Genomic DNA, 144179 nt, shown 5'->3' with positions numbered 1-144179 from the left:
CACATAGTGAAATTAATAGTGATTTATGTTTTTCCCTAACCTCAAAACTTTCTTAAAACGATAAGAATAGTACTTTCGCAAGCTGATCATAAGATTTAAGCTCTTTTTCTCTTCATAATTACAAAATCATGTATAACTATTTTTTTTTCAATTTTAGTAGTAGATGAATATCAGTACTCTTGTGTGAACACAAAGGAATTGCAGCTACAATGCGACAAAACTAAAACATTATTTTTAAAAAGTGGTTAAAAACAATATATTTTCAGATAATATTTTGCTTTTAAAATATCCTGCACCACAAGAGGACTATTGTGTTCTGTCTGGTTGAGCTCTCTCAGTGGTTAGTTAGGACTTCAAGGTAAGGTGAGAGGGAAATAAGAAGGTAAAGTGCAAGGCAATTTGATAAACTAACCATTGCAGTACAAGAGATGAGCAAATATTCCAATTTTCTATTCGAAATTCTTTAGCTATATTCCAGTAAAACATTGTTTATACTAAGAAGTGCACGGTTTCATTATCCTTGTCGCCTGCGTTTTTATTTTTAAATATGACGTTCTGAGGTGGATTTCTTTCTTTCTCTCTCAGTTTTTTATTGGAGGGGTCGGTTTTACTGTGTCTGTATGGAGAGGGTGTGGTTGTAGATATGAGATGATGACGAAATTATTTGTGTTGTTTGTTTTTTGTTTTTTTGTGAGAGTGGATATCACCATCTTCAACGTAAAGATTCATCAACTTTATATCCAAACCAGCAGTAAGAATGTCATTGTACTTTTACTGTTTAAACTGACGTAGTTATAGAATATTTATTATAAGTTACAGCTTTTAATTTTACAGTTACTAAGTAAGGAAAAATATATTGGGAAACGGTTATGATGTTTCAATCACAGGCGAGGTCATTATGAAATAATTTTATAGTTTTGTTTTGTATTTTATATTTATACCAAACAGTTTAAAAGTGAACGCTTAATACCTTTAATTTTAAGGAAATGTAATATACCCTAGTTTTTACAACAATATTTGGAGCCCTCAATGCTGTAATAGATATACTTACAATGGTAAGTAAACTGAATGGAACTAAGCTTATACAATTTAATATAAAGTAATCTTGAAGTTTTTGCTTTCTAGAGATACTGAAATTATAAATCAGAATCAATATGTGTGATGAATGAAATCCAAAATTGTCATTATGACACAAGAAATCAATTGTTCAAAGGGATCAGTGAATGAAGAATTAAAAATTGATATACTATGAACTCCTTGCTGACAAATTAATTGACTTTAAATGTAATATTATCTAACAATATTTCAAGTTGTATTTTTAAGTGTAATTTAAAGAAAGAACACTTACAGTGACCAAAGCATCATGACAATGTTCTTTGGGTTTAGTCTGTTCTTTGGGTTAATACCAGCTCTTCAGCTATTAAGGAAAGCCTCTTAGCTGGGCATTTGGGTAGCAGATGCACAGATACTTTTTTTTGCCAACTGTGACAGATCTTTATAAGAAGCAACGTGTGTTTTTCTCACCATAGCTGAGGGTTGTCAGTCCTTGATGTGGTAATTTCTTCAACAAAGTGTTTACATGATCTGTTAGTTACTGAATACTGTATTTTGTCAAAAGAACTCCACAGACTTGTGCGACAGATCCTACAAGGTGTCTCCTGGCTGCTTGGTGAAGGTAGTTAGTTTCTGCACCAATAACTATATATGATTGGACACCTTTTATCTGTCTCTCTTGTTGTTTCATCTGCACTAGCTTTGTTTCAACTGCAGTTGACATGGGAGCCTGCTTGTATGTAATGAAAGAGTTTTCTGAGAGCATGGGGGTGTGTGTGATGGAGAGTGTGGTAAGGCAATCTGACATATCTGTTTTCACACCACTTTTCAGCACTTCAACTTCGGTGTCTGTGATCTTTTGCTGATATTCCTTTCATTTGTAATTTGGTTCAAGTATTTGTCGTTATTGTCTGCTGTGGGGTCTATAGTCATTTTGGGAGTGGAGAGAACGACTAATTTGTAGCCCCCAGTCTTCAATGTTGTGAAACTTCACTATGATGTATGTCATCATTTGGTATCATGTCCAGATGTCTACAGTGAGAGCCACAAGAAGGACAGTAATTATATTCTTATGGAAGACAGCTTTCATTTTAGCATATATCTCTACATGTAATAGAATGGTAGCTTGAAACCTTGGATCCAAAGTCTTTACAAATCTACTATCCTCAACTACCACTATCAGCTGTAGATCTTTAACAATAGTTTTGATTGTATGGCATCATTTTAGATTTTGTCATTTCCAATGATGGTTGGACACGATCTTTTTCCTTCGCAGCAGTATGTTTGCTGCCTCATGTTGCTTGTTAAGATGACTTTCCTCTTAGATATTTTAACATGTTATAGATGTTTCCATAAAAAACCTTCACACATAACACATTTGACAGTTGGGCTGTCATTCAGTTCTTTTAGAAAGAAGCTCAAAGAAGACTTCTCCCTATCTTTCAAGCCATTGCTACTTACAGATAGTGTGGTGAAGCTAATATGATTACTGTTTGACCAAATATTATAGAAAAGACATAAAGATGTAATTTTTGCACATGTCAAATTCTAGTATAACAACACAGAATCGTAACTATAATATTAGGATAATTATTATACAGTAATATTCTTAAAATTGCTAGGAGCACATTATGGCAGTTTTGAAAAGTAGAAAATCACAGTAGTTTAATAATTTAACAAATTAAACAGCTTTGTTAATTATAATTATCACAAGATATCAGTGTTAAACCTAATATGTTTTATTGAACACCAAATTTCTAATTCTTAATACTGTTATTATACACTTCTGTTTCTTGAAAATTGCAGACATGCTTTTCTATTTTTTTACCCCTTTTTTGATGTCTTGTTAAAGTGCTCGTTTTTCCTGTCAAAAAATACTTTAGTTCTTTTACTTTGATAGATAATATTTTGTGTTGTTAGCAGTACATGATGGCATATGTGAAGAATAGAACGTCATAGTGAATTGAATAATATAAAAAATATTGTAATATTAAACAGTAGTAATTTTTAATACTCATAATGTAAGTAAATTAATAATATAAAAAATATACACTGTTAAATATTTTTATATATGAATTTCTTTTATCATGTCTACTGATGCAAGTCTAATAAATAACTGTAGCCCACCAATCAACAAATAAAAAAAAAAAAAAAACTACTCCATAGGTCAAGTTATTATTCATGAGAAAACTGTTATTCATAATCAGTTGTGAATACAACTTTTTATTTAAATATTGTGATTAGAAAAGAAACATTTTAATATTTTATTCATACTTGCTCAATTCCATCCAATATATATATGAAACCCGATATAAGAGACTAATATCCAGAAACTGGTAAAGTTGCAAGCTACATAAATAAAATACAAGTTATAGCCATACAACAAATAAATAATGCCCCCAAGAGACAATGGCATACAAGCCATACTTCTCAAGAAAAGCACTCAACCTATCTTTAAAATCACAGTACATCCCAGTCTCTTGGGATCATACAAATATTCTCGTGCTACTTAGAGAAGGAAAAAACCAGAATCCTACTGACCTATCAGCTGTGTAGGTAAAATTTTAAGCAATTAAACACTTGTTGAACAAAAAAATTCAAAATTACTAGATATTAAAAACAGTTTGAGAAAGATTTAGTAAACCATTGAAAACTTGGGTTAATTGAAACCACAGTAAATAACTCTACCAGAAGTGGATGTACTGCCCTTTTCTAATTTTTCACAAAATTACAAATGAAATTTTTGTTCTCAAAAAGAACTGCATCTCATATGATCATACAAGCACTGGGGCCTGCTAATATAGTTGGTTCTTCACTGCATTGTTCAAAGTGTAAGAAACTATACTGTTTTCATACCATGAACAGTGATAGCTGATAGAAACAGAACCAAGACCATCATGACTGCACCATTTTCCTGTCCAAATTTATATGATTTGTCATTACAAGTGTAAAATGTGTCCAAGTCCTGTTGCTTTGGAGAAACTAGAATGTCAGTGTTTTTTTTTTTAAGCATCTGATGTACATTGTCTTCTCTTGATTTGGTTAAACTTGGTTTCTTTTTCCCAGGTAAAGGGCAAGTAATCATACTTTGGCTTGGATCCATTTTCTGAAAATAGGAAACATGATTTAACAAATTTATAAAACAGAATAAAATTGAATGTATGTTCTTTACTGTCAAAGGTGAAACACTTGTGGCACACATTAGGCCAGTTATAGGATTAACACACTTTAATACCACAACCAGCTATAGTTGTATATAATTGTATATCTTCCTTGTTAAAATGTTTCAGAATAATTATTATTCATTAAATGTCAATGCACCTATCCCATAATCTCTAACAAATAGTTAAATGGACAGATACTACTACCATATTTTGCTATCCCCCATAGCCCATTTTTTAAGGGTCACAGGGGTTATTGTAATATAAGTGATTATGGCTTACCTGGGAAAGCTAATAATGTTATTGCAACTTATCTGATTGTTTGTCTGAGGTTCAGCTTGGTTTTACTTGCTGGGGGGTACCTAACTTCAGAGCACTATATCTTTTTATTTAATGACACATCCATGTCCAACATACATTTTCTAAAAGTTTAGAAATGGACCTTTGATTTGATACCCATGAACCTTTTCTAACGGATGGATGTAACCAATTTTGTATTTAGAGTGTATTTGAAGATGACCACTAGACTAATTTGCTGGGAATGCCCATACAGTTCATTTAATTATTTTCTAATAATACCATATTATTAAGATGATTTCAATCAGGAGTTGGATGTTGCTAAAGGATTTGTAGTGCAAAAGCATGTAATGAAAACATTTGTATAATTAATTTCAACAATAAATGTTAGCAGACTTGCTAGAAGGGAGGATAAAGAACACAAACCTGAAACTCCTTTAGCAAATACAATGTCAAATTTAGCTCCTGTGCTGACTGTTCAGTGAAATCTGTCTTTCTACAAGTCTTAAGTCCCTTCTTAATCATGTCAAATCCAAGGCTTTCCAGTTGTCACTTTTTCTGAATGAGACACAGTGCCTTTTCAATTTTCGGCAGTTGTGACTTTTTCAAAATTTAGTAGAAACCATAGCAATAACCACTTTTGTGATGATGATAAACCCATTTAAAGTAAAAATGTATTCTTAAGACAGCTGATATGGATATTAAAACTTTAAAATAAAGTAGAGAACAATGTTTCTACTTCTTAGGTCATCTTCAGGTTAATCAGCCATTTTGAGAATAACCATTTTGCAGATTTTTTCAGTAGAATCTCTTATTAAATATCCAGTACTTGGTTTATCCTCCTCGTACTTTAATAGTCCCTGCTAGGTACCATTAGGTGCTGTCGGTGGAGTTGTTGATGTAATCCACTATTTTTTATGCCAACTTGTCACAGTGAAAGTAGATGGTTTATGGTTGTGATTAGAAATTTTTGACTCAGTTCTTCACAATATTTCTCAATGGAATTACAACTTGGAGACTTTGCTGGTCATGGCAGTCTTGTAATGTCCTCCTGGGAGATAATTCTGTACAATATGTGCACTGTAGGCAGTAGCATTGTCATCCTGGAACACAAAGTTATTACCAAATTTTGTCCTAGCATATAGCAGAAATATTGTTTCCATCTGATGCCTGAGGATGTACCACTGATGTTTCTCTGGAGAATATGAAGAGCAATTTTTTAACCATGATGAAGAACTGCCAAACATATACTGCACCACCTCCTGTGTGTTTTCTATTGAAAAGACTCTATTCCTTCATCTGTTTTCTAGGGAAACAATGAACAAGAATTTTACTATAACCTTTAACAAGCTGGGAACAGGACTTGTCTGAAAAGATGAAATTTTGTCAGTGTTTTAACTAACAGCTTGCATGCTGTCTTGCTAAGTAACATAGTAATGGCAGTAAATTCTGGTTAATATCAGGTTACAGATAGCCCTTTTTGCAAAATAGCCTTGTTTGGTTATTCTCCTATTCACTATTCTTCTGGTTACCCTGCTTTTCCTTTCATAAAGTGTTGCAAAACTTCTTTGGAACTTGATGTGTTAACTTTATCAATCTGTGGTTACCTTGGCAGTAGTTTTTCTGTGTCTTCCAGTAAACTTTCCTGGAACAATATTTCCTGGAGTTTGATTAACTTTCAGTATTCTGGGTACAGTACACTGGTGGTACCCCATTGCTCTGGCAATGTCTGTTTGTTTCATATCATTTCTGGACAATTGAACAATTTGACTACCTATAACTTCTGGTACATAATGAGGCATGACTATACCAAGTACAGAGAAATTGTCTGAACAAATAAATTGGTCTGTTTTTAAAAATTCCAAAATCGCACCCTTTTTATACAAAACAGGTGTGTGTGTATATATATATATATATATATATGTATATGTTATGATGAACAAATGCTAAACACAACTTATACAGACCAGAATAACAACTCGTACATGTTTTTCCAATCAAATGCTACTTCTATCACTATTGTATTTACTCAGTAACAGATAATAACATCAATTTAGAATAGTATGCAAACATTTTGGTCAAGACTGTATACACTGTTTTCCTTCATATATTGTTAAACAAAGCTTAACTTTAAAAAATAAAATTAAATGCATAATTCACCATTACTATCCCAAAATTCATTTCAGGTTAGTTTTTAAACCCAGTTCATGCATACAGAATTTTTTTTCATACTAAAGACCTTCCAGTTTCTCTCTCTCTTTCATGTTTTGTATTTTTTTGCACATGTGAAGACAAAGTCATCTTATGTTGGTGAAACCAAATGCCATCTGTTAGTTAGAGCCAATGAACAAATGGAAATTTCCATAAAACAACAACAAAAAGTTGAGTAATCCTTCTGTATACCAGCATAGTGAAAAAACATAATAATAGCTTATTAAGTTTCAACACTCACAGGAAGGTGAACATTGATCTTGAATAACTGGTTAAGAAAACTCTTCCCCACACACACACACACCAAACAACTTTCACCACCATTGAATAACGTGCAGTCTTTGTTCAAACTGAACATTTTATGATATGTACAGTGTTGTTGTTTGTTACTCCTTCGTTTTCTGTGTATTTTAGTTTTAGTTAAATTATCATTATTTTGGTAAATTATTTACTTAGCAATGATATACTTTTATTTTGTTTAAGCACTGAAGATATATGTAGAATTCTGCAATGTTTATAGAAGTCATACATCAAAAGTAATGATTGAATGTGAGTAAACTGTTAAATGAGTAAGCATATGCAAGGGCAATTGAAAGTAGTGTAGAAAAAGTTTTCTGTTGAATACAGTACTGCAAGTTATTTATATAAAGTAATATTCAGCATTTTGTTTCACATTTTTGACAGTTCTAGTCCAATAGAACCTCTAATCTTAGCAACTGTTTACTGTTATAGACGAGCATTGCCACAATATTTTCTTCTTCACAAGACAATCAGCCACTGGTTGAAATTTCAAGTAAAGTTGACTACTTGTTAAAATAGTATAACACATTACCACCAGTTGCAAAAGTACTTATTTATACTCCATTTTTTCACTGATATATTTATATTTTACACCTTTCAGACATTGGAACATGTATAAATTGAACAGCATCTTATTGGTAAATTATTAAAGGATCTAAGACCATGTTATAATAAATTCAACACATATTTGAAACCCAAAAAGTTATTTATCCAATAAGGAACAATGTTTAAAAAGAATATAAGATAATGTTTCAACAAAACTTTGTTTACTTTTACATGCTGCAGCTCCAAAAACTAAATTCAGCATAGTGTATGAGTTGGTTTATGTCAATGTCAGATGGAAACAAAACCTACGGATGCTATGAATATCACTTGTATATTTGTAGTAAGAATATAATTGTTAGTATGTAAGAAAAGCACTGTTCTTTACACAATATTTATTGTCAATAAATAATTCATCATTGTCCAATCATTTGGAAATAAATCATATGCCTGGCAGGGTGGACTGCAGATCATAAGAGCCACAGTGTCTATCAGCCCTTGAGTGCACTGACAACTCTGGAATATGCCAGATGGCCAATATGGGCATAATCTAAACTCTTTTGAGCTTTTCCTGCAAAAAACAATAGTTTAAATGATAAGTTATAATGTTTTTTGTGAAATTCTCAGTTAACACTAATTCTTTGGCAAGTGTCTGTGATCAGTAGTGTACACATTTGTTAGTTGATAGTGGCTGACAGAAGCATTAGTATTTATGAAATAAAACAAATGCACAAACAAAGTTGCCTTTACAAAAGGAAATTTAGGTAATGCCCCCAAAGTAGCATTTCTATTACCTGAAATAACTTGCTTAAGACATCCCACTTATGAGTAAGATGTAGCTAGACACTTTGAATTATTGTCTTCACAAAGATTTCATGGTAGCAACAGTTCAGTTGATCACTTTTATATGCCTAACTATAGCTGTTCATGGGAGAGTGGTAAAGCAAGAATGTTTGTGAAAGAACCTGTTAAAATCTTTAATTTTGTCATCAGTTTCATTGTATTTTCAAACACAACAGGCTGTCTGTTTCCGGAGGTAGTTTCTATCCTAAATGATACTGGATCCATGATCTTTTTCCAATGTCATCATGAACCTGAACTTATAGAAGAATACAGCTGTGATCAGTTATTCTGTGCTTAATTAGCCTGCCTTGGCCAGGTGTTTAGGCACCTCACTGAGGATCATAGGTTCTAATCTCCATCCCATTAAACATGCTTGCCCTTTCTGCTGTGGGTACATTATAACATGATAACCAGTCCCACTATTTATTGTTAAAAGAATATCCCAAGAGTTGGCACTGGGTGGTGACGACTAGCTGTCTTCCCTCTACTCTTTCACTTCTAAATTAGGGACAGCTAGCACAGATAGCCCTCTGATAGCTTTTCAAAATTTAAGCATAACTGCACTCAATTTCCTTATGCCTAGAATTTAAGTAACAAAGAATTACTGTTCTATTGTTTTGATTTAATGCTGATTGTGTGAGATAGCAAGTTCTGTTTTGTTTTTTTGTTATGGTCTTTCTTTATCATTCATTTATTATTTCTTTTGTTTAGCTTATCTACGAATTTCTAGTCAAAATTCTAGCTGACAATATTTGTTTTGAGTAAATATGTGTGTATTATGAAACTGACACCAGTTTATTATTAATGTAGCAAAAGATTATGTAAATTAGTTATTACATGAGATGTACTCATGATCTAATGCAGTGACTAATATCCTTTCATAAGTTTCATTAACTGAGTTATGAGATAATGAGTTATTGCTGTTTGCCATTTGATGATGTTATTAATAGAGAAAGGTGACTTTGGAACATTGTGTTATTGTTTTTTTACAATAGTTTTTTTTCTTCTCCAACATTTTTTCTAGATTCCATTATTTGAAATAATTAATAATGATATTTGTGTTTTATTGTTTATTAACATTAGTATCAAATCTTGACTAGACATGTGTTTATTAACTGTTGTTTTGGTAATTGATAAATTTTATTCCAAGTGTTGTTACAATTTAATAAATTGTTGTTGTTTTTTGTTCTTCAACCCTTGTTCTAATGGTGTGTTATTGTAAACTGTTGCAACTACAATAGTCTTGCTAACCATTAGGAGTAATACACAGTACTAGTGATATGAATGGATGTGTATAGCTGTAGTGAATTGTACATCAGATATATCCATTAGAGCTGTTAACATTAAATTCAGGGTTGTAACCTTTTAAGTGTTTTTACTGTTATTTATTGCATGATTGCAATATACAGTTTTAAGAGAGAATTGCTATCAGGATTTAATAGGGTTTATTTATAATAATATCATTATAAAGATAATTGCATAAATTAATGTTTAAATTGTTTGTAACATTAACCACTTTGAATATCAATATTAGAACATTTCTGTACAGCTGAATGGAAGGATACACACACAAAATTAAAACAACTCTGAATTAATTTTTAGTTTAGAATATATTATAAAAATCAAACATTACATCACATTAGATATAAATTCACAAATAAGTACGAGATCAAACACTTTACTCCTTTCTAGACTACTCATTGAAGTATTGACACCTTGGAGATTTCAGCAGGTTCAACTTTATGATATGCTTATGAATGAAGGTCATTGCTTCCTTTGCATTTTGATATATGAGTTTTATTAATGGACTGATCTAACATATTTTGAAGGATTTAATCATTTCAGTGGCAGTGGCTTTAAAACCCTGATCTCTTAACTTGGACAAGATTCTGTCTAGTACCATATCTATTTGAATGCTGCTTATTATGATTGTAGTTTTAGTGTTAGTAAAGGTTTTGCCTAGGACATGGATGTCAAGTTTGGCACCCTTAAATACACTTTCTTGCCAATTAGCATATCCTTGAGAGTGAACACAGTTAATGCATAAACCTTCTCTCAGTAAATGAAAGATGCTTGATAAGGATACATTGTGGAACAATTTTCTTAGTTCTGAGGTTATGTTTGACTGTGTTTTTGTTTGTTTGTTTTAATTATTTAATAACTTACAGTGAAGAAAGATAAGTAACTCTAAAAACAAAACAAAATTTTACACATTAAGCATAAAGTAACTATAAAATAATAATTACACGGTTTTATTTATAATAGCTTTATACTTGAATTTGACTGATAATCAAAGTTTGGTCTGTTCAAAATCACTGGAACTAAATAATAAAAACCTAAGAACTCAAACTTGAAGTGCTTCTTTGACAATAATAGATATTTCTGTGATGAAGAAATATAAATATCTTTATAAGAGATTAACAAATTCATTTCAGGATTAAATGTTATATCTCTTTCAAAACAAAGCAGTAAACACAGGCCTCATAAGTAGTTAAAGAAGTCCATGTTACTTCAATTTGTTTGAAACTGATGCTGTGTAAGGAAGGCCCTCTTTTGTAACAACCAGATTGGTGTTAAGGCACTAAAATGTGAGCCCCAAGTACTTAAGCAATAAGTCATTTGACTGCAGAAAATGGTGTAATAAATTTGATAAAAGACTAAGTGGAAAACCGTCTTGCATTGAGTCATAACATAGACCACTGGAAAACTGTCTTGTATTGAATCATAACGTAGAATACTGGAAAACCATCTTACATGGGGTCACAACGTAGACTACTGGAAAACCATCTTTCATCAAATCACAATGTAGACCACTGGAAAACTCTTACATCTAGTCACAGTGTAGACTACTGGAAAACTGTCTTACATTGAGTCATAATATAAACTACTGGAAAATCATCTTACATAGAGTCATAATCATGACTACTCGTGAGATAGTTTTAATATTCTCATCCTATCTGAGGTTATTCTGAATAATAACTCAAAAGAACTTTTATTAAATCAACTCTGGATATTATATTATCCTTAAAACATCATTTACTTGTTACCTTGATATAATTGTGTAATGTGAATTACAAACATTGAAAACTAGGCAGTTGTTGACAAGCCAGGTGTATATTGAAAACTAGGCAGTTGTTGACAAGCCAGGTATATATTGAAAACTGGGCAGTTGTTGATGAGATAGGTATATATTGAGAGCTTGTTTGTTTTTAAAACAATCACCAAGATAATCAGTACCAGTAGATATATCGTCACCGTGTAGACTGCATGCATCGTTTGAACAAAACTAAATTATATTATTGATGTAAATAAGAGCGAACACTGGAATGAACCTTGAAGAACCCTGCCATGGAGGTATGACATTGTCCTATTTAGCAAATACATTTTAAGAACATCATAAATATTATCAGTAGACTATAATCAGCACATTTATAAAACAAAACTGATTAATGCTGTCAAATGCCTTGACAATATCAAGAGCACAAACTAAAATTTCTTAGCATCATAAGTTTTGTAGTAATAGCCAGTAAACAGTTTTCAATAGATTTGTGTTTACTGAAACCAAAGTATAAATTAATCATATTTTCCTTAAACAAAATAATTCTATTGTGAAATATATGCTCAATAATATGAATGAATGCATATAAGATGGAAATAGGCTGTTAATTTTTCTGCACAATAAAGATACTGGTTCTTATAGGTGACACCACTCTTAGCAGTTTGAAGAAACACAGGAAATTTACCAGTTGTACATATTTTATTACAAGTACAGTTAAGGGTTCAGTATTGGATAATTAGCAGATTTAATCACTGATGGTACATCATTATCTATCTGGCTGAAGATGAAGTAAAGAGTGTCTTTGTGAATTTCAGTCACAGTTATGGGTGTAAGACAGTCTGATCTATAGGCTTATCTTGATACTTATAGTACCAGTACCACCCTGCATACTAAAGTATCATTAAAATATTGGTAATACCAGCAGGGTCAATAACACAGGAACCTGAGTTGTTACAAGTGTAGGTGCTCTTTATACTATTTTCTATTGTTCTATCTACTTGTTTGTTAATGGTTTGCCATTTGCAATGAATGTCATTTTACTGAAAATATCTGTTAAAATACTTAACTTTATGATCAACAACTTGACACTGAACAAACACCATAAGTTCTAAATATTTCCTTTGTCCAAAGATTTCCTGTGCAATTAAATGGTGATATGCTATGCTTATTTCTAATCATACATAATACAGTTAGGGTTCTCCAGTATGAATATCTAGCAGTATTCAATCACTTGTTTCAGCAAATGGAAAATATAAATTAGACAGTTTACAATAATGCTCTACCAAAAAGGAAAAATCTGAATCAATGTTTGGTTGCCCATTGATGATAAAAAACCCAATTAACATCACTTAGAGCAAGGTTAAAGTTTTTCCATGAGTCCCCTTTAATACATCCTTATATTGTAATAAACTTTGATGGAATTATTGATACAGTAGAGGATTATGTCAATAAATAATGATCTGAAATATAAATTACATCAGGAACTACATCACAACAACTTGTAAAAATGTTATCATGTGTCCATACACTTTAGTAGGTTGGTAAATACAAGAAGATCCAGTAGTGAGACATCAGAATATTAATTTCAAGTACACAGCTACAAATCAGAGTTACTAAAAAAATAATTGTTTAATCAACATGTAGTTCCAATGTATTTATAAATTCATTCCATTTACCAGAAGGTGGACAATATTTACAAAAGAAAAACTATGAAACTCTTTAATAGTAAAACTACATAATATGATCAGTCATAATAACTAATTGAAATTAAATTTATATTTTAGGCCAGTACTTGTATTATATATTACAGTTCCACTACCATGTACCAGTAGTTGTATTATATATATTACAGTTCTACCACCATGTACCAGTATTGTATATAACAGTTCCACCACCACGTACCAGTACTTGTATTATATATTAGTTCCATCACTATGCACCAGTACTTGTATTATATATTACAGTTCCACCACCACATACCAGTACTTGTATTACATATTACAGTTCTACTACCACGTACCAGTACTTGTATTATATATAACAGTTCCACCACCACCACCACACTTGTATTATATATAACAGTTCCACCACCACGTACTAGTACTTGTATTATATATTACAGTTCCACCACCACTTACCAGTACTTGTATTACATATTACAGTTCCACCACCATGTATAGTGGGTCTGCCAATAAAATATATACCATAATTTATTAAAGTGAGTAGAGGCTTTTCTTGATAACATCATAATTCAAGAAATATCAATATATTAGGTTGATGTTCACAATAAAAGCATTGTGTAATCAAATTATCTTTTGGCTGTTACTTCTAATGTTTAAGCATACTAAATTAAGCCTATTTTCCCTTGTATATCTTATCATCACCCATCTTTATCCTGAATTAGAAATTGTTTTGGGTGAAGACAAAACCCTGGAAATTAAACCTTCTGACTAAATATGAGGAGAAAAAAATTGTTTTTGCTATTCCAGAAGACCAGTTAAATTCAACACAATAGAGAGTTGATCCAGTCATCCTTTGAGACGTAAGCTGCTTACATTTTTAACACTGAAATAATTTCTTTTCAAAACTGGTTGTATCTCTTGCCATGGTTTCTAGGGCACTTTGCCCAATAAACAAACTCTTACTACCACTCATCATATTGTTTTTTCTAACACTGTGAGTGACAGTAGTTTGATTCTATAGTTGTTTCTTTCTATGTTGGATTAAAATGTCTCTCACAGGTTCTTTTTTAACTTCACCTTCAAAAGTAGATCTAACTAGATTAACAAATCAGATAATACTGTATCTAGTAGTTTTTTTACAAATTCTAGAAAATGTTAGGTTTTGTAGGATCAGGTTTCACTTTAATCATATTTTCTGGCATTCTTTCCACTACTCTATTATGACTACAAAGAGCCAATATTCTGGAAAAATTCTCTTAACTATGACTGTGAGCCATAATTTCAGAGCACAGTTGTGACATCTTGGTTTATTGAGCTGAGTTTGTTACTTGGTGGTTCTTGGCAGTTAGAAGCATTAAGTTACTTTGGTTACATTATTTTTTTTCATTCCAGTGGATTGATATAGATGATTCTTGACTTTATGATGATATTGGATGGATCAGAAACTTCTAGATTCTCTCTCAAACCACTGAACTAATCAAACCTGGAAGCATAATAGCAGCAGTTTATGACATGAATGAAGTGACAACAGGGCCTCAGTAGATCAAACAGGTATTTTATACAGTGATGACAGTACCATATTCTAATATCAGCCTAAGTCTGAACAGATTCATGCCAAATCAGTAGTTTTCTATTACGGAAATTCCATTGGCATTTTTCGTGAAGTGACTTTATCTGCTGTATTTTATCATGCCATTCAAGTCTTTATCTGAGGTCTCTCTGTTTGACTCTATTTGCTGTATTTTGTCAGGCTATTCAAGTCTTTATTTGTGTCTATTTGCAACTCACCAGGTCTTTGAAGGAACTGCTGGAAAATTTTAGAGATGACCTCTTACTTGCAGTGACCAACCTCTAATAACTATTTTGTGATTCTTATAGTTTTCATACTATAACTTTTAATATAAAATAGCGTGCATATCATCACAAAGACCATAGAAAATTAGTAAATATAATAGATATAAAATTCAGTCCTTACATTCTAGAATGACCACAAATTATAACATGAAACCCCAGGTGTTTAGTTTGGATAGCTTAAATTTCATAACAGTATACATATATATTTATTATTATTATATTGACCTCTCATCCATGCCTGATAACATTAAAGAAGTTTCAATGATATTGTGCACATGCACTAATGTTACCTTATCCAGTAGTACAAAACTGGCCTTTACAAAGTTTAAAAGTCTTGGCTTTGTTCTAGTGAACCAGCCTTTTGTAATATACAGTAATATTTGAATTATAATACATTACATATGTATATAGATTATAACTATCTACAAATAAGTTTGGAAGTTTCAGTTATTTTTTCTTAAAACATAGAACAGTAAATAAAGTATAGAAAACAATAATTTCTTGTACTTAAAATACAAATTTTGTACTTGCCTCACTTTGCTAGGCCTTATCAAATTTCACACATGGAGGATGTAAAAAAAAATTTTGTAGGTTTTACACATACACTTCAAAAAAGAGAATCATAAATTACATATCACTGAATTCCACTATAACTTGTACTAAATATTTACATACTGTACTTAGGCTGATGTTAAAACTGTTGCAACAGAAGGTACTTTGAGGATGTTCCTTAAAATTTTATTGAAGGAAATTACTTAATTCTTGAAACTGTATAATGGAGTTATCATTTCCAGTAAGAATGATCAGGTCTTTAAGTGGAGAAATCTATCACGTAACAGACATAATTATATGTAAATGGTAGAAAATAGCTTTCAGAAGTGTATTGGTGAGCTAATGTCTAACACAGCAACATTTTGGTTTCAATGGTAATTTGTGAGTATGCACTAGTCAAAATTGTTAGTAAAAAAAGTTGACGTTTAATCAAAAATAAGGAAAAATCTTCAGCCATAGAAGTAGAAAAGAAAGTATATCAAAGGCATGAATTAAGTTATAATAAAAATAATAGATGTTCTTCCTTGCTAATTCTTTACTAGTGAGTTTAAGATAATGCCAGTACACATGATGAACTGAAGATTGTAAGACAAGTAGAAAACCTCTAATCCAATGTGAAAATAAAAATGCATTTATATCAGCTGTTGAACAGATGTTAAATTATTAAAGAGTGCTGTTATTCATACGAACCAAAGCAGTGGGATAAGGCTAAAAACAGGTTCCCAAGCACACGTAGATGTATGAATGGCTGACGAAATTACTTCATCTAGAAGACTCGTAAGCTTAACCACTGCAAGTGGATGCCAAGGAGAACAGTAAATGAAGAATATTGAACAGTGTGTGTGTTAGTATTAGGTTGATGAAAATGTGAGATATCAGAGAAGGACAATGACTGACCATCTGATCAGTTTGGGAGATTTAATAAAAAGACTTAACTCTCTCATTGAGAGTGAGTTACTATTAGCCTTCATAACTGGAGAGATTAATATTACAGTGACTAATCCAAGAAAACTTTATTTCAGCTCCAAGAAAATATTTTATTGGTGCAGATGTTTTATATGATGGGTTTTTATTTTCGTGCAATACCTCAATGAGCTACTAGGCTTAGAACAGGCACCATTTAAACACCTGCATCAGTTATTAGTGATGAAGTTCCATGAGGACAGTGGAGATACTTGTTAGGAACAGTGCAACTTAACAACTAACATTGTGGAAGGGTGAGTAAAATTACAAGGCCATGATGGCATCATTTTGATCAAACATATTTTTAACAAGAGAATTTGTTATGATGAGTTCTAGATAAAGTTCAACATGTTAGTATGTGTATGTTGGTTATGTTACTAACACAGCTTCAAGCACTATAAAACTTTGTGCCATGTTAATGTCAGTAATCAGTCTAAAATTGATAATCACCACAGAACTTGTTTCAGTTTGATGAAGGTGACAGCAGATAGCCTTGGTAATCATATATGTATATATATTGTTCACAACATTTAATAAAATATTCTTGTAATAAATAAAGTTTTGAAGTAATGACTAAAGAATGTCTTAAGTTATTACCTTAAACAATTTTTTTTACTCATTGTTAGTTGATTTAAAAAATATCTGTATTACAAACATTTGTAATTTCATTCTAAACTCTCACAGTAACCTTTCATAAGTGTTGGATAAACTTGTGTTACAACTCATACCTGTATAAAAAAAAATATAAACTTTGTCCATAGTGTCGTGAGACAACATGGTATTCTCAGATTCACTCATTTTGCTCAAGAGTAATAACAGAAGGTAAAAAGAAAAATGTTTCCTAGAAAATAATCTTGATAAAATCCAATAAAGAAAACATAAGGCACATTGTAAAACAAGTGAGACAATGTATTGTGTAAAAATTAATGTATCTATGGAGAATATTACTTTATTAGAGCTTCTAAAGATATCTGTGAAGAAGAAAAAATCTATTCCAGTCTGAGAAAACATAGCATTCGTTACACAAAACAGTGGTGTTATTTTTTCAGAATTCACACAGAACGTTTCCTTGCTGGCCTTTATTTTCATTGGAAGTTAGTAAAATCAAGTTATTATCAAAACTGCCTGTGGAAAAGACATTTTAATTTAACATAGTGTGCTCAACTGTGCATGGATCTTTACCACAAGAAGCTAGAAATGTTACCTTATGTGAATGACCCAAAACATTGATAAATAGAGCAAAATTTAGTTAGCCATCTACTTCTTCAATTTTTTATGTTAAAACACTTGCATCCATGAAAAGTTTGTTAAACAAGGGGGTAGAAAGTATACCATCATTATCAGACCCTCATTGAAACACTCAACTGTAAGTTTTTCAAAATTAGTTATAAATAAGTGCAAAATGTACAAGCTAATCTCTCTGATTGGAGCATATGAGCCAGGTTTTCTTAAGTATCCCACTTGATGTTGCCAGTGTTCTAGGACATGTTTCTCTGGGATCGTTACCTTGCGTAAACATTTAATAATTTCTAAATGACAGATGATGGACAGAGCTTTCCAAATGTATAATACGTTGAGTTTGTGTTAAGTTTTTCCAACAAACCAAGTAAATAAACAATGGTGTTAAAAGTAGCATGTTGCCAGCAGGAAAATTAATATCAAAGAAGCAACAACATAAACAATTAAGTATGATTCAAGCCTCTATTTTCATTAATTATTAAACATTTATGGTTTTAAAATTTATTAGTTGATTGTCTCCTCATTTTTCCCATATAAAAATACCCAAAATAACATGTCATCATAATTGTGTTCTCTTTTTACGGTTGGTTATTTTCAAAATGATAATTACAAATTTTTGGGTAAATGAAAAAAACTTGGATCTAAACTAAATCAGGGAAGTGAGTGATTTGATTTTATTGTATCCCAAACATGAGTTATCGAGATATATTGGGTATGTTCATTTCGAGCTTGTAATCAAATTATTTTTTGAAGCATGTGATTGCCTTTACACACATCTAGTGTACATAATCATATTATGTAGGGCCTGGCATGGCCGAGCGCGTAAGGCGTGTGACTCGTAATCCGAGGGTCGCGGGTTCGTACCCGCGTCGCGCTAAACATGCTCGCCCTCCCAGCCGTGGGGGTGTATAATGTTACAGTCAATCCCACTATTCGTTGGTAAAAGAGTAGCCCAAGAGTTGGCGGTGGGTGGTGATGACTAGCTGCCTTCCCTCTAGTCTTACACTGCTAAATTAGGGACGGCTAGCACAGATAGCCCTCGAGTAGCTTTGTGCGAAATTCCAAAAAAAAAAAAAAACATATTATGTAACTTCGTTATATTGTTATACACAACAATTGAAACATTTGTTAACAACAAATAAAAGGGTAAAAATAAATTATTAAATAACGTGAAATTGCATGAACTCCTTTACTTCAGTTTTTTTTTTGGGGGAATATAGAGTGCACAATACTTCTATCATATACAGATGATTACGGTAGGCTGGATTTCAAATGTATGTGTCACAAATCAACTCATTTTTCCACAAGAAAAGTTCTTAAAAGTGGGATTACATAACGTGTGTGTATATCTTTGTAACTGTATAACTAACAGTCAGATAGTGTGAGTGGTGGTGGTTTTAGATCTAAATGACCGATAAATCTGTAAGCGATAATTAGGGGTGTGTATAGAAAAACAAATAATAATTTTGGACATGGTGAGATGCAGGTAAAGGATATTTTAATTCAACTCCTTACGCATACTTTTACTTCATGGTATAATGACCCATTATAATAAAACTTACATGTACGATCTGTGAAAGTAGTCTGATACAATGAAACTATTCTCATTAGCCTGCTATAGCTGGATTTACTGTAGAAGTGTAAAAGAGGTCGCATTAATTTCTACACCTGCCTTTGCTGATGTACAGAAATGCTATGCATTTCGTTGATTGGTTTCATGTTTGTATTTTTAGAATGGATGGTAAACAAAGACGACAGTTGAAATATAATAACAGAAGGGAAACCTTACAGTTTGTTTGTTTTTTTATATTTTTATTCGAGGTACAATATAATATTGTAAAGTAGACCACGTGAAACATGGTAGTCATCTACAACGAGGTGGAAAGTATGATAGAATGTTCGGTACAATACTTTCAGTACAACTAGTACGTATAGGAGAAAACTATTTTTCAGAATTTTGAAGTTGAAAAATGGACAATTAAGAAAGCCAGGCCCGTATGTGCGATATGATTGTGTAGTCAGTTATTTGCAACCGTTTGTGTTTTGTCATATTGTGTGTGACTTCAATAAGTAAAATTGCATTGTGATTGTTTTTAACAAAAGGATACTGACTCCAGTACATTGTCAGCAAAAATGTTTGGATTTTAATGCAATTGGTGTATCCAGCACAACAAAAAGTCAAGTTCAATGAATAGTCGTGATTATTATTTTTTCTGCTGAATGCCACCATTCCTTGTCATTTTATTGAGCGCAAAGAGTGCTGCTGAAGCGAGTTATTTTTTTGAAAACTGCCATTTCTACAAGAAGTGTCATAGAGGAGATATCCAAATCAATTTATTTGATCTGGTTTGTTTGTTTTGAATTTCGCGTAAAGCTACTCGAGAGCTATCTGCGCTGGCCGTCCCTAATTTAGCAGTGTAAGACAAGAAGGAAGGCAGCTAGTCATCACCACCCACCGCCAACTCTTGGGCTACTCTTTTACCAACGAATAGTGGGATTGACCATCATATTATAACGGCCCCACGACTGAAAGGGTGAGCATATGTGGTGCGACCGGGATTCGAACCCGCGACCCTCGGATTACGAGTCGAACGCCTTAACACACTTAACCATGCTGGGCTTATTTGATGTGGTACAATAACATCATGCGTGTTTTTAATGCCAACATGAAATATATATAAACTGAACTACAAAAATATAGTCAAACATGTTACCATCTTTACACATTTTCCTGTTAGTGATCGTATCTTCAAAATATCTTTTTTTCAGTTAGTTGATGGAGAAAGTCCCACATAAAAGGAAACATTTTTGTTTTCAATAATTTTTTCCTTGGATTGACAATTAAATCAGCGTTCATGAGATTCGAGGCAGAGTCACCATGTTTCACGAAGAGAGCAGTAACAAGACCAATCGTCATAAGCTTCAACACATTAGTATTGCTGTGAAATTGTTTTAAATTGGTTTGCCCAAGTGTACCAGATACAGTCGAAGGAGTATCTTGTATCTCCTCACGCACATTTCCAAATGCAAAATTCCTAACTAGATGAGGATGGAAGATCTTTATAGGAGATAAAGATATTGACATCTTCAACTTGGATGTTAGATAGAAGGCAAAGACCATATGTAGCTTGTGGAATTGGTGTGCTGACTCTGCTGGAAATGTTTGAATATAACACAGATATGATCTTCTTCCATTATGTTTCCTGGTTATTGCTTCCTCTGTTACTCCTCAGTGTTTGTCTATCACACTTTCTGGGAAAAATATTAATGTATATATCTGCCAGATAACCTATATAAGTAATTTATTTGTAGAGTCTTTCCAGTATTGCATCTGGAGTTCTCGAATTCGTCAATTACAAGCTACATTTTTATGTGCGTTAGTTGTGATAACTTCCATTGATGTTTCTTGAAGCATAATGCTAAGTACTTTAGTAAATCAAAGAGGTATGTAGAACACTGAAAAGCAATGATACTGTATGATTATATGGTCATTGTTTTGTTTTTAACTTTCAGCATATTAACTTCACTCATCAGATTTTGACATACCTTACAGGCAGTGCATCAGTGGTTTGTATATTACTTGATTATTTACATCACACGTGGGAGTCTACCTATCAAGTCTCGTACACAAATTTCAATTTACTCCCTGGTGTCTTATTATTTCTGTTTCTTCCTTTATTTGCCAGAGCTATACGTTTCTCCATGTATTTCTGTCACCTTGGTGAATACTTAATATGCCAGATGATAGCGTAGTGGCAAAGAAGATACCTTATACAATACAGATTACGACATCAGATTGTGTGGACTATCGGCTGTTATTAAATCAAGGGGAGAGTCCAACTAGATCAGCGGAGCAGTATAGAGATAATCAGACGTTAAGAAAACATGGACTGGATTTATGTCGTGAAATTCCTCTTAAAATACTCAGTCTGCTCAGATTGGATAAGAAGTTCATTATGTAAAGAAAACTATCGATGAGTTTATGGGTTTATTGGTGGAAAACCTTGCAGTATGTTGATCGACAATAATTCTACAGCTACAAGTTTTGACCTGATTCGATAAAGAAAGGTGGACAATGGCATCCAGAGATGAAAGATGAATAAGAATTAATACAAAAACAGATGAACGTAAAGATTCAGCAAAAAAAAAAGGTTTGGAAATTGTATTTACTGTAGAAAACTTTTCTACACCTTACGATGCGTGTAATAGACATCAAGGAATAGTACATATTGGGGAATGATTTCGTGCAAAAACATCATTGTGAGATTAAGTTTGCTTCAAAAGCTATGATCAGAAAATTCCTATGTGTCATGTTGCAATTACTAACAAGAGGTTGAATTTCCAGTGACAACATGGAAGGTAGTCATTATACCACCAAGAAGTGAGTTACCCATACCAATAGTTATTAGCAATAAATTTACAGCTACTGACTGAGATTTATTATAATCATATACTCCCGTGTCTTCTGGGAAATTAGTGGTTGAAAGAACTCTCGTGAATCTGAAGATTAAAGATATCGTATATTATTTTTACTGGGAAAAATTTAAATCGGCATTTGATAAAATGAAGAGTCTCTTTGATGTTGATGCTGATAACTGTATTTCATCAAGGTTATATGGTATGGCTGTATAATCTCTGTCACAATAAAAAAATTACAGTTAAGTAGGTGTTTGGAAGGTGTTTTACTGAAAATAATATGATTTACAGAAACCAAAGGAACAGACAATCCAAGCAAGGCCATCCACCACGATCATTTTTGGAAGTATGTTGGTAAGAGAATGGTCAACAAGGTAATTTTGAATCAAAATTGGCCAGCAGTAAGTCGACCTTTTGAAGTGCTCAAGGTTTCTATCGAGATTGCTTCCAGAGGATCATTTAAGGATGGAACGCCAGTAGAATTACTCCACCACATGTTCATGAAGAACTACAAGTGACAAGAAGTCATTCTGTCTGTAACCCATAACTCTTTAAAAAACACATCAAACATGACTGCGAATAGACAGTTTACCTTAGTGTTATTTTTGTATTAAGATCGGAGAAGGGGCAGTATTTTAAGCTATATGTTAAATGGTTTAATAGGACACTTGCTAAAGGAAGTTCGTCATTACGATGAAATCAAGATTCTAGTATTGTTTGTTTTGAATTTCGCGCAAAGATGTGTTTGTTGTTTCTTATAGCAAAGCCACATTGGGCTGTCTGCTGAGCCCACCGAGGGGAATCGAACCCCTGATTTTAGCGTTGTAAATCCGTAGACATACCGCTGTACTAGCAGGGGGCGCGCGCAAAGATACACGAGGGCTATCTGCACTGGCCGTCCATAATTTAGCAGTGTAAGACTGGAAGGAAAGCAGCTAGTCATCACCACCCACCGCCAACTCTTAAGCTGCTCTTTTACCAACGAATAATGGGATTGACCCTCATATTATAACGCCCCCACAGTTGAAAGGGCGAGAATGTTTGGTGTAACGGGGAGTTGAACTTGCGACCCTCAGATTACGAGTCGAGAATCTTAACCATCTGGCTATGGTGGGCCAAAAGATTCTAGTAATTATAGTACCAAGAGGCAGTTTCCGAAAACCATGATAGATGTTTATTAAAAGCAAGTAAGCCACTAATCATTTCAATGTGCACACATTTTAAACTTCTTTCTGCGCATGTCACGAGGAATTAAACAGTTATCTTCAAAATTCAATTGGACAACTTTATCATCAATTTATTTCAATGAAATTAACTTTATCATGCACATTATATATAAAGTTTTATATATCATATGAATTTTAATTTCTCTATTTCAAAAGAATCCTTTAAAAATACTTAAACTTTATTTAATAAATTAATAAATAAGCGTTTAAGAGGTAACAATAAAAAATTAAATACATTTGACATTTTAAAAAAGCCTTTCCTGTAACAATGTGTGTGTTAAACGAGAAACTGAATGAGTGAATATATACCACTTAAAACAGATAAAAGTAAAAGTGAACGAGTTAACTATACCTAAGATTGGTTTAATAGTTATTTGCGTATAATAAAGTCATCAGTTGTTTAGCCATTGCAGTTGTGGCATTGATTGGAACCTGGGATTAAATGTACAGGAAATATTACTGTTGTTTACAAGAAGACCCACGCTGGAACAGACTGTAAGTCTGCGGATTTTGACGCTACAATCAGGAATTCGATTTTCCTTAGTGAACACAGCAGATAACTTAACGTGGCTTTACTATAAGAAAAACAAACATACACGCTTACAAGAAAAGGTTTTTATGTCGTAAGTCACGATTACAACATCATGATTTTTTAAACTACCATTAAATCCATCTCCTAGATCTCATCTGATTATAGTTACTTCTTTCAGTTCAAGTTATATAGCATGACTTCCTCAAGCATCCAAAATACATTTACACTTTAATGACAGTCATGATGTAGGGAGAAGTTATAAATCTCAGATGGGGCTGCTGGGAGAAGACAAAGTTCTCCAGTGGAAATTTATTGCCATCGCATGCCACTGATAACTATAGTCAATTAATACACATTCTGGCTAATAGATGTTACTACATGTTGTACAAGGATTTCGAAAACATTCAGTGGTGGTTAAGTGATGAATTAGGATTTCAGCCTCATCGATTTCTGAATGATAATAATAGTCAGACGTATAGTACTAGTCACTTTGGGTAAATTTGAAATTTCTTGCAATCTTAAGGATACTGGATTTAGTCGGTCTGGTAGATAAATTTATCGTGAATGGTTTAATATAGAGTGTCTTGTAGTAGTGATTGTCCCAGTAAGTAAAAGCGAATGTACACTCGCACTGTGTTGATTTTGTTACAATAAAAATTGTTTATTTCATGATTCACCCTGCGTCCAATCTCTTTATTTCACTCACTTTCGCAACTCAGTAGCTAAGAAATTAGAATTATTTCTTATTTAGTATCTTGACAAAATCTTGTGTTATTAGGTTTTTTTGTTTTGGAATTTCGCACAAAGCTACTCGAGGGCTATCTGTGCTAGCCGTCCCTAATTTAGCAGTGTAAGACTAGAGGGAAGGCAGCTAGTCATCACCACCCACCGCCAACTCTTGGGCTACTGTTTTACCAACGAATAGTGGGATTAACCGTCACATTATACGCCCCCACGGCTGGGAGGGCGAGCATGTTTAGCGCGACTCGGGCGCGAACCCGCGACCCTCGGATTACGAGTCGCACGCCTTACGCGCTTGGCCATGCCAGGCCCTGTGTTATTAGGTGGGATCTATCCCATTGCTCTGGCCCGACATGGCCAGGTGGTTAAGGCACTTGACTCGTAATCTGAGGGTCGCGGGTTCGAATCCTGGTCACACCAAACATGATTGCCCTTTCAGACGTGGGGTCGTTATAATTTTAGGTCAATCCCACTATTCGTTGGTAAAAGTGTAGCCTAAGAGTTGGCGGTGGGTGGTGATGACTGATTGCCTTTCCTCTAGTCATACACTGTCAAATTAGGGTCAGCTAGCGCAGATAGCCATTAAGTAGCTTTGCGCGAAATTTAAAACAAACCAAAAGCCATTGCTGTTAAGTTAATTCAGTTTTACCATATATACTACAACAGTATATAGAGTTTAAGGACAGAAAAGTTGCCAATTCTGGCTTCCTAATCTTCTTGGCAGTGATTTCGATGAGAATTGTTCACACCAAAGCTCATGAGAGGACTAATTTACTATATCCGCACGTTTCAAGGGTTTTGTAATATATTTGAATGGTTGATTGAATGCAATTTCTTATCGTGTAAATAAACCAAACGAAGCTTACAAAACATGTATTGAAACAAATATTTTTCAAAAAGTCGTCATTCTTCCACTTGGAAGCGAATACTTTGTGAAAACATAATGACCTGAAAATGAAGAATATTATAAAATAGGGAATTCTGTGTTGAAAAACAATGTTATTTTACTGCCATTCACCGATTTATCAGCCTTTTGATTTTTTTATTTTAATTTTTCACTTGAAGAAGGATTGTAATTGAATCTTCTTTGTGGCCCCAGGCAAGTTTCTATGAAATGACAATAGCAATCAAGTTGAAGGGATCAGTAGTTAGGAAAGATTTTCATTCTGTATTCTATAATACCTTTCCTTCACTTACTATTAGAGGCACAACAATTGACTTGTAGGCTTATAATGAAGTTTAAAAAAAACAGTTTTGATATCGGTAGTGGGGAGAACAAATAAATAGCCCATTATGTAGTTTTGCGCTTAACAACAAACAAGGTTCTAGAATATGTATTAAAGTCATTGAAAAACGCTTGAACACTGTGTTATATATGAATAGAAGTATCGAAGCTCAACTCTAGACTAATGCTTACGCAGATCTTTTATGATGAAGTTAATGTTTTTATAATATAATGTAAATTTTGTTGAAAGTTACTCCTTCCTGATGTTTAGTTATTAGTATTAAAACGAATCACTAGATGGCAGAGTTTTCCGTAAATCGAAGATATTTGCTTAGTGATATATAAAGATTTTACTTAAAAGAGATAATTAAAAAATACCTTTCTCTTAAAACATAATGTAACAACTATTTATTATAAACTAGCTAGAAAAGCAGTAGTAGAATAAATGAAAGTATCCCAACACAACAAACACACAATTCAAAGTTATAGCTCCACTCTTTTTTTTCGCAATTAAGTAATTAACGTGCATTGTCAAGTTTAAAAGTAAAAGAAGTCAGTAGTTCTTTTCGATGTAAATATTATGATTAAATGATATATGAATAAGATTCAAAGAACTCTACCTTTGTCCTAAATTATATTGTTTATGATATAACGTAATCAAATAGGTTTAGGCCTTTAAAGACGAATACTGCAAATGAAATTTGGGATTTGAACTATATTATTTTAATTACAAAGAGGCGTTACTCGCTCCCAATATATACATATATTGTAATACAAGATAACCTAGTGAGTTGTTATAAATCAACGTAACCCTAATTATGACTTAATAATTATAATATTTTATGTCTTTTTACTTAAAGAAAAAAGTGAAATCTAGTGCATTTTTAGTAAAAAAAAAAGCGAAAGGTAAATGTAATTTTTAAAACGCTTTCAATTTACACTGAAGCAGAAAGGTTGTTACACTGGAGAAATGCATAGTGAAAGTAAGTTAAGGTATACTTTTTTATATACGTTTTGGTGCCCTTTTTGAAAAATCAGAAATGAAGGCTATTATTGCTTGAAACGAAATGTTTTTTTTCATAGATTAGTAAATTACTTTGCTGAGATTCAGTTTCTGTTGGCTGTGATTTTGTTTTATTTATTTATTTTCACTGTTAGTATTATACATTTATTATTTAATATATTACTTTACAAAAATCAGTGAATAAAATGTATGTTCGATAGAAATTGTCATAAAATTTAATAATAACATGTTCAGACTCTCCTATTTTGTGAATTAACTTAATTTGGAACTTCAATTCTAACCTGGTTCTAAACCAGGTTCCATTTATCGCAAGGTTTCAAGGTAGGCCTATTTACAATATCTTCTCTGTGTTATAATTTATAGGCATAATTTTAATGTTACGTTACCCAGGTAGAACCGCCAACTTACTCTGTCCACATTTATCAACTGAACGGTTATTTCTTATTTTACTTATTTATACTTGCGATTTTATTAATTATGAAAATTGTACAGTAAAGCAAATGTTCTTTATTAGTCAGAATTTCAGTTAGTTGATTAACAATGAGAGTTTAATGATGACATTAAATATTTATTAATAAGTACAAAAATCTTCAAAGAGACATTTTGAAATATAGGAACAATTATAATGATTCAGAATCAAATGCTGAAGTCAGCTCCATGCTATTACAGACATTTAAACTATTAATATTACTGATATGAGATGAAAACATTTTAAATAAAATGAATCTTCCTATTTTCAAGAGGAGGTTTCATTTAGAAATATTCCACTGGGCAAGTTAATTTTTTAAAAGAACACTACTGTGAAAACAAGTGATAGAAAAAACTGAATCCCTAAATATTGCTGAAATTTGTATTTTTAAAAGATGTATAACAACTGTATATTTGTGTTTTGATGTTTTATAATGCTCTAAGACTGGCAAAGTTCTAGATTTATAAGGCTACTAGACCAATTATTAATAAAGATTTGTTATAACAGAAACTATCTGTGTAAGCAGAATTAGAAATAGCTTACTAAATAGTGCTGCTAATTTAATATCTTGCTCTGTCTAGGAGTATACAGTGCCATAATGCATTAACTTAAGATGTGAAGTTGGAGATTTAGTATTCTGTAGGTTTGTTAGACCAAAATACGTTATTACTAAACAACAAATAATACAATAATATGTAGTATGTAAGTTACTATATACCCAGTGAAACCATTTATTAGCATCATTAATGGTACTGTAGTGTGTTAAGATACAGTAGTACTGATAATGTATAGTTTCTTATGTTTGGAAGTGATGTGTGGTACTGATGTGTATATGTTGAAGGTTTTGGTTCTATAATGTTAAAGGCAAGAAAGAAAGAACCTTTATTTATTTATGTTTTTCTTTGCCATAAATTTCAAAAAATTATATAAGTTACATATGGCTTGACAGTGTTTTGTATTTGTTATGTACAACTGTCCATGTTTAAAAAAAATATATATATATATATATAATTTTTTAAATGAAATCCATGAAATTCAGATTTATATTTCTATCAATAGAGTTGTCTGTGTACCTCCAAGAGTGAAATATTCCATTCTTAGTGACTTACAAAAGTTTATGTTGTCCTTTATATAAAAAGTTACTGATGTGTAGTAGTTCTGCTATGAAAACCTCAAATGAAAACACTTACTAAACTTTTTTATACTTATGTGGTTATGTTTACAAACTTTTGAAAATATTAAGAATTTAAAGTTTTTAAAGGCACTGGAATAAATTTATATAAAACATTATCTGTTACCATTGTGTGATGTGCAACTTTTACATGTCAGTATGTTTTGTTTGATTGTAAATAAAAGGAGAAAAATTAGTTACATATTTTTTTCAGAATATTTGAAATGTAGGAAAATATTCACATAACTGGTGGTTAAAAAAGTTTAAATATGTGTGTTATTTTTACAAGTATCATTTAAATTCTTTTGTAGGTTAGAATACTCATAATACTGTACACTCTTGAACAGTATGAATATGTACACCTTAATGTGTTGTTGAAAGTTGTTTGAATGAAAAAAAAAAGCTTTAACTTTAAAAGGTTTTCTGTGTTTGGACATCATTGTAAATCTATACGATCATGAATGATCTTGATTGGATATTTTCAAATAAACTTCAATTCTGAAGACAGTAAGATAGAAGGACTCGAGTTAAGGATTTGAATAAAAGATAGGCCAAAGTTTAGTTAAAGCAGTTGTGGGGTAGTTAGTTTATAGAATGAGATGCTGTTTGCTGGCTCTTACAATAGATTAACAGAGAATTTCACAGTTTCCTAAAAAAATAAAGTGTCGATTTAAGTGTTTACTTCCTTTTTCTATAGAAGTGAGTGTGTAAAGAAACAGCTTTTGTAAACTAAATTGTCCTTTTATTCATTTGTGTTAAAATAAAAAGTTCTTTACTTAATTCAATTAAGAAATAATGCTGCATTGTAAACTGAAGTAATTTCTTGTTCACAGCAAACTTGAAGCAAAAAAGTATTTGTTAACCAAAAATGTAGACTAGAATAAAAAATATAGAGATAAAATTAGTTTTAGATAATATGTTTGTTTAAAGAAAGCTGTCTTTAAAATTCAGTATAAAATGATTTTAAATATTTTTTCCAGAAAGTTATTATTTTTAATAAAATCAATCATGTTTCATAATTTTTATTCTTTTTTCTTTCTTTTTCTCTCTCTGTTCCTGAACCTCAGAAGAAAATGTTTGCCATAGAGTTTGAATACAACATGTGGAGGAAACAGTATGAATATTTGAAAACCTGCAATCATTGCTAAGTATGTGTGTACCTCACGTTGTATACATATATATGGTATGTGTGCATCCTTAGTAAAATATTATTGTTACATGTGTCTTGTCTTTTAATGAAAAATGGTGTAATGTGTAACATGTTTTAAAACTTTGAACGTTATATAAAGGTGTTGTGGAATAATGTTTGGACAACAAGGAATCGTCTGGTCTTTCAGGGTAGCTCTTATTACTCCTTTAAGAATTGGAGTAACATAAGCAACTCTTCAATCATAAAGCATTTACTCAATTTTTATTTTTCTGTCAGAAATTAAAGAATCTTTCATATCAAGTCTTCTCTAAAATCCTGGAGAAAATTTGTCTCCCCCTGGTGGCTTATCTATTTTTAATCCCTCATTATTTCAACTTACCACCAAAGGGTTGATATTTACAGAATTCAGGCCAATTCCAATGCTGCCTATATAATATCTTTTCATGTATGAACAGGAGAGAAAATTGAGAAGCTCAACCATCACATTCAATAGAAACCTTGCAACCAATTTGTTTTGTATTCTTAACATGCATAAAAACTTTGTTCTAATTTCTGCTATCACCATTTCAGGATGATTTTGTACACAACTTATGTTTCTTCTGTGGACACTCTCCAGGACTTATAGATCTCTTCTAAGCCTTTTTCACTAGTTATCTTCCTTGTAGAGTTTCTCCTTTGGACTGAAAAAACTCTGTCTTGTTTTCAAACCATTTGCCATTTGTCACCTCTACTATATTACAGTACAGATATGTTTTCTTCTTCCTCTTGCTTGTGGGAACTGTTATTCTGACATTGAAAGCAGCTTCCCATACTTTTTACCACAGGGACAAGCTAGTATTGTTCCTTATTTGCCTGACACTTCGCTGCTTGGTAGTCTGATTGAAAGTTTTCCTGGTAAATTTAGCTTACCTTTCTTCCCTGTGTCATTGTTCCAACCCAGCTTGTGTCCTGTACAGGCTGTTTCTTGTTATCTTATCTGGACTGTCTGCTTTCAAGACAATCATCAAAATCTCTTCTTCTTGTTAGATTCCTCTTTTTCAATAATTTATTTCCTTCTACTTTGTCTGGTTGGATTATACTCTTTATTGAACTACCTTCTTGTTCTATGAGTGATGACACTTCTTACTCTTGATGGTTCCTCCCATAAAATGTGTTATATCACAGCTTCTCATGCATCTAGCTATTGATGTTTCCTGTGGATCTTGTAGGTGGGGGATAAGAGCTACCCCAGACACACCTGACATTTGATTTATTGACACTTTTTGAAGGACAGGCAGATACTGAAAGGAACATATCATATTGGTTTGATATTTGTTTTAAATCTTAATAAACCCAGAATGCTGGTGTTCCTAAGTTTATGTTCTAGCTTGTTGATATTTATAATATGTGTATTTATAAGTAGATGAACACTCACAAATTCATATAAGAATTTAAAGAAAATTGAAAATAGCCAATTTAGAGGATAAGTTCATCATACGGCAAAGACAAATTAGTTTTGAGAAATTATTTAGATAGTTACTTTTGAAATTAAAACTTAGATAATATCAACTGTTTTGATGGTAAGCTTCTTGTCATAAACTGAAAATAAAGTTATATTAATTTTTAATGTAAATGACCATGACGTGCACATTGACCCAGTTATTAACATGGGTAGTCCTCCTTCAAAGTCACCAGAAAAAACTCTCAAAATAGTTTTCATCCATGATGATTGTGAGAATAAAGGGTACAAACAGGAAAGATGAACATTATACTTTAACTGGAGGTTAAATAGTGAAGACAGCTAGAAGGGTTAAGGATTTGATTGTATTCAACTGAGTTATGGTTGGTCAAGAGTTGAACAGTATATAGCTCTACTACAAACTGTTGTCAAAACAATAGTTAACATGACCACCTTCCTCATATAACAGAGCCCTCACACATTCCGATTATTATCTAGAATAACCTGGGTCCACTGGGAAAGAGAGAAGGTAAAACTGTGAACATTGGTTCTGCTTTCAAGCAACTTAAAGTGATGCTAATTTTGATCATTGTAATTCATTAATGCAAATGGCTTGCTTTTACTAGACTTCTTTTCAGATACGAGTGTAATACATGTCAGGCAAATTCAAATCAGTGTCACACAAGCTGCTGTCTGCCCAAGGATGTACACTCACAGCCAAATATGTTTTTCCAACTGCACCTTGTTCTGATATAAATGTGAAAAAATGAAAGTTTATATTATTGAAGATATTAAATCATAACAAAATGAAACTTATGCAAACTTGGTATATTTTTGGTATGGCAAATAGGCTACTGTTTGTATATTTTCTTACCCATTACTGTATATTTTGATTTGGTTCCATTGAAAATATCCTTTACTACTATTTCCAAACACATCAAACTGTTGTTTGTCATTAATATAATGAAAGTGCCTAATTAAACTCACCCTTTCAACAAAATAAAATAAAAAAGAAACTACATTTTCCACTACATAACAAGTATTTCAATATGAAAGCTGAAAACATTCTATCCTGAGCATTAACAAAATTATGAGATGCACTGTACATTCCTGTGTTTGACAAGTTACTTGTCACAGTTTACTTCACATCTTGGTGCCTTACTGTTCAGATCATGTGTATTATTTTCATTTCTGTTTCACATGACAGTTGTGTTTTCTGTATAGTTGATTCATTTATATGACACTGATGAATGATTCTGTGTAACTTCAAATGCACTAGCAACATCACACACTACAAGCATGTAATCAATGGGGTAGGAGTGGCACCTACCTACTAGTTTGATTATAAATTCTCAGTAAGTATATATGGAAATACCTGTATAATTTTGTAATTTTACAATTTCAAAAATCATAATGTAACAAAGTTTAAACAGTACATGTTTGCTCAGTCATGCTTGGTAGTTGTTTCTTTTTTTTTGCCTACAACTTTCAAGTAAAGTTTGGCACATATATCATACCCTACATGCACACAAATATATATTTGTATTACCACATACATATATCTCAGTGTCACATTTTATAATGCTTTAGACAGACTTGCTACAGCTTGTATGCCACTACTATACAGTTCCAAATAATAGTGCAGCCCTGAATAATAGTATAGGGTGGAGAAATGGAGGTTTTTTTTTCCCTCTGTACTCTGTGTGGATTACTTTTATGTATTCATGCTTGTGGTGGTAGTATTGATACTACCACATTCATTTGTATAAAATACAAAAGGAAATGGAAGTGACATTTGTCTTTAAACAAGTTTATTTGGAGCATTTTTGGCTTAAGTTTAATTTTCTCTGATAATAAAGTAAACATTTTGTAATGTTAATGTTATCAATGATGTAAGCAAACTAGCTCATTATGGACTGGTAACCTGCCAATTTCCCTTATGTTCAATGGAAATGCTTCTATTTTCAGTTTCAAATAAGCTGAAGCTTATACACTGCTTTACGGCATGGCTTTTGAAGGGCCAAAAAGTACTATAATTGGACGGCCTAGCTTGCACTTGGTTGAACTGCTTTGACTAATGAAAGAAATGCTCACTTGCAGATTCACTGAGGAAGTGAGATGGACAAGATCGCTGTCAAATAACCAGTATTGTTAAATTTCCCTGTCTTGTTGGACAAATTTTAATAATTGTACAGTTCCAAATAAGTATTGTACAGAATGGAAAAGTACCTGAAAATAAATAATTTACATGTATGGTTATTTGGAGCTCTATAGTAACTCTGCAAATAAAACCAGCTACTTCTGCTAGACAATGTCTTGATAGCTGTGGTAACTGAAACGTGCTGTCACCTTGAAGCCATTGAACTCAACACATTGTTTAGGCTTCATGAAACAAAGTCATCAGCTGAATTAAATCTAAATAAAACTTTTAAACTAGCACTGATATTTTTGCCATCTACCACAGTATACATTAACACATACTCTAACCAAAACTGAAACTGATTAGATATGATATTCTGCAGTAGAATACATTTTCTGTCAGGGTTACCAGGAGCTGAGGTATCACATTTTTGTATCATTGTTTATGGTTTGATTTACTCACTACAGTTGTCATGACAGAGAAATCAATGCAGACAAAATCCAGTGAAACAAGGAATTTTCCCACAGACTGATAACTATATGATCAATATTCTGTCTTAAGAAGAAAGTAGCTCCTTCACTGCACATATAGCACTTATGTACTTGTGTCTTTTTCACACAAGTTAAGATGATTTTTTGCTCTAAACGTTCTACAAATGTTCACTGCAAAAACTACCACAAGTACTTGATAAGTAAGGAATGTAATGTTTTTTGACAGTTGTATATGTTCTAGCCATTACAATTAATAACATGAATTGTCATAGTTATGTGCCTAGAAAGTGCTGTTACACTGCCAGCTAGTGTGAATGTTTCTCTCAAGATGTCACTCTACAACCATATCACCACTGAAAATTATTTTTTAGCCCAAAATGTCCTTTCAGTTTAATTTTCAAACTCCAACCAGTCATCTCTTGTTATACAAATTGATGATGTTCTTGGCTTTATATCTACTAGCATCAGCAGTCTTAAATATAATAATTGAGTAACTGGCATAAAACCTTATACAGACATATTGCCATAAAAACTACTACATTGTTCAGAAAATAAGGAAGTAGTTAGACCACCAAATGACCCACTATCCTAACTGCTGGTCCCAGCCATAATGATGATGAGACAGGTATCTTGGCCAGTCTTTGGAATTCTTGTTCAGTTCCTTTTCTGACCCTCTCATGTGACCAGCATCTTCTTCCATTGGCTGAATTGAGATATGAAACAGTGCTCCAGCTATCCTTGGACTCATCAGTTTAGTCCCCTGCTGATACAGTGGTAAGTCTATGGAATTACAATGCAAAAGTTAGGGGTTTGATTCCCCTCAGTGGACTCAGCAGATAGCCCAAAGTGGCTTTGTTCTTGAACAAACAACAGTTTCTTCCTCAACTGTTTTATCTAAATATATTTGCTGTTATATTGCAACTGTTCTTAGCTGTTGATGTGAAGATTCATGTGTGCCAGTTTTAACTACCCCGAGGGACGTTGCTAGCTATATGTACACATACCCAGTGCATAACAATGAAAATTCAAGATTCAAAACATCTCTAATATACAGTCTGAGTTATAAACCCTTCTTTAGGAAGAATTTGGTTACATCAGTTTATATTTTATTAAATAACAATTAATAGAAAAACCTTCACATAATAATTAATAGGCTTATCAGTACCTATTGTTTAGAAACCATTGCCAGTGATCAAAATGTACATTTTTATGTTTGTATTATCATAAAACTCATCAGAAGGTACCATTTCAGGCTTACATTTCACAACTTTCTTAGGGACCCTCACTAGTAGGAGAGAAGGAACCACAATATGTAACTAAATTTATGTCTGTCTGTGCCCCTGACTCTACATATTATTGTGGACATTATAGCACATTTGCTGTAGGGGCAGACCAAACATCAAATTCACAGGAAATGATTTCTCAACCATGTGAGCATGTTTGGCAAGACCCACCATTATGACATGTGTCAGTTGTCCATCCCACTCGGTTCTGCCTGGATTAAGAAACATTGCAAACATCTTTATAGTTTCTATTATTCATTCTGTTAATCTGTCAGACTGGGAATGTTAAGATGAAGTGGGTTTTCTCACCACATCTAACAACTGAAAAAACTTGTAGAATACCTTTTGGAAGTTTCTTTGTGTGTGCAGATTTCTACAAATGTGTCCATTTATGATATCCAGCATATCAGTGATGGGTACTAAGGTGTCACCCAATGGATAAGCTTTTGCCCACTTGGTTAAGTAATTAATAATGATTAGCATCTAACTTTTATCTTGTCCATTCTCTAGCAACACTTAGAGTTATCTTCTGGAGAACCAACAACTTTATGTCAGAAGTTTTTGTATCTTTGCTGCTTTTTTTCCCTGTGTACACTGTCTCAATATGAAAGCAGCCAGTAGAGTCACTGTTGTATATTAGTTCAGGTATGTGTAATACCCTGGTGATGAAGTATCTTCTGCATAAGAGTTCTGAGGATCACTAATAACAACAACTGGCTACTGATTGTAAAAGTGCCACATGTTATGTTTGCCCATCCAAAAGTTCTTCAACTTGTGTTGCACATGCTTCTTACTGCATAGCAAGGAATTACCATATTGGGTCTGAATCTTTCAGGTACTCCTTCTTGGAGTTCCAGAAGAATTAATCACTTGTTAGATTTTCTACTGTATAATTTGATTTTACTGTTGTATACATTGTTTAACTTCAGGGTTGGCACATTCAGTGAATGGACGCCAGCAAGTTTGTGCTTATGTATATGCAGGTAGAATTCCTTGACCATATAATGGGAAGAGATGATGCCTACAGTAGTATAATAGTATCTTCAACCTATGGCCAAGAAAGACAGTTGTTGTTTTCATTTAATTTTCACAAAGTGTGGTCTCAATAAAAATATTCGCATTTTAGATGGATTGAAGTCTGTGATTAAACATTTCAGTTCCTAAAATATGCTTTAGTTGAAGCTACAGTGTTGGAATATCCATGTAAGATTGGGAATTCTTGCTGGATACAGATATCAGCAATAATGGAACTTGGGGTAGTTTTGTTGTAGCTGCAAAGTACATTACAGTTGCACATTCAGTTTTATAAGACTGTCATGTTCAATGCACACCTTTCTTCTCTGCAAGCTTTCCATAGTGTATCTAGTGAATGTGGATGATAATTTCCCAGTGTCAGTTTCATCAGTCAGTCGATCAGAAATCCATGGACACTGCATCAGGTGAATTGACTATTATGTCTTTGCATGAAATAGCATGAATATCCATTTCATTATCTAGCTGGTTGAGGTAACTGATGGTTTAATGGATATGACATGAAATGAACTGGTGTACATGTCACTTGTATTTTGTTTACAGATTGAGATTTGTCTTATTTATGTTGCATACTGTTGCTTGGTAAATGTGTTTAGCTTTTGTTGTGAACCTTCATATTCATGGATTCCTACCTGTTACAAGATGCACACTTTACTTATCATGGCTAGAGTGTGATTTGTTGCAGGCATCTTTCTGGTTGGCCCTAGATCTCCAAGATGATTTATATTCTGCTGCTTTTCAATGCCATTATGTGCAAGGTATACCCCACCTTGCAAATTGTAAATGCTTAGTCTAAACACATTTCACCTATTATAAAGCCCCCCAGTGGCACAGTGATATATCTGTGGATTCACACTGCTAGAAACTGGGTTTTGATACCCGTGTTGTGCAGAACATGATAGTCTATTGTGCATCTTTGTGCTGAATTCCAAAACACACAAAAAAACAAAAAACTATTATAAAATGCTGAATATCGCTTACTGTGGCTGGAATATAATTCGTTTCATGTCTTTTTGTATGGACCTGGTGCTCTAAATTGATCCATATTCTGTTGTTCTTAAATAAGAATAATTACAGAGGATAACCTCACTTTGGAAATTCTAGATTCTTAAACTAAACACATGCTTATGATTAATATATGCAATAATTGTTTTTTTTTTATAGTTTTTGAATTTCACGCAAAGCTACATGAGGGCTATCTGCACTAGCTGTCCCTAATTTAACAGTGTAAGATTATAGGGAAGGCAGCTAGTCATCACCACCCACTGCCAACTCTTGGGCTACTCTTCTACTAATGAATAGTAGGATTGACCTTAACATTATAATGCCCTCACAGCTGAAAGGGCAAGCATGTTTGGTGTGAGGGGTATTCAAACCCACAACCCTCAAATTACAAGTTGAACACCTTTACCCACCTGGCCATGCCAGCCCATATATGCAAGAAAAGACTTATGTAACCTTCCCAAAATTTCTGATGGCAGCACCTTATTTGTGGAACACTGAAAATGCTAGAATTTATTTCTAATAAATTCCTTTCCACTGGGATGTTATATCAGCCATGGTTGTATTGTCACATGACTTACTCCACCATGATGTTATGTATCAGCTACGGTTGTATTGTCACCTGACTTGCTCCACCGTGGTGTTATATTAGCCATGGTTGTATTGTCACATGACTTACTCCACTGTGGTGTTATATCAGCTGTGATTGTATTGTCACCTGACTTACTTCACCGTGGTTGTATTGCCACATGACTTACTCCACCGTGATATTATGTATCAGCTGTGGTTGTATTATCACATGACTTACTCCACCGTAATGTTATATCAGCTGTGGTTGTATTGTCACATGACTTACTGCAATCAAAATAGTTTTTATAAAACGATCTAACTCCTCTTTGTATGCGAATACGTCACTTCTCGTAGTGCACATGCGCTAATAACATCATTGGTTATTTTAAATGAAAGTTAGAGAACATAGTTTTTAGACTTGTTTTTAAACTTAGGTTTTGATCTTATATTCACTCTCTTTAGTCTAAGTGTTGAAGAACTTTACTAAGCAGAATGCCCAGAAGTATCCGACTGGAACACTTGACCGTCATAACACAAGACCCCTCTCTGAAACTGAGCATGCGTTCTAGTGATATATGAGGGTCCATGGTTCTCATCCGATTACCGAAACAAAAATCATGTTTCGCATCATATGGTTGTGAGTTGTAATGTTATATGTTATAAACGTTTGTTCGATTACAGTTCACCAAAAGTGGCAATTGGACGCTTATGACTAAATTTCCTCTGATCATTACTTGAAAATTAGAGACGCCTGGCATGTTTTGTGCGACAGGGATTCGAACCCACGACCCTCGGATTACAAGTCGAATGACTTAACCACCTGGCCATACCGGGCCCTGGAAGAGTGAAAAACTTTTCCTTGAACTAAATACCTGCCACGGTTGTTGTTTTTAAAATTTTGTAAACAGTTTACTTTTTAAGCTAAGAGAGGAAATATATATTATTTTCTCAAGGGTGTGAAAATATCCATGATAATAAAGATAATAAAAACAAAGTCAGCAGATTTTGTAGAATGTTACGGTAATCAAATGTAGATAAACACTTTAGATCTTCAGTGGGACTACCAGAGAACTTTAACAAATTATTGTTATTAAATTCATGTAATCTTTAAAACAAAAACATTGAATAGATAGTATTGTAGAAACTGCTCTTACGAGACTGTTCTAAATTCACTGTTTTAAACTAAGGTCGAAACGTTGTTCTGTACTTTATTTTAATTAAACTTTTAATACCCACATCTGCGTCTTGAGGATACATCTTTACTTCAAACGAGTTTCTCGTCATCACGATTTACGTTGTTTGAATGGAAGTTTTGATAATGTTGTACAAGAAACTGTTTCTTCACGAAAAATTGAACTCGTAACTGCCGTTGAAAGGACTGCTTACTTTACTGAAGTTGTCAAATTATCGGGATTTTTACATAGTGATTTACAGGTGTGTTTTTTTCCCCTCGTTAATTTTTACGATCAAGCTGTTTTTGTAGGAAGTAGTGCCATCTAGTGTCATTTTATAAAATGGTAGCAGCTGTTGTGCTCCGCTCAGTTAAGCCTTCTATCATTTGGGTTGTCTTCGAAAAAAGGCGGGAAAAGTTTTATCAAATTATAAATAGAAGAACATCTATTCACGCGTAAAGTAGGTTGTGATTGGCTTAAAGGTTTATTGTTCCCAAGTGTGGAGTTGGCACTGGGCCAAAAAGCATCCAAGAGGAGAGTAGTAATTAACAAGTTAGAGTGATCGACCGGTTTTTGGTCCCACAGTTATAGTTTAAGTTAAAATCTGCTAATAATTTAACAGTGCACTTAAATGGGATTGGTAGTTGGCTCTTAAAGGATAAGCTGTGTCTTAGAAGATTTTTTTACTCGTACTTATAAGAAAGTATTTCTTTCCCAATAGAGTTAAAACTGTAGTGGTATAGATGAAGGTTTGATTTTTGCGTTAAACATTGTTTACTTGTGTCGATATTCTAGCCGAATGGAACGTGAAATCTTTGTTCACAAAGATGAGTGGTGATTATATTTGTTGTCATAGTAGAAACAAACCCGAGTGAACATCGCTGCCGCAGTAGTAAGATAAACTGAAGGGTTACATTTTGGATACCTTATCAGAATTAGTATTACAATTCACGAATCTGTCACTAGGGCGCCTGGCCTCGAGTGTTTTTCAGACTTGTTTTAACATATTTGCAAGCAGTATTCGCGTTCATTTCTTTGCCCACATGATTAATCATCTCAAACATGCTGTGCAAGTCGCAAGTTTGGGTGATTGCGTCCAAACTAGGTGTGTAGACATTAAGTTTTACTTGTCTTTGTTTTTTTAATAAGAACTTTCTGCCAGTTTATTTTTTGATCATGGAGGGAACTTAGATCTGGGGAATGTGAAAGCGATGCCTGAATAATAGATGCTTATTATTATTTTTAAGTCAGAAAACATATTAATTATGGGTGGTGGTAACAGATATCATTACTTAACCTCTTATGCGCATGCTCAACTTGAGGTAGACTTGCTTTTGTCTTGCATGAGATTCTTTAGACCAACGAAACTGTCGCATTTATTTTTTGATTTAAAAGTGTGCAAGGTCCAGCATTCCATGGGCCGAATCAGGATATAAACCTAATGAAATGTAGACCTATCTATACGTAATTCCTAAGTATTATCTATAATTAATAAATAATTTTTAGCCTCAGGATAGCGTCACATAGAATGGCTCTGAATTCTTTTTTCAAATACCAACATTTATCTCAGAGCTCCGTCGTTTGGTAACACGGTTTAAAACTGCCTGACTAAGGACTTTTTTCGCGATGCTTTGCAAAGTAATATAATGTTTTGTCACAGACATTTGTTTTTTTTTCTAATACTGAACACTTTTTCTCCATTATTTCATTAACAATATACGTTGCCTAGAGAATTCTAGTTGTCGGCTTGTTTTGTAAAGGTGAACTTCGTCTAATAACAGGCATATCGTTCCAATTTTTATTTATTGTACAGAATAATTTATAGTTTATTTTAGAGCATCACAGATTGACTGTTGAAATCTGTTTGTTTATGTCTGTGGGTGTGACGGTCAAATTTCACTATGCGATTAAAGTAGCTAACGAGCTGGCGGCGGGTGGTGTGACTGGCTGTAACTTGTAAATCGAGGATAGCTAATGTCAGGAGAACTAAGTTTTATCAGGTGTTATGTGTAAACAGCATAATCGAAGCATTTATGTAATGTGTAAGTTATATGATACACTGTTTAATTGTAAGATTTGAGAAGGAACTGTTACTAAAACCCACTGGCTTTTCTATATATTAGAAGTTATTAATCTAGCTGATATACTTAAAGGTATACTATTGGATGGCGGTACTTGCATCGTGAGTTTTGACGGGCTGTACGCTAGTAATAATAAAATAGCGTGTCTGCATGTCTGTGATTTCTCTTCGCAATATAAGGAACCACTTCGTTTTCCTACATGGTTATTCGCTAGCTAGCCTCATTAAAAAGATATGCAGGTGCGCACGCACGTAGATAAGTAATACCTAGGATCCGCTTAATATGGGTTTAAAATTTCAGGTTTCTAGATTCTTTCCTCTTAGAGTTATAGCGGTCACCTGTCTCTTCTGTGTGGTTTTCACTAGCTTGCCCCATAAGAAAATACACACAAGCACGCATATGAATAAGTAATAATACCTAGGTGAACACCCTCAGGGTTCACTTAGTAAGGGTGCAAAATTGTCGGTTTCTAGGTTTTCCCTCTTGAAACTGTGGCTGTCGCACACACAGACACGCAGCAGCAAGTCTGTGTACTTGTCACGCTTAAAATCGTGTTTCAATACCAGCAGTGGTCAGATCACAGATATCTAGCTCATTGTGAGCATTGTTTTTAATAAGAAAGAAGCACCAGTGTTGTGTTTCGAAACCAACGAAAGATATACATGGCTGCAGCGTAACGAGAATAACTGATAAAGAATATCCCCTTAAATTTGACGACTCCATTTTTAATCTTCAGGGTCTGTTGAAGACGAGGCATTGTTTAAGTAGTTTATACTATCAACCTACGTACCTCAGCGAATACATGTCTGCTGTTTCTGAATTACATATAAAGATTGGTTTATTATCCATTACCATGTTTTGCTTCTTTTAACCACGTGAAGGACAGCCGAAAGATAGATTTGGTGAAATATAAATGAATGTGTTCGGCATGGCTAGGTGGTTAGGGCTCTCGACTCGTAATCTGAATGTCGCAGGTTCGAAACACCGTCACACCGAACATGTTCACTCTTTCAGCCGTAGGGTCGTTACAAATTTCGTTCAATCCCACTCTTCGTTGGTAAAAGAGTAGCCCAAGAATTGGCGGTGGATGGTGATGACTAGCTGCTTTCCCTCTAGTTTTATATTGTTAAATTAAGGACGGTTAGTGCAAATAGCCCTCCTATATATTTGGGCGAAATTCAAAACAAACAAACATATAAGTGAACGTACAATAGTTCTAAATAACCAGTGACCTTTGGGAACTACTAAATTAATTTTATACTTCTAACACGCTGTTAAGAGAAATTTGGAACCTTGAAAACCGCCCTAGGACGTTTATGTGGAATAAAAATAAAATCATGAAATAGAAGTATGTTTAAAAATGTGGGCAGCCCTAGTTCTGTTGATCTAAGTGTGGTAATGTGGACAGTCGTAGTTCTGTTGATCTAAGTGTGGAAACGTGGACAGCCCTAGTTCTGTTGATTTTTAGTGTGGTAATGTGGACAATCCTAGTTCTGTTGATCCAAGTGTGGAAACGTTGACAGTCCTAGTTTTGTTGATCTAAGTGTGGAAACGTGGACAGCCCTAGTTCTGTTGATCTAAGTGTGGAAACGTGGACAGCCCTAGTTCTGTTGATCTAAGTGTGGTAATGTGGACAGTCGTAGTTCTGTTGATTTTAGTGTGGTAATGTGGACAATCCTTGTTCTGTTGATCCAAGTGTGGAAACGTGGACAGTCCTAGTTCTGTTGATCTAAGTGTGGAAACGTGGACAGCCCTAGTTCTGTTGATTTTTGGTCTGGTAATGTGGACAATCCTAGTTCTGTTGATCCAAGTGTGGAAACGTTGACAGTCCTAGTTCTGTTGATCTAAGTGTGGAAACGTGGACAGTCCTAGTTCTGTTTTTTGAAGTGTGGTAATGTGGGCAATCCTAATTCTGTTGATTTAAATGTGGTAGGTACGTAATAGGTGCTCATCCAGAACTTGATACTGTATTGTTCTCGAAGATAAAAACTTTGTGATTGGTACTTAGTTTCTCCGAATGACACTAAGACAAGAATATTTTCTCTGGTAGGTTAGAACGTTGGTCGAGATAGGTCAATGAGTCCACATCAAACGAGAAAGTGTAGAGTTTAGTGTTGTTATATTTATTTTGATGTGTGAACTATATTGAGATAATGTCACTTGTTACGTTTAGTTGATGTGTGAACTATATTGAGATAATGTCACTTGTTACGTTTAGTTGATGTGTGAACTATATTGAGATAATGTCACTTGTTACGTTTAGTTGATGTGTGAACTATATTGAGATAATGTCACTTATTACGTTTAGTTGATGTGTGAACTATATCTGGATATTGTAAATTGTTAGTTTTATTTTGATGCGTGAAATATATCCGGATATTGTAAATTGTTAGTTTTAGTTTGATGTGTGAAGTATATCCGGATACTCGCATTCTATTGCCACAAAAAAAGAAAACGCTTCTCGCTCTGAGGCTGTGGTCAGGCTATAAGAGTGACAGTCAAATCTCGCTATTCAGCCACAGAAGAATAACCTAAGAGGTGGAAGTAGGTGTTGTTGACTAACTATATAGGCATACCCACCCATATATTTGTCAGTTCAAAGTTAGTAGACTGCTAGTTGCAGAAAGACACTCTGTGCAGCTATGCATAAGAATTCTGAATAATATATATAGTTTTTAATATGTTAACTTGCATGCTTCAGATGGTGGTGTAACACCATAGTTCAATGACTTTTGTATTTTGCACTGTAACAAGCTTAATGCTGTCACGTTACTCAGATTTGAAATTTTCTGCATGTTCACTAACCTCGTTTTTAATTCCTAATTTCAAGTGCCAGAGCACTACACCCCAAAGTGCTTAACTGACACTGTTCATTAACAAGTTGTAACGAAGATGTGAAAGGTAAACATTAAAGGTTATTAGTGGTTCCCCGTCTTTTTATATCGGCAGATAACCCTAAATACTGTTCCCCTGGCGGTAATAAACATGCCCATACGTGTCGTAAGTGAATATAAACATACACTGTTCTGAAACTATTGAGAGTAAACGACAAATAGAGAAGCATGCGATCGCTCTTTTATCATGTAGATTCCTTAGATAAATCCATTTTGTCTTTCGTAGTAGGCCAGCGATAAGTTTACGTTTTTACAATGCTATAATCCATGGTTAGATTCTTCAGAATACAAATTGCCTGTCTTGTAGCCTTGCACTAACAATACCATAATAACTAGATTCGTCCCGTTGTTTATAAAACGAGGAAAAATGGATAAAATTTGACAGCATGCAGGAAATACTAGCCATACCGAACAATAAAAAATAATACAAATTCGTACTATAGGACAAAAAGTATTAAAAAAACAACAACAACAACACTTAATTCAAGAGTTTCTACGCATTTCGCCAATAATTAAAAATACCTTTTAAAGGATATCGAACCTTTAAGAACTAATGATGTCGCGTTAGAGGAACACGATACAATCTTCATTTCTATCCAAAGATATAAGCCTACTTGTGGTAACCCAACTTACTGAGGGAAAAATATAAATTATAAAGCAGTCATTCGTCATTAGATAAAATATTTCGTAATGCAGGGTATTTACGGAACAGAAAAACAGTAAATAAGCCTCGTAATTTATAATATTTCTGAAAACGACGTCGTCAGTTTAGGCTTAGCAATAAGAACTAGCTGACAATTCTCTGTTTATTTTATTTATCTGTAGATTTCAGGAGTTAAATGCTGCTTCAACGGGTTGTTGATGCTGTAGTAAATACAGGGATGTGCAGTTTTACTCTAGATTTAAACTGATCTAAAAGTTTTTTTGTTTTTTTCTCCAGCCGCAGCATAACGACTCTTTTTAGGTTTTAGTTCATAGCTCCATCATCTCTTGGTCGATTTAAGATCTAATTACAGTTTTGGATTCAGGAACTCAAATCCTTTTGATTTATGTATTCAACTTTGTCCAAAGTCTTATACCTGTGTTTAGTCTAATTTTTCCTGAAAGAATATCAAGTGCCGTGCCTGTTGAGGATTCCGTTTTGTCTATATAGACTCAACTTACAGAAATGTTGCATTTGTCAGACAACCTCATACACTGTCAATGCAAAGATCTCGTTTTATGACGTTTATATATGTTGATAAAATAACAGGCTTAAATAAATATAAATACAACTTCGTTCCGGTAAGGGGTGATGTATGGAAGAAAGTAATTGTATTATGTTATTGATATTTTCTAGTTAAAATATTGCATTGATATTGAAAAGCGTTGGCGCTAAAAGCCTGAAACTCCGTGAACTTTAAACTGTTTATCTTGTCTGAAATGAAATACGAATTTTATTGGCGTCGATAAAAAAAAAAAAAAGGCGACCTTCGTCTTCGGATTAATAGTATTTTAGTGTTATGACTGCTGATCTTGGCACTTACATCACGTTCTGTGTCGTTTATTAGTTAAAGAAGGGTTCATTTTAATAATTGTGCCACTTACAAACATCAGAAAGTTTGTACGTTTTACTTAATTTAAATTTCAGTTTTTGCAGTGCATTTTATTCTCTAGTCTATATAAAGTAGCGATTTTTTTAAAAACTTTAATTACCTAATATTCCTCCGTAAGCAGCTCCCACAGTGGCTCAGCTGTAAATCTAAGGGATTTTAGCGCTAAAAATTGGACATATTTTGTAATTTTAGGCTTAACAACAAACAGGCCTGCGTTAAAAAAAAAAAAAAAACATCTCCCAGTCTGTATTGGCCGAGCATGGCCAGGTGGTTAAGGCATTCGACTCTTAATTCGAGGGTCGCGGATTAGAATTCCCGTCGCACCAAACATGCTCGCCCTTTCGGCCGTGGTGGGTTATAATGTAACGGTTAGTCCCACTATTCGTTGGTAAAAGTGTAGCCCAAGGTTTGGCGGTGGGTGGTGATGACTAGCTGCCTTTCCTCTAGTCTTACACTGCTAAATTAGGGACGGCTAGCGCAGACAGCCCTCCGGTAGCTTTTCGCGAAATTTAAAACAAACCAAAACCCAGTCTACAGTGTTTCTCTGTACACATGTGCAATAAGCGATAGGCCTGTGTGTGTAGAATATCACAGATGATTGTTAAGTAATACATCCTAAGGTGTGTTTGTTTAAGCATGTTGTTTGTTTCTATGGTTATTAAACACTGAGCAATTCAAAAGATGATTCCTAATGCTACTGTATATTTCTGGTATTTAACTTAACACCGACTGTGTTATAAACCGTTACTGGCCAGAAACAAAAAGGGTTTCAACAAATAGAAGACCACCATTATCAAGCAACTCTTTTTGTTTGGTTGAAAACAACAACACAAAATTAAACTGCGTGGTGTTAATCTAACCATTACCAAATTACCACTGGAATACCATAAAATATAAGTATACATCACTGTGTATCATTCTGGTGTTTTACGAACCACGTTGACCATGACTCTCGTTGGTGTGGTTCAATATTATTTAAGTACTACAAATCTGAATAAATTGATAAAAAATGTGGCTTTTGACAGTACATGACTTTTGTAGCTCGAGACACTAATGTTAGTGTAATATATGTTCCTTCACATGTGAAGGTTTTAAAAGCCAATTCACATTACTTCACATATGTAGGTTTTGATATTTAAAACAATTTGTGCAAATCTACTCGAGGGCTATCTGCTTTAGCCATTTCTAATTTAACAGTAAAAAACCAGAGGGGAAACAGCTAGTTACCGTTACCCACTGCTATCTCTTCTATTAATGAATAGTGGGATTGAGAAAAATGTTATAACGCTACAACAGCTAAAAGGGCGAGTAGCATATTTGGTAGACAGGAATTCGAACCTGAAGATTGTGAGTCAAGTGCTTTAACCACCTGGCCGTACTGGGCTTCACATGTGTATGTAATAAATAAAGTACACTGCCTTTCATATGTGTACATGATACGGCATTGGACGTCATTTAAATTTATTTTATTAACTTTAGTTATGTATATTATTTCATGTGAGTGTATTTGCGCCACATTATTCAGCAGGCTAGGTATGGCCAGGTGGTTAGGACTCAATTTTATGGTTGTGGGATCGAAACGTATCGCCAAAGGTGCTTTCCCTTCAGTTATGAGGATGTTGTAATTTATTGTTCAATCCCACTATCCATTGGCAAAGAGTAAACCAATAGGTTGAGATGTTGACTAGTTGCCTTCCCTCTAGCCTACCTACTGAAACAAAAATTTAAAAAACAAAAACTCTATGGAAAATAATAAAGATTAAACCCTGGATGTTTACAGAGTGTATTTTTAATCTCTTGTAAAACTGTCACGATGACCAATGAGGGTATTTTAGTGAAAGGTACGTAGGTTCTCAACAACCGTGAGTAGAGAGTGGTTACAAATGGTATTTTTGGAGCTAATAAAACAAGGTTTCTAAAACAGTCCCACGTAAATTGCCTCCTTCGCTTATTTCTAAATAAAAATAAATAGGTGATTTTGTTTTGTTTCCTGGGAAAAGAGATTTGATAGAGAACTAGGAGGAGGAGGAACAGACTGAGGGGATATAAGCTTAATTCTATATAATTACAAATTGTTTATGCCATTTTCTTTTAATAACATTTTTGTAATTCTATATAATTACAAATTGTGAATGCTATTTTCCTTTATTGATATATTCTTCTAATTCTATATAATTACAAATTGTGAATAATATTTTCCTTTAATAACATTTTTCAAATTCCATGTAACTACAAATTGTGAACGCTGTTTTGCTTTAATAACATTTTTTTATTCTATGTAATTACAAATTGTGAACACTATTTTCCTTCAATAATATTTTTCTAATTACATATACTTACAAATTGTGAACGCTATTTTCTTTTAATGACATTTTTCTAATTCTATATAATTACAAAAGGTGAATGCCATTTTCATTTGATAACATTTTTAATTCTCTATAACAACAAATTATGTACGCTATTTGTCTTTAACATTTTTGTAATTCTATGTAATTACAAATTGTGAACACTACATTCGTTTAATAACATTTCTCTAATTCTATATAACTACAACCTGTGAATGCAATTTTCCTTTAACATTTTTCTGATTCTATATAATTAGAAATTGTGAACACTATTTCTCTCTAACACTTTTCTAATTCTGTAGAAGTAGAAATTCTGAATGCTATTTTCCTTTAATAACATTTTTTGTATTGTATATAATTACAAATTGTGAACGCTATATTTCTTTAATTACATTTTTGCAATTCTGTATAATTACAAATTGTGAATGGCATTTTAATAGCATTTTTCTAATTCTATATAATTATAAATTGTGAACACCATTTTCTTTTAAGAACTTTTTTTTAATTCTATATAATTACAAATTGTGAATACTACTTTTCTTTTATATCAATTTTATAATTCTATATAGTTACAAATGGTGAACGCTATTTCACCTTAATAACATTATTATTATTAATATTTACAAATTGTAAACGCTGTTTTCATTCAGTAATATTTTTGTAATTTTTCAGAATTACAAATTGTGTGAACATTTTGTTATTCTTTATAACTATATTTTCTTTTAATAACATTTTTTAATTTGAACATGATGTTCTATAATTAAAAATTGTGAACACAATTTTTTATAACACTTTACTAACTCTCTAGAAGTAGAAATTGTAAACGCTATTTTTTTTAATAACATTTTTCTGATCGCATATAATTACAAATTTTGAACACAATTTTTTTTAATTATATTTTTGTAATTCTGTATAATTAAAAGTTGTGAACTCCATTTTTCTGAAATGATATTTTAAATTCTATATAATTATAACTTGTAAACACTATTTTCCTTAAATAACGTTTTTATAATTATATAAAATTACAAATTGTGAATGCTCTTTTACTTTAACAATATTTTTCATATTATATATAATTACAAATTGTAAATACTATTTTCATTCAATAATATTTTTCTTGTACTATATAATTACAAATTGTGAATGCTATTTTCCATTAATAATATTTTTGTAATTCTATATAATTATAAAGTATGAACACTTCTTTCCTGTAATAACATTTTTCTCATTTTATATGATTAGTAATTGTGAATGCTATTTTCCTTTAACATTTTTCTAATTCTATATAATTACAAACTGTGAATGCTATTTTACTTGTAGATTTTTCTTATTATGTAGAATTACAAACTGTGAGCACTGTTTTTCCTTAATAACATTTTTATAGTTCTGTATAATTACAAATTGTGAATGCTATTTTTCTTTAACATTTGTCTAATTTGGATCTGATGCTAGTTTTTGGGTATAGTGCTGATGAAAACCACAGCACTGAAATATTATTTTTTTATTATGGATCCTAAAATAAAAACCTAAATAAAATAATGAATAAACAGTCCATAGGTAAATGACCGTGTATTGAAGGTTCTGAGCAGCAGTCTTCAACATCTGTAACACTTGTACTTCATTTACTTATACTACATTCTCTTTCACACCAACCTTTATGACAGATGTCTCCTCTTTTCATTCAGAAGGGACTAGAGGGACTTGCTAGCTCTCCAGAGTGAGTAAAGAAGCTTTGCTCTGGTGACATATTGGTGGAAACATCCACATCTCAACACAATGAACTCCTCTTGCATTCAAAGGTGATTAGGGATATTCCTATTGGGGTTACACCTCATGCTACTTTGAATTCATCACAAGTAGTTATTGTTGACAGGGGTTTGAAGTACATCCCCAAGTCAGGGATTCTTGCTCATTCCTCCACCCTAGGACTTTCTGCAGTGAGGAGTATCTCCACTTGCAAAGATGGAATTATGATGCTGACCAATGTCCTCATTCTGACATTTATATCACCATGTCCACCTGCCACCATCAAGGCAGGTTATCTTAATTGCAAAGTATGGCCATACATTCCAAACCCTGTCAGATGTTTCCAGTATCAGTGGTTCAGTGGCTCAAATACATCATGTTGTGGTTCATTGACATGTGCTCATTGCAGTGGCAAGGACCACAGTGCCTACAAGTATGAAATGGGCCCTCATTGTGTCAGTTTCAATGGCTCTGACCCATCACACTTTCATTCTTGTCATAAATGGTTGGAAGAAAAAGAGGTACAGCATATGAAAAAGATATAAAACATTACTAACCCTGAGGCTCGAAATTTGCTGTCCATCTCTGATGTATGCTGCTGCACTTCGTTCCACTACTGTAGTGGGAGTGCAGACAGATTTCTCTGTGTCTCCAAAACAATCATTTTCAAACAAAATTAAAAGTGTCTTTTGACCTTCATGATTAAAATAGTTGATGAGTCAACGTCAGCATCCATCTCTGTCCCTAACATACATTCCAGCAAACCCCAAGATCCACTTCCTTTTGTTTTGGGTATGGGTATTTTCTCTTGTACATCTTCATCTCCCACTCCAAAATGCAAAACGATTATTTGTTCACATCCTCAGTTGCTGGAAATCTCTTCCAACAACAAAGACCTGCCCATTCAACACAGGGCAGGATCCACGGAGGTCAAAAGACCTCCTCAAATAAAGACAATAAAGAAAAAAGACGTTGTCCTAAACAGAAGGGCTCTCCACTCAATTTGCCTATGCATAAACAAAAATGGCTGCCTTGAAGCAATGGAACTGTTGAAGTTTTGTTCTAATCTGAATGGCATCAAAGCACTGATTTCTTCCTTCCATCCTATATGTTTTTCCTTACAGGAAACCTTTCTGAAACTTGCCAATACAGTCACCTTTCAGCAGTTTTCTTTATACAGAAATGACAGGTTGTGCAATGGATGAGTGCATGGAGGGGGTGGCATTGCTGGTTGATCAGGATGTGCCCACCCTGTCTTTGCCACTCAACACACCCTTGGAGGCCATAGCCATTGTGTTTCCTTGGGTTGTATCATCCCTGTTTGTTCTCTCTATCAATTTCCTGCAGAGACGTATGATCAGTCAGACCTTGAAGCTTTTGTTGAACAGTTGCTGTCTCCATTTTTAGTCCTTGGGAGTTTAGTGGATATAATCACCTCTGGGGAGGTGCTGATATTGATGGGAGGGGTTGCTCCATAGAGTGAATGCTCTTAGATCACAACCTTTCTCTCTTCAATAGTAGTTCTCATACTTATTTTTGTGCACCTAGTCAGTTCTTTACTGCTATTGATCTCTCATTTTACTCCCCTTCACTATTCTCCCACATTTCATGGAAGGTTGACAATAACTCATGAAGCAATGATCATTTTCCTGTTATTTTGAGAGAGACTGCTTGTGGTTGATACTACCTGACCCACAGGCTCTGGGGAAGCTGGATCAAGCAAACTGGCCCTCTTTCACTACTCTTGCAGAACTTGATCCTGCCATTGTCTGTAAGCTATTAATAAACGACTGTGTGGCAGCTGTAACTGACAGTATTATACAAGCAGCTGTTCAGTGTATTCCTAAAACCTTGACATGTTTTCCATGATATTCTCATCTGTGGTGGAATACTGCCTGTGTAACATGGCACAGAAGGCTCAAAAATGGGCGTGGGACACTTTTCATAGGTATCCCACACTCTCGCACTGTGTTGCTTTCCAGCAGGCCTGTTCATGTGCCTGGTGGGTAAAACGTCAAAGTCAGAAGGACTCTTGGATTAAGTTCACAACCAGCATATCTTCTACCACCAGTTCCAAAGTCATATAGAACAATATTTGAAAGGTCAGTGGGCAATATAATTCTGTCCTCAACTCGATCTTGCTATCTGATGGCCAGGAAATAGCTGATACCTGGAGCATTGCTGATACCCTAGGTAAAATCTTTTGCCAGGTATCTAGCACTTCTGCTTCTTCCTCCACCTTCTTAGCCATCACCTCTTTCTTTTCAAGCTGATTGTCTCTATGACCATAATCGCACCTTTACACTGGTGGAACTCAAACTGGCCCTTCATATGTCTGGCAGTACATTGGTTGGACCTGATTATGTACACTATGAAATGCTGTGGCATCTATCTCCTGCTTCGCTTGCTATTCTTCTGATTGTTTTTAACTGGATCTGGTAGGAAAATATTTTTCCTGATACCTGATGCTAAGCTATTGCCCTACCTTTCTCTAAGCCTGAGAAGGATCCATAGATTCCTTCAAACTACCATCCAATTGCATTGAAGAGTTGTCTCTGTTAGACCTTAGAAATGATGGTTAATGCTCGTCTTGTTTGGTTCCTCTCACCCACCCATGGACCAACTGATTTGACTTGAAACTGTAAACAGAGAAGGCTTATGATACAACATGGAGGTATAGCATTTAGTGAGACCTCCATTTTATATGGGTTACATGGCCATTTGCCTATTTTTATTAAAAAAATTTTAATGGACAGGTGATTCCAAGTTCATGTGGGTTCGACACCTTCCCATTCTTTTCTACAGGATTTTGCAGTCCATAATGGCTGTGTTTTGAGTGTGACACTTTCCAGTATAGGAATTAATGCCGTCACTGAACAACTCCCTCTTATTGTTGCAAATGGGCTCTATGTTGACAACTTTCACATCTTGGGTCAGTCATCGAACATGAGGATTATTGAGTGACAGCTACAGACTGTCCTCAATTGTTTACTGAAGTGGACCACAACAAACACATAACTTTTCTCTCTCTTAAACCATCTGCATGCACTTTTGCCACCAATGGAGTATTCATTCCAATCCTGAACTCTGCATTGGTGAAGTTGGGCTATCTGTGGTCCTTGAGACAAAGTTCTTGAGGCTGATATTTGACCATAAGCTGACCTTTATACCACACATCAAGCAGCTATGGGTCAAATGTACAAAAGCACTGAACATCCTCTGCATCCTCTCTTCCACCACTTGGAAGCAGATCGATGTTCTATGCTAAAGTCATATTGCACTCTTGTTCAATTGAAACTAGACTATGGATTACTGGTCTATGGCTCTGCCAGGACCTTGGCCTTAAAGAAGCTGGACCTCGTTCATTGTCAGGCACTTCAGCTCTGCACTAGGGGCTTTATGCACTTCCCCAGTTCAGAGCTTATACACAGAGTCACATGAGCCTCCTTTGCACCTCTGCTGTTTGCAACTGTCCTTAATATATGCTTTGAAACTTTGTCCCTTACCAAAGCATCCCACATGAAGTTTTTTTTTTTTTTTTTCCTTGGTAGGCCTTGCTTTTTCAGAACATACGATCTGCCATTGCTCCTTTTGGCCTTCATATCCAGGTGCAGTTGGATGAATTGGGTCTGTCCTTGGATAACATTGCTATATCCACTGGCCAGCCCATCCCACCATGGCTTATTACAGTTCCCAAATATGACCTGTCTTTAAGACATCTGAGAAAAGCAGAAACTCCTGATTGGTAATACTGTCTGTCATTAGCTGAACATCTTTCGAACCATCTTCCTATTCCTATTTATACAGATGGTTCGAAATCAGGTGACTGTGTGGGCTCTGCCATAGTTTGTTGTGGTTTGGTGGTTGTGCACAGAATCCTCTCTATAGCTCCTGTGTTCACTGCTGAACTATACACTATTTCTCTTGCCCTGGATCACATAGAAGCTAAGCAGTACTCAAATTTTACTATTTATACTGTTTCGCTTAGTTCTCTACTGGCCCTGGAATTGCTTTATGTTAATTCTCACTGTTCTCACTAATATTCAAAACTGATTGGCCCATTTCTACCTCTATCCAGTTTTTCTGGATACTGGGCCATGTTGGTATTTGCAGGAATGGGCTCACTGACACTGCAGCTAAATCTATCTGCTCTGGCACTATCACTGCTATGCCTGTTCTACACATAGACTATGGTCCTGTATTCAAGGCTAAGCTTCATGCAAGTTGGCAGTTGACTTGGAGTGAGCAACATGAAAACAAGCTTTTCCAAATAAAACCCTCTATTGGACTTTGGTCGTCTTGCTTCCATAAGGATCATAAAAGAGGAAGTTGTTCTAACTAGACTATGCATTGGTCACAGTTGTTTAACTCATCATTTTCTTCTATCTGGGACTGATGCACCAATGTGTTGTCTGTGTAACACTCAGGTCACAATAAGCCACATTTTACTGTATTGCTGTTGTTACTACTTTCATCGACGGCACCATTTTAAACATGTTCTGTCCCAAGGTTTATCCATAACATTAGACAGTGTTATTGGTAATGGTGACATTGTCCACCTTGGAAATGTTTTTAGTTTTTAAAGGTCATTAATCTTTTTAATGCTTTTTAAGTTTTCTTTAATTTATACATTAGACATTTTTAATGTAATTTCCTATTAAGAATCACAGTCCATCTAGTTTGATTTGAAATTATAAAATGGCCATGATGTCAAATAACTCAAAACCTGGACTGGAAAGGCCAACTTCAGGTGACTAATGCTGATTTTTGAACTTATCCATTAGTCTTCTTGGCAAGTTATGATAATTACAATTATGCTACAGAAAGTCCTTTACGACTTGTATTATTCTGGTTTTTCTCTTACCACTGTAGATGAGATGTAAAAATTGGATTTAATGCTATTTATGTTTTTAATTCAGAAATTAAACTTTGTTTTATTTTACTCTAATTTTCTTCTATGAATTTTAATAATTTTACTTTAATTTTTTACCGTATGTTTAGCAAAGATAGTCTCGTTGCTTTTCACCATAAAACGCCAAACCAACCATTTCTAATTCTATATAATTACAAATTGTGAATGCTATTTTCCTTTAATAACATTTTTCTAATTCTATGTAATTACAAAATGTGAATGCTATTTTCCTTAATAATGTTTCTCTAATTATATATTACAAAATGTGAATGCTATTTTCCATAAATGACATTTTTCTAATTATTAAAAATACAAATTGTGAATGCCATTTTCCCTAAATGATATTTTTCTAATGATATATAATTACAAATTGTGAATGCCATTTTCCTTAAATGATATTTTTTCTAATTATATATAATTACAAATTGTGACTGCCAATTTCCTTTTAATGACATTTTTTCTAATTATATATAATTACAAATTGTGACTGCCAATTTCCTTTTAATGACATTTTTCTAAATTATTCTTACACCAAACTGGTTGAAGATCTCTGAGTTTGCTGATTATAGGGGTTCATGTTTTTCTTAAGATTTCTGTTGCTGATAAAATACATTTCAACTTCAGTTTTAATCCTTAATTCTTTCATCTTACTCTTTCTTGGAACCATGTATTACATCAAAATTCTCTATCTATATAGTTTTGTAATATTTGTGGTCTAGATGTCTCTATGTGTTCAAAGGATTACCAATACTAGACTTCAGATGCTATTTTTTATAAATTTATTCTGAATGACACATGATTAACCATGCAAATCTTATTTACACCATAATAAAGTGACCCCATTTTGAAATTAGGTTTTCTGGGAATATTCCTGTTGAGTTTTCTCCCAATGCTTCTGTTACTATCTCAAGAGAATTTATCATTGAGAGGAGCTTGCTTACTATCCCCTACTTGGAGATTTTTGCTAGTTTGTCCTAGGTGCAGAACCATTTTTCAGTGATGCCCTTAATCATGAAATATCTTTCATCTGATAGAGACCTACCCATTCAGGCAAAACAGGATCAGTGAAAGTTGATAGACCTCTTTATAATAAAACTTAAAAGTCTCTATCCTGTTCTTCTATTAACAAATGAAAATGGCCACTTTGATACAGTGGAACTGCCAAGTTTTTCATTCTAACTTAGATGGCATTCAGATATTAATTAATTATTATCAGCCTGTATGTTTCTCATTACAGGAAAAAATTCCTCAGAACTTCTTCCTTGTTGGATTTTGATGGACTCCATTCCCTTTGAAGTATTGCTGATATCGATGGGAGGAGTCATTCTGTGGAGCATGTGCTTTTGGCTCAAAACCTCTTTCTTCAGTACTGGTTCATAAACATATTTTCATGCAGCTAGTTAATCTTTTCTTGCTGTTGATCTATCAGTTTGTTTTTCCTTCCCTTTTTCATGTTTTTTTCTTGGAAGATGGACAATGACTCATAGGACAGTGATAAATTTCCAATCATTCTGAGCGATATTGACTGTAGTCGATGCTGCCTGACTCATGTTCCATGGTGGAAGTTAGAGCAGGTTCACTGGCTCTCCTTCACCACTCTCCTGGAACTTTATCTTGCTGTCATTAGACTTCCTAGATGTCCCACTCTTCACAACTACATCACTTTACAGCAGACTTGTACCCATTCCTAGCAGGTCAGATGTCAAAGCCAGAAGGAACTTTGGATTACGTTCATTACCAGCATCTCTCCTATCGCCAGTTCCAAGATCGTTTTGGATAGGATTTAACAATATCAACTAGAAGTATGCTTCCCATTCCCTTTTGGAACTTGCTCTCCAATGTCCAGGAAGTGGTCAATGTACAGGGTATTGCTGACACCCTTGGAGAGCACTTTTCTGACCTATCAAGCACCTCCATATATTCTCTTACCTTCTTGACCATATGTCATGGATGGAAAGATCACCATTTTATTTTCAAGTAGAATCTCTTTGATTGTAAATGACCACCTGTGTTAGTAGAACTTGAAATTGCTTTGTATCAGTGTGACAGTATGTCATTTAGGCCTGACGATATTCAGTAGGAGCTGCTGTTCCAATTACCTCTTTCCTCTTGCTCTTCTTCTGGTTGTGTTAAACCAAACCTGGCAGGAAGATGATTTTTCCAAATACATAGTATAAATTTATCTCCATCCCTTTTTCTAAGCCTGAGAAGGATACTAAAATCCATTCAAATTATTCTCCTATTGCTTTGACTAGCTGTCTCTGTAAGGTTTTCAATAGGATGATTGACTTCAGAAACTAGAAAAAACAAGCATTAAAGAACCTTGTCTCTCCCACCCAGTGTGCTTTCAGCAGACAATGATTCACTGTGTAACACTTGATTCAACTTGAAACATCAAATAGGGAAGCTTTCCTCATGAGGTAGCATTTTGTTTCAGTCTTTTTGATCTAGAGAACACTTATGATACTACATGACAGTTTGTATTTTTACAGGCCTTTGATTTATATGGGTTTCATGGCCATTTACACATTTTTATTCATAATTTTAACTGACAGGTCATTCCAAATATGTTTGGGTTGGGTTCAGTACTTTTCTGTTTCTTCACACACACACTTGGAGTCCTTCAGAGCTGTTTCTTGAATGTCACACTTTGTAAGTATTAAGATCAATGCTATGACTGGCCAACTTCTTCCTCCTATTGCAAACGATGTGCATATAAATGACTTTAAGATTTTCTGCAAGTTATCAGATGTGAGGTTTATTGAATAGCAGCTTCAGACTGTCTTCACACACTTATTGTATTAGACAATAGTAAACAGTTTAAACTTTTCTCCATCTAAAACCATTTGCTTGCAATTGGATATACACTCTGTTCTGGAGCTTTGTCTGAGTAGTATTGGTCTTCCTGTGGTGGCTGAGATAAAACTGCTATGACTTTTCTTTGACTGTAAGATGACACTGATTCCACATATTAAGCAATTTTGTGTAAAATTTGCAAGGACACTGAGCAATTTCTGTACCTTCATCTCACTTCTTGAGGAATGGATATATTTCCAAGCAGATCTATCATACTCTCATTTGATTGAAGCTGGACTATTTATCTATAGTCTGTAGTTCAACTAGGGAATCTTATTTTAAGATGTTGGACCCTCTGCGTCATTCAGAGCTTTGGCTGTGCACTGGAATTTTTTGCACTTCTCTGGTTTAGAGTTTGTACACTGAGTCTTTGGAATCTTCCTTTCACCTCTGATGATTGCAACTTTCCTTACAATATACTGCAAAGCTCTGATCCATATTGGGCATTCTACCTGGCACTGTATCTTCATGCCTCAGTGGATTGTGCTCTTGAAAACAGACAGTGTATCATCTGTATATTTGGTCTTTATATCCAGATGCATCTGACTGTTCTGAAGCTAATATTGGAAGCTTTTGCCAAGTCTGATGACCATCCCGTCCCACTATGGTTAGTTGTCATCCCCACTTGTGATGTTTAAGTAATTTCAAAAGATTGGTTACTCATAATTGGAAGTACCATCTTCTGTTTGTTGGACATCTTTTGAACTATTTTTTTGTTCCCATATTTATAGGTGGTTTGAAATCTGGCAACTCTGTGAGCTCTGCTCTGCCTTGGTTACAGGATCCTCTCTACAAGTTATGTGTTTACTGCCAAGGTGTATGCAGTTTCACTTGCCTTGGGTCATGAAGAAGCTATGCAACACACTAACTGTGTTTAATGTACTGACTCTGTTAGTTCTTTGATTACCCTGGAGTAACTTAATATGGATAATTACTTACTTATCCTAAACATGTAAGTACGATTGTGTTGCTTCTCTTTGTTTATCCAGTTTTACTAGATTCCTGGTCATGTAGGTATTTGTGGTAATAAGTTACTGACACAACAGTTAAACCCATCTGCTCTGGAATTATCATAGCCCTATCTATAGTCTTCCAACCACTCATCATGGCGTATCTTTGTGAGAGTTGACAGTCAATTTAGAGCGAGCATATTTATAACATATTTTTCCATATAACACCTGTTTGTTTGGCTTTCTAGTTTCTATAACGATCAGAGAGAATTTGTTGTCTTGTCTAAGGATTGGCCACAGTTTTGTAACTAAACATTTTATTCTACAGGAACATATCCTCTCTCACGACACTCAAGTCACAGTTACCTACATTGTACTTTCATGCCAGAAGCAGCACCTCTGATACGTTTTATCTCAGGGTTTACTTTTACGTTGGACAGTGGCAATGACGCTGTCCAAACTGACCGTGTTTTTAGCTTTTCATGGGTCATGGGTTTTTCTAGTTTAATGAAATATTTAATGTTATTTTTTATGAGAGTGTATACCTGAGACGTGTTTTTCTTTTATATTTTTGTATATAACGTTTCTATTTGCGATTTTTGTTTTTAGTGCTCGATTGTTTGGCGCAGGTAGCCCTAAGTTTTTGCACTACACAGTACATATTAACTACCACTATTGTATGAGTCTCAATGTGTTAGATGTTTGATTGCTAAAATGTGTATTTCAGTTCTTCTGCTCGTGTTTCGAGTTTCTTTTGTTTTTATGGGTCTCAATATCTTTACAGCACGATCGTTGCTGGAATTAAAATGTATATTTCTGTTCTATACTTATTTGTACATGATATGCTGTCTCTAACGTATAAAATCATACAAAAAATGTTACTCTCGTATTATGAACGAAATACAGATACCAGGTTTTATTGTTACAGTACATAGGTACCAATGATGGGCCACGTCAGTGATATATGGGAAGGTCACCAAGTAGTAAATGCCACCTTCTCGTCGAACAAAACAAAACAAAAAACAGCTCTGTAGTAACATTCGGGTAATCATCAACACAACTATAACTAGCCTGCAGATTTCTGTGTCAGTGCATACACCTGATCGAAGATGTTGACGTCATAATGCGGGTTGTAGGGTTATCGATTGATTTTTTGTCCTATTGAATTTTCAAAATTTAACGAACCAGATGGACAGAAAATATGAATTAAGTGATTACATTTGTTCAATTACCCCCTTCCTCCCCTAAAAAGTATTTGCTTAAAAAGTTGGCATACTGTTACAGTGATTAACAAGGTTCGAGGTTGAATGAAGTATCAGTTCATATATCAGTTTTCTAAATATGTATATTCACGCACAGTGAAATCCACTGTTACCTGGAAATATTACTTTAAATTACATCGTGGTTGATTGATGGACGAAGAGACTGATGCCGGTTTAATGACGGATGGAGCTAAAACAGCGGATGTGGTTTATATTTCACACTTTCGTTATTTCACAAATATGCCATTACCTTGCATGGTTCAGGATAGTTTTTAACTGTTAGACAGGAGTGTGGTGGTTGAGGATACATCCCCCTCCCTTTTAACTTATTCTGCATTGACATAAAACAAAAAACTGGAATAAAAAGAGATTGTTTTTACAGAAATGGAAGAATACACAAAATATTAAATAGACACCAAACGATTTATTGTTTTGTAGTTACGAACAAAACTACACAAAGGGTTACGTGTTCTGCCCACCACGGGTATCGAAACCCGTTTTATAGCTACTTAAGTCCGCAGACCTACCGCTGTAATACTTGAAGGCAACCACAAAACGGAGTGGCAACTTTTTATTTTTCGGGAGGGGATTTCCCCAAACCTAAGTACTGGTTTCGACCCTGGTTGGAAATATGGTACGCGATTGATAGGGACGAGTCAGTATCACGCATACTATTAGCTAATAACGTTATGAAGGCTTTTCTCATTTGAAAAGTAACAAGTGTGATTTTGTTTAGGGCGATATGCCTCATGAAAAGTATTGACTATATGGCAAAGTCTAAAGTTATTGAATATCTAAAAAGGCGTCAGGAGATGACAGTGTGATTTCTCGGATAGCTTATATTGGTTCAAATAAATTGTAGACATCTTGAGAATACGTTGAAATCGCATGGAGTATCTTATGGAAAACTGTTTATTGATTCAGCCAGTAAGATATTTTTGCTTATCGACTGACACGTTACGCTTATTTGTGGCCGGTACGTATTGTATACGTCCAGAGGGCGGTGTAGAAACTATTAGGATGTGTTTTTAGTTTTCTGAAAGTCACCCTTTCCTGGAAAAACTTATCGATTACTTCTCATCTTGGTCGATATCTCCTGGTGATCCATTTGGACAAACGATTTCATGTCTTGCATAATCACTTATACGTTTCTACATTATATAAACACAAGGAAAATTGTATAAGAAAAATAAAAATAAAAACCCAGTTTCAACTTGGTTGGTTATTATCGAGCTAAAACATGGAGTTACTACTTTGTCTTCTGTGGAAACTATGGAGTACATATATGTCGTTAAAAACGTTTTGTTTAAAACACTGGTTAACTATTTGGTAGAGCTGTAGATTTAGGGTTCGAATCTCTGAAATATCAAGAAATATTTCATGTGAGTGCTTTATGAAAGTTTTTTTTTTTTTAAATTTCGCGCAAAGCTACACGAGGGTTGTCTGCGCTAGCCATCCCTAATTCAGCAGTGTAAGATTAGAGGGAAGGCAGCTAGCCATCACCACTCTTCGCCAACTTTTAAGTTTTCTTTTGCTAACGAATAGTGGGATTGATCGAACAATATAACGCCTCCCACGGCTGTAAGGGTGAGCATGTTTTGTATGATAGGCGTTATAAAAGTCGCAGTCAGTCACTTATCGTGCATAGTTGGTAGGGTACTGCTGACTGGACACCTTTCTGGTCAATTGTTCAAAATTAGGGACTAGGTCAGATAGCTTTGCCAGAAATACAAGTACGAAAGTTAAAAAACAAATTCAGTTCATGAAATGAACTCGAGTTTATTATATATCAAATATAATTTATAGTAACTGGTTTTAAATTGTTTGTGTGTTAATTTACGATAATTTTCTAGTTATTTACTGTGTGATTTTACTATATTCCGAGTAATAAAACTTCATGGTTTAGTTACATGTATACATTGGTTTACAGAACATTTGTAGGAACGCTATTTAGGTTTCTTGTTTGTGGTGGAAGTTTTAAACTATACTAGAGGTAAAGTGTGACATACGTATAATCCTCTCACAAAACATCACCACCGGACCCCTCCACATGATGAGTGCGTGGTCCCTTGTAAGTAATTCAGATAAAAGTTTTTTTGTTGTTGTTTTTTGTGTATGTGTATATAGTATTATGCACATGTACATATATGGCACACACACCTTGGTAGAGTTACGTTAGGTCCGCGGGCTTTGACCCACAGCCAGGGTTGGTTTCTAGAAGAACTTCGGTGGAGATGACCGCCTCGCTCGTGAAGGCATGTTTAAAGAATGAAAGACAGAGAAAAGACGATATATCTCGCCGGTTTGGCGCAGCTACTATTTAGTGAAAGAACGAACGAATAAGAGAAAGTCTGTCGGTAGGGAAACGAGCTGAGATAATGTGGACCTAGCACGAGGAAAGCTGACATCGCCGTGCTGTTGTTTAGAAGCCAGCTCTCATGTCTGCCGTGTTGTTAAGGAGCGTTCACGAGGGGTAAGTTAGACCTACTAAACGTTATCAGTGAAGTGTGACTCGCCTGGTAGTTGAGCTTTAATATTTGTATTTTATTCTGTTTGGATGGGTGGCGAAATCAAGTCGTAGCATACACGGCAGTTGTTGAGTTTGATGGATGGATAGATGGTTGAATAAAGAGTTTGTGTTGTCGTCGGCCTATAAACCATTTATTGTAACGTTAATATCAACTTAAAATCATGGCGGAATGAAACACCCTTTCACTTATTTCAGAGGTGTGTGCTGCTAACGAAAATTCAGTTCGAATGACGTAGGAGTTAATATATATAGTATAGTCCCATCTATATTATTAGTCATTAGTATATAAAGTTGTGGTGTTTTTAAAGACAGGAACACAGCCAAGAAGTTCTTACAAAGAACCACAATAGAGGAGAAGGGGCTAGTGTACAGAATTTTGTTCTATATTGTTGTACTCCCCTCCCCTCCCCTCTTGCATGGTCTGCTGCTATCCGTCGAAAGGTTGACAGCATTGTTCAACGGCCGTCAGATACAAGAGGCGAAATGTATGGTAGACTTAGTAACCAGTAAATATGGCCTCCAGTAATGCTTGGAATAAGTTCGTTGTGGAAAACATCAAATACTGGGCGTACGACCTATGTGGTCAATACTTTACGATTGTGAGACACTGAAAGATAATTTGCTTACAGTGTGTGTGTATATATATATATATATATACACTCCATTCTATACCAAGGATAGATAATAATACCTTCGTCTACATTTATATTTTTGTTAAAGTTTTAAAATTCCATGATCTGTTTTTCTAGATTATTATATAACGAAATAAAAAACTTTGAAATTGAAAATAATATTGGTGTTTCGTAGGGACTTACGGGGACAGTAAAAAAAAATCAGAAAGGATAAGGATCAGATGATAATAATTTGCTTCATTAGTAATTCTGTTTTTGCCTAACACGAGCTTTTTTCTTGTTCGGCAGAACAGCAATTATGGTTACTTCTGTGTGATTTGAAAAATTATATCCTTATGTTTGTTTACAATGTACGTGGAGAAAGAAACATCTTAAGTGTACTAATTAAAGGTGGTTCAAATTAGCATAATTGATCTGAACGTTTTGTTTACAGTCGTGGGGGAAGGAGGGGGTACAAATAAACGAATATTGAAGTCTCCATTCCTTCCCTACTGAAAATGAAATTTGGCGATCTCTTCTTTTAGAGAAACGCCTCTAGTCATTCGTAAATGTTCAAGGTCACATTAGTATAGAGGGCAAACATGGGTTTGAAGATATTTAATAAAAGTGTAAAACTAACAGTCGAATGTAGGATAACTATCACTAAAATTTAGTAATGTTATGTGATAATATGGACAGAAAGAAGGTGATAGTTGACATTTTTTATTATGGTGATTATATATGAAATTTTCACTTTTTGTTTTATACCAAACTTATACAGTATTTTTATGTGATCCTATTGCATTAATTGTCTAGCAAAATGTAAAATGTCCTGATTTTGAGGGTGTTATGTTTAATTATTTGTTTACTTGTTAGCAGTATACTGGTCTACAGTATGTGTATAGTTCATGTTTCAGTGAATGTGGATTGCTTCCTTGGTTCATAAGAAAATGGCTGATCTAAAGATGTAAAAAAAATAAACAACTGTAATCATCTGTTGTTGACTCCTGCGTAGAGAGAATTGGTCTGATAAATATGATATCTATCCACTATTATTATAATTATATGTTGTTTTACTCCTGTGTAGGGGAATTGGTCTGACAAATATGATATATATCTACCAGTATTATAATAATCTGTTGTTTTACTCCTGTGTAGGGGGAATTGGTCTAGTAAATATATGTATCTACCAATATTATAATCACCTGTTGTTGACTCCTGTGTAGAGGGAATTGGTCTGATAAATATGATATCTATCCACTATTATTATAATTATATGTTGTTTTATTCCTTTGTAGGGGAATTGGTCTGACAAATATGATATCTACCTACCAGTATAATAATAATCTGTTGTTTTACTCCTGTGTAGGGGGAATTGGTCTAGTAAATATATGTATCCACCAGTATTTTAATCATCTGTTATTGACTCCTGTGTAGGTGGAAACAGTCTAAGAATAAGAATCCAAGAGGACTGAAACTGTTATTGACTCCTGTATAGGTGGAAACATTATTATCAGTGTGATATGTTCTCAGCAGTACTATAATTACCTGCTGTTGACTTGAAATAGTGTTATCAATATGATATGGCCCCAGCAATGCTTTGTTTATCTGTTCCTGACTCATGTAGGTGTAAGCAGTCTTATTGCTATTATATGTTCCTATTTATACTATAATCATCTGTATGTTATGTTCAAAGTAGTACTATAATAATTCATTGTTGACTGCTGTGTAGGTGGAAATGGTCTGATTGTTGTGATACCTATAAATTGGTATTATTATCACCTGTTTTTGACTCTTGTGTAGGTGAAACAGTCGTATTGGTTCTGTGATTCTTAATGTTTTTGTTATTGTTTAATTTTATGATACAAGTGTTTTCAGCTCAATGAAACCTGCTTTTGAACATTGAAGAAGTCATGTATGTCCTGTTGTTGCAAGAGACATAACTGTTGTGATGAGTAATATGTAAATAAACTTCCTTAGCATCACTCGACAAGAATTTGATAAATCTCTCAAAAGCTAAAGTTGATAGTGTAATGTTTGCTGTTTGATACAAGTTTTATCTGTCTGTGAATTTCTTTTTGTTCTGTAGCATTCTCTTCATCTGCATTTTCTATCAGTTTGTATTTTGGTTCAACAGCTATGGGCTTGGACTGAAATGGATGATTGTGGGGCCTAGGCACCTTGTGTACATATGCCATACCAGCTGTATGAGTTAAACCAATAGTTAGATAAATTATAGATGTATAAATTATTAATTCTGGTTTGAAATCCTCTTGATGTGGATTCCTGTAGGTGGTGAGGGGACCTCCCAGAGAAGGTTGTGTTCTTTCAATTTACCTCCTCTGGGATCTAAGCATCCACCCACGTTTTCACATACATAGAAACCCATGAAAGAGAGGAGAGGATCATGGTGGTTAAAGGATCCATATTTAACACACAACTTTGGACTTGAATTCCTGTATACAGGTAGCTTTGAAGTGCATCCCCTCTAGGGTCAATCAGCTGTTCCACCTGGGTTAAGGTAAACGAAATACCAGTGTTGGACATTCTCAATGAGTGTTGTGGACATTGTGTCTTGTGCTGGTGTTTGGGTATAGTGCTTATGAAATCCTGGCATTGCTGCAGTATCCTTATTTGGCACTGTAGTGCATCCCCTCATGGGGTTCCATAGTGGGTGGTTTCAGTGGGCACTGAAATATTCTTTCTTTATTATGGATCTATCTTGTGGTGGTGGCAAGGACCATGATTCCTCTGAGTGTGAAATAGACCCTTATTATGTTATTTGTAGTGGCTGTCACTCAATTTTGTTCATACCCTAGGTGGGTGGAAGAAAAAAAAGTACAGCATTTGAAAATGGCTCACAACATTTCTTATCCTGATGCTGAAGTTACTGTTCACCATTCTGTCTCCATGTCTCCAAAAGAATCATTCTCAAACCATGTGAAAAGTCTTTTGCCCTCCATGGTTAAGAAAGTTGATGAATCAATGTCAACAACCATTTCTGTCTCTACCATTCCTTGTAGCAGATCCTGGGATCCACTTCCTTTGGTTCTGGGTGTGGGTGTTTCTTCAGGTCCATCTTCTTCTTCAGCCCCAAGATGCAGAATGATCATTCATTCATGCCCTTAATCCCTGGAATCTTCTTCCAATGACAGAGATCTGTCTAATTGAGCCAGGGTAGGATCTATGGAGGTCCATAGACCTCCTTTGAATAAAGAAAATAAAGAAAAAAGATGTGGTTGAAAACAAAAGTGCTTTCCACCAAATTTGCCTATACATTAGTAAAAATGGCCACTTTAATACAGTGGAACTGTCAAAATTTATGTTCTAATCTGGATGATGTCAAAGCACTAACTAATTCTTACCATCTTGTGTGTCATTTCTTACAGCAGTTTTCCTTGTATAGAAATGGCACATTGTGCAATGGACAAATACATGGAGTGGTAGTACTGCTGGTTGATCAGCATGTACCCACCCTGTCTTTGCCACTCAATACATTCTTGGACACTATAGCCATCTATGCTTCCTTGGGTTGTACCATTCCTGTTTGTTCTCTCTACCAGTTTCCTGCAGAGACATATGATCCGTCATATCTTGAAGCTCTCGTTGAACAGTTGCTGTCTCCATTTTTAGTCCTGGGGACTTTAATGGATATAATCGCCTCTGGGGAGGTGCTGATATTGATGGGAGGGGTTGCTCCATAGAGCATATGCTCTTAGATCACAGCCTTTCTCTCTTCAGTAGTGGTTTTTATACTTATTTTCATATATCTACTCAGTTTTTTACTGCTATTGTTCTCTCACTCTGCTCCCCTTTACTATTTTTTTACTTTTCATGTAGGGTTAACAATAACTTATAGGACAGTGGTATTTTTTCTATCATTTTGAAAGAGACAAGCCGTGGTCAGTGCCATCTGACCTGCATTTCCCAGTTGAAGCTGGATCAAGCCAACTGGTCTTCTTTTACTTCTCTCATGGAACTTGATCATGCCATTGTTTATAAGTCATCTGTAGATGACTGCATGGCAGCAGTGACTGATTATCCAGGCAGCCATTCAACATACTCCTAAAACCTTAACACATTTTCCACAATATCCTCATCCGTGGTGGAATCCTGCCTGCCACATGGCATATAAGTCTCAAAAATGGGTCTGAGATACCTTTCGTAGGTATCCCACACTTTCAAACTGCATCACATTTTAACAGGCCTGTGCACATGCTTGGCAGGTAAGATGTCAAAGCCAGGATGAATCTTGGATTAAGTTCTTAACCAGCATCTCTTCTACCACTAGTTTCAAAGTCATGTGGGACAAGATTCGGAAGGTCAGTGGGCAATATAATTCTGTTCCCCTCTTGATCTTGCTTTCTGATGGCCAGGAAGTTGCTAATGCCCAAATAATCACTGATACTCTTGGCAAAAGCCTTTGCTAGGTATCTAGCACTTCTGCTTCATCCTCCACCTTCTTAGCCATCAATACTCTGGCAGAGCGAACACATCTTTCCTTTCGGGCTGATCATCTCTATGTCCGTAATTGCCCCTTTACACTGGTAAAACTCAATTTGGCTCTTCATTGGTCTGGCAGTACATCAGTCAGACCTGATGATATATACTATGAGATACTGTGCCATCTCTCTCCTGCTTCTCTTGCTATTCTTCTGGTTGTTCTTAACAAGATCTGGTAGAAGAATGTTTTTCTTGATGTGTGGCATCAGGCTGTTGTCCAACCTTTCTATAAGCCTATGAAGGATCCAAGGATTCCTTCAAACTACTGTCCAGTTGCTTTGAAGCTGTTTCTGTGAGATCTTGGATGGTTAATGTTCATCTTGTTTGGTTCCTGGTATTAAACAACCTCCTCTCACCCACCCAGTATAGGTTCTGACAACAGTGCTCCACTGCTGACCACCTGATTTGACTTGAAACATTGATCAGAGATGCCTTTCTCAAGCAACATCTTGTGTTAGTATTCTTTCACCTTGAGAAGGCTTATGATACTACATAGAGGTATGGCATTTTGCAAGACCTCCATTTATACGGGTTACATGGCCATTTGCCCATTTTTATTAAAAATATTTTAATGGGCAGGTGATTCCAGTTTCGTGCAGGTTTGACATTTTCCTGTTCATTCCTACAGGATCTTGGAGTTTCTCAAGGCTGTGTCTTGAGTGTCGCACTTTTCAGTATAAAGATTAATGCCATTACTGGACAACTTCCTCATAGTGTTGCAAATGGGCTCTATGTTAACAACTTTCACATTTTATATCAATCATTGAACATGAGTATTATTGAGTGGCAGCTACAGACTGCCCTCAATCATTTACTGAAATGGACCACAGTAAATGGTTTGTTTTTTTTTCTCTAAAACTATTTGCATGCACTTTTGCTACCACAGAGTATTCACTCTGATCATGAACTCCATGTCAGTGAAGTTGTGCGTCCCGTTGTCTCTGAGGCAAATTTCTTGGGGTTTATCTTTGGCTGTAAGCTGACCTTTATATACCACACATTAAGCAGCTACAAATCAAATGTACAAGAGCAATGAACATTCTCTGAGTCCTCTCTTCCACCTCTCGGGAAGTAGATTGATGTTTTGTGTTAAATATTGTGCTCTTATTCAATCAAACCTGGACTATGGGTCTCTGGTCTGTGGCTCTACCAGGACCTTGGCCTGAAAGATGCTGGAACCTTGGACCTTCTTTTGTTGTTCGCTGAAAGATAAATTTCTCAACAAGTGGGTTTCTCGTCATCACTGATGCTGGAACTCGTTCATAATCAGGGGCTTCTGCTGTGCATGGGAGCTTTTTTCACTTCCCCATTATAGAGTTTGTTTACAGAGCCTCGTGAACGAACCTCCTTTACACCTCTGCCATTTGCAACTGTTTTTACTGTATGCTTCAAGACTTTGATCTTTACCACAGCATAATACTTGAGGTTGTTTTTTTTCTTCAGTGAGCCATGTTTTTCCAGAACAGACGATCTGCCATTGTTCCTTTTGGCCTTTCTATCCAGGCACATTTGGATGAATTTGGTCTGTCCTTAGATAACATTGATGTATCTACTGGTTAGCCCATTCACCATAGCTTATTACTATCCCAAAATGTGACCTTTCTTTGAGTCATCTGAGAAAGGCAGATACTCCTGATTGCAAGTACTGTCTTCTGTTTACTGAACATCTTTCAAACAATCCTTTCATTCCCATTTATACAGGTGGTTCAGAATCAGGTGACTCTGTGGGCTCTACCATGGTTTGTTGTGGTTTGGTGGCTGCTCATGGAATCCCTTCCATAGTTTCTTTGTTCACTGCTGAACTGTATGTTGTTTCTTTTGCTCTGGATCACATAGAAATTAAGCAGTACTCAAGTTGCACTATTTATTACTGACTCACTTAGTTCTCTACTGACACTGGAACTGCTTCATGTTAGTTCCCACCAATATTCAAAACCAGTTGTCCCATTTCTCTTTAACATCTACTTCTATCCAGTTCTTCTGGATACCAGGATATATTTGTATTTGTGGGAACGAGCTTACTGACACTGTAGCTAAGTCTGTCTGGTCTGGTGTTATCACTGTTGTGCCTGTTCCATACATGGACCATGGTCCTGTATTTGCAACTTGGCTCAGCCCAAGTTGGCAGTCGACTTGGAATGAGCAATGTGAATACAAGCTTTTTCAGATAAATCCCTCTATTGAACTTTGGCTGTCTTGTTTCTGCAAGGATCAAAAAAGAAGTTGTCCTAACTAGACTACGCACTGGTCACAGTTCTTTAATTAATTTTTTACCAGTGTTTGGTGCAGATAGTTTAGTTGATTTGCACCATAAAATGCCAAACAAACAAACAACTGGTTTGAAATTTAAGTATTTATATGCATATAATGTATACTTGCTGTTTATGTTTGTCAATACATTGTAATTAAATATCAGCTGTATATTTATGTGAATGTGAGTACAGAAGTTAATGAGTCTATACAAAAATATATTGTATAACTTAAAGATATAATAAAGTTTTTACAGTTAAATGTGTATATCATGTTTATACTCGTATTATTTTTTGGCCCTCTAAAATTAACTTGTAAGGAAAATTTTCGTAGGCACTCTGCTTATTGTCCCTAATAAGTAATCTGGCCCTGCTCATAGCATCCTCCACAGGCTTCTACATATTTTTGATAATTAAGTTTATAAAGTCTTAACCACTTTATTTTAGAGCATCTAAGATTTTGGGACATTAATGTTTTGTTATCTAGTTACTATGATATACTCTTTTAAGGAGGGTATCAAGGTATCTGGATTTTTTGAGATTTTCATAATTTTGTAATTCTCTTTTTTCCATTATAACATTTTGATAAGTTTATCATAACATTCTTGATTTGTTCTAAATTTTCCATCTCGTTTTTTAATTGTTATTTCCATTTATACTTGTCAGTATGGCCTGATGGTTCAGATGCTTTACTTACAATTGGGTGGTAGTGAGTTTTAATCTTTGTCACATTAAACTTATTTGCCCTTTCAGCTGTGGGGATGCAGTAATGTGACAGTCAGTCCTACTATTCATTGATAAAAGAGTAACCAAATAGTTGGCTGTGGGTGGTGTTGGATAACTGCTTTCTCTTTCTATCACAGCAAAATTAGAAATGGCTAGTGCAGGTAGTCCTAGTGGGGTTTTGTGCAAAGTTTAAAACAAACCAAACTTGCCAATATTGCAAAAATCTCTAAAATTTTCATATAAATGTTTGAGGCTATCTTCAGGTCTCCATATGAAAAAGATGTGAAAGGCTTATCATATCACAAGAATTCTTATCCTAAAATTATCGTTATCTTATTTAACTGTAGGAAAGACGACAAGTGAATTACATGTAATTTGTAGATGAAAATGAATTGCGTTAAAATGTTTGAAGGTTTAAAATGTGATTTATCACAAAAGAATAACAGTTTGAACAACACTTAGTATAGCATGTAACTAGCTTATACAGAAATAAACATTTTTCTGTTTTAAACTTTTAAAACATAAACAACATTTGAACAGTAGCCTAACTAATTATTCACTGTTACTAAGTCATTGTTAGATATTTTTAACTTCTAAGTTGTCTGAACCACTACCTTAACTCAGTGTAACAGCTCTGTTGTTGATTTATTTCTAGCATTCTACATTAGATGAGGGTTTTTCTTATTCTTGAGAAAGTTTGTAGTCTAACACTACAACATTACACTCATTGGCCACATTTGTTTCACCTAAAATAGATCACAAAGTATAGAAAAATGTTATATTTTCAACTTTGTAAATAAAAGTAGCTGCTTTTGCATCAAATTATTCTTGTAGCATGTTGTCATACATTTTGAAATACAGGAAGGCTGTGTTATCTGTTATGTATTTAAAAATAAGAGATTAAATTTAAACCTCATTTGTGTAGTGTGCTTGAATATCATGTTTTAATGTACAGTAAAGATGGGTTCACTTTGCGATGTAGTTATGGATGTCATTATTGATGTGTTTTAAACCAAAAGTTTGAAGTAGTGAAACATGTTGTAGCCACAAAATTATGCTCGCCTGATAAAATTAGTGATGAAATCAACAAAATAAATCAACATCAACAAATTTCCTCCAAAAACCATTGAAAAAATACACACACACATACACAAGAAACAACAAACTACAAACCTTTACACTGCTGCATACCATATTTTCCCAATACCAGCAAAACAATAACCAACATTTGAAAGGAACTTGTAACAAAAGAAATTTCAGTAAACACCAAATGTATTCAAAAATGAGGAACAAAACTAAAGTCCATACTATGTAAAAACTACACTGACAAACTCAACACCAACATAATTTATAGAATATAATGCAACAACTGCCACAACTTCTATATTGGAGAAACAGGCAGAAAAATGAAAACTAGATTCAAAGAACAGAAAGAAAAAAAAACCTTCACCCATTTTTGAATACTGCAAATCAAATAAACACAACAAAACCATAGAAAACACCCAGATATTATGTAGGAAAACAAATATAAACAAATGAAAAATTAAAGAAGCCCTACTTATACAACAACTAAAACCAAAATTAAACCAATATAAAGGAACACCTTCTTTATTTATACTAATTAATAATCTAACATCCAACTGCAACACCCCCTACAATCCCATACCTGTTTATACTCTCATCCCGTGTCTGTTAATGGTCACATTCAAACTCAGTCTTTCTTAACCTGAAGATGGTCGAAACATTGTTCTCTACTTTAATAAAAGTTTTAATACCCATACCAGCCATCTTGAGATACATTTTTACTTCAAGTGTATTTCTCATCATCACAAGTTCTTATTTTGTTTTGGTTGTACAGACAGAGCTTTGAAGTACCAGTGATGGACAACTTACAAGGAAACCTGGACCCTCGTAAACAGGAACTTCTTGAAGCCAGGATCTTGGGAAATAGAGTAAGTGGATAGAAAAATATTTTAGATAAATCTAATGAAATGGACCATACTTGCTATTAAGTAACAAGTTGACTTAATGACCCAGTTAAAACAACGTGAGAAGCCAAAATCAGCTGATTTAAATCAGTCATAATCTAAAATTCAATCTTATTTAAACCAACTTAAGTCATAATCAACTCCTTTAAGTCAGTGTATTTTTTATAGCTGTAAGTTGTCTTTTAAACCTTAACATGAGCATTTTAACCAAGATATTAGAATGTTAATGTATTTAGTACTGAAGATGCTTTTACTGTTCTAGTGTTTTATATTTTGACATATATGTTGAATGGTATTAACCAGCTTTACCTATCATTTTAGGGATTTAACTTCTCTCAGGTACAGGCTGATCAGCAACGGCTCTCTCAAACTTGTGGAGCAACTGCGCTTCAGAGTGCGCTCAGTAATACCAACCAGTCTCAGGGACAGCCAGTACAAGGCAACAATTCTCAGATCCATAATGAAGGATCCAATCTCAGTGCCACAAGTCTAGGATCCACACCTAGTGACAAAGAGCCAGAGGTAACAGTGTGAGCTTTATTAAAATGGTTGTCTTAAAATTATATATTTCAGTGATGTTAATTCACATCTTCATTCTATAGTGTTATAAATACATATATCAGTGATGTTAAAAGTTGCATCTTCATCCTACATAGTGATATATTTACATATATCAGTGATGTTTATACCTCATTACTCAGTTACATTACAAAATATTTTGGGGTCTCTTCAAAATATGGTGTGGGATAGTTAAGTTCATCATTACAAGTGAGGTGTTTCTTAAACTAAAGAGTCAATAAAATTCATAACCATTAGGTTTTGTTATTATATATATTTTTTGATTGTTACTTGTTTTATGATTTAAGCTTTCCATCTTTCACTCATCACAATGACAGTTTTCCTTGTACAATTTTTTTTATTAACGTTTAAACCAAATGATAACAGTTATATAAAGTTATTTTAGTTCCTTTTTTGACCTCAACCGATTCCCTGCCTGTGAAACCAAGTACCTTCCTCCTCACCTCAAGGAAATGAAAATTTATAAAAGTATTGTATGAAGGTTTGCTTGGACTTTTTTCCAGTAAAGTAACCTTTTTTTCATCTGACCACTGAAGGGTTAGAGAGTTTGTGTCTACTTGTTCTTATAATTGGGACATTCAAAAAGAGGTTTTTAATTGTACTACGAGCAGTCTGTTGAATTTCATTGTGGTTTTATGCAGGAAAGTGTATACAGAACTGCTAGGGACTTGGTTGATTTAAATAGTATATCTATATTATCACTAAGAATTTGAAACTATAACATGATAGTATTTATTACACAGAACTGTGTTTTTAACTGAGTAATAACGGTGTTTGTGTTCTTACACAAGTTTGTAAAGATTTAGGTTACAGTATTTAACATTCAAGCAGTTAGAAAAAGAGCCATATGGAAGACTGCTAAGGAACCTAAAAGTCTCCACCTGCCTTCCTTTAAAATGGTGTGGTTTATTTTTAGGCACATTGTGTTATCTTGTATAGTTGGATAGAAAGAAGAAAACTATTTTTGCCACAATTAAATATCAATTTTTATTCATTACTCAAACCAACCAGTTTCAAGAATACTGCTACCATCATCAGGTTTGCATAGTCTTATATAAGGAAGAACTGTGTTTTGTTGGTTATAAAGTGTAACTATGTTCATGTTTCACATTTTAATATGTTTCTACAGTTTTCTTAGGACACAATACATCTTGGCTGTCATAACTTTTTCAGTGTGAACCTGATATTAAAAAAAGAATCAACCAGTGAAAATATACCTCAAGATGGCTGGTAGAGTTATTAAAACTTTTATTAAAATAAAATGGAGAACAACGTTTCTACCTTCTTAGGTCATCTTTAGATACATTTTTACTTCAAGTGGGTTTCTCATCATCACAAATTATCCAATGAATGAAAAACTATGTGATTTGATCTGTTTCAAAACTTCCACATAATATTACCTTAAGATGATAGTATAGCATATGGTATTCTTAGTAAGAAAGTCTGTTTGTTTTCAGACTCCAGAAAAGCAACTCTCTAGAACTCCAACTGAAAGGAAAAGAAAACGGAAAGATGATCAGTTAACAGGTAGATATTTAGGTTTTGATAATTAAATCAAATTCAAATAGAATTTGATAAATCAAAGTTCTTTCAACTGGGTTCATTTATAGAAACATTATTCATAGTATTTTTAGTGAACAAAATGTGATAGTTTATTTAAAACTGTTCTGTCCAGGATAACCTCATCTTGGCTCATCTTTATATTTATGCGTAGTTAATAAAACGTCAGAAATGCATAGAGCAAGACTTATGTTAGTGGATTTGTCAGTATTCAGCACTAAACATATTTAATGGGAGTTTTACTCATTGTAAATAACCAAGTTTTTAAAACACTGCTAACAATCTTTTATAACTTATTATTTTATAAATATTTCTTGCATGATCTCAGTATCAGTATTTTGTAGACGTAACAGTATAGCCTTTATAATATAAATGATAGAATTTGATCAGTATTTTCTAGGCCTAACAGTATAGCCTTTACAATATAACTGATAGAGTTTGATAAATTGTAACATAACATTGAAGGACAATGAGGGACGTTTTGGTTTGTCTAGAATATCATATCCACTAACTTAAACTGAGAAAAAACTAAAATCCAGCCCTTATCTTTCAAATATTTACCAAGCTTTTTCTTGAATGGACTGCATCCACCACATCTGAAGGCAACTTGTACCAAAAGCTAACCACCCATTAGAAAATTAAAACTATCTCATTTGAAGATAACTCTTTTCCTGCCAGTATTTATGTTTGTGCCCAAGTCTCAACATTAAATATGAAAGAATATGATGCATCAACATTATCACTTTCATTCACAATCTTAAACACCTCAACCAATCATATCCTTTCTAACTCTTCTTTTTTCAATAGAAAACAATCCCAGAGATCTTAACTTCTTGTGACAGTCTTTCCAACCTAGTAATGCTCCTCTGAACCCTTTTCCAACAATTTAGCATCCATTTAAGGTGAGGAACCCAAGAATGAACACAATACTCCAAATGTGGCCTAACCAAAAGAGTTTCAATGTAATTTTAACCTTTTTAAACTAATTGTAATCATTTTTACCAGTAATACATTCTACCTGTGTTATGACATTTCTAAGAGAACAGTTAAGGGTTGTAAAACTAATTTTTTGTTTACCTTTACAAAAACTAATAATAATTGTATGATGGCCAGTAGTAATACTTAACACGGGATATTATACACTTGTTCTGTAGTTTGAAATATAAGATCACACATGTACACATACTGACAGAACTTGGTACATTTCACTAGCTTATTCTTTTACTTGGATGATATAATATCTAAACTGGAAATGGCTCAGATATTCGTATCTCTCACAAAGATATAAGTGTACTTGAGATCCAGAGTGGTAAAGTTAATGTATATTATTAAAGTATCATTATTTTATTATTTTAATTATTGTTTAGTAATTTCTTGTTTTGGGTTTTTGCCCATATCACACACTTTTAATGTATTAATTGATGTGAATAGCGAGACTGAACAGCTTGTCAGTCAGTCAGTAGTCAAGCCTGATTTATGATTTAACCCGTGTCAATTAATACACTTTTCTGATATGTTATTCACCAAGCAGCTTCTCAATCAGCGTGAAATCTGATTTTTAATTACATTTAAAGAAATAGATTTCTTGTATTGTTTACTCTTGCCTACTGATATTAGAACAATGATGTTACTATACATTACGTGAAACCTGTATACTTGTCCAGTAATAACCATGTTTATATAAATTTAGAAATGTAATCTGGCTGTTTATATATAAAAGTTATTTGATAATCTTCTTGGGCCTAAGACAGTAAGAAATATTTCATAAATCATGCATCAAGCTTTTTCTACATTTGCATTGGGAATCTGTCATTTGAGTTTGATGTCAGTTATGAGTTAGCTGTCATGGGTATGAGACCAGACATTTCACTGCTTTAAGTATGGCCCTTCTGTGTGCAAGTATGTGAGAAATACTTGATAGTTTGCCAGTAACTCTGAAATTTAGTTTCAAGTAAAAAACAGAATTTTTACACACGTTAAAGTTATTGATAGTCATTTGTTATTTTAATTGCTGTCAACCTTTGTCAGGAAAATACAAATTTGAAACATAATCTGGGAGGTGAGAAACAAACAGTTTATTTTATACCAGTATTATTATAAACATCAACTGATTTTTTTTTTTTTTTAAATAAGCAAAGATTGTCATTTAAGAAATTATAATAAAAGGTACATCTGTTAACCTTATGTATGTGGGGAAACTGTTGGTTTAAGGTAATATTAAAGAATTAATGTTTACTATAATTCCAAATGTACTTGGTTTATCCTCACAAAATTTGGTAAGCTATTAGTAAACATTAAAAGTATATTATAAATGAAAAATCAGAATTTTTAATAAAGTAATTCTGTGAAAGATATGTCTGTGAGTTGACTTTAGTTAAAATGACTCAGACTCTGAACCATCTGGGTGAAAGGTGATTTTAATGTCAAGAATAACAGTACTTTTTGTCTTACTGTTTTCATGCCTGATTTGCATGACTTCTAGAACCTTCTAAATGAATATCAAAAGTGTTTCAGTCAAAATTCATGTTTTACCTAACCTAATACTCTGTAGATTTGGTCTGACTGACCTTGTAACCACAAAGCAAACAACAAACCACAAATAAATGTAAGTTACCATTTCCTTCTTCTAGAATAATTCCAAATTGTAACAAGTATTAACACTCTTATATCCTAAGCTCTTCAGTCTTCTGTTCTTTCCGTAACTTCTTCATTTGATTGTACTGTTTTGCCACTCTGTAAAACACACCCAACTACTAAACCTGTGTAAAAAAAAAAAAAAGTGCCTAACTCAGGATTTGTAAATGTATTACATAATTCATGAGCAACTCTGTGCAGATTTCATTGTTTAACATTTTCAATCATGTTGTCTTGCCTAATTCATTACATTTTTAATTTTTGCATTTAATTATGTCAACAGTAGTAATTAAAAACATAGTTAAAAACAAGAAATTTATTACTTATATCATGCCTCCTCTTTGTGTTTGTTTTTGACCTTGAGAAAATTTAACACTTTTTTTTTTTTTAACAGTAGTAGTAGTAGTACATAAAATAATAGCAACAGTAAATCTATAGTCCGAATGTTGTTGTCAAAATGAAATAGCTTTATATGCGAATCAGTAAGTTAAAAATGTATTATGAAAGTTATTTTATTATTTCCTTTAGAAACTAAAATTGATTCATTAAATATATTTTAATTCTGTATTTATTTATATACTTTGATAATAAAGTAGTATGACTGAGTTTTGAATGTAATTCTCTGTAAACCATGGTATGTGTACTTGGATCCCCTACTCATGTACACAGGGTCAAACTGAATGTTGATTGATAAGTTTACATCTCAAGTATTGATAAATTAATTGTATGTAACTGAAGAATTTAAATTAAGTAGGAACTAGAAGTATAAGTACATTGTAATTGTAATAACAATACAGAAGGTTTCTTCCTTGAGGTAACAATAATTGGAAAGCTGTGTTATTTGTACAGATGAAATACTCAGTTTATGAGGTTAATTATTGATTCTTCTCCGTCTAGCTCAGAAATTAATGTGTTTATTATTCAGTCACTAGTTTAACACACACAAGGTTTGTGCTACTAATTTTGTGTTAATAATTCTATTTATGTTGGCCGTGTTTGGAGTACCTGTAAAATTATTACAGTTATCTTTAGCATCAACTAAACTAAGATTATTTCATATATTATAATTAAGGTTTTCATTGGTATTACAGGAGGAAAAGGTAGCCGGAGTGAGACGGGGAAAAAAATAAATGATTATTTTAAGGTATGATGTTTAGAAATATTGATTTTATTATTGTCATGCAAACTGAAAAAGAATGGGTGTCTTAAAAGCAATTTGAGAAGAATCATGTTATAGCTATCCAAACTAAGGTATTAAAATGTGTGTAAGATGTCTTGGTATTCTGTGTCCCTTGCTTGATACTGGAAGTTAGTTTTTGCTTCAAATGTGTAACAGAAATATGTTAGTAAATGTACCTGGTATGAAATGCGTTAGGGTTGACTATGTTAGAAATGTGACATTATAATAGTCTGTGTTTATATATATTGAAATGCACCAATAACTACTTACTAGTATGTCTAAAACCTTTTAACACACATCAAAACATTTGATTTACGTAATTTATTTTCTGTCATAATATAATGTTAAGTTTCTTCTCTAGCATCAAGGCCTAAGTCCTAGTCGGTATGGAGGATCTAAGTCTCCAACATCTCAAGGCATTTTTATGGTGGGTAGTCCTAACAAATGGCAGCTTTTCATATTTCTAAAAGTTTTTCTTGATGTGTAAAATAAGTGATGAACTGGAAAGTTTCATTGTATTAAAGATCCTTTTAGAAAGTACAGAGCATCCATTCTGTGACATAGAGCAATAGTTCTCAAAGTGTGGTCCTGAATGGAAGTTGCTGATATGCAACATCATAGACAAGTACACATAAGAGAACAGAACAGGTGGCTAATACTGGTAAGTGGTCCTCTGGGTCTTTTTTTCTGGTTAAAGTGGCCATGGGAAGCAAAAGTTTGAGAACAACTGGTGTAGAGAAAGAAATTAATAAAGTGGTTCTAGTTGGGCATGAGCTAGTGTGTCTACAATATGGGTGCACTGTAGAAATAACAGTCAAATTTTGCTGTTGTGCCAGATCAAAATAGTCCAAGAGTTGACAGTGGGTGCTTATTGACTAGCTGATTTCCTTCTAGTCTGTCAGTTCAAAATTATACAAAGTGTACAAATATCTTTTTTTCTGAAAAGCTGAAATCAGAAGAACATAGTTTTATTTTGTGTTGTAAACAGTAATTTTAAGTTCAGTAAAAGAAGCTTAACTATTTCATTATTCATTTTATTGTGAGGTGTTACATGTTTATATTTTATTGTGAGGTGTTATGTGTTTATATTTTATTCTGAGGTGCTATGTGTTTATATTTTACTTTTTTCACAGTCCTGCTTCTCTTCACTCCAGAGTTGGTGAATTAATTCCATACCTTCTGTACTTAGAATGTTTAACCCATTTGCTGCTGTTTTGCCATGGAGTATACAATCTACCATCTACAGTTAAATGCTTTAGTGTTTTCAAAACTGTACTATATTACTAACTTTAATATTTACTGTAGTATTAAGTATCTCTTTTAAACTATATATGCCAACAGTGCATAGTTGACTGATAATTATTCTTGAATGAGTATCACATTGTGGATTTAGTTTCCTGAAATCTTTTTTGGTAATTTTTGTTCACACTTAGCATGTGAATGTTTTTACTTTACTGAATTGTTTACATTTTTCAATATACCTTTGTCTGTTTTTGGTTCTAAATAATTTATATTTTGATCAATGTTCACAGCAGACATCTATCATTTAACAACTGTACAGTAAATACGTGTGTTGCTTTGCAGAAATAAAATTGGAAAAGTTATATACTAACTGTGTGGATTCTTATGTCTCCAGAGCAACCAACTGAGCTCACCTTCTCTAGCAAACAGTCTAGATTTTTCCAGTATGGTATTTCCAACCCAGCGAGCAGTTCAAGTCTGTCATAGAGCCATCCAGACAGATCTCACTATAAATAAGTTCAAAGAACTTGAAAGCAAGTCAGCAATGGATCTAGAGATAAGAGATAACAAAATAGATGAATTAAAAAGGGTAAGATGTTATATAATTTTGTTCTTATGAATTACTTTAGAAGGTGTGTTTTTTTTCTGCTAAATGAAACTATATAAAGTGACACTTAATTTTGATGTTACAAAAGATAGGTGAACATTCTAATTTGTGTTCATAACAAATTAAATGGTAGCTAAAACTGACAAGAATAGGTAGCTGTCTAAATATTACAGTTTATGCCATTAAATCTATTTATTATTATTATTATTTAGAATTTGAATGAACTACGTTTGTTTAACAATCTTGTTTTATAATAATTGACAAATATGGAAGCTATTACACAAAGAAAGTGTAAGATTCCGAAAGTAAAAAACAAACAAACCTCACAACTAAGAGAATCAGCTTTTTTTCATCAACAATAAAGTGGTAAATGAAGTAAATAGAGAAAAGCTAATGATAAGTTCAGTGATATTATTGAGGAATTGGATCACTGTGCAAAAAATAACTAAAATTATTTGTAAGAGATGAACATCGCAAGAAGGAAAACATGAGAACAACTTGGACAAAATTACATATAAATAGGTATTCTTGAGAGAAACATTTAGGAATGAAACATGATCAGATATTTCATTACAACATATTTTGTAAAATTCCATATGTATAAACTTACTACTTTCTCTAATGTTCATGAATTTCACACCATTGTATGTATATGTTTATCTGAGAAGAGAATTTTCAACTATGAAAATACCTATTGTTTATTTGTTTTAAAAACATGTTGAATAAGAAAGATCTCTAGTGTATATTGGATAGACTTGTCAAATGTTTATGTTTTTGTCTTTTATTCAAGTAGCTTTATTGCTAATGATTAGGGACTTGATTACAAGAATTTTTTATCACCCTGTAAAGGTAAATAAAGTACAGTTCCTCTGTATTAGTCCCTGTTTAGGTTTAGTTCTCATTGTTATCTTCTTTTAGAACTTAAATTCAGGGTTTGTGGCAATAATTCTGTGGTAGTATTCAATTTCTTGTTTTTTGTGTGTAACAAAATTTTGACTATGACAGGCAAGTGAAGAAATAAAAAGACAATTACAAGCTCAACAGAAACTAATAGAAAAACAAAAGGAGCAAATTATAAAGTGCACAGATGTCACTAAACAGCTTTTGATAGAAAAGGTAAGCTTTTGTTTTTAATTTAATTCAGCACTGCTCTCTTCACACTAACTCCTTGGAGTGCAACACAGTGTTTTTGTAGGACTGCTTATAAATGTTTTCTGTGGAGTCTATTATGAAAATTATGTTAACTGTAGTATGCATATCAATCTACAGTCTGTTAATTGTTAGGCCACAATCTTAGTACCATACTTGATACGTAACTAGATTCACGTTTTATTAACGGTTAGACCTACTGTTCAGTACCATACTTGATATGTGACTAGGCTCATGTTTTATTAACTGTTAGAGCTCCTGTTCAGTTACCTTGTTAGAAGTTTAAGAGTTTTGTTTTGTTATTATTTAAACATTTGTTTAAGTGAGTATGGATTTTTTAGCTTTTTTTAAAAATTTATATCTGGTACTTTCATTGAAAATTACTGTAAAAACACCTCAATTATTGTACAGTGTGTGTCTGCCTTTGATTTTGTTATTTTTGAAGTTATCCTCGAGAAATGTAACTTTTTACTGGTAAATCTAAAACAATATTCAGCTTCCTCTGCAAGAGTTAACTATAATTGGTTTCAGCTTTTAGCCAAAATTCCAAGTTTGTTGTTGGCATTCTTAATATTTATTATTATATAAAATAGGATATATTTTGATGTGCTTGCACTTTGTTGAATTAATATTTACAGAGAATAATGTTTGGCGAATCAAATATTATATTAACATTTTATCCTGCCTATAACTGCTTGAATGGAACCATTTTAAATTTTTTCTAGATGGTTTGTCATAAATATTGTTATCCTTTAGTGTAAACTTTAAGAAGAATCACTAATTGGCTCACTGACTCGCATCTTCTGTTTAATTCCATGTAGCCCACCCATCTGCATTCTGTCCCAGTTACAAACTTGCACCATTGAATTAAGAAATAATATAAGTAAATGTTTATGTTATTCTCTCATACATGTTTTATTTATGATTTTTACCAGAATACAGTATTAAAACAATTTGGACATTGTAGGTACTACCTAAAGATATTAAAGAATTTGAATCAGATATTTTTAGAGAGAGGGAACTATGTTATATCACAGCTCTTTCTGAGAAAGGACATTTATATAATAAGATTCGCAAATGATTATGAAAGAGAACCCTCTAACCCAAAATATTCAGTGTAAGAAAAATGTCTGATCCAGTTTTTACCTCACCGTTTTTGCACAAACAAACTGCCATAGAAAGTGTGACATCAGGATGAAGTGTGTATTTATAATCACCAAAAGTTTGAGAGCTTAAACATTTTCTTATAAAAGTGTGATAAAGCCTCTGTAAAGATTCTTTATAATCAATTCATGCTTTTTTCAAATGTTCAGCAGTTTTCTCCACATTCATACATTTTTAGAGTCATTTAACAGAGGGAGTGGGGAAGTTATAAGCTGATGTTTATTTAGTCCTTATTTTCAAAATGCAAAAGATAGTTTGTTGTAAAATTAAAAGTTCGTGGAGCTTATTAAGAAACAAGTAAAAAATTGGATTTGTTTTTTATCCAGTTATATTGATATTTTTAAATAAAAGTTTTGGACCATTTCAGTTTAGATATCTGGAGAATCTTCCTTGTAGCTCTGTAGGTAACATAATAAGCTTTTGTAAGGCCTAGCTTATTTTGTTTTATAGATTCTAAGCTTTTTTAAATATGAAGTGTCACGAGTGCCTGAAATCACATTAGGGTTGCTAACCTAGAAGCACAAGTACATATATCCTGAAAAACTTCACTTACAGAAAAGTCCTTTTAGTAATATCATGTTATCTTAATTAAGTTAGTTATAACTGTTTTATCAATATCTACAATCAGTCGTGTGAATGTCACATTTATTTATATTAATATTGTTTAGTGTGTGTTTATTTCATTATTTAAAATTATAATTATGTAAATTAACAAAGAATGTGTTTATGTTTGTTTGAATCACCACTGAAAGAGTTTTTAAACATATTATTTTTATCTGTGAGGACTGCTAGTAATTTTTAAAAATAATCTATTATTTATTGATATTACCTTTTGAATATTCAAAAGGTATGTAAGTTATCTAAGTGAATGCATTGTTAAATAGCACAACTTTCTGTCTTTTTCAAGTAGTTTCATCCCCGTTGGTCAGTACTAATAAAGGGATTCACGAAATTTATGCCATCTGAAACTTTCGTAGTTCTTTTCACTTGTACTGTATTTGTATGTGTTCCAGAATGTTTATAAATTAACCTGTCTTATCTTCAATATTGTTTAATGCTAACTAACTTAGCCCTCTGGTTTGTATTTGCACATTGTTGTACAGTATTACATACATATACTCTTTACTAAATTTTATGGTTCGTAGTATAAATACTTGTCTAGATAAAACAATCATTTATTTTGTTTTTGAATTTGGTTGTTTTTTTGTCAAATGTTGTGTGCGTACAAAAAATCTTTTTTTATTCTATTTATTAAAAAAGAAATAACAAAGATAAAATTCATGTTGTGTGTTTTTAATTATAACACTTCTGTGATTTTTCTAATCTCTTACAGTCTACAATGGAGAAAAAACAGGCCAGACAAAGATGCATGCAGAACAGGTTGAGGCTCGGTCAATTTGTTACTCAACGACAGGGGGCATCTTTTGTAGAGAACTGGGTAGACGGACATGCCTTTACCGAATTAATAAAGTAAGAACTCTGTATACTACTTATATGTACTGAAAACTGATCTGGGGCAATTTATAATCAGTTTCTCATTATGATAAAACTAATAACACATAATGCTTTTTATGATATTTCACTCAATCTGTTTCATGTACAAAAATATTTTTCATCATGCAAAATGTGTCAAACAGTTGATAAAAGTTAACTTGTATATATGTGTGTGTGTGTGTGTGTTATTATCGTTTTATGTAAGTAACATTTTTGAATATTTTGATAACTGAAACATATGATTGTTTAATTGAATATCCCCTTTCTTAGAAAACAAGAACAAATTGCTACAGAAAGAGAAGAAATAGAGCGCCAAAGAAAACTTCTGGTGAAAAAAAAACCCAGCACAGCCCAGCAGAAAGGAAAAAGTGCCAATGGTAATGCTACAAGTCTGACCAATGGTGATTTTCTTAAACCAGAACCACCAAAAGAGTAAGTTATATATACTTATGAGAATTATTTTGAGTAGTGAGAATATAATTTTTTTTACTGAATTTTGTGAAATTTATCAGGTAATAAACAGAACAGAGGTGAATCTTTGCAAAACACTATTACCAGAAATTAGATTTACCTGGAAAAGAAACTATGAAAATTTTTTACAGGATGGAAAAATAATTTGCCCTTTCGTACAGTAAAGATCAAAAGATACAAATAAACTTGCAAGTTATGGTGAACCACAAAAACCAATCTTAAATCAAGTCAGCTTCAAATTAGCAATTAATAAATTATCCTAAAATATCCATTTTTTCTTGATCTTAATTCCTTTCAAAAATATAGGTAGCAGTACCTGTAGTGGGCTCACTGTGGTTCTATGTGTAATCATATGAAATACTTTATGGTATGTTTCTAGAACAACTGGATCACATTTTACACTGACATTATTACTACTGAATTGTTCAAAAAGTTGTCAAAGTACTAGAAAAAATTAAAATCTGTAGGGGAAGGGCCTGGGGAATAAGATGGATGATGCAGAATCTTGATTCTCAGTTCATTCAGTTTTTGGAGCATCATCCTTGGCAGGTCTCATAATGCCAATTTTGTTGATCTTCAGTCAGCTCATGCGGAACCCACTTGTCCACCTTTTTCATTTTCCTAATTGCACTCAGGTGGTTGGCAATGCTTGATTTGATTGTACCTAGCTTTTTTGCAAGCTCATGTACTGTTGTTTGAGGGTCTGTCTCAACTGCTTCCCTTAATGTGTTTTAATCTAAGGATGGCTTCCTTCCACGACCTTCGTGATCTTCAAGACTTTCATCTCCATGTCAAAACCTTTGGAACCAATGCTGAACTGTATGTTCAGCATCAGATCCATGGCCAAATGCTTGGTTGATGTTCCATGTAGTTTTAGTAGCATTTCGTCCAGGTTTGAAGTCGTAGAGGAAAATCAGACAAAAGTCCTCGACTGTGCTGCCCTGGGTGTTGTGAAACTTACTCTGAGTAGAGTTGAAACACCAGACAATTAAGACACTTTATAAGTGACAAATCTTGGATTAAACCAACCAACCAATGATAAGTTACTCAATATTCAGCTTCTAAATGTCATCGTGAGAATTCCAATATTTATTTCTGGATAACCTAATAAGAAAAATGAATATCAAGTCTAATTAGTTGGGTAGTATTTCTAAATGTACTACATTCTATCTTAAGGTATAACATTATGAAACTGTTAATTCAAGAATAAGCCACAAGATGTGACTAAAAAGCTGCTTACAAGGGTTAGTAGCATAGTTTCCCTTATGATGGAGAGTGTACCCATATTCAAAGTTGAGATACAAGTTGACTTGTTAAGACCTTGTTGGGAGGTGAACTCAACCAATAAATTCATAGCTCAGTTTCTAATACATAAGAAAACAAAGATCTACCTTTTATTTGTTATTCTTCATAGAAACGTAAGTCCTAGAGGTTATTAAAAGAAAAAGGAAAGAAAAATGTATAATGTACATTTTAAATAATGACCCTACAGAAATTAAAGTTTAAATATTTTAAAACTTTTTAGTTATAAAAAGTAGCTTTATAACTGTTTTATGGTGGTATAATTATAACTGTTTTACAGTGATATCATTATAATGGTTATATGGTGATATAATATTTACATTATTTTGTGGTAGAAAGTAGATATTAGAATTGTATTTCTAAATTAACTGTTGATACTGGAAGTACAATGGCACACTAAGTAGTGTTGTATAAAACTGGTGTTATAAGATTAAGAATTTATCTGAACGTTTTTAATCTCAGTTTGAAACAGAACAAAAAATCCTGTTTGTACAAGTGAACATAGTTAGTCACTTGAACTCCTGCTATTTATTGATAAATACTGCAGAATTGGTATTATCAAGTATTCCAGAATTATTTAAACAGACATCCAATCAATTCTCTTCAGATTTAGCACAGCTGAATAGTGTTTTTTATACTATTAAAACAGTTAGTATTAACCCCATTTATTTGCTAAATATCTTCATTTTAGACTTAGCTGGTATGAATATTATGAACAAGAAGAAATCTTAAAGCTAAGACAAGCAGCACTAAAGAAAGAAGATACAGACCTTCAGATAGAGCTGGAGAAACTGGAGCGAGAACGTAATCTCCACATCCGAGAACTGAAGAGAATACACAATGAGGATCAGTCCAGGTTAGTACTAAGAATAGAATATGTACATTACAAGAGAATGTATAGTTTTTCCAATAACTGTTCAGCAGTCAGAATTGGGCAATGATTGGAATCAATAGAATTTCTCAAATTGTCAAAAAAGTAAAAATAACATTACTCAGGCCATTTTATTTCCAATAACAGTCTTGTGATTTGTAAGTATGCTTACAATCATGACTCTACATGTTTCCCTTTGACTTTCAACACAAAACATGAAAAGTTTATCACAATACCATAAAATATTACTTAAACAATCTATGTCCATTTCTCATTTATTTACATAAGTTGATACACACTTGCAAAGCACTCTGATTTCTTTACGAATCCTATGTTAGCATATAATAAATAACAGCACATTATGCACAGAAGCAGTACACACTGTGTTCTTGTTGGAGATCTGTGCAGGCTTTTCTCTTGAAGTTCTTGGAGTGATACGTCAAGTGGTTCCTCTTTAGTGGAATTCTGCACTGAAAGTTTTACATTCAATTGACCACTTGTTAGGTGTACATTTTTTCTTGCTGTTTTTACAATGTTTGTCTTGCAGCACTGATCTTTTTCCAGTTCATACCGATAAAAAGACACAACTTTTATTATTATTGTACTTTCCAAAAATGTAACAACTTACAATTTTTGGGAAGGTCGATTTGAGGTGTGTCTTCGTTCTCAGCACAACATTGTCACATGTGACATAGTATATAGCTAACCCTGTAACACACAATTCATGAACCAGTCAAAGTTAGTAAATGGGTGCTCTATGAGTAATGAACATTTGGACCAAAAGTACACTGAGTTGAAACATTATAGCATGACATTCCTCAGTGTGAATCATGCGCATGTAGCCTATGTTACATGTAAGCCTTAGATTCATGCTGGGTTACAACTGAAAACTTTCAAACACTGTCGCTTTATTTGGCTTTTAGTTGGAATACTTTATTTGGTTTAGAATATAGTGTAATTCAAAAAATATTTATAGAGTGATAACAAAAGTTTTTGAACTTATGGCTGAAGTGAACAATTTGCATGTCTCTCATGATGGACATCTAATGTTAGGTGAACTAACCATAATGTCAGTCCCAATATTTACTTTTCACTGTTCAAATAAAAAATGGAGAAGATGATGTGATTATTTTTGAAAGACACGTTTGTTGATAACTTCAACCATTTTAAATTTAATGAGGTTTCAAACTACATACTCTGTAATTATTACAGTTTTTAAGATTAAACTGTCAACAGTGATGTCATCCAGTTTACCACATGTGATCATAATTTGGCTGATTGTTCACTACAGTGGTAGGCAGTTGTAAATTATATTGACAGAATCTGTCTGTTCATGAATTTTTGTAAACGACAAATTAAAAACAGAATTTCAAAGCCACAGAACAATACAATAGAAATTAGCAAGCATCAGACTATCTAATAATATGGTGGAAAGAAAAAAAATAGCATTCCTATTAATGTAGTTTCCACTATAATATGATTGTAATTGCTATGTATTTAAGTGACCCAACAAAGAGGGAAAGCATCAGTTACAGCATCCATATTAATCTGGATTCCAATACATTATGATTGTAATTACTCTATGCAAAATAATTAAAGATTTAATAAAAAAGAAAAACTAATTACAGCATCTGCTATAAATGTGGATTTTGATATATTGGAGAAACAAAAATTAGAATTCAGTATTAGACATACAAGGCTTGGTAATACCAATTGTATGTACAGTAGCCTGTCGTGTCAGAGAGACAGTATGATAACTTGGAACAATATTAAAATAATAAAACATAAAAATAAACTTAGCCTTTTACATGCTCTTTAAAAGAGTTCAATAAACCATGAGTACAGAAGTAAACAAGACCTGGAAACTTGTCTTGAAAATGTTAAAATTCTCGTGGTGGTCAAGTGGTTAAAACACCAGAATTTCTAGGAAGAAGACCCAAGTTAGAATCCCAGAGATAGATAACACACTAGAATTTCTATCAAGGATACCAAGTTAGAATTCCAACCATTATCAACAGATAATTAGCTCTTCTCAGGAATTATTTAAAGGCAAATATGAAAATGTATGGTATGAACCAATTAGTAATTAGTGTCTAGTTATATGCATAAAAGGAAAATGAGGTAGTACAGTATTAGCATTCTTTCTATGTATTTTTTAAGAGTGGATTGTATGACTCATCCTATATTTATAGATATATATATATACATGCAGAAATAGAATAACTGAGCATATAATTTTGTTGTGAGGTATCAAATTCAGTAAAAAAGCTCTATAATCCATTAGTTGGATTATGTCTCTGTAACATCTTTTATCTAGGATACATTGTGTATTCAGAACTATTATCATGTGGGATATTAAATGAAAATGTGCAAAATTAAGGTTTTGTTTTTTACATGTGAAACAAGTAATGTGTTTTTAAAACTTTCCTTAGTTTTCAAAAATTGCCACTTATTTGCTGGGTTCATAAGTTTGTTGACTTATATGACCCGATGATGCTAGGTAAACCTAGAAATACGTAGCAGTGGTTTTTGAAAACTATAAACAAAATATTAATTTTCACATCACAAATTCTTCATTTAATATAAATGAAAGTGTTGTAAAGTAATTTGACAAACTTTATGTTCTTACTTTTATCACTATAGACATCGAGTAAACTAAAAACTTGGATTATGAGTTTTGAAATACTATGGAGAGGAACCAGTTACAAATTTATATATAGATCTACACACATAAATGTAATCAGATATTGAGTTATCTAATATTTTGAAACTGTAATTAAAGATCTAATAAACAAGAATTGTCACAATGAACTGTTTTCTGTTTTCCAGGTTCAGTAACCACACTGTTTTGTATGATAAATATTTACTTTTGATCCTATTGGGAAAAGGAGGATTCAGTGAAGTTCATAAAGTAAGAAGTTAATATTATTTTATATGCTTTGTTACAGTTATATATTATATGTAATAATAACAGGATTAATTTGACTGTATGTTAAAGAATGTAACATTCCTTTATTGGCTGAGGAAGTAAGGAAACTTTATATCAAGGCACTAAGTAATGTTGTGTGCTAATGGAGTGACCTTATTTTAACTAATGTTTCATAAACTCAACGTTGAAACTTGCTCTTTTTTGTATGTACAGAAAAGCTGTTTAGAAATAGTGTCATCTTAATATGAAGTACTATGTTACATCGTTAATGAGACATAGGGAATGTTTCAGTTAATCAATGGTCAGTTTTAGTCATATCGTAAAGTATCAGATGTTTCAAACTAACCTTTTAGATGATAAAAAGATGACTTAGTAATTTCTTGTTTAAATGGAAGAAATATCTATCAGTGATAATTAATTGGAAAGGTGATTAGAGTTCTGACACCTAAGATGGCATACCAAACAGAGCTGTTCATAGAACTGATATACTTTTGTTTTTATGTCAGTTTTCACGTATCTCTTGAATGTTTGGTGTTTCTCTGTTACTTGAATTTAAAAATAAAACTTGCCTTTTCAGTATGCTTTCTGGCATAAAGGCTTTATTGTATTCTCTGTTAACCCTTTTATGACAGGTATATCCTTCTAAAACTACTAATCTTGTTATTATTTTTACCTTAAATATTATTGCTGTTATTATTAACACTGCATTTGTCATTTTTTTACTTTAAACATTACTGTCGTTATTATTAACACTACTTTTGTCATTTTTTACTTTAAATATTACTGTTATTATTAACACTAATTTTTCTTCATTGTTAGATTTAGCTTATAAATATAACATAAAATATGTGTCTTTAAATTTTGTTTTCTTATCAGGCGTTTGACTTGAAAGAACAGAGATATGTAGCGTGTAAAATACATCAACTTAATAAAGACTGGAAGGATGACAAAAAAGCTAATTATATAAAGTAAGTTTTGATTGTTAGTGAAATGTGTTTTGTTTCATACTTGTTGTAATACACAATAGAGAATAGACAAAAATCTGCTTCCTACAAATGTACATGTAATGTGTACAAGTGTGCCAAAGGCCTGACAAGTTTTTTTTACTGTGAATGAAATGTTATCAGTACAGAAGAGCTTTAAGTGAGCAGGAACTAACCTTTATTGGTCACTCTGTATGTGTGATAAATGTGGACATATAATCTGTTTTGTTCCTTTTTCATATGTTTAAATATAATCATATTTTTAACGTGTTATTGACAAGTTTTATCTATTAGTGGATGGTGTAACAAATGTCAGACTTATCTGTTATGTGTTTCTCGAAGACTTTTTGTAGACAGCCTTTAAAAAAGAGATACACTTAAAGGTTTTTTTATTTAATTATGCTGAAATGATAACATGGATATTTTTGCATTTCAGCCTAGAGGAATTTTGCTAATATACATTTTTCTATACAAGATATTTGTTATGTTTTTCCAGGCATCCCTTAATGGAGTACAACATTTATATGTTTTGATGTTTTTCCAGGCATGCCTTAAGGGAGTACAACATTTATATGTTTTGATGTTTTTCCAGGAATGCCTTAAGGGAGTGCAACATTTATACTTTTGATGTTTTCCAGGCATTTTGATGATGTTTTCCAGGCATGCCTTAAGGGAGTGCAACATTTATATGTTTTGATGTTTTTCCAGGCATGCCTTAAGGGAGTGCAACATTTATATGTTTTGATGTTTTTCCAGGCATGCCTTAAGGGAGTACAACATTTATATGTTTTGATGTTTTTCCAGGCATGCCTTAAGGGAGTACAACATCCATAAAGCTCTTGACCATCCCAGGGTCGTGAAACTTTATGACGTATTTGAAATAGATGCTAACTCGTAAGTACAAGATGTAAAATGCTAAAAGAAATTTGTAAATATATGAAAAGAAAAAATATTCTGCATGAAGGAAGTGATCTAAATTAGAGTTAAATGTTTATGCTTTTTTTTTTAGTTTTAATTTTGATATGAAATTTAATAGTTTTTAGGAAAACTAATGTGGTATAATTAATTGAAGTAACTTATAATTTTGAAATTAATTTTTACTTGTATTTTTTTGTATCTGCAAACCTCATTATTATTTGTAGAACCTTAAGCCTAACACTGTTTTTATCTCTAGCTTCTGCACAGTGTTGGAGTACTGCGATGGTCATGATTTAGACTTTTACCTGAAGCAACATAAGAGCATGCCAGAGAAGGAGGCTCGTTGCATCATCATGCAAGTGGTGCATGCTCTCAAGTATCTAAATGAGATAAAACCACCAATTATTCATTATGATCTCAAACCTGGTGAGTTCTTACTGCAGAATAAGAATGGGTTATATATTTAAGGTGTGGTTATTTAAATACGTATTTTTAAACACAAGGGAGCTGCTTAGAAGTGGAAAACTTTTCAAGTGTTTTGTGCAACTTAAATCTAGTGTCTATTCTCTTTCATATTGTTCTGTAGAACCACTTATTCATTTTTGTTTTAATTTTTGTTATTCTTTGGTATAAAAATTGTATTAGTTTCTTTTTACCATCTTTCTAAAATAAGAGGCCAAACGTGCTGGTCGTGATAAATTGGATTTTCATGTTTTATCAGAACACTGGTTACTATAAACTGTGTATTTTAGTAAAAGACTAGTCATGATATGCTGTGCTTTTCATATTTTATTAACCCTATCACTCTGGATATCCTTTACTGCACATGAGTCAAAATTTTAGTGTTTTACAAAATTTTGTTATACCAATTAGAATTGCATGAAATCTTAGCTAATAATGTATATTTTTTATGATATAAGTTTTAAGTTCCACCACCCCTCAAAAAAGTGTGAAATTAAACGTAATTATTCTCTATAAAATTATTAGCGTTATTACAGTCTTCAACTTTGTTTGGTTACAGAGCTATCAAATAGAAAATCAGACCCCTCCTGCCACACCCCCATGACATCCTCTCTTTCTTAATTCATTAATAGCTCACTCTTATGTCTAATCATATTTTACCTGTAACTACTAGAAACTCAAGACTTTCATCTATCAAATAATCTGTTGTTTAGTGTTATGAACAGTTAAATACCAATTTCACTCAGAGTACCAACATTGTTTCCTTTTATTCTTGATGTATAATTATAAAAGTGGCTAAAATGTAAAAATAGGGATATTTCTAGGTTAGTTAAAATTAGATTAAGGAATATGCATACTAATATAACAAATATGTTTTGCAAGGCATGCTGCTTCTATTAGTTGTAATAGTTGGTGGGTAATGTAATTCAATAGCATAACATGAGCTGCATGTGCCCCTTTTAAAAATATTGTTCAAGATATGCTGGGTTTAATTTTTATTAGAGCTCTGATTGTAATAAACTAGATATTTCATAATTTATTAGAACATAGATTATGATACACTGGGTTTTTCATAGTTTATTAGAACATAGATTATGATACACTGGGTGTTTCATGGTTTATTAGAACACTAGTCTTCATAAGCTGAATGTTTTATGGTTTATTAGAACACTTGTGATAAGTTTGGTGTTTCTTGGTTTATTAGAACACTTGTGAGAAGCTGGGTGTATGGTTTATTAGAACACTTGTGATAAGCTGGGAGTTTCATGGTTTATTAAAACATGCATGATTTGCTGTTTTTTTTCGTGTTTTATCAATAGGCTGGTCATGATAAAGCTAAGTTTTTTATCTTTAAGAATACTTTTTATAATAAGGTGGGTTTTTATTGTTTTAATGGAATACATTTATAATAAAACTGGGCTTTAATGTGTTATATAACACTTAAAATAACAAAATAGCAGTCAGAGAACAAAAAAGGTAAGTGGAACAAACTGTCAGAAATTTTTATATATGAGAAACTAGTTTCAACACATTCATGTGTCACCTCCATTTATTTTTTATCATGTTCTTTTATGAAAAACGTCTGGATAATGTCTTTTTTTTAAAGTGAACAACAAAGCAAATTATACATTAATTCATGTACTATCAGTAAACATAGATGTGTACATAAAATATATTTCTAATTTTTTGTTTACATTTTTATTTTTTCAGGTAATATCCTACTTGGTAGTGGAAGTGTTAGCAATGAAATCAAAATTACGGACTTTGGTTTGAGTAAAATCATGGATGATGAGAACTACAGCCCTGAGTATGGAATGGACCTGACATCACAGGGAGCAGGAACCTACTGGTACATTTTGTTATTTTATTTGATATCTTTGTTAACTGTATGACTTTTAACATGACTAACATGTATCATGTTAACTAAAAAATATTTCTTCAGAATTTAACATAAGAGAACTTTTAATATTAACATATAAAGTGAATTTGGGATTTCCAGTACCATATATTTCCTCCACTTTCCAAAAGTTTTCTTGACTAATACTGCTCTCTATTGGCAAAAATTGCTTGCTTACCACTAACCTTCCAAACTCCACTTCTTTTTGCGTATGAACATGTAAGTGATCATGCAGCAGCCCTTCACTAGTAGGAACATGACACTATTCTTATCATGACTAACACTCTCTCTGATCATACAGCTGTTAATCACTTTAAGATTGCTAATCCTATTGTGCAGATATGTTTTTCTTTCACAATTTAGTTTTTACATCCATGCATTTTTACTTCTGAGTATTTTTAACTTAGTTATTGTCATTCCTTTTTTTTATTTTTTCCAATTTTGTGAGTCACACACTCATAATTTTAGGTTGTCATGACTACCTCTACTGTTACTACTACAGTGGATTCCCCAACCACATCCATGGGGTCAGTACCACAGTTATTGGTTGCTGACATGAGGTATGATCCACCTGGAATTGTTTAGTTTCTGGCAACATTCTGTATAATCTGACGAGTATCCTGTCATACCAGCCCCTAGATGTGTCTAAAATGGGTGGATGTAAATTTAGACAATCTTTTTTTCTATCTCCTGAGCAATACTTTTGTGTCAGGTATCATTTTGGGGTCTTATCTAGGCCTGCTCCACCCTCTGTGGACTTGATTAATCAGATAATGTTGTGTTTTGTCTTTGTTTCCTGTTTCTTTTGATTTTACCCATGCCCTCCAAGGGGATTAATCTTTGGGTTATTCTTTAGGTCTACTTCACTACCCAGTTATTGGGGTCCATGCTATACATTTTTGAATACAGTTGCTTCCAGGGGTTGGTGTCAATAATATTCTATATTACTCATCCTCCCCACCTGGTTTCTACCCAGGATTTAAACCTCAATATTGTCTTTCATGCCCATGACAAGGGTTCTCCTTTTGAATCTTTGTTATCAGATATGTTCTGATATTTTTTTTTTGCTGTCCCTGTTCCTCATATTATTAGCATATAATCACCATCTTTTCTATGTGTTTGTGATGAGGGTTTAACTAAATTGCTCAAAAAAATTAAACAAGTACATTTTCTTATACAGTTTATCTCAGTGTTCCAAATTTGATAATATTTTTATTTTTTTAGGTAATTTGTAATTTGCCTCATTTCAGTTCCATCTGTATCCATTTTTTAATGTGTGATGAACAGTAAAACGTGAAGAAATAAGATTTTAAAAAATGACCAATATCACCAAAACTGGTATCCCATATGAAACAATACTTTAAACAGTTTACATGCATTTATTCAAGAAGTGTTTGAAACATTCAATATCTAGTGTCACCTCCATGGGCTGTGACACACTCCTGACACTGATTTGGCACACTTTGAATCAGTCTATCAATGTTATCTTGGGATATGGCAGCCCACTCGTCTGCCAGATCTTGTCGGAGTTTCTGTACAGGCTGAGGGGGGTGCTGGCATTCACTGGCATACCAGATGCTGACGAGCAAACTCCAACCTGGCTGCACGGTGTTGCGCTGTCAAAATAATGCCTATTGCAGGCTGTCTGGCTCTAAAGTGTTCTTCATGCAGGTAATTGGGAACTGTTTGGGTCAACATACTGGTTCCAGTGGGATGCTGAAGGTCATTTTGCAGTGACTGAGCCATAGCTAACCTGTCCTGCAGAGTGGTAGTCATAATGTAGCAGTCTTCTCTGGCTGTTGTGCAGCAATGATGACCTTGACCTGGTCTTCTGCCATAATAGTTTGTCTCCTGGTAGTGTCGCCAAAGTCGCTTGGTGACACACTGATTTGTTGTGCCACCCTGCTTTGGGTCTGGCCATTCTCCAGCATCTGGACTACCCTGACCATCTCGTTCTCTGTCAGATGGTGCCTGACTGCTTGGGTACACAAAATGAAAGAACACACTGACAAAACGAGCCTCAAAAGATCTATGTTGCTGTTTGTTTCGAGAATTAATGAGGAATGCATAGTTTCATGTAACAGCCTTATGTAGAGTACCTTGTTGTATTCTTGAGTGAGGTGAGTTTCATTTGAGTTGCTTCAAACTTCACTTGTAGACAAATGGATATGTTTTTCATACATAAATTTTGTTATGACAAAAATATACTGAAATATGTATTTGTTCCTTTAATTCTTTTGTGCAGTATATGTTTATGCCATAATTCCTGACTATTCATCCTTTATGCCCAAGACTTTTATCTGCTCGAGAAAGTAGTTCTGATTTCACTCCTATTTCCCTTCTCTCCTCCTTCCATCTTTGGGACCATTGTGATACTGATAAGTTAATTTGCCTGGTCAGGGCCCTTAAATGGCATATGACATACACTGCATCTTTCTGTAGTTCCTGAGTCAGTTATTCTTTAATGGAATGCCATCTTTTCCCATTACTTCTTTCCCATTCTCCATATAGATTGAATTTGACAGTTACTTCTTCAACATATTCTTCCTTTTCTCTGGATGTTTGTCATGTTTTTTTCCCCATCACATCCATCACCTTATCATATCACTAACTACCCTTTTTTTATCGTTCCTGGGAGGACATCATCAGAGCAGATATGTGGACTACTACATTTTGTTTTATTTTACTGTACATGGTCCTTTTGCTATATATGTTTTGGATTTCACTCTGTTGTAAGTGGAGCTTGACCAGGTATACGTGGCAATTATTTGCAGTGTACATCCTGTGACCATACTCAGTGAATATGATGTTAAGACTCTTCCTACCTCACACCTGAAATACTGTTCCAGATTGTGCCATTTGATTGATCGAATACGTCTAATTTGTTATCTGTGCATCAATGTAAAAATTATACATAAACAATGTAACACATTGCAGGATCATGTTACACCATTGAGATGGTATGTTTCGTGGGACCATTCATTGATATATCTCATGGTCTTTTACTTTGTACGTATATTCATGCCAGACTGTACACTCATGAACTTGCATGGGTAAAACAGACAGAGATTACTACCCATTTCTGATGTTCCATGGGATTGAGGCTCTTCCTACTGATGTACAATTCCAGATGCCACCAAGTGTTGGTTGATCTATGTGATAGCTCTGCTTTTCAATATTGGATATAACAGTCATCCAATGCACTGTCACTAGTGCACTTGTTCTCTGAAGTCATCAATGCATCTGCCCTTTTTTTTCAGCAGACCATGGTAGTACTTGTCACTTATCAGTTCGTAGCCACTGGGATGGTGGACCATTGAGGCCTGTCTTCCTAAAGGTACATAATACCACTCAGTTTCAGAGTAGGACAGTGACATTTTGCTGGAGTTGATTAAGTAACATCTTTTCTACCATGAATTTGATGTACATTTCCAGATGCCATTAGGTATTGGTTGTAGTATTCCACCATATCTTTAAATATATATTTCAGTTTACCCCTCCGGTTGGTGCATTTCTCCTTCCTTTCATCCTCTTGATGTCAGTTCCTTGTGGATCAGGTGTTTGTTGTGTTGGAGGTGCACACATGCAGAGATGAGTTTTTGGTATGGAAGCTGCTCTTCCCTCCTAGTACCCATTTTTGAGATGAAAGGTAGAGAACCCTCTTCCTGCAGTGGACCTGATGTGCAATTCAAGATACAACCAGGTGTTGGTTGAGGTCAGACTCCCAGTTATGGCCTGTCATGTCCTAGCCACTCAACACCTATGGGTGCCATTACTGCTGAAAATTTTTGTTCCCATCCTTTACATTTTGACAACACATTACTGAAGGGCAAAGAATAAAACTTGGCTAAAAAGTAGTGTGGTCTTCTACTAGTGCAACGCTTTTAGTTCCTTACCACACCTCATGATCTTTCTTTGTGCACTTTTTAATATGATATTTTAACTTTTCGTGAAAGGAGATATCATAATAGAAACTAATATTTTCCTAAACTGAAAATGTATTTCCAATAAACACTCACCTCCATCCCCAATTCCCACTTCTAATGTTATTTGATTGTATTAGTTATGACCAGTCTTGAAGTGTTTAGAGGTTGCATAATTAGAGAGGGAGCTAGTTATGGTATTGGTACTGCTCCACTCCTATTGATGGAGGGACTTGATCATTTACATGTTCATATGCAGAAGGAAGTTTGAGTTGCAAGAGTGTTGGTGAGTGAAAAATTTACGTCAATAGAGGACAGTACTATTTGAGAAAACTTTTATGAGAGGAGGTAAATATGAATTGGAAATACATTTTTCAGTTCAGGAAAATGCAAAATTTTCCATATATTTTTTAAAATTATTATTTGAAAGTGGTATTTTCAAGAAATATATCAAACAGAGTCAGGTTTATCATTCTCAATAGTATTTTGAATTTGCTATGAATTTATTTTAATAAACAACAACTTAGCATCCTTTAAAAATTTGTGGAAACTTCTTTTCAATTCATTTAATAAACATATCTGATGGTGTATTTGTCAATATGTAATTCCAGTTTGCAGGTTAACAAGTACATGTGAATCAGTTGTTAAAAGTAACTTCTGTTATAGTTGTAAATCAATCTTCAAAACTATTCACTTTATTCTGATGTAGGTATCTACCACCTGAATGTTTTGTAGTTGGAAAAAATCCACCCAAAATTTCATCAAAAGTTGATGTGTGGAGTGTGGGCGTGATTTTTTATCAATGTCTTTATGGGAAAAAGGTAAGTCTGAATATATGTTGTTTCACATAAAGTTATTTTGCTTCAGTGTTTGGAATCTTCCTCAACTAATCTGGATCAAAATAGCCAATGATACTCATGGTGGTTATCTTTCTTTTCAGCCTTTTGGCCACAATCAGTCCCAGGCAACAATCTTAGAGGAGAGCACAATTCTAAAAGCCAAGGAAGTTGACTTCCCAGCAAAACCTGCTGTGAGCAATGAAGCTAAAGTAAGCTGTGTTCTTGTTAATATACAGAAGCTATTGTTACACCAAAAAAATTACTAGAGATATGAAAACCACCCTTTTCTAAGTTATTTTATGTCCATGTTCATTGGTTAATATAATCCTGTAAATAGAGGAGAAAGTGAACTGCAGAATGCATGCAAGGTATGTTGCACAGTTCTCTAACATAAAACTGTAATATTCTAAAATTTGGAATTAAAGGATAACTTTCTAGTAGTATTAATAAAGTTAGTGTGTTTAAATCCAAATTATTCAGTAAATGTGCACATAATTTGAATGAACTTTTTTGTTACCTAGTTTTTGTTTTATAATGTGTTGCAAACTTAAATATATAAAAGCAATTCAATAATGATTGGTTCATGGTGCATTCTGTTTATTTTGCCATGATATTGCTTTTGAAAGATAGTTTCATTCATCCTTTCCTATAGGCCAAGAATAAGAGAAAAAACAGATAAGATTCCACTTCTTGTTGTAGTCAGTGTGAAAAACATAAACTCCAAATATCATTAAAAATAACAGTAGGTTTTAGAATGAGTTTGTTTTTGTTTTCAAAACATCATGGGATTATATTTTTATTTTGTGATCTTCTTTTATGAATGGTCATTTGAAACTGTTCTTAACAATGTGAAATAATTGTTTTTTACCATTTCTGAAGTGATTCAAATTCAATCTTCACTGAGCAGCATTCTCTCATGAACTGTATTGTGGAGTCACTTTTATATATCCATATAGACCATTTATTCCATTTTAATTTTGTTATTTTCAAACTTATTAAATAAACTAAAAAATCTAGGGAAAAAATATTTTCCTTTAAGTCACCCAAGAGAAGACATCTTACAACATGACTTGATCAACTAATCTTCTCATCTCTAGTTCTTTCTATTAATAAAATGATCTGGTACTGACAATGTTATTTATGTAAGATTGGCCATTAGATATCAATACTTTTGGTTTTTTAGTATTTATAAAAGAAGTGCATAACCATCAGCATTTAACAAGTATCTAAAAGATCCATCAGAACATAACAAGTCCCTAAAAGTCCATCAGAACATAACAAGTCCCTGAAAGATCCGTCAGAACATAAAAGTACATAAAAGATCCGTCAGAACATAACAAGTTTCTAAAATATCCATCATTATCTAACAAGTCCCTAAAAGATTGTTTGCAACAATGAAGATTCAACTTTTGTTGTGTTTATAAGTGAATGGTGAGAAAAAATGTCTCTTTTTCTTTTCTTCTTCTTCTGCAGATGTTAAAAAATGTAAAATCCAGAGGTCATTTCCATGATTAGTGTGTGGTACTTTGATAAAACAAACGTTTTACCAATAAGATTGAAAGTTGCCTTCCAGTAAAAGTGTTAGTTTACTAGTTACATATTTCCTTTGCTTGAAATAGGTATAGATTATGCTGCCTGACAAATACGTGAACTTATCACCAAAGTGTTATTTGTTTTTAGAATCGTAAAAATAGAATAAATCGCAGTGTTACTGATCTGTTAGTCATAAGATTTTAGTCTTTTTTGAAATAATGTTTTCAAATTATTTGATTGAAGAAAATCTGTTGTAGCCAATGAAATAAAATACACTTCTACTAATTATGATTCTATTTGTTACAGAATTTCATTCGTCGCTGCCTGCAGTACCGTAAAGAAGATCGAATTGATGTTTTCACTCTGTCTGAGAACGAGTATTTAAAACCTAATTATGGGAAACATGGTCGACAGTCTTGTTCTGTAGAAAAATCATAGCACTCTGACTATTCTGTATGTAATATAGCAACTTGGTATTATGTTGTTGTTCGCCAGGCAGACTTGGGGTGACCCTAGCAATCTGAAATTACAGGTTCAAGCTTGAAACTTATGTTTATTTTCTTAATTGATGTAAACGATGATGAGGCATGACCCAAGAAATGGATATGAAACTTGTAATAATGTAAGAAGAACATAAACAAGGAGAAACAAATTTTATTTCAATAAGTAAAGACCTTCACCATTTTGTAGTAGTTATTAACATTGCAGAGACAATGAATTTTCCAAGTTACCAAAACTGTGACAGAACGAAAACTTAGTGCTGTATTATAAATACTGTACAAAAAAATGCCAGAAAAAGACTAAGCTGGTATCACATTGAAAATCTTCAGATTGTACAGTGCATATCGTATGGATGAAAGTTGTGCTTGTGACATGATTATATCTATGAAGTTCAAGGTTTTTGGTTCTCATAAAAACAGTTGCATTTCTCAGTGGTGCAACGCTCATAATATTTGAAGTAAGACCTATTGTACTAGCATTGTATTGTACAGAAAGTGTTTTAATTCATCTGACTTCTCTGAAGCACAGATATTGTAGTCATCCAGCCCATGAACACTTGTTATGTTACTGGACATTAACTGTTTTATTGTTCACTCATGTCTCAAGAAACGTATTTCTATTTTTGTTATTTCATTTTTTTTAGCACCACCCACTTTATTTTTTTCTTTACACTTTATATTAGTAAGTCCTAGTTTTCTAGTTCAAATCATTGTTCTGAGTGAGTGTAATTTGTGCTTCATCAGTTTTACCATCAAACATATTTCATAAACTGTTATTACAGAATAGAATGTGTGTGTGTGGATATTTCTGTTTTTCTAAAACATATATTCAATACTTGATCCAGAATCATAGAGTTATAATTCTGTGTTTTGTAAAATGTAATGGCAAAGTTTCAAAGACTTGTCCAAACCAACCACCACGATTTCAAAATCAGTGCTTAATCTAGAATCCAGAGTTAAAATTCTGTATTTTATAAGAGATAGTTGCAAATTTTTCCAAAAACTTAAATCAATCAAAACCAACCCTAAAGAATTAAAAAAGCAATGACACCACTAAGTTACAGCAAGAAGTGACACCTTTCTTTACACAGACTTTAACCACTTCGTTTTTGTAATTAATTCACGTTTACTGTGCTTTGTAAGTATTATCTTGAGGACTAATAAGTGGGCAAAACTTGCTCATTTTAATTTTCTGAAGAGGATTTTAAAACCAATAGATGTACTTATCATGGTATTATGAATTAGGAACAATTTTATAGAACGTGGAAGTTTAGACACAGATCAAAAATATTTCTTGCAACAAATAGTTTAGGTAAAATAATATCCCAGATATAATTTTTAAAGCTCAAACCAATAAAAAATTCTTTTTCATTTATTGTGATAAGTTAGTTAATGTTTAACGACGCATCTAAAATAAAAAAACTCACTGACCACTATGGAGTTAATTCTCTTCAAGTTACTCTTTCTTATGGTTTTTGACATAAGAACATAGTAGCTATAGTAAAGTCCACAAAAATATGTAGAACCAAAGATCATCAGTTTTTGGCTAAAAAACGTCAAATAGGTAAATAATTTGAATGTTGAAAATGCTTACAAGATACATAAAGACGTAATGAAAATAACTGCTTTTAGTATGTCTAATTCCTTAGTTTTAGGTTAGGCATGTCACACGTTATGTATGTTTAGTTTTTTAATGTTAACCTACCAAAACCACTGAGGGTTCAAGATTTCAGAGAGCTGGACATGTAAAATAGAAGGGTTATAGTGGCTAGCATGTTGGGCTGTGGAACAAAAGATCCAAGGTTTCAGATAGCTGGACATGTTAATGGGACAGTTTCTAGTGATTAACATGTCATAGAGAGAATCGACTGTTTCTTTCAGAAACTTTGAAACGTGGTGGGTGTAACTGACTTGAAGTTTTCTCCCACGTCCACATAAAATGCCGTTCAGGTTGGATTTTCTTTTTTAAGTGAAAAATATTTACTTCTTGTAGTTGGATTCAAGCATCAAAAACATCTTGTCTACTACATAAATTGTATTTTGAAATACTGTAATACATTTTAAATGTCATCGCAAACGTGTTTTTATTATGAAAAAAACAGAAGCGTACATTTATTTTTTGACTGACAGATTTAAAGGGCTTTGGTAAATCATTTTACTTGAAAAAAAACATCATTTGTTTAATGTAACCTTTTATGGTTTACACTTGCTTTGAATGATATCTTACACAAAATATTTGTTTGTTTTACAAGTAGAGAAATGGTGTTTAAATAACTGCACAATAATTTTTAAACTTCGTTGTTAGGTCAAACTGAACGGTACAGACAAATTCTTAACATCTCTTCACATTTTTGTACGTGTCAACTTGTTGCACAAAATAGTGTTTGTGCCTAATTCATAAACTCATAATCTAAAAATTAAGAGTTGGTTTGTTTTGAATTTCGCGCAAAACTACACGAGGGCTTTCTGCGCTAGCCGCCCCTAATTAGCATTGTAAGACTAGAGCGAAGACAGCTAGTCATCACCGCCACCTCTTGGGCTACTCTTTTACCAACGAATAGTGGGATTAACCGTAACATTATAATGCATCCACGGATGAAAGGGCAAGCATGTTTGGTGTGACGAGGATTCGAACCTGCGACCCTCAAAATAGTGACATTAATTGTTTACCAAGTTTTATAGCATAAAGAAATTTTTCGTTTCGTAGAAATAAAACTATTAATGTATCAGCTATAACAAGTAACACACCCTTGTGGGACAAACGTGAAATTTATTTTATAAAATGCTACTTTCCGCAAAAAGCAAGCTAAGTTATGCAATATTTTTGTGTATGATTTTTTTAATTAACATTAAAAGCAATGATTAAAAGCCATATTTTATTTAATAAGTACAAGAGAAGTGAAGCTCGAATTTTTTCTCGATGTACTGGACCAAACGTAAAGCATGTTCAGTTCTTATCAATCCAGAAGGACACAATAAATATCTCCAGAACAAATTTAGTGGCATAAGTTTCTAGAGCAACTTCATATAAATTACAAATGATTAGTTGTGACGTTACAAACAATAATGTTTATTGGTGGTTCAGCGACAAGTTTGGACGCATATAATGCTAAATATTGGACTTAAGATATCAGTGGTAAATAGAGTACAAGTACCTTACTGTGTAGTTTTACAAACAAGTATCCAGAACTAATTATGATTATACGTGATATTATGTAATTGTTTTTTAGACTCCATATAGTAGAATAATCAATGGTGTCCTTTAAAATTGTATATATTTAAAGCACGTGATTTATATTCGTTTGATAAACGTTTATTTCTGAAGTATTTCAAACGTGCATATGAATATCCATATATATTCGTTTAACTGAACAAATTATATTTTAAATTTATTTTTTGAAAATAATTCGAAGTCTAGTGAAAGGGACGATAACAAATTAGTTTATTTTTTTCAATAACCTTTTTACTTATATTCTGTTGTAGGCCTAGGTTTACAAATAACGTTTCAGCAGAACCACCTCGTTAAAGGTAAAATGACTAGTGTACAAATAAACTTACTCGCACAATTTCACAGCAATTAACCAAGTAATTAAATGCATGTGATAATTAACGCTAATCTTAATATTTCACTATTTTTTCATTGAATACGTAACTGAACTAACTCGTATTTATAACTTTTTCTGCTGATGTACGTGTGTATAATGGTATATTAGTTGAAGTTCCTCGATCTTAAGGTCCTGCGACATCCAGCTAACTTCTAAATTTAAAAGCTGAAAACACCCTACAACACTGCCTCATTCCTGAATTGTGCAAACTGTTGAACATTCGTAACACAGAAGATAAAACAATACAATAAACTGTTCATTCATCGAGTGTTTTCGATGGGTTTCTTTTCCAGCGGTTATAGTAAGAGAGGTATGTTTTCTTGTGTTTGGTTGATTCTTTATTATTTTGATGTGGATGGGCTCCAAGACTCATGATTAGGGCATTGTATCGTTGGTGCATCACTAGCTGTTTAGTCCTCCTTGTGTAAACTATAACGCTCAAGTTTCACACATATGGCAATTCTCTCTCTTTGGTATCCTGTGAGATATTTTTTCTTCACAAGCTTTTGTCTGCAGTTCTTTCAACCATCTATTGTGATTTATTTCCTACATTGTATGTACCTAGTTGTCCAAGATTTTATAACTACTAACTACTGATCCTGTAACTTTTGGATGGTGTCTTTAGTTATTTATCTGGAGAGCTTTCTTTTAAAATGTAAATTTACTTTAATTAGCTTAATTTGCACATTCTTATCCTTTGTGACATCTATTAATTATTCATGTACCAACAAATCCGTTATTTTATGTGGAACATCCAGATACATTTTACAAACTTTTCTAAATCTTTTTCCATATTTGGCAAAGGTCTCGTCTTTTCTCGATGTTCTGCAGAATGCTGTTTTTTAACGTGCAGCCCTATGCATGTTACAAATTATGTTAGTAATAGCCCTCAAATGTAAAGTTACTTAATGTAATTAAAGCTAGTCTTTCTAAATAGGTACAATTAATACTTGTCGTTCACTTGCTAGATCTAGAAATGATTTTGAACTAAACTAGTATGCTTTCAATTATACTTTATTATCATATAATATATCGGTTTCTCGATAAGTCGATAGTGTTGAATTGGCAAACACAATAGTGGAAATTGATTTGGTATTGGCATGGCTAGAGTGGTTCGTGAAAATCCTGTGGTAACAAGTAATACAGCAGTAGTTGTAATAGGTGTAGACCAAATAGGCTTTCTAAGTTTATATTTCCTAATAAAATGTATTTAGGTTAGGATAGTTGGGAAGATACACAAAGAAGTGTTGATAGTTTAATCTTTTGTATTCACCATTTTGTTTTCCAGGTATTCGGTCTCTGATGTTTTTCTACCTAAGTTATCATGTCCTGTTCTCGATTCTGTCATCATAATTTTGTACTACATACTGGAGAGAGTTTACACAGTTTAATAAAGTTCAGAAAAAATACTCTTTATAGCCTAGATATATATTTTTAAACTACTGTCATTTTAGCCTTTCTTTGATTTTATTCTTCTACTGTCTGTAAATTTCTAACAGCTTTGTTGATCTTGTCTTCAACAATATATCCATTTTTAATTCTTATTTGAAAATTACGTCTCTTTCTTTGAATTCTTTCAAATTTCTGTCTCTTACTTCTTTATCTTCTAATTTTCTGAATATTCCATTTTGGTTCTCTAATATTTTTTGTTTCATTTGTCTAATTTTCTATCTTTTGTTTTTTTTTAGTGTCTTAATAATTTTGTCTCTCTTCTGCCCCCCGCTGATACAGCGGTACGTCTACGGATTTACAACGCTAAAATCAGGGGTTCGATTCCCCTCGGTTGGCTCAGCTTTGCTGTAAGAAAAACATACACTTCTCTCTTTTTTTCCCTTGACCTTCTTTTAACTGTTTCATAATTTCAGGCTTAGAATAATGTTATTACTAGTAATAATACAAATATTCTAGTGGTAATACAAGATACACATTTTCAAAAGGTAGATATGATAAGCATATAGCTCACAAACAACAAGTGGGTAAGAGGATTTATGTACCGTAAGTCACTAAACAATCCATGAAACATCTTGGTAAGACTGATCGTAGAACTGTGGGATTAATCTTATGTTGTTTTTTTTGTTGTTTTTTTCAAAAATTTAGCTGATCAGAATGTGGAGTGCTTCTTTGTCGCCGGGAAATACGGTAATTGTAATTTAAATAAAAATAATTATTTTTTGCTTAGTGAAATTTAAAAGTTTATTTAAAAACAAAATACCTGAACTTTCCATATTCCAAATAAAGCAAATGCCGCATTGTCCCCAATAGAAATTCATTAGTTAATAATTGATGAGATAAATCCTTTGTTCCCAGTAAACCCGATTTTTGCGCCCGTGGTTGCATCTCCAGACTTTTCATCGCAGTCTTATCAACAAACATTGTCTTTCAGGTGAGTTTCAACTTCGTATTTTTGAAAGTGTCAGAAACTACGTTTTAGTAATATGTAGAGTAATGTAAATATATGGGTGTGTTGGGCTAAGGATTTTTCTAAAGTATATGTTCATGATTTTTTTTGCGATAAATTGAATAATAAACGAATAACACGTTCCATTTGTTTTTAAAATAAAATACAAGTCAATTGATTTAGAACATACTTTGACAAGAGCAATTATTCTCCTCTTTTCCAAACTTAATTTCATTCTAATATAACCATTAGAATATTCGCTCCCACGATATTTAACTTTATATTTTCTTCCACTCGGGCCCGGCATGGCCAAGCGTGTTAAGACGTTCGAGGTTCGTCTCGATCGCACCAAACATGCTCGCTATCCCAGCCGTGGGGGCGTTATAATGTGACGGTCAATCCCACTATTCGTTGGTAAAAGTGTAGCTCAACAGTTAGCGGTGGGTGGTGATGACTAGCTGCCTTTCCTCTAGTCTTACACTGTTTAATTAGGGACGGCTAGTGCAGATAACCCTTGAGTAGTTTTGTGCGAAATTCAAAAAACAATCTCTTTCACTCGATCTCTGCTGAGTGACCTGGCCGTTTTGTTAGGTTATTATTTGTGCCAATTTCCGACAGGACTTGATGTTCTGTTTTCGCTTCTTTGGTCACAGCTATTTACAAGTCTATCAGTTACGACCTTTTTGAAATCTATAGCGTTGACATCAATGGATTGCAAATTCAACATTCGTTAGATTTTACGTCAATTAATTACAAACACAAAATAAAGTTAATAATACTACCTACACTAAAGTCTTTTACATCTGAAGGTCAGAAAAGCCTTGTTAATATCAAAATAAGTTATATTTGTTACAATTTTCATAGTACTATTAACCCTTGAACAGCGGGAATATTGTAGGTAGCAGTCTCAGTTGATTAAACAGGAACCAACTATTTTTTACATCCAGCGAGATAGTTGGATACGCCCCACTGGCTCCACTCACTTTCATTTTTGGACATGGTTGTCAAAGTACACCTATTCAGGCAAATTTAAGACTACACCCAGTAAAACCTTGACAATGGAAGCAAAAATTTGCTCTTCTCTGCTTTCTTGGAACTGCACGTGTTTGTACAGTCTTACGATGTATTATTTTACATCCATGACTTCATTGCATTTGTTTTCTATCATTGATTTAATATTCTGAAGAATGGCTTTAAATTTCGAAGTGCGAAATATAGTTCAGTGTATGATAAATACACTTTTTTTAATGCAATGTTTCAATAAAAATAGGAAAGGTGTATTTAAAACGAAGTTCGAACTGTAATATTTATTATCGCTCCATAATTCCTGTTTCATCCTATATTTAAGCTTTTTAAAAGGAACAAATTTCTCTAAGAAAGCTAATTTCAACGGGTAACGATAACATTTGCACCAGAAGTATGATCTTTTCTTAAATTACTACTAGTTATTAATTATACTTGTAAAAGCAGACCCTCCGAAACTGTCACGTCATCTGTTTTTTCAACAGCAGAGGTGACTTTCAAACGTCTTGTTGGTGTATAAGGCGTGTGATGATTTTAGAAATTACAGGAAACAGGCCTAGGTTAATTTAAACTGTATTAACAAGAGTAATAACAGGTTGGAAGCAAAACAATTAAAAGTAGTATATGAAAAAATTCACGTATCTGCTAAGAAAAATCAGTGAAAGTATGGAGTTAAGGGAACTTTTTCATAAATTCCGAAGCTTGTTATTTCTCAAAATACAGTTGAAAACCTACCGTATAGCTTACGGTAAGTAAATTTCAACATACAAATAAAAGTAACTAAAACAAAGGCTATAAAAAATCTTTTTTTATTCATTCGTATATAATTTATTCACCTTATTGACAAGCAAGTACCAAACCCAATGTCACTCCTGAAAGAAATTCCACTGTGCTATAAATAAAATGACAATCACAGCAAAGCAGTAACCAAAACTTTAGGACTAAAGTTGTAAGTTTGGTTACTTTACAACAATATTATATATTTATAATATTCTAAACAGTTTATTATATACAACAGAAGTTAACAAATAATAGTTGCTTTTTAACTTAAACTATCATTTTCATTTGTAAAAACTTTAATAGAGAAGAAGCCACAGAACGTGAACATTATAATGAGTGGAAGTAGGCTTAACATTAAGAAGGTCAAATTACAAAAAGTTGTTTGACGATGCTTTTTCTATTAATATTTCATAGAAAACAAACATCTACAGAAAAGCACGATGTTTGATAAATGCCAAGGAAAGAAAAGGGTCAAAGTTAATTATACATTGAGTGGTGCTATGTAAAGTAAAAACACCCATCAAAGTTAAACACGCTGAATCTGTGTTTAAGTAAATAATAAATTCAAAGCTTTTACCTTTTAAAGTCTTAATTATATACTATTTACAAGACCATCTATATTTGAGCACACAGTTATCAGTTGCGTTTGAAATATATCCCTCACGTTGTGGATATTGTGTCCTAATTCTACATTTTTTTTTTTTTTAATACGAGTTCAATCTCCCTTTGTCAATACAAATATAATATAGCTGTAACACTCAACAGTAATTGAACCGGGGGCAGTTCGAGTCTTTATATACAACACAGCTGATGCACAAGAGACAATTTATAACATTTTCTTTACGAGCAAAATCTTATACTATGACTAATATCTATAATACTGCAAACACTGCATCATACGTGACCACAAACAATTAAAAACCACTTTGGACCAAGCTGTTTTAAAACTGATCACTATAAGAGTACAAATTACAAACTGTCACTTGCCAACGACCAAGTTTTCATCTACATAAATCAACCTTTTCACCTTCAACAAAATGTACACCAAACAAATTCTCATTTCTTCATCAGAGCATTATCCTTCACTGTCCACACATTTAATTCTTACTGACCCTCTCTGTCAAGCAACTGGCTATCAAAAATTGACAAGTTTTAATTTTCCACAAAGCACTGAAATTTATCCATTTGTAGAAAATTATTCATTTTTCTCTTCACATAAATGTCGACATCTATCACTTGTTTTTCAAACATTTCTGAATAGCTGACGGGTTCTAGTGCTTGCGTATCATTAATATAACATTGGTTGTTTGTATCGTGAACATAGACGGTTACCATAAAGAAAAGCGTTCAATGTAGAAGATATTATTATAAAAAAAGACAATATTCGATATTTAAAAAACATCAGTGAGAACAGGGGACAGGTGAACTCAGGTGTCACAATAATTAACGTAACTTGAAAATAAAAAAAAAACTTAAATCAAAGAAGTAAATCAATCTCAGGTTCTCACTATAACGTTAACCTATTGTAAAGAACCGTTTGCCTGAAATATCATATATACAAGCTGCTTAATTTTCTACACATGTAATACTACTAAATGGCAAACATCAGCTAACAAAACTCACAAAAACATTGAGGTTAACAACAATTTACATATATATGTCTGTGGTTCTATAATTTCAAAACATACATAGATACATAATACTTGTATGAAGTTCCTTCTAAAATACTGTTTACACAAGAAACCCTTTTCATCACAAGGTAATTGATTCAGCAGACATGGCTTACCTTTAATAACATTTATTTCTAATATACAAGTGGCTAAAAGTCATTAATCTAATAAGTAATTTTTGAATGAGAAAAAAATAAGCTTCCCAATAATAATAAAATACAGAGAGAATACATAACTAATATAATCAAGGGATATTAAATACCAATATTACATCATTGTTACATCCTGGCTTTATTCTATCTACATTTCTCTACAAGATACAGCTAATCAAGGTACATGTATCAAATCCTCGAGACTGTTGGTATACTGGAACTAGATACAGGTAATCAAGGTACATGTATCAAATCCTCGAGACTGTTGGTATACTGGAACTAGATACAGGTAATCAAGGTACACGTACCAAATCCTCTAGACTATTGGTACACTGGAACTGGAATTCAATAATATCCAAACCTTTTACTCTGTGTTTATGTACTAAAAACCAACTTATGACCATCAACATAAAACTCTCCAAGTATAGTTTCTAATCACTAAACTTGAATGTTGTGTCACCAGGATAAACAAAATTAGTTATTAAACTCTTCAAATATGGTTCCTATTGATGTAACACTGTACTCTGAGAGTTTATTACATTGATGGTCATAAATGTGAGCTGATTTTAGTACACGAACAGAGTAAAAGGTTTAGACATTATTGAATACCAGTTCCAGTGTACCAACAGTCTAGCATTTCATGTGGTGAGAGGAAAAAACAAAATAAACAAAAGTGTCAAAGCTATATTCTAAAAAACATGAAAATAAACATCAAAGAATGTATTACCAAACTTTACGAGAAAACTGGTACCAAGTTTTCTGACATTAAATTTAGTGGGTTGAAAAAAAGTTCTTAAGCCCACCTGGCTGTCTCATTACTAAAACAATGGAAACTATATTACAGAGAGGGTAAAAAGGAATTGATCCTTCTACATAATATCCTCCTCCTGAGACATAAAAAAATACTACTTTCCCAAAAGATAAATCCTCCAGGCAGTTGTGCTGCCAAAGTTAAACGTACCTTGAGGTTACTTGGTTAAAGAATGTATTAACTTTTTTCTTGCTAGTTACACTAAACCATAAATCTCTCAACCTGTTTGTAACTGGGTGCCAGCTCACTAAAATTTACTTATAAATATTATTTCACTTTGCTTCTTTTCCTGAAGTCTTACAGACCAGAGGTTGAGAATTGTTGGACTAGATGACAATGCTATGTTGCATGGAAGATGGTAATACTGGTTAATAAGCTTATTTACAGAAAACAATGTGCACAATGAGACAAGTAGTGAGTGTACTACTAATAAGTAAGTCAACCAATATAATGCAACATTCTAATTTTGGTCTTTGGGACATGATGTCAAACAATTTCAACAGTTGTATTTAAGTCAACTTTTATTTAGTTCAAAATGCTTTAGTCCAGAAATATACTTTTTTTCAGAATAATTTAATTTTATTATTACAGTAATAAAATTATATTCTGTAGAACTTTTATTTGTAAGTTTGTAAGATAATGTACCTTGGAAATACAGCCTAAATGCAAAAAGTAAAATTAAAGCAAAACCTTCTCTCACAGCCTGAGTATTAGAATGGAAAATATGTGAAAATTTAATTTGTAACTGTCTTTTATTGCTTCCACGATTCAGATAAAAAACATTAAACTACTGAAATTGATAAAATGAAATGTGTAACCCATGATTTTTGAAGTGTTACCATATGTTAGGTTGTAACTCAAGGTTTTAGCAGTTGGTAAAACTCTATTTCATACATACATTCTTTTCTTCAAAAACAGAAATGTAAATATGCTAATAAAACATGCTAACCAATTAGGTAAGTAGTTTGCTGCAGCTTGCTTTACTATGCACTGTCCAGTCTGTTGGAGAACAGCTACAATATCAACTTCAGTTATCATCAACTGAATCTGGAATCTTGGACTTTAAATCTTTGGAATGCTGGGATTCATCTTCATCTTGATAGTTTTTTGTTACCAAATTGGGTTCAGAATAAACTGGAGATTTGGTAACAAGATCTTGAGATGGGGCTCCAAAACTTGACCACCAAGATGACATCATGGACTTAGCACTTGTCCAAGCACCTCCTGTATGGTTGGTATTTCAAGTCTTACAATAAACTCGTTAATAATTCTTCCTACATTTAAATTGACAAACTTGCAATAATCTATACTTGTATAAGTTGTATTGTTTGTGACAATGTTTTTAAAATGTTATTCTAATTTCTGTTTTTTGGATTTTTTAAACTTAAAATACATACTTGAAGTTGAAAGTTTTTTCCTGTTAGGTAATTATTGGAAAAAGAAAGAAGCAGGCTTGCAAGTCCTAACACAGACTTTAAATTTCATCCTAGCTATATATGTTTAACTTCTTTCTAAACACACAATCATAATGTTACATGCAATATACCACACCATTACACACAGGTACACATGAATGAAAGCTTTATAATAAGACCAGCTCGCAACTGGTTTAAATAATTGGTTGTAACATTGAAAATAGGAACCGATGAAAATTTAAATGAAATGAAGAACTTTAAGGTGGGAACATATTACCAAACTTGATGTATGTAATCCTGTATTCAGAGTACATTATTCTTGTGTTCATGTAGTCACTTACCAACAACTTTTCCTGTGCTCATGACTGCTTGATTCAGTTTCCTTCCTTTTTCCGAGCTTTGCATTGTACTAGAGAAAAAAATTAAAATTTCAACACACTACCTGATAAATACAAATAGAAACCAAAACCATCTTACATTATTTAATCTGCAAGAAACTAAAATTATTATGGAGATAGAGCACTGAAGATACAACAGGAGTCTAAACTTACTGTGACAGTCGAAGCTTCATATCAGAAACGCTCAGCTGGCCATGAAAAGGATGCCTAAAAAAATTTAATAGCATTTTATAACATTTAAAAAAACTTTGGTGAATTTACTTAAAGTATAATATATTGATGCCATTGTCAGTATTGTTTTAGAGGGATGGTTAATGAATCTATACACAAAGATTTAAGAATGACAGTTGGCAAGTTTCTAAGTTAAGCTATCAACTAAACATTTGTTAAAGTTTGAAATGTGTGACTTTTGTTGCTCTCAGCAAGAAATATTACAAATGGCTTGCATAAAAGTAGAAATAGGACTACAAGTAAAGAGTACACTGGTCTATATAATGATTAATAAATTAAAGTGAATTGTAGAAATTTTACACACACAAGGTCTCTTTGGATATTTTAAACTGCATACATACATTATAATTATCTGTTCACTGATGTTAACAAGGCTCAAACCCAAGAACTTCCACTTACACTGGATTAACTTCTAGGACTCCTAAATAATTTCCACTCTTCCACTTCCTGTAGTTATTTGTAGTTTTCCATGCCATTACAAAACAGGAGTTAAAGTTTTCAGTTTCCTTATTAGCATCTATGGAAATTTTAAAGCTAGAATTAATGATAAGTCCCCACTGACTTTTCAAACATTTTTTAATAATACACATCAACTAATTGTTTCACGGTTTTCACGATCTATAACAGGAGACATTAGAAATATTATATTCATTTATATTATTATTTACCATTGGAATACTCTATTATTTTACATACAAAATTAATGACAAATACTTTCTCAGAACTTTCACCATGTGATTACCAGAAAGAAACAAAATTATTCAATGCAATGTGAGAGGTGAATAGTTCATGTGGTGCATGGTATTAAAAACAAGTCCATAGCTTGTGAATCATGCTCCCCTAGTAAAATCTATGAAAAGTTCAGAAACTAAATATGTATTTTCTTTTCAACTATATATGGATATGTTGGAATATGAAGACAAGTTTAAGAGTTCATACCCGAGTTGAAGCTCCTAACTTTATTACTAAAATGTTTACAAGTTTTACATTAAAAACAGTTGCTTTTCTCAGTTTCTTTGCTACAATTTATTTAACTGTTAAGTTCTGGCCAAGTCACACAGTTAATCCTCTCACTACAAACAGATCAAAGTGTGCATGTAATGACTTTTATAGTAACTTTCAAAATTTAATTATACTGCTATATTTTCATTACAAACAAATTTAACATTGAAATATAACTAATAAATCAAATTTTGATACTATATATCTCAAGTTTGTTTGTTGTTGTTTTTTTTATAAAGAAATATTTCAAAAGCCCTCAGTTTCTCCTAGTACAAGAATTGTAACATTTGTTCTCTAGGTCTCCCCTCTTATTTATTTAACACCCACTGAGAGCAAGTATAGAATTTAACAAATTGCTCAATTTAATTACTAACTATCAAGCTTAATTTTTATAGCATTTTACCTCATTTACTTAGGTAACCATAAACTAGAAAATCAAACTTGCTTACCATACCTACCCATAACATTCTCTCTTTCACAAACTGCCAATAATTCACTGATGATCTATACACTATTATTTATACCCAGTCAGTTTTAACCTATCAAATGACATATCATATTACACTCTTCTGTATTGGGTATTGTCTATTTTACCTTCAATTTGAAAATATCTCTCTCGGTATTCAAATGTACAAGATTTACTAGATTTTTAAGGGCTCTTAGTTAGAAAACCAGCTAAATTATGATGGTTGTAGGACATTATTTGCTTTGTGTGTGTGTTACTGTTCTTTGTTTAGGTGCATTACTTAATGTATTAATACCAGTATTATAAAATAAGACTTAACATTCATCAAAAGTTAACATAAGTAAGCAGAAAGCATGGGTAATGGGTAAGTACCAAATTTCTTGTTTATCCTTTCTTGTTTTATTATTATACATGTAACTAAAATGTAAAAATTAGAAACTTAGTATATTAAATAATGTTAAATTAAGTAAGATAATCAAAATAAGTTAACATTTTTCTTCACTGAAAATATATTTCTTACAGATTCTTCCTCCCACTCACAAAATAGCTCTTTTTGACTAGCGCTGTCCTAGTTTTCCCACATTCTGCTTCTGCACATCCACATAGCTAATTATCATGCAGCAGCTCTCCATAGACAGAAGAGTGTCATCACTCCTATCATAAACAGTGCTCTCTTCATATATGCACTCTTTAATCACTTCAAAGTTGGTTCAAAGACCAACATCATTTATCACAAGAAGTAGGGATGCTGGGTGGGAAATGTGAAAGGAGGTGGGTATCTATCAGAAATGCATTTTCAATGTGGGATTCTAGCTATTTTATGAGAGGAGATTAGCCATCATGCTGCAAGTTAGGATTTTCCCACAGAAACCAAGAGGTGTAAAACCAAAAGGAAAAACATAACACCTCAATGGGAGACTGCACCACATCTGATTCAGGTATACTCCTCTCTTCTACAAGTGTTTCAAACATAAAAGGAGTAAAGCCACAAAGGAATCCCATAATAAGTACAGCCTATGATTGAGACTCTTGAATACTGAGTGGCTAGCTTCTGGACCATTCAACCTCCACTTGTGTGCATTTCCAACACAGCTAATAACAGATCTACCAGTAACTGACGTCTAGCAGACGGTAGCAAAGACTTCAAATCTTGGGTGTATCTCCAGTCCAAAATGGGGCAGCAAGGGACATGCATCACCCAGTCCACAGTTGGAAGAGGAATACTAGCCAATACACGAGGCCTTACTTAGCTGGACCATTCCCAACCAACACTAGACACAAGAGGAATGAGCATCTGGAAGATGGTGAAGAGGAGGAGGAATGTCTCAGCTTGAAGGACAAACTGCAACACTATTGATATATAATTATGACATGGCAGAGTGCTTCAACCAAAACCTAGCAGCATCTAGAATTGTACATCAGACCCATAGTGGGAAAAGTCACAATGACAAGGAGCATTAGAGATGGGCAGCAATTTGTCTACTTTACTCACGTTAGTCCAAGAGCATACTGTCCAGGACAAACATATTTATGAAGCAAAAATCTGCTAAAGAAAACTACTAGCATTCCTGTAGATCACTACAACCAAAACCTGCAACACAATTGTTTAGTTGTAGATAACAATAAACTAGACACACACAACAAATGGCAGCATCTGGTATATCAGGTTCATAGTAGAAAGGGCTATAACATAACTGGCATCAAGCACAGCTGGAGGAATAGTGTAGATTTACAAAAAAGTATATCTGATGAGGCTCCATTTGACACAGAGTATGATCCAAAAAAGTAAGTTTGAAAAAAAAGCAATATTTCACAAGAACTAAACACAAATATTTAAATAAATAAAGGAAAACTAAGTCAACTGTATAAAAGAAAATGTCAACAAAGCCGCAAGCAAAAACCAGCATGTCTGTACAGTGCAGATGTGAAGAGGTCACTGGTTACAACAGGAGTGATGTCACACTCGTTAGTAAACAGCTGCTGCATGGTTATTTGCATGTGGATATGCAGAAGCAGGATGTTGAAGGTTAGGGCATATGTTAAGCATCTGTGCTGATAGAGGGCAGTGGTAATTGAGAAAAGTTATTTTAAGTGTGGAGGTAAAATATCATTTGGATATAATAATTCACAAGATATGCTCACCAGCAGCTTCTGTATTATATAATTAAATACAGTAACTTTAACTACACATTTAAAGAGTTATTTATAACTTTTGTGATGAAATTATTTAGAAACAGGTCAAAGAGCAATAAAATTTAATTATCAAAAGATGTATACTGTTATGAGCTTTAAGCTATTTGAGAAAAACAATTTTAGTTTCCTATTACAATTTGTTATCATTCGAGAAAGAAAATGGTGCTTTATATTTCATATTTTTTATGGTGGTTACAAGGTCTGTCAAATTGACCAAATGCTTGTAGAGTTAGAGTAGAGAATAAAACAAAATATAAAGTTTGATGGTTACTTTTAGGAGATTTTGGAGATTACATAAATGACATTTCATAATTTTTGGATGAAGAAAAAAGTATTTTTAAGGTTAACACAAATTTTGCACTTGGAACAGTCAGTGCTCTGATTTCACATATTCATGAACAAATTTTTACTATAAATACTTAAAGAAAAATCTGACTGTGTTCAGAAGAATGGGATATTTAAGGAAAGCTTGCTTAACCCTTCTGTATAACTACTGATGGTGAAATTCAAATTTACCTCACAGCTACAAAAAAGTTCCCCTTTAATATGACATGGGAATATCTTGCTGTACTTAAAACAATCACCAAACCTCAATTAGTAGTGCCATCTGTGTTCGACATCATGAAATATGGATGTTTGTGCTTCTTTACATGAACCACATATAAAAGACAGTTTCTTTATACCAAGTATTGTTAGCTAAATGTTTTATATTTTGTAATGAATTTGACCTCTTATTTACTTAGTTTTACCTAAAATTAATGTATGATACTTTTCTGCTAATTGTCCTCAGTTTTGTTTAAATCATTTTTTCACCATCCAATACAGTTTAAGAAATATTTCTATCAGATATAGAAAATACAGCTTCTTTCAATATTAACAATACAAAGGGTGAAATTAATATTTTTATTTCTAGGTTAATAACAGACACTTTTTGGGATTCAGACTAACAATTAATTGTGCAGTAAAAGTTAAATAGTTGAAGATACGTAAAACATTAATCTATTTGTTATAGAATTGAAACTGATTATCACAAGGTCAATGGAATCCACTGAGCCTGAAGTGAGAGGTTAAAAATGGAAAGTTCTAAGCTTCTTTACTAACATAACAAAACACTAGTGTTTATTTTTTGTACTATAAGCTAGTCACATTTGAGACAAATCTTATTGAAAAGCATGATTTTACATCTCTTTATCATAATTTTTGAAAATTTTACACCTGTACCAAAATTCTCAAATTAAATCACCTGCTTATGAAAACAAAACTAATGGTTATACCTTCTAGCTGAGCTGTCCTAAGAAGACTGAGCAGGTATAATTTAAACTGGGCTCTCACCCATTCATCTCCACCTTCCCAACCTGAAAATATTAATTTTCTTGTATAGTTACTTTTATTCACTTGATAAGCAATGTATTGAGTTATTTATATATAAAACTGTTCATATTTCTCATGAAATCAAATAACTAAACCACACACAAAATAACAAAACATGTTATTTACATTAATCTCTAGTCTATACTAACTGATGTAATGCCTAGTCACTTAGTAAGTTTGTATATTTACTTCAAACAAGCTGTTAAAGCATCATCAACTGGACATAAACCAACTAAGCTATTAAAACTATCAACTTGGACAAACTAAATAAGTATCTACTTCTTAAATAACCATACACTAAAAGAATTGGATACTTTATATATATATATATTTTTCAAGAATACACTGTACCAGTTGCAAGTTTAAAATAAACAAGTTTAAAAATGAGATTTCATGTCAACACAAATACCAGCAAGATCAGTAGAAAAACAAAAACACAACTACTGCTTCCTCGAGAAATCATCTATGCAAACACAAAATTAACTATTCTCTCTTCTATAAAAGTCAGTTAAACTTTTTTTTCTATAAGACAAATTATACTTGTCATAAAACATTAAAACATTAGTACAAGGCTTATATTGTTCAACACTATGTTCTTAATCTAGTCCATTAAAGGTTTTTAAAACTTAGAATGTATAGTAACAGTATTACAGCCATACTATTTGTCATATCCATTGTCAGCTCTTTGAATGCAGGGCTTGTACAAAACTAGAGGAATTACTGATTGCCATAAGACACTTTTATCAAACACTAACATCCTTAAATTACATTCACAATTTTGTGTAGAGGAATATGGATTAACACCATTTATGGTTCAGAACTCTACTATATCCTATGTCTGCACATATAACTAAATACCTGGATGAAGAGTTTGTACTTCAACACTAAAGCCTGAAGTTCTTATAAGATAATTAGCTTTAGCCTACCTGTTCCATCTAAGAATACATCGTTTTTCTCTTCACTGACATGTTTAACAAGGTAATCAGCAAATCTCAAATCTTCTGTAGTTAAGTGAAGCTGTTTCCTGAGGTCAGCATCAAACACTTCTACTTTGGATTCTTCTATCTGAAATATTTATTTCTAATTTCCATTTCACTAGACTATTAACCTTGACATGAGAAAGCTAAGACTTACTGCAAAAAAACATTTCAAAAATAATCTTGTATAGTACATTAAAATAAACATTTCAAATAAAACTTAGCACAATCACTAAACACTTTCCACTTTTACCCTCACTACTAGCCAAACCTAAAACCAATGAAGGTTAAAAAGTTTAGTTAACAAGTTTAGAAATTTCAGGAACTAGTTAGGAAAGTTACTTAATCACAACATTTGAACACAATAAAACCTATGTAAAGCTGAACATTTTTATTCTTCCAGCAATCAAACCACCTCAATGTGGTTTTCTGGCAAAAATAATAAAAGAAAGAACCAAATGAAAGACATACAGGCTTCTTGAAAGTAAGAAAAATCACTACATTCTAGAATGAAATCACAAATCTATACTTCTGAAATACATAAAAACTCTCTGGATCAACTGTTGTAACATTAGTAGATAATTTATAATTATTTTGGAAACTCAAACTTCTAGAAAATTACCAGAGTAAGAATTTATTTTATATTATACAACACTTGTATTTTAAGTAGTCCGTGGTAAGTAAGAAGAAAGAAAAGAACTATCAGAAAATGTTAACGAATGTATAATGTTCCTTCTTAATTGCAAGTCAATGTTACCTGTTGAGTAAGCCTCAAGTATTTGTTTTTTGGTGGAATTTACTAGTAACCAGGTTTTGTTTTGCCAAATGAAAATTGTTCTAGCAGAAAAAAAAAATTAATGCTTCTTGCTAATACCATTGTTGAACTGGTTTCTATACTAATTATCTAATAATTAGTATAGAAAACTAATTCAAAAGTTTAACAATGATATTAGTTGTTACATAGACATTTTAAACTAGCTTTGGGCACTCTAAAAAAAGTATAAATTAGGTTGCTTTCCATTTTGTTTTTTTGTTATTAACTCTAATAATTTCATCAGGTACTAAATACAAAGGTAACTTCATAAAAGGCAATAACTGGCTTATTTAACACTCCTACGAAAAGACGTTTCTAGTCCTGATTTCTCCAAGCCCATTCCCCTGGCTGTGGTTTCGCTAGATAGTAGATAGGGACAGTGGGAATCTCGTTAATCCATTCATTAATGGATTTAAATGGCAATTTCATTTAAATACAAAATTATTAGCCTAATATTAATAACCTTTCAAGTTGCTCTGGGGTCTATTAGGCCCCACTTTTCGTAGGAGTGTTAACTGTTTTTAAACTCATAGTCAAAGGCCTATAAAAATGTGAACATCTGTCCTATTTAAGAATGACTATTTCCCTTCTGTAGTAAAAACCAGCACATGTACATCAGATAGTTTCCAGTTACCATACAAAAAATAATGGTGATAAAGCAGTCATATTGTATGTGAAAGTTTATTATATATAAAATAAAGAAATGTCATATTTCAGGGCCTTTTCTTTGCCCTTTCCATCTTCTCAGACAATAAATCCTTGAACAAGACAGTCCATATACACAAAACAGTTTCCAATTACCATCCAAAACTTTACAGTAACTGAGCCTATTAACTATGGATAATGGACGCTTTTATTTAGGATAAAGGATCATTTTTACATCATTAATATAGGCAGTATTCCTTCAAATTAAAAATAAATCATTGATTTTCTTGTAAGAATTGACTCATAATTTAAGAAAAGCTACACAAACATATTTGTCTTGTCTGACTGAATATTTCATCTCTTAATATTATACTTATGGTCACTATAGTTACATCAAGTTTTGCACATCCATAAATAAAATGTATCATGAAGGACAGAATAAAGATAAATTTGATCATAAAACCTGACATTATGATATTTAGTTCATAACCTCCACATTAATTGTTAGTATCCACAATATTAGAGTTCAAAATAAAGCTTAAAAAAGTATGTTTTTACCTCAACAATCACATCAAAGAGGTGTTTCTTCTGCTTAAATAAGACATTATTTGCTCCAATAACAAAATTGCGTATGTTTACATCTGCAAGGTGATCCAGAAATGGCAGGGAAAGATAAGGATGGCACAGCGAGCCCTACAGAACATGTATGATAAACTGGAATTACATATTTCTTAATACACTTTACACAAGGCATAATCTCTAACAAAGTGAATGTAGTGAGAAAAATGCTTTATGGCAGTCAAATTTATAATTCCATGGACTTCATACTAAACTTGTCAATATATAAAAGTCACATTTTAATTATAATTTAATTTGTTATGAAATTACAAGATATTTTACTAACATGCTTCAGATGTATAATATCCCTAACAAAACTATGAAATTACAAGATATTTTACTAACATGCTTCAGATGTATAATATCCCTAACAAAACTATGAAATTACAAGATATTTTACTAACATGCTTCAGATGTATAATATCCCTAACAAAACTATGAAATTACAAGATATTTTACTAACATGCTTCAGATGTATAATATTCCTAACAAAACTAATGTAGTGAAAACATACTGCTTTATACACTTATAAATTTGTGTACTTTATACAAAATTTATCAAAGCACAAAAGAGACAAGTATGTTTTAATTTCCTGTCCTGTTTTTTGTTACAGAAGTTATTTTAGCAATTAAGTACTAAATGTATTTGTTATGAAAACAAAAAATACATATAACATGTTAACTTTTTTTTTCTGATCCAAATCATTTCAGTTTGGTCCACACCTACAATGTGCTGTTTATATTAACAACTACATATGGAAGAATAGTCATATTATTTAAATGCATTCTTCCTAAAGACTATTGAATTTTGTTAGTGAACTGCTGTTTTCACTTTCTCACCTTCACGTTTTCATGAAAATTAAAATTTAGTACAAATAACTCAAGCTATGCTCACAATCTGTGATGTGATATACATCACAACAACTAATGTACATCTTGGTCTTTAACTGATAAACTCACACTAATAATAATTAGGTAAATGAGCTTATTTAACAAAGTCAAGTTTTTTTTAGTACTTTGTTTAATACACTCTTACCTTTTTGAAAATTTCTAATGGAAGTCCACACGAATCTAGTTCCAAACTTATCAATGATGTAAGTGAAACTGACTTATAGTCATTATTCTTCATTGTCTCATCAAGCAGACTAGTTTCACTGTTTACAGACACACTGTCCTCTGTTGACACATCTTGAGGATAAGTCATACCTAGCTTAAGAACACCATTTCTTTCAGTCTGAGATGAGCTCTTCACAACAGATTCTTCAGTTTCACCCAAGTCTTTATGGTCATCATAAATATCTGTAGTGGAATGGTTTAACGATAGAGAAGTCAAAGCTTCATCTATTTCTTTTAACAGACTTTCATCCTCCATAACTACTTTACTTCCGTGAACATCCAAAGCATCTTGATCCACTGAATCAGTACAGTCACTTCTACCATTTAATTCCATGGAACTAGTGCTACAACACTGATCAAAGTATTCTGTACCACTCAGAATGTCTTTGGTACTTTTGTCTCTGGAGTCAGGTTCTAATTCTTCTTGTGACTCGTTACCATGACAATTCAGGTACTGAAGACAGTTTTGGTTGTCAGCATCCTCCCAGACATCTCTATTTGAAAGTGAGGGTTCAGTGAAGTTACAACCTTCTGAGATTAAAGGTGTATCACGTATCAAAGACATACTAGTATTCTGTGAATATAATGAAGGTAAATCCTGTGGCCAACTATCTCTTTGGTTACCATTCAGTTCATTTTTTTTTTCTTCTTTATCAAGACTCTGGAGAGCTGGGTCATAACTAGGCCCCAGGTGAGCCTCAGTGTCTTCATAATGAACCTCCAAGTAATCTCCTTCCTGGATAGTACGCAGATCTGGTGAAAGTCTTTTCATGTTGACATGAGCTGCTTCTTCCAAACCTTTTTCAATCATACCTTAAACCAAGTAAAAGAAAGGACAGTTTTAAACACACTTGAGAATTAAGACTGTATACATTAGCTAAAATATGTTTCTCAAACACATACAGGGCTCACGCTGTCGCTCGCCATATTCGCCAATGGCTATTATTTTTGTTTTTTGGCGAAGAAAAATTGTAATTGGCAAATATACCGGCAAAACACTTTGTTTACAAAATGCTAGACTGGTTCACTATGTCAATGTTTTTTTAATGCAAGTATGCGGTAAGCAGATAAAAATCAATAACCCGTCTGCATTCATGCAAGGTCATGGTCAGGATCGACAAATGTGTGAAAAATTGTTCAATCAACAGCGACCTAACAGCTTGACACAAATAACTCATTTATATGTGGTTGATTAGTGGTGCTATAATTAAAGGACGACCACAAAGATTGTGATGGCTTTCACACGTGTAATTACATTATCTAATGGCACAAGTTTAGTTTGGTAATGCTTGAGTGATGATATATATTTTATTAAGCAGGGCTCTCACTAGAGAGACTTGGGAGAAGTGGTCTCCCAAAACAAACCAAACCTCACCCTTCGTAAGCTCAAGGAAAAGTCATCTTATACAGATTATATTATAGAAGAAAAGAATGCTATTGACTGTAAACTTTTCCATAATTTTGTAAAATTAGAGCAAAACTTCTCTCTGGTTTGCAAGTCTAGAGAGAGCCCTGTTTAGCAGCATGTAATAACAGTCACTTTTAATTTAATGACTCGTCTTCCCATGTCATTATTGTAATGATTTGTGTGTGAAAAACATTGAACTTTGCAACTGTGAAACTGTTGTTTTATAATAAATTTGATAAATGATAAATTCATTGAAATAAAATGTATGATAAGAAGTTGTCATTTATTCTTTGACTGTCTTATCATATGTGACTGGCTAGAGGGTTGGATACGGATTAAACCTATCTGGCTAAAACACTGGCTAAAACTGGCTACCAAAAAAATCATTTGGCTAATAGCCTGGCTACAGAAACATTTAGTCCAGTGTAAGCCCTGCATATATCAACAGTGTTATTGAAACAAAAACAGCAACAGCACCAGAAAATTTGACACAAAGAAACTTTTAATTTAAAACTAAATTTATTGCTCAGGTTTTCTTTCATGTTGAACTTGTCATGTTACAGTGTACAACAATGTAAAATACATGAAACTACAAAATCTGACACTATTGTACATCAGATCCTCTTTCAGCTCAAGATGTTATGCATGGATGTCTAATTTCTTACCTAAGTATGACAATTATTAAAAAGAATCTGAAATCTATAGAACTTGCAATACACTAGGCTTTACTTTGTTTATTTACACTTGTCTTTATTTTCAAACAAGCACTCAACTTAAATATTTCTCATGTCTTTGAAAGGAACATAAATTTGGTTTGTTTTTATTTGAATTTCACACAAAGCTACATGAGGACTATCTGTGCTAGCTGTCCCTAATTTAGCAATGTAAGACTAGAGGGAAAGCAGGTCGTTATCACCACCCACCTCCAACTCTTGGGCTACTCTTTTCCCAACAAATAGTGGGATTGACCATCACATAATGCTGACATGACTGAAAGGGCGAGCATGTTTGGTACAACGGGGATTTAAATTCACGACCCTCAGATTACAAGTGAAGTGCCTTAACGACCTGGCCATGCCGGGCCAAAAGGAATACAAGACTGGTGCTTTTAAACTGTGGTTTGAATTGGTATAAAGGGATAAGAATTGGTGCACCTGACTTATAACCAATATTCTTTAGCTAACAGCTGTTACCCATCATACAGACTGAAACAAAAGCCTTTCTCAAGAACACAGACTAGCCTTGAACTCAACCATCTCACTACAAGTTTACAATGCAAATTCACAGAGTCTTGCCATCACTATTTATAAAAAAAACTAAAATTAAACTTTTTGTTACCAATTTAAATATTATTTACTTGAATTTACTGTTATCTTTGAGTGTTTAAACTATAGACAGCAGTGCTTTATGAAAAGCACATTCAACCCACATATGCTGTCACTCAGCTAAATCTTCAGTTATCATAGATGTATTATGAAAATTAACATTACTAAAAGTAAAAACACTTAATAAACTATAACATATTACCTCATACACTAATATATCGTTTCAAAACTTCTGTATTTAGTTGTCATCATTCCAAACATACAACACTACTAACAATACTTGTCACCTGTTACATATATCAGTTTCAACACTTCTGTATTCAGTTATCATCATTCCAAACATACAACACTACTAACAATACTTGTCACCTGTGACATATATCATTGTTTCAACACTTCTGTATTCAGTTATCATCATTCCAAACATACAACACTACTAACAATACTTGTCACCTGTGACATATATCATTGTTTCAACACTTCTGTATTCAGTTATCATCATTCCAAACATACAACACTACTAACAATACTTGTCACCTGTGACATATATCATTGTTTCAACACTTCTATATTCAGTTATCATCATTCCAAACATACAACACTACTAACAATACTTGTCACCTGTGACATATATCATTGTTTCAACACTTCTATATTCAGTTATCATCATTCCAAACATACAACACTACTAACAATACTTGTCACCTGTGACATATATCATTGTTTCAACACTTCTATATTCAGTTATCATCATTCCAAACATACAACACTACTAACAATACTTGTCACCTGTGACATATATCATTGTTTCAACACTTCTGTATTCAGTTATCATCATTCCAAACATACAACACTACTAACAATACTTGTCACCTGTGACATATATCATTGTTTCAACACTTCTGTATTCAGTTATCATCATTCCAAACATACAACACTACTAACAATACTTGTCACCTGTGACATATATCATTGTTTCAACACTTCTATATTCAGTTATCATCATTCCAAACATACAACACTACTAACAATACTTGTCACCTGTGACATATATCATTGTTTCAACACTTCTGTATTCAGTTATCATCATTCCAAACATACAACACTACTAACAATACTTGTCACCTGTGACATATATCATTGTTTCAACACTTCTGTATTCAGTTATCATCATTCCAAACATACAACACTACTAACAACAATGTACGGTTATCATTTTGTCACCAACACTTCTATATTGTGACATATATCATTGTTTCAACACTTCTGTATTCAGTTATCATCATTCCAAACATACAACACTACTAACAATACTTGTCACCTGTGACATATATCATTGTTTCAACACTTCTGTATTCAGTTATCATCATTCCAAACATACAACACTACTAACAATACTTGTCACCTGTGACATATATCATTGTTTCAACACTTCTGTATTCAGTTATCATCATTCCAAACATACAACACTACTAACAATACTTGTCACCTGTGACATATATCATTGTTTCAACACTTCTGTATTCAGTTATCATCATTCCAAACATACAGTATTACTAATCTCTCACACATCAGTTTTAATAGTACTTTTGTTTATTTCTATAATGCAAGTCATACAATATGCATGTTAAAGATTTCTTTATCACGAGAGATGAAGCTGTAAACAATCTGTAATGTAGAGGCCGAATACATTCTTTGATTGGCAAGTTCCTTCTGGTATGGACTGCAGTTTCATCTATTGAAGGCTAATCAGCACAGTTTTTGTTAGTAAAGCAAGGAAAGACAGGTCTCTTATAATGGTTAGGTGTATATAATACCTATGGTGTAAAGTAATTTAGGTGACTATATACAAAGTGAAGTGGACTGAGATATACTTAAAATGCTTTATCATCTTCCACAGTTTCAACACTTCTACCATGTTTAGTATTTATCATTGCAACTTTAAGCACTGCTAACAAATACATTATCTTCAAAATCATACCATTCCTGCTGGACAACAATGCTCGTATTATCATCTCATGCACATATTAATTTACTTCCAGTTGCTCTCACTATTAATTGTTTTCACTATCAGTATAATATCCTACAATCAGTACACTATTATTTCAATACTATTTCACAATGTTCTGGTTTTTAAAATCCTTTTTATATATCTCAAAGAAAGGATAAGGCTAAAATACACTAAATAAGCAATACAAATTATTGAGTTTATCTCATACAAATTTACCTTTATCAATGTTTATAATTTCCCTTCTGATATCATTGAGAATATTTTTATGTAATGAGATGATTAATTGAAACAAAATCTAATAAAAAACTTATGGGTAGACACTTGATGATATATTACATAATAAAATGTTAGCAAAATGAATTGTAAACTTTACTTAACATTACATTCTACCCTGTTGTGTTCTTTTTTTCTGTAGGCTGATAACAGTTTTTTAATTTTACTTGTAACAAACCCTCTTAATTAGCTTCACACACATCATGCCACATTGCCTTATTTATTCCCATTTAATACAAGGTTTAAGACAAAAATGTATTCTCAAGATGGCTGGTATGGGTATTAAAACTTCAAGTAAAATAAAGTACAGAACAATGTTTAGAGTTTCTTACATCATCTTCAAGTTAACAATTATAGGATGTGTTTTATTTTATAGTTAAGATTTTGTCCAATGTGCAACAAACATTGTGTTTGGTCTTTTATTTTTCACAAACTCACTCATTAAAATTTATAACTGCCATAAACTGTACAGCTTACTAAAATATCAGCCTTACATTTAACTAATAATATGATCAGAAGAACAGATATAACAAACTGAAACTTCCATTAAATGAAGTATCTTTCTGAATTTACGACACGTAAACTATCAGAAAAGCAAACACCAGTGGTGATATTGACATCTCAAACACCAGTGGTGATATTAATACCTTATAAAACAAGAACGCATGAAGCTCTTAATTTTCTAACAAACAACACACAGAAAGCACTAATAAAGAAAACTGATACAAGTCAACTAGTGAAAAAAAAAAGTTAGTGTTATATGCAAATCAAGAACCAGTAAGTTAGATAAAACAGTACCTGGAAACAAGGAACACAATGTTAACACAACAGAGCACAAATCCTTTACTCCAGTGTTGTAGAAGAGAACCTGTAAACAAAACAAGAGATTTTTTATAGTTAAAATACTGTTTTCAACTCTAAAGTAAGAATGTTTGACAAACAGTGTTTAAAGTGTTCCATATTAATTATATTGGTTTAGTCGTTAAGCACAAAGCCACACAGAGGGCTGTCCATACTCTGCCAACCCCAGAAATTAAAAATCTGGCTTTGAGTGATGCAAGTCTAAAGGGTTATTGCTGTGCCAAAGGGGGTATTTATTATATACATGGATTTACAAGTTCCAGAAGAAGTAGGATGGACAGGAAGAAAAGGTCCAGCAGACACAACTGACTCCATAACCTGCCGTACAATAGCTGTCACATCACCTTCAGTTAATAAACCTCTTCAAGCCATGATTAAAATAGATCTTGTTTGTGAAATTCCTTCTCTCTCTCTCAGAAGTAAACTCACATCAGTCTGTGAAGTCATAGTAACAAAGTGAAGCAATGAAAACTAAATCTGAAGAATAATGAAAACCACTTCCATTAACAGATGCAAATCTCAACATATGTTAAATATGGTTTTGTGTGTGTGTGTGTTCAATGCCTTGGCATTCAATGCCAAGGAAAATACTGAAGTTATAAGGGGTGTTTACTGTGCATGAGGAAATAGTACTACCCTCCTATTTGTGGAGGATTTTTGTCAATCATCACACATTAGGTACGTTAAAACAAATATTAGACCAGAGTTGCTTCAAAGCATGCTAGTCTAGTGGGCACACATGTGAGGATGACAATTGTTCTGTGTGTACAGGTGAGTTATTGTCCAAGAGTAAAAACACTTACACTAGTGAATACAATAAAAGACTGAAAGAGCTTGTATAAAAACACAATATTTTAAGATAGAAATAAGAAAACATTTGTTTCTAATATTATCTTTTGGAATGTACACAAAGACAAAAATAAAAATGAATCATGTAATTGTTTGTAATACTGTCATTAATACTAAAGTAAATTGGAAAATATAAATAAAAATAGTACAAGTCTGAATCATTTTGTTTTCATCATGTTTTTATAACAGATAAAAATTTAAGTACATACAACTAAATCACACTACTTGAAGTATATCAAACTTTAACTGTATTCCTTACCTTCCTTTCCAGCATCAGCAACTTAAATAAAATCAGCGTTTTGTGCTTAAATGTCAAAATGAGATCTCGAGCAGAAAGCCCTAAAATAAAATTGAAAAATTTTCTAGTATACTTAAGTTGTACGATAAGAAATAAACACATTTACCAACCCATAACTCCTAGGCTATAAAAAGTGTATATAAATATTTAATAAACTGTATCTGGGCCTACTGTCTTGCTTGCTAAATCAGTTGATCAATTTTCCAAAACAATTTATTTGAGCATCAGATATTCATACAAAGCATTATGAACAGAGAGAACTTTGCTGAAGTTGTTTGTGTACATTCAGTTTCATTAAATTACAGATGTAAGGTTACATGATATTCCACGAGAAAATTTTATTGAGGTAGTTTATGTATACATATAGTTTAAATAAGATAACATGAAACTGAATGGAAAAAACTGCCCAGACAGTTTGTGTACAGTTTCAGTAAACGTAAGATAATCACACAAGATACTAAGACTGGAAAGAATTTTGCTAAGATGATTTGTATATGTAACACATACACTTCACAACAAACAAGAAAACTTAGCAAGAACTACTTTAAGTGTTACAAAGTAAGAATGTTGAAGAATAAAGATAACAAAACATAACATAATGGTATCTCTTAGCACCTTTCAAAATAGCTTCACTTTTCAATATTAATCAAGAACTTGAAATCATTTTATGACGTAACTTCATGTAGATAAAACTCAACATCATAAGCACATTAGTTTAAACAATAAAGTGTAATTTACCCTTACAAATTTTTTGGTACACAAAAAATTCAAACCATACATAAGCAAATTATTGTATCCTTTCTATTCAACAAATTATGCAAATATAAAAAAATAGTTTAAATATATTTTGCTGCAAAACATATATCCTTATATCAAATACTGTTAGGATATAAAACTTGTTTGTCAAAAACAAAATAAAAATTACTCCTGTAACAATAATTATAGAACTGAACTTACCTAAGAAAACTTGAGATCCCCACACTAGATCAGGACTAAGCAAAGAGTTTAGGTTTTTGTATGTTTCTTCTAGTAATGCCACCTTACTGAAGTCTCTTTCATTAAAGTAGACATGGGTTATAAGTTCTAACTTGGTCTGGATTAATCCGTAAAGAGGGAGACGACTCAACACACAAACACTCTTTTGTACAGTTCCCCGTGTTATGTCAAGACTACGATTCAATAATCTCTGTGGAAATAGAAGTGAAGTCAGTTTAAGCATAATATTTTTAGCTAACTAATTACACCCATAATATAATGATAATGATGGGAAATGTGTTTGTTTATGCTATCTACAAATGATGTTATAAAGATCATGAGAAAAGTTATGAAATCCTCAAATGGAGAGACTGAAAATTAGATTACTATCTACAGATTGGCTTCCAGCAGGAAAAAGCTATTGGAAACGTTTAAATTATATCACACAAATTTGCCAAGAAAGGTTTAAGTCAAAATTTTGATGTAGTATCCATATTAAAAGTGTGTGTAAGGATACAAGCAAGAAAGCTGCTGATTTACTGACTGACTAACTATAACTCTGTGTCACAACATTTTTACTTTTTCTTGTTCCTGGGCAGAAAGTGTTATTTCCCAATTGCTTATGCCTAAAGTAAATGGAAAAGACCTATTTTTCTCTTCAAACTTTGGGAGCATATAACGTAAACATGATGGGAGACTATATTTGGGAGCTGATATGTGAAAGTGATTTACATTACAGTCGCAAACCTCAAAAAACTACTCACTTCTAAACATTTTCGTATAAATACATGTAAATCTTGATTCATATGTTATTTTATTCAGACCTTATGTAAATGAAAATGTGCAAATTTGCCCATTTTTACATAGAAAATAGGTTAATTTCTAAATTTCATTATCCAGGTCACAAAAGCAAAGTTTAAAAGGAATAATGGCCATTTTCTGTACTTTCACAACATAAACAATTAAGAAATAACACATACTATCAAGGAACAAAATTTGTGTTACACAGTGTAACCAATGAATAAGTGGTTTTGGTTCTGGTTTTGAGAATTATGATACAATCAATATAGTGTTTAAAATTTAGTAAACATTACTGGATGTATAATTAAGGAATGTTTTGTTAGTTACATAAGCTGATTGTAACGACATTGTGACAAAGTACATTAAAATGTTTCAGTGTTTGAATCTTAATCTCAGAGTCAGATTCTTCACTTTAACTGTAAATTTTCTCCAGTTAATGCTAATGCACTGCACTTAAAACTGCATTCCTCATCTCAATACAAACAAATTGTGACTGGTAGTAATAACTGAAACTCCAATGGCTAGACTATTGGTCTGTCTGTCACAATGCATCAAATGTTGTCTTGACTCCAAAATTATTTGTAAAACTATGACTATTATTGACCTTAATGAATAACAGAAGTAAAGTAGTTTTAAAATATGTCATGCTTTTACAAGTTCATAGATCAGACTGTTGTCTTTAACAGACCTCAGCATTCATCTGTCTATAACACGATATCCCATACACTGTTTGCTGGGGGCAGTCCACGGATGGAAGATGAAAATAAATAGTTTCTAAAAAAAGATAAAACAAAACAAGTGGAAGAAAAAAGCAACTATGATATTCAAAAGTAATTTATTTATTTTGATAAAAATACAGCACAAATTTATTTTAATGATAAGAGGTTAGTATATTATAACCAGTAAAAACACTAAAATAACTTTTTAAGTACATTATTCTTTATCATATCTTTGTTTTCTGCTTGCATTTTTAATGTTTACTCAATTTCTTCACTTTTTTTGTATGTTAATTTCAGCTGATCTCAAAGTAAGTTAGGATAAGAGACTATGGTTAACAACTCTGGTGAGAATTTCATTTAAATTCATAGCTTTCTAAAATAACTTGCTATTATTTATAAATTAATGCATAAACAATGCTGAACCAATACTGTACCAACTGTTATCCATAAAAAAAAAATTGTATTAATATACTAAGACTAATATGATCATAATACACTTGATTACACACTATGCTACATGTACGGAAAAACAAAATATTAATGTGATTACATAATATAACACTGCCTGTGAAGTAGTATGTATAGAAAAATAAAGATGAACTACTAATGAAGATAATGAGTAGTTAACAAGCATAAGAATGACTTAAATTTACATTGTAATACACATGCCACCAGTACATACAGTGAAAAGTTAGGTGCAAAGAATTAGTACAAAAATAGAAATGCAAATTCCATTTAATATTTTTTACCCAAAAGAATGATAAAATAATCACTGATACGTTAGTCTCTACAAATAAAACTTAGTTTTTGTAGGCATTTACATTTTGCTAAGAATATTCAGAAAACAAAAAACTGACAAAAATAAAACAGTTTGTTTTATCATGGATTAGATGAGGAAACTTTATAACATTTACAAAAGTAAAAGGTAAGTAATTCTTACTTTTAAGTTCTAAAGTTTAACTTTTCCAACAATAGTGTTCTTTGACTTGTGTTCAGTCAGAATAATATATAAAAACTGATTCTTTATATTCATGGTCTAACTACAGATAATAGATTTCACTAATCCAACCTTGTTTTTGATACCTGTACATTCCAGAGCAAGTGAGAGGCTTTGATAAAAATCAACTAAAAAACTACATAATTATGTTATTCTCATTTTACTCTTATTAAACTGGAAATAATTAATTAAATGTTCAGTTTACATGCAATAGGTTTTTTTTTTACATGTGTTAAAATAATCTTTCTCTTTTAATCCTTAAAAGCTAGACACTGTCCTTATATGAAAGATAGCCATTTATTCATTTTTGGATAATGTACAGAAAAAAGGCAATAAATTAAGCACCCATGACTCATGGGACCCATGCCAAACTTGAGGATGTGCACAATTAAATCAAGGGTCCCCCCTCAACATGTAGGACATGCCACCTTGTGGACAGAAACCTTGGCAAGAAATTTGTTTAAATTCAAGAACAGTCCAAATTTGATGTCACTCAGTCCAGACAACTTACCATAATCCATACCATGCTTTTCACCCAGGTTTCTTGTAGAAAGAGAGAAATCATATGTTTCAGGAAGAAAAGCTGTTGAACCCTACACAAGGCAAACAGCTGAAAAGTCTACTACTGGAAATTTCATGGCTCATACCAACTTCACAAGACTAGAACACCACAGAAAAACATCTAGACAATTCATTATAATTAGGTATAATTATTATAAAAAAGGGTGTGATTGTGAACTAGGCAAGATATTTCAGACATACTTTTGTAACTTTTCATCAGCTGGCTGACATTTAATATAACAATCTCCAGAAGGAACATTAAATACATATTCTGAAAGGTAAATGTAATTTCTAAGGAAAATAAATATTCAGTGTACAAACCATTTTCACACTTTATACTCTTCGATGCCATAACAATTACCTTTCTCACAATTGTGTGCTCCATCAGGTAAAGCAAGGGAAGGAAGGTGTTTCCAACATTCAGGGAGTTCACTGCTATCAAAAGGTTGACCTTTTAACAGTGGAGGGTAGGAATAGTCCACCTGGAAGGGAGTAAAAACAAGTGTTTCACAACAACTATAATTGTACATAAGTGGCAATAATCAGTGTTGTACAACAGCAGTTGTATGGAAGTGGCAATAATCAGTGTTATATAAAATGTATCTCAGGATGGCTGGTACGGGTATTAACAATTTGCCAATAAAGCAGAGAACAATGTTTCGACCTTCTCAATCCACCTTCAAGTTAACAGATAGAGTTTGCAACTGATTGTTGATGGGCACATCTTAGAGACAAGAGTGTAAAAGGGTACAGAACTACAGGGGTATTGCAGTTGGATGTTGGGTTATTAATTAGTATAGGTATAAAGGTGTTCCTTTATATTGTTTTAATTTTGGTTTTAGTTGCTGTATAAGTAGGTCTTCTTTGATTTTACAGTTGTTTATATTTGTTTCCCTACTTAGTATCAGGGTGTTTTCTATGGTTATGTTGTGTTTATTTGATTTGCAATGTTCAAAAACATGTGAGGGTGTTTTTTGTATTCTTTGAATCTAGTTTCCATTTTTCTGCTTGTTTCTCCAATACAGAAATCATGGCAGTTGTTGCATTGTATTTGATAAATAATGTTGGTGTTGTGTTTGCAGTGTAGTTTTTACAATGTATGGACTTTAGTTTTGTACCTGATTTTTGAATAAATTTGGTGTTTACTGGAATGTGTCTTACATTTTTTCATTGATATTGGGAACAAATGGCATGAAGCAGTGCAAAGTTTTGCAGTTTGTTGAATCTTGGGATTTATTGTCATTAAATGTTGACTAGAACTGGTGACACAGGATTCCCCATATTAAAGCCATTTATTTTATTTGTAGGTAGTTTTGAACATAGTTTTGGTGGTAGTGAATTCTATAAGGGTTAGTAACTGGTCACTGGGGATGTGTATCAATTGGCTGGGGTCTTGGATATTAAGTTCTAAAGCTACCTTGCAGGCTTCAGTGGCTGGAACTTCTGTGCAGAGGGAGATTATACCAAAACTGGCAATTAAGGTTTTATGATTTAGTTGATTAAGAATAGATTTAAAGTTAATAGAGTCTGATGTTACATATTTAGATACACTGTATTTACAGAGTATGTGACATCAGCTGGCCCCATTTTCAAAGACTCTCTTTGTTAACCTGAAGATGATCTAAGAAGGTCAAAACATTGCTCTCTGATTTATTAGTAAAAGTGTTAACACGCACACCAGCTGCCCTGAGATACAATAACCATTGTTTTACAACAATCATTATAAAGAAAAATAATGTGTGTTCTGCAGGGGTTGTATTAGAGAAGGGACAATAACTATCACTATACAACAGTGGTAGTGAATTCAGAATTGTAAGATTTGGAAACAACATATTTTTAAATGTGTTGTTCTTTTGGTTGATATATGCTCAATAATTTTCTTAATTATTAGTATGTAATCAATCTTGTGTAAATCTTGTTTGACAACTTCAGTGACTTGGCAGGAATTATATAATGCCAACAAGTTAAGCACGAGATGTCTATTACAAAAGATGACGAAATGAACGTATTTTGTTATACTAACAAACAGTACTTAAATACCATAATTACAAATGAAATACTTAAAACCATAAAACACAAGATTGTCTGACACATCAGGAAGTTCTACATGTTATTGTAGAACAAGCCAAGTTGTTTTATATGTTGCTCAAATCATGCAAAGAAATAATAATCCACAAAGTTTAAGATCACTAGTAACCCATTTTTTCAATCTAATACTGTTATTAGATTATGAAAAACAAGTTAATCTGATAGTGAATTTGACCGCTGATTTATACGTTTCTGCATAACACCTTTCTCAATATTTATATAAAGGATACTATTCAAAAAACAGAAGAATAACTAAAAGAAAACTTATGAGTTAGAATGGGAAGAACATATTTTCAGAAACTGAAAATAATTAACTGATTTATTCAGACATTTCAGATTCAGGTGTATCTCCATATAATTTGTAATAAGACACTTGACAGAAACATGGTTCACTAAATAACAAGATTCTCAGCATTTGCTAAACTCTACAAAACATATTTTAAGTTAACAAGATAATTTCACTGGTCAATTCTGAAGTTTTCTTGAATTAAAACCAAAATGCATTTATAAATAAGATGTGAATATATTACCATAATTACAATGAATTTCAAATCTTCAATATAAATCAAGAAATTTTTGTAAACTGACACTGAGAAAAAAAAAATTTTATACCTGGCACCCTTTTTTGTGGTGAAACCCGACAACAACAACGTGAAGGACTGGGTTATTTTCCAGTCCCGACATCCTAAAGCTTCTCTTCTCCAACCAGATCCTTCTACAATTACCACAAAATCATTCTGGAAACTCAGGAGAGTCATCAACTTTACCTGTTTCTAAGGTAATAAATTAACAATAAAAATCAAAGTTTTGAAGACTTTCTGAAGAGCTTAAAACCATATCTACAAATGGCAAGTACATGTAATGTAGCTAAAGACCATAAGATAATTCAAACATTGTGTACTCTAGAACTATGTTATACTTTCTACAAAATGTAAACTGTATAAAAGTTATTATTAAACCCATTGTTATCTATCCATAGAGTCTAAATGTGTGTGTTTTAAATAACATAGCCAAAAACTTCAGTGGATTTTTATATTCTGTGTAGCTAATGCTTCCTACAGACTAGCTTTTATATTAATTCTGACATTGCAGCCAATATACATTACTGCTTATAGTTTGTTTACTTTTCTAATTCTTTTATGTCATTAGAAGATAAGACAAGAATAAGCAAAAGGCATTAATTCAGGACATCAACACAGAAACCAGGCAAAATTAAACATGAACCTTTGTTTTCTTAAAATTATCCAAAAACAAATTTAAGGGATTCAAACTAGCAGCACACACCCCATCATGTGATAAACCTTTCCACAAGTTAATAATAACCAACATCAACTTTCAAACTAGCAGCACACATCACATCATTTGGTAAACCTTCCCATAAGTTAATAACAATAATAACTAACATCGACTTTCAAACTAGCAGCACACATCACAACTGGCAAACATTTCCACAAGTTAATAATAATAACAAAAAAACTAAGATGAGTGAAAAACACTGTACTTTAAAATATTTTAAAGACATTGTTATTTTTTTGTTTTGGGACATCACAACTTTGAATGTAATTATGTTTATATCTAGTTTTTAGCATGTTTTTGCTGGTTTTTACTTATTTTCTTAACACATACATTTATATTCTAAAAATATTTTCATAATTTGTTTTCTGTGCAGAACAGCTTTATGAATTTAACCCTTGTGTCTATTTCTAGGAAATACTCTTCAAGGTAGCATCAAATCTTCAAAAGAAAAATGTGACTGTCAAAGTGGCATCCACCCTCATTATGATGTGCAAATACCACGAGAAGTTGTAGCATGGATGCCGTACTGGAATAGAAGGGCCAAAAGCTTTTGAATTAAGTTTTATTAAATGCAAAATAATATACAGAGGATAACTTGGATCATGTAATTAATACAGATGGGAACCTACTCATCAGCATAATGGAGAAAAAAATCATATAGTGGTGATAAGGTCACTGAATTCATCAGTGATTTGTTCCTAGTAAGGCTAATACAATTGTATTGTGTATTTACAGAAATATTGATAAAAAAGTCAAAACAATAACTATCTCTCCAAATAGATCACTAGCTGAGCCTCACTTTGTAGATTGTGTACAGTTTTTGTTTCCTCACTTAAGAAAGGAAAAGATTAAGAAGCAATTTAGAATAGGATAATTGTGGGGATAAAAAATTTATAGGGATGAATTAAAATGTCTATTTTACCTTAAGCAAAGAAGGGTAAGTTTACAAGATTATCAGGGGACTTGTGAGATAGAGGCCTCTGATTTTTGTGTTATATTCTGAAGACCATATGATTAAAGTACAGAGGTATAAGAACTGGAACAGCTTTTCCTGTTAAATTCCAACTGAACAGCAAGCATTTGTTTACAATCCAGGTTATTAAGATAAGACAGTTTTGCTTTGTTTATCCTTTCTAGCATCTATTCTTCTCAACAAGGTACTTCAGTCAACATGACAATTAACATATCATTGTGACCCATATCATGAATACTTTTACAGACAACTGGTGCTATACATTTATTAGGAGTTTAAGACTGCTGTTCATCAATAAATGTTAAGAACTTTTTCATATTTTCTACCAAGAATTTAGTTTCCTGCACAAAGAACTCTAATGATTTTTTTTTTTGAAAAGAACAAATTGATTCCACATGAAATATTGCATCACATGTACAGGATGTACTAAAAATGTACTGCATGTATATTAATGTATGCTCTCATTTTCCCATCTTTCACATATGACAACCATCCTTTGTTTCATAATTTACATCTTTAGTTGTCAGGATTTTTTTAGTTCATAATAACAGAGTATCTGCTTCCCTGTCATCACAGAAATTCTGTATTGCCATAAAACACAATAATGTAAGTAACGTACAGATACTGCTTTTGTTTGAATTCACTTATCTATATTCCTGTATGAAAAACAAAAATATGTAATAAAATTCAATTGACATGTCGTGAAATAAACAAAAAAAAGAATTGAGGATTACAGAAGAACCGTTGACAGTCTCAAAAGTAACATATTCATGACAAAAAATAGCAGTCCTATGATTTCGTAAATGAAGAAAGGTGTGGATGTACATAACACAAAATTCTGAACAACTTGATGAATTACTGTGTTCTTAATTCTGGTAAAAATGTGATTAACAAGTATTAATAATGCAATTACATCAACTGTAGCTCTGTATAAATCTATCAAGCTTATAATAGAATATTTTAAATATTTGGGGACAAAGCTTTATTAATATATTAAATCAACATTAAACTAATTAAGAAAATAAAAATTTAAGCTTAATTTCTCCCAAAGTAAAATGAAAATAATAAATTTTTCCTTCTACACAAGTAATCTCAAGATAAACATAAGCTTGATGTGGATTACACATGATCATATTATAAATATTTTGTTAATTATTACATTGTTAGCATCTTTAGCCATAACTACGAATACTAAATTTTAATAAGTTTAAGAAAATTTGACAGAATTCAAAGAAGAGTTACAAAAATGATTCCAGGTTTTTAAGAAGTTACTGGATAGAGAATTGTTAAAAATGTGCTGTGTTTTCACTAGAAAACATAGAAAACAAATTTTTCCTTCATGTTTTATAATAAAAACTAAGATGTTTTTAAGAATGATAATGCAGGTAAATGAATGCGTAGATTGTTATATGCAACCTTCATTAGACTACAATGTACTTAGCAATATCAGCATATTGTTGCCTGATGAAGTCCCTTGTAAAAGGGCTGAAAGATCACAAATAAAAGTATTTTAATATAGAGAACAGTTCACACATAAAAAAACTAAGGTACTCTGATCAAAATGACTGCCCAGCACAGGGGATTTCTGTAAATTTAGGTATCATTTTGTACAATACCTAAAAGTGCATTGGACCTAGTTTTGTGAAAAGGTATTTCAATACTAACAAGGAAAGTATGTACATAAAAGTTCACTTAAGGTTCTTCCTAAATTTAAATATATTCTTCATGCAATTTATATTTTAGTACAAAAGATAGAACTGAAGGGATGAATGAACTTGACTCAGTATTGCTCATTAGCCAAGTGCTGGTGCAGTATTACAGTTATTTTGTGTGACAATCATTCTCTCTATCATCAAAACATGCCTCACCCAGGAAGTAGTCATGAACAGTGACTACACAATTTTATTTATAAATAAACTGTAATATGACTACAGTCAGTTTAAGAAACCTTTAATGTAATTTAAGAGTGAATAAAGTATGGCTGGATCAGTGTCAACATTTAAGTAAAACTTTTCTTCATCTCTTGAGTTTTGTTACTTACTATAGTCTACTTTAGACAATATTGATAGTTTCATTTTAGTAACATGTTAAAGTACTACTAAAAAAATATATAGCAAAAAATTATTTCACTTATCATAAAGTGGTCCAAAATGAATGCATCTTTATACAAATTGCTGATCTTACATCTGAAATAAAATATAAAACATTGCATCCACCAGATTCCCATAACAATAAATAATTCTATGTTACTCTATTAAACTAACAGATAATGTAACCAGCCTGGGACGTTCAGTCGGACTCACAAATGCTAACAGGATATCTAAACTAACACTCTCAAATTTAATATACATTTGTTTCTCAATTCAAATATAAAAAAAAGTGAAAATATGCTACAAAATAACAATATTAATTTTCCTTCAAATTGTACTTAAAGAAAAAGCTTACATAACAAGTAGAACTAAAACAATGAGAATTAGAAATTATATATTTACACACATTATACATACTGTGACATTGTATGGCATATATGTTACAGTACTACATAATAAAGTGAACTGAGAACCAATAACTAGTCAGTTTCTTTTTCTTTTCTAGGAAAAGCTTTGCACTGGTAATATAACTGTATGCAAATAATTACATTTATGTTGAATAATTAAGTTGTTTTGACTATGTCCCTTTCTCACCTTTCTTCTTACATTATTATAAATACCTTTCTATGGTTCATGCCCACATTTTAATCCAGCACGACAAAGAAATATATATTTACAATACCACAAAGTTAGTATTAACGATTCTACATTTAACAATCTTAGAATTGTCAAAAAGAACATGTCCAATGTACCACAAAGATTTACAATAACTTACCATGCTAAATATAATTCCCAACAGGATGTTAAACAAGTCATCTTCTAATTTTTAACTTTTATTATGTTTAAGTTTACTGGTTATACTTCAGTCATTTTTAGCTGAGCAACTTCCTTGACTTTACCAAGTTTCTTTTGATATAACAAAATAGTAGTCCAAAAAAAATAAAAAAATTGCTATAAAGCATAAACCAGCATAAATGTACAACTTCAAATCTATTTCTGTCAATAACACTTTTAGCTTTAAAAAATACTTTACAATCTCTTGATGACAAGAAACCCACATGAAATAAAATTGTATCTCAGAATGGCTGGTATGGGTATTAACACTTTTATTGATAAGGAGAGAATAACGTTTCGACCTTCCTAAGTCATCTTCAGCTTAAGAGAGTTTGATTGTGATCTTTGAAATGTAATACGATTTATAAAATAATAAAATTTGTACTTCGAGTTTTTGTGTTGCCTTAGTTAGGTTACGCGTAAAAGTTATTCGCTAACACGTTTAAACCCCATTTCTTACGGACCTTGAAGTTGAAGAAAGTTCAAAGATCTGCCAAGTTGATTCCTGATTTAGAAATAATACTAGTAGTAGTATTAGAATTAGAAGGGATATCGTGTATAGGATCACTTACCAATTTAGGGTTAACCACGTATAGGCCTAAACAGTTCGAAGTATCTATACCAATACTATTATTGGCCACACACACAACTTTTCTTAAAACGCCAAATACCGTAGCATAACAAATTATTACTTATCACGTTATGGAACTTCAAGGCATATAATATTTATTAATTACGATTAAATGTATAACAGTAAAGCAGGACACACATACTTTTGGCTTATTTTCAATAAAATGTGAGATTCGAATTATTTGAATGACGACACCATACGTGACTTATTCCCAACATATTGAAGCTTTAACGCAAACATTTATAAACAATTTTCTGATTGTCAGTGCGTTCACTGGTTTGGTCATTCAAACCCTTTACAGCCGCCTGGTAGCACCTATTGAAATTACAAAATTATGCTCTTAGGAATATTTTAGAAATTCGTTGTGGTGTGGCTATCATTTTACTTAACCAAATATCTTTTTATAATGTTAGTGATATTCATTACATACATAGAGAAATACATTATTAATTTTAACAATAATTAACAATGCAATCCTGAATATTCTTCTTTTATTATTTTCAAATTACTGAAGTATATAGGTCAATTTAAAATCAACGATAAAGTAATACTTTAGTGAAAAAAATGTACAAATTTGTACATCTAAGATTCATAGACATTACAGAGGTTTGTTTATGCACTTGCTTTCAGAGATTTTCCAAATTCAGCACAACAGTTTTATGTTTAAAAGGTGGCGTAGCAAAGTCACAAAGGGCCTTGGTGAAACTATTCTCAAGTTTAAGAATATTTCCCCTTCAAATTCAGTATTCAGAATTTTAAATATCAACTTCTAGTAAGCTTGAGCACCGGAATAGCTGCTTCCCATGTACCAAGGCCATTTTGTTTAAATTTAATTTATTCTCAAAACTAATATAAGATAATGTATTCCACTCAATATAATTTAAAGTTAACTTACACACTTCTTAGGAAAGTGTAAATTAAGCAACAAAATTATCTTATGTAATCTCCAACTCTATGATAAGTCTATAGGGTTAAAACAGAAAAATCATTGTGCAGCTTTGAGCATAACGACCACACCATTTATTTAATCTGACTCAGAACAATATCTGCGAATTAAATAAATTTTAACGATATTTTAGTTGAATAATATTTTTAAGCTCACTGATATGCCATGACTAATAACTGATTAATTGTCTTTATGTGTCATTTAAAAGCAGCAGAACTCTGATAGATCATATATGATAAGTGTTTTTCATTATCATCTTAAAAAGTATAGGTAGGATGACAGTAGCAATTCCCAAAACATACTAAATCTGTTTGATTCAACTCATTCCATCCTAACTTATGTTTCAATTTATAGTTTAATGCTATTAGCAGTTGACTGGCCAGCGAGTTAAGGCACTCGCACTTTGAAAATCGGAGGATCGAATCTAATTTCCACCAACATATTCTTGCCATTTTAGCCGCGGAAATGTTACTATGTAAAAGTCAATCCCACTATTCAGTGGTAAAAGAGTAGCCCCAAACTTTGTCGGTGGGTGGTAATGACTAGCATCTTTTTGTCTAGTTTTTTACTGCTAAATTAGGGATGACTAGCACAGATAGCCCTAATATAGCGAAATTCGAATCAGTACCTGAAGTTACTTGAAAACTGCTTAGTCGTTTGAAGGATCTTCATAGCAAGTATAGTTTAACTTCTTCATAGCATATCTAACCTTATAGGATCGTGTGTCACATTATAACTTCTTTCTTATGCAGATTGGTTAAATTTTAAACAAGTCACCTGTGAGTAAGTGAACCAATTTTGGCGTACGCTGAAGCATTAATTTTTGTCACTGGTAGATATTTCTGTTTGAATCTTTCAAAGAGCCCACTTTGAAATTTTTATTCAAAATGTGTGTCATCGTAGTTAGAAACCGCCAAATTCCATTGAACTTGGTGTCTACTAACAGCTATGAATAATGGGAGTTAAAATTCATATGTATTGTATATCTCCACATTTCGAGAGCATATCATTTGTTTGGTTCTTGCTCTTGCGATATATGAACTTAAAGAAATTATCTTTATTGGATAATGTCTATTTTGCTCAAAAAAACATTGCAGAAATATATAGCATTTAGGTTGAAAGAACTAACGACTGTAATATCCTTTGTTGACCGAGTTGACATTGTTTAAAGGTTGCAGTCGACCAATGCTGTAAAAGAACAAAAGTCGCGAGGTAATGCTATCACGAACAGGACATAGGAATTGAATTTACCTGTTGAATTCTAGTGAGCCTTTTTAGCCCAGATCTAATAGGAGATTGTTGAGTTGAGACTATAATACTTGAAAAATAATCGTATTTTAATGGAGAGTGAAAGCTATCAGATTAAGTTTTGTTTTGTTTTGAATTTCGCGCAAAGCCACATGAGAGCTAGCTGTTCATAATTTAGCAGTGATAGACTAGAGGGAAGGCAGCTAGTGATCACCACCCACCGCCAAATCTTGGGCTGGTCCTTTACCAATGAATAGTAGGATTAAACACCAAATTATAACACCCAGAAGCTGAAAAGTGACAGGGATTCGAACCTGCAACCTACAGATTGTAAACATTGTGTTCAGTTTTGATAAATTTATCCAGTCTCGTTGCCTTAGATACATTAGGAAACCTTAGTTATGTTATAAGGTTCTTCTCATATCCTAACGAACCTGCTGTTATGGGCAGGTCTAACTATTTGATACTTATAGAGAAATACGTTTTATATGTAAATTCCAGAAGTATCCACTGCACTTCTTTATTTTAATTTTTCTCTGTAAATTTTTTACTCCCAAAAGAAACTTATAATCTACTTGCAGTGTTTTGTCTAATAGGTTTGCACCAAGAAACTTGTGAAATTAACTGGAATGGAAATAATCTAACCTTCATCGATAATCTATGTTAGAGTGAGGAGTATGCATTGTTCCATAGTTTGTTCTTTCTGCTGTATAATTAAACATTTGTATTTAATATCCACTACCTGAAAACCTCCATTTAGAACGCCTGAATTTTGATCTGTAGTAAATCTACAAGGTGAAAAACACCACAGTTGGAATAGTCACTTTGTATTTGGTATTTTTGTCATTTCTAACTTTAACGATACCTTGTACAACACGTTAATTTAAGTGAAATCAGAAACCCCCAAGCTTCAGTTATAAGTATTTTCAGTATAAAAAGTGTTATTTTTAGATAAATATACATGTAAGAAATGACACTTGCACATGAT

At 32.9% G+C, this 144179-nt stretch overlaps 2 protein-coding genes across 13 annotated transcripts; one reads left to right on the top strand and one right to left on the bottom strand.

The window, feature by feature from the left end:
- The first annotated feature begins 26646 nt into the window (after window positions 1-26646).
- LOC143252457 (serine/threonine-protein kinase tousled-like 1) lies at window positions 26647-101104 on the top strand. Of its 11 annotated transcripts, none has more exons than XM_076504610.1 (20): window positions 26647-26879; window positions 29628-29708; window positions 71957-72050; window positions 72408-72608; window positions 74123-74192; window positions 77951-78003; window positions 78401-78466; window positions 79676-79870; window positions 80894-81004; window positions 83535-83671; window positions 83966-84127; window positions 86160-86324; window positions 89169-89250; window positions 90145-90236; window positions 91056-91145; window positions 91426-91595; window positions 93342-93480; window positions 98161-98272; window positions 98392-98499; window positions 100130-101104. In XM_076504610.1, the coding sequence occupies exons 3-20, from the start codon at window positions 71979-71981 to the stop codon at window positions 100259-100261; spliced, it is 2157 nt and encodes a 718-aa protein (XP_076360725.1). In that variant the 5' UTR covers window positions 26647-26879; window positions 29628-29708; window positions 71957-71978; the 3' UTR covers window positions 100262-101104. The 11 variants fall into 11 exon arrangements, with proteins under 11 accessions (XP_076360725.1, XP_076360721.1, XP_076360724.1 ...); XM_076504606.1 differs by having other exon boundaries at window positions 26741-26879; window positions 29628-29743; XM_076504609.1 differs by having other exon boundaries at window positions 26809-26879; window positions 29631-29743.
- A 7038-nt stretch (window positions 101105-108142) lies between these two features.
- Window positions 108143-141270, bottom strand: LOC143252456 (late secretory pathway protein AVL9 homolog). Of its 2 annotated transcripts, none has more exons than XM_076504603.1 (15): window positions 141140-141270; window positions 135786-135946; window positions 133447-133567; window positions 131497-131582; window positions 129990-130218; window positions 128994-129073; window positions 127823-127892; window positions 121928-122820; window positions 120833-120967; window positions 118765-118903; window positions 117742-117822; window positions 113206-113323; window positions 112729-112782; window positions 112519-112586; window positions 108143-111986 (listed from the first exon to the last, which is right to left on the bottom strand). In XM_076504603.1, exons 2-15 carry the CDS (start codon window positions 135855-135857, stop codon window positions 111790-111792), a joined length of 2343 nt encoding a protein of 780 aa, XP_076360718.1. In that variant the 5' UTR covers window positions 135858-135946; window positions 141140-141270; the 3' UTR covers window positions 108143-111789. The 2 variants fall into 2 exon arrangements, with proteins under 2 accessions (XP_076360718.1, XP_076360717.1); XM_076504602.1 differs by having other exon boundaries at window positions 140939-141254.
- Window positions 141271-144179: the final 2909 nt, after the last annotated feature.

Source organism: Tachypleus tridentatus, chromosome 6, assembly GCF_004210375.1.
Source record: "Tachypleus tridentatus isolate NWPU-2018 chromosome 6, ASM421037v1, whole genome shotgun sequence".
NCBI classification, from domain to species: Eukaryota; Metazoa; Arthropoda; class Merostomata; order Xiphosura; family Limulidae; genus Tachypleus; species Tachypleus tridentatus.
Note: the sequence above shows the minus strand (reverse complement) of the source record. Positions and strands in the feature narration are given on the sequence as shown.

Excerpts from the sequence above, each read along its gene's own strand:
- LOC143252457 (XM_076504604.1), top strand. The coding sequence starts at position 62,535 with ATGCTTGGAATAAGTTCGTTGTGGAAAACATCAAATACTGGGCGTACG. Across the intron at positions 81,005-83,534 it reads AACAGCTTTTGATAGAAAAG|TCTACAATGGAGAAAAAACA; the intron begins GTAAGCTTTTGT and ends AATCTCTTACAG. Across the intron at positions 89,251-90,144 it reads GATTCAGTGAAGTTCATAAA|GCGTTTGACTTGAAAGAACA; the intron begins GTAAGAAGTTAA and ends TTTTCTTATCAG.
- LOC143252456 (XM_076504603.1), bottom strand. The coding sequence starts at position 135,857 with ATGTCGGGACTGGAAAATAACCCAGTCCTTCACGTTGTTGTTGTCGGG. Across the intron at positions 127,893-128,993 it reads TGCTGATGCTGGAAAGGAAG|GTTCTCTTCTACAACACTGG; the intron begins GTAAGGAATACA and ends TTTTGTTTACAG. Across the intron at positions 113,324-117,741 it reads TAGGACAGCTCAGCTAGAAG|ATGCTAATAAGGAAACTGAA; the intron begins GTATAACCATTA and ends AAATTTCCATAG.